At 33.3% G+C, this 115000-nt stretch overlaps 16 protein-coding genes and 1 long non-coding RNA gene across 32 annotated transcripts in view; 8 read left to right on the plus strand and 9 right to left on the minus strand.

Moving 5' to 3' along the window:
* Positions 1-2351, plus strand: part of LOC124956097 (telomere attrition and p53 response 1 protein) — a 3326-nt gene extending 975 nt beyond the window's left edge. Inside the window, exons 2-5 of one of the 2 annotated variants that reach the window (XM_047511495.1) lie at positions 122-193; positions 1220-1391; positions 1603-1748; positions 1876-2351. In XM_047511495.1, coding sequence (XP_047367451.1) covers positions 122-193; positions 1220-1391; positions 1603-1748; positions 1876-2018 — 533 coding nt within the window. In that variant the 3' untranslated portion in view covers positions 2019-2351. Of the gene's footprint in view, positions 1-121; positions 194-1219; positions 1392-1602; positions 1749-1825 lie in introns of both variants that reach the window. The other variant, XM_047511502.1, reaches the window with a different exon arrangement.
* Positions 2352-6924: 4573 nt separating this feature from the next.
* On the minus strand, positions 6925-15975 carry LOC124949212 (Usher syndrome type-1G protein homolog). Its single transcript, XM_047493948.1, has 7 exons — positions 15722-15975; positions 12336-12479; positions 9703-9975; positions 9349-9622; positions 8925-9242; positions 8014-8215; positions 6925-7622 (listed from the first exon to the last, which is right to left on the minus strand). Exons 1-7 carry the CDS (start codon positions 15745-15747, stop codon positions 7375-7377), a joined length of 1485 nt encoding a protein of 494 aa, XP_047349904.1. The 5' UTR covers positions 15748-15975; the 3' UTR covers positions 6925-7374.
* A 1403-nt stretch (positions 15976-17378) lies between these two features.
* LOC124954132 (serine/threonine-protein kinase D3) lies at positions 17379-24642 on the plus strand. Its single transcript, XM_047506583.1, has 14 exons — positions 17379-18137; positions 18429-18711; positions 18814-18945; positions 19017-19222; positions 19328-19607; positions 19684-19841; positions 19915-19976; positions 20042-20171; positions 20232-20364; positions 20466-20648; positions 20736-21488; positions 21612-21697; positions 21773-22597; positions 23550-24642. Exons 1-13 carry the CDS (start codon positions 18069-18071, stop codon positions 21884-21886), a joined length of 2589 nt encoding a protein of 862 aa, XP_047362539.1. The 5' UTR covers positions 17379-18068; the 3' UTR covers positions 21887-22597; positions 23550-24642.
* Positions 24643-24716: 74 nt separating this feature from the next.
* Positions 24717-27862, minus strand: LOC124954174 (lipase 3-like). Of its 3 annotated transcripts, XM_047506696.1 has the most exons (9): positions 27752-27862; positions 27311-27370; positions 26368-26671; positions 26171-26285; positions 25851-26097; positions 25680-25785; positions 25536-25586; positions 25312-25454; positions 24717-25234 (listed from the first exon to the last, which is right to left on the minus strand). In XM_047506696.1, the coding sequence occupies exons 1-9, from the start codon at positions 27845-27847 to the stop codon at positions 25085-25087; spliced, it is 1272 nt and encodes a 423-aa protein (XP_047362652.1). In that variant the 5' UTR covers positions 27848-27862; the 3' UTR covers positions 24717-25084. The 3 variants fall into 3 exon arrangements, with proteins under 3 accessions (XP_047362652.1, XP_047362645.1, XP_047362661.1); XM_047506689.1 differs by having other exon boundaries at positions 24724-25234; positions 25536-25785; XM_047506705.1 differs by having other exon boundaries at positions 24724-25234; positions 25536-25785; positions 27311-27583; positions 27752-27838.
* LOC124954157 (gamma-aminobutyric acid receptor subunit beta-like) lies at positions 27694-36690 on the minus strand. Of its 5 annotated transcripts, none has more exons than XM_047506654.1 (11): positions 35494-36688; positions 34537-34707; positions 34179-34285; positions 33733-33800; positions 33288-33433; positions 32976-33133; positions 32031-32315; positions 31477-31707; positions 31138-31394; positions 27897-31014; positions 27694-27838 (listed from the first exon to the last, which is right to left on the minus strand). In XM_047506654.1, the coding sequence occupies exons 2-10, from the start codon at positions 34596-34598 to the stop codon at positions 30862-30864; spliced, it is 1467 nt and encodes a 488-aa protein (XP_047362610.1). In that variant the 5' UTR covers positions 34599-34707; positions 35494-36688; the 3' UTR covers positions 27694-27838; positions 27897-30861. The 5 variants fall into 5 exon arrangements, with proteins under 5 accessions (XP_047362610.1, XP_047362599.1, XP_047362638.1 ...); XM_047506643.1 differs by having other exon boundaries at positions 35664-36687; XM_047506682.1 differs by lacking the exon at positions 32031-32315 and having other exon boundaries at positions 35664-36690.
* A 484-nt stretch (positions 36691-37174) lies between these two features.
* Positions 37175-44322, plus strand: LOC124954138 (gamma-aminobutyric acid receptor alpha-like). 5 transcript variants are annotated; one of them, XM_047506596.1, is made up of 11 exons: positions 37175-37905; positions 39421-39647; positions 40888-40955; positions 41031-41251; positions 41357-41439; positions 41901-42100; positions 42200-42287; positions 42364-42524; positions 42634-42801; positions 43506-43657; positions 43730-44322. In XM_047506596.1, the coding sequence occupies exons 1-11, from the start codon at positions 37877-37879 to the stop codon at positions 43941-43943; spliced, it is 1611 nt and encodes a 536-aa protein (XP_047362552.1). In that variant the 5' UTR covers positions 37175-37876; the 3' UTR covers positions 43944-44322. The 5 variants fall into 5 exon arrangements, with proteins under 5 accessions (XP_047362552.1, XP_047362561.1, XP_047362585.1 ...); XM_047506605.1 differs by having other exon boundaries at positions 43506-43641; positions 43730-43906; XM_047506629.1 differs by lacking the exon at positions 39421-39647.
* Positions 44323-44700: 378 nt separating this feature from the next.
* Positions 44701-51622, plus strand: LOC124954122 (adenylate cyclase type 9). The gene is made up of 8 exons (XM_047506555.1): positions 44701-45014; positions 45189-45490; positions 45571-47030; positions 47133-47387; positions 47505-47947; positions 48011-48166; positions 48252-48451; positions 48533-51622. The coding sequence occupies exons 2-8, from the start codon at positions 45207-45209 to the stop codon at positions 50265-50267; spliced, it is 4533 nt and encodes a 1510-aa protein (XP_047362511.1). The 5' UTR covers positions 44701-45014; positions 45189-45206; the 3' UTR covers positions 50268-51622.
* A 2793-nt stretch (positions 51623-54415) lies between these two features.
* Positions 54416-59869, minus strand: LOC124954129 (exportin-5). Its single transcript, XM_047506568.1, has 8 exons — positions 59618-59869; positions 58293-58981; positions 56507-58219; positions 56158-56412; positions 55951-56074; positions 55548-55884; positions 55084-55453; positions 54416-54999 (listed from the first exon to the last, which is right to left on the minus strand). Exons 2-8 carry the CDS (start codon positions 58977-58979, stop codon positions 54838-54840), a joined length of 3648 nt encoding a protein of 1215 aa, XP_047362524.1. The 5' UTR covers positions 58980-58981; positions 59618-59869; the 3' UTR covers positions 54416-54837.
* A 302-nt stretch (positions 59870-60171) lies between these two features.
* Positions 60172-61901, plus strand: LOC124954188 (NKAP family protein CG6066). The gene is made up of 4 exons (XM_047506722.1): positions 60172-60453; positions 60603-60687; positions 60768-61165; positions 61270-61901. Exons 1-4 carry the CDS (start codon positions 60368-60370, stop codon positions 61442-61444), a joined length of 744 nt encoding a protein of 247 aa, XP_047362678.1. The 5' UTR covers positions 60172-60367; the 3' UTR covers positions 61445-61901.
* On the minus strand, positions 60805-62725 carry LOC124954190 (rhodanese domain-containing protein CG4456-like). Its single transcript, XM_047506736.1, has 4 exons — positions 62452-62725; positions 62153-62359; positions 61931-62093; positions 60805-61835 (listed from the first exon to the last, which is right to left on the minus strand). The coding sequence occupies exons 1-4, from the start codon at positions 62597-62599 to the stop codon at positions 61784-61786; spliced, it is 570 nt and encodes a 189-aa protein (XP_047362692.1). The 5' UTR covers positions 62600-62725; the 3' UTR covers positions 60805-61783.
* Positions 62726-63462: 737 nt separating this feature from the next.
* LOC124957568 (alsin) lies at positions 63463-70387 on the minus strand. 2 transcript variants are annotated; one of them, XM_047514598.1, is made up of 14 exons: positions 69721-70387; positions 68307-69632; positions 67655-68221; positions 67222-67591; positions 66946-67147; positions 66621-66801; positions 66373-66539; positions 66178-66287; positions 65875-66086; positions 65126-65686; positions 64876-65052; positions 64610-64772; positions 64351-64533; positions 63463-64267 (listed from the first exon to the last, which is right to left on the minus strand). In XM_047514598.1, exons 1-14 carry the CDS (start codon positions 70059-70061, stop codon positions 64220-64222), a joined length of 4608 nt encoding a protein of 1535 aa, XP_047370554.1. In that variant the 5' UTR covers positions 70062-70387; the 3' UTR covers positions 63463-64219. The 2 variants fall into 2 exon arrangements, with proteins under 2 accessions (XP_047370554.1, XP_047370555.1); XM_047514599.1 differs by having other exon boundaries at positions 67655-67742; positions 68494-69632; positions 69721-70385.
* Positions 70388-70849: 462 nt separating this feature from the next.
* On the plus strand, positions 70850-73965 carry LOC124957573 (GPN-loop GTPase 1). Its single transcript, XM_047514607.1, has 5 exons — positions 70850-71055; positions 71158-71385; positions 71485-71849; positions 71921-72150; positions 72256-73965. Exons 2-5 carry the CDS (start codon positions 71166-71168, stop codon positions 72596-72598), a joined length of 1158 nt encoding a protein of 385 aa, XP_047370563.1. The 5' UTR covers positions 70850-71055; positions 71158-71165; the 3' UTR covers positions 72599-73965.
* LOC124957574 (heat shock factor protein 2-like) lies at positions 71263-73797 on the minus strand. Its single transcript, XM_047514608.1, has 3 exons — positions 73265-73797; positions 73089-73185; positions 71263-73011 (listed from the first exon to the last, which is right to left on the minus strand). Exons 1-3 carry the CDS (start codon positions 73721-73723, stop codon positions 72824-72826), a joined length of 744 nt encoding a protein of 247 aa, XP_047370564.1. The 5' UTR covers positions 73724-73797; the 3' UTR covers positions 71263-72823.
* Positions 73933-80885, minus strand: LOC124957569 (tyrosine-protein kinase transmembrane receptor Ror-like). 3 transcript variants are annotated; one of them, XM_047514600.1, is made up of 10 exons: positions 80759-80885; positions 80585-80665; positions 76429-76650; positions 76254-76342; positions 76008-76169; positions 75770-75932; positions 75386-75666; positions 75112-75285; positions 74882-75040; positions 73933-74801 (listed from the first exon to the last, which is right to left on the minus strand). In XM_047514600.1, the coding sequence occupies exons 1-10, from the start codon at positions 80790-80792 to the stop codon at positions 74499-74501; spliced, it is 1668 nt and encodes a 555-aa protein (XP_047370556.1). In that variant the 5' UTR covers positions 80793-80885; the 3' UTR covers positions 73933-74498. The 3 variants fall into 3 exon arrangements, with proteins under 3 accessions (XP_047370556.1, XP_047370557.1, XP_047370558.1); XM_047514601.1 differs by having other exon boundaries at positions 76008-76148; positions 80759-80883; XM_047514602.1 differs by lacking the exons at positions 80585-80665; positions 80759-80885 and adding an exon at positions 79475-80514.
* Positions 75712-80086, plus strand: LOC124957575. Its single transcript, XR_007103669.1, has 3 exons — positions 75712-77398; positions 77490-77787; positions 79889-80086. It is a non-coding gene; the product is annotated as an uncharacterized LOC124957575 (long non-coding RNA).
* Positions 80886-84033: 3148 nt separating the features above from the next.
* LOC124957571 (importin subunit alpha-3) lies at positions 84034-88437 on the plus strand. Its single transcript, XM_047514603.1, has 9 exons — positions 84034-84421; positions 85144-85246; positions 85356-85560; positions 85635-85795; positions 85868-86094; positions 86214-86579; positions 86655-86889; positions 86963-87054; positions 87159-88437. Exons 1-9 carry the CDS (start codon positions 84356-84358, stop codon positions 87249-87251), a joined length of 1548 nt encoding a protein of 515 aa, XP_047370559.1. The 5' UTR covers positions 84034-84355; the 3' UTR covers positions 87252-88437.
* On the minus strand, positions 87076-90037 carry LOC124957572 (39S ribosomal protein L3, mitochondrial). 2 transcript variants are annotated; one of them, XM_047514605.1, is made up of 7 exons: positions 89684-90033; positions 89482-89572; positions 89162-89371; positions 88963-89091; positions 88723-88883; positions 88459-88648; positions 87076-88350 (listed from the first exon to the last, which is right to left on the minus strand). In XM_047514605.1, the coding sequence occupies exons 1-7, from the start codon at positions 89743-89745 to the stop codon at positions 88111-88113; spliced, it is 1083 nt and encodes a 360-aa protein (XP_047370561.1). In that variant the 5' UTR covers positions 89746-90033; the 3' UTR covers positions 87076-88110. The 2 variants fall into 2 exon arrangements, with proteins under 2 accessions (XP_047370561.1, XP_047370560.1); XM_047514604.1 differs by having other exon boundaries at positions 87076-88648; positions 89684-90037.
* Positions 90038-115000: the final 24963 nt, after the last annotated feature.

The raw sequence follows: 115000 nt of genomic DNA on the forward strand, positions 1-115000 counted from the left end.
TGCCTCTGTCTCTTTCTTTCGTCTTTAACGGAATCTCTATTCTACCCTCTTGATTCTCGGCGCACATGTATCGATCCAATCGTGGTGTAACCAGTTCCCTTTCGCGTTTCTTATTTTGCAGATCGTACTCAGGGTGTCTCACTATGGCTACCCTTCCAGACAGCTGCGGGTACCGTCACGTCATTGTACAAAGGTGCGTGCACTTTCTTGGATGATCGCTTTGTTGTCAACACGTTGCGTGCGGGGGAGTGGGGGAGAGAGAGTGTACGAGAAGGAAATCAAACCTCTTCTAGTATAGAAACCTCTTCGTTGTCGTCGGGTTCTTACGTTTTCTTTCTTTCTTTCTTTCTTTCTTTCTTTCTTTTTTTTTTTCTTCTGCCTCATCTTTTATTTTTCTTTTCTTTTTGTTTTTCTTGATATTCTCTTTTCTTTCTTTCTTCCTTTTTTCTTTGTCTTCTTTTTTTGTCCTTTTTCTTCCCCCCTCCCTCCCTTTCTTTTCTCTCTTTATCTCTCTCATTCTGTTCATCTTTTTTTATTTATCGTTTGTTTTTCTCTCTTTTTCCTCCCACTTACTAACAGCCCGTTTGGTTTAGCTGCCTTGTCTGTGCCTCCTGCATGAATGCCTGTTTGCTTATTTGCCTGTCCTGCTTATTTGCCACTCCTCCCACATCCACCCTCGCACGAGCACGAACGATGGGTTCTTCTTTCTTTGTGGCAACCATCGCGTACGCACGTTTTCTCATTTCTTTGTGAATATTACGTGCGTGTGCGTGTGCGTGTGCATGTGTGTGTGTGTGTATGAGTGTGCGTTATTGCGCGCGAGATCATACAGCTGACTAGTGTCGAAGGTCAGCTGTTATGCGACGAACTCGTTCTTTGCCCTCGTGGCACGTTCTTCAAGAAATTGGAAAACTCAACGATGCATGTTCTCCAACGTGTATTTTTCTTTTTTTCTTTTGTTCAAGATGGTTATATGTATTATATGGAATTTTTTTTTTTTTTTTTTTTTTTATTTTTTTTTTTATTTTTTTTATTTTTGTTGTTGTTGTAATATGTATTATTTGTGTATTATTTATCAATGGGAAGTATTCTTAAGTGATCCAAAACAAATTGATTTGTATTTGTGCATTTTTATAAATGTGTCTGTCATACGTTGGAGAATCATCCTAAGATTAAGTTTCAATAATTCATGCATGTTAATTTGGATTCCTTTGAACAGATTCGGTCGATAGTATGCGACGATGCAGTGAACTAGGGATAGAAACAGGAAAACAGAAACGTAGCAAAGAAATAATGAACTGGGCTAGGAAAAAGAGGCGCATGATCCGTAGAGAAGATCTTTTAGCGTATCTTGCTGGTAAACCACCTCCACCAAGACCACACTCGCACAGGTTAAGATTTATATAAACATATGTTTTATAATGGAATAATTCATTAGTAGTTATGAAGTTAATCATAGAATGTTATACTCTATATATATATATATATATATATATATATATATATATATATATATATATATATATTTTCCGATACGTTGTTGTATATTAACTTACAAGCAAATATATATTACGACAAGAATGAAAATAATTTATATTACAGAAGTTCTCCGAAGCCAAGGATGATGGTATGCGGTTCTTCTCCTTCGCAAAGTCCTACGCAAAGTATGGTAGTGTCACAAACTTCGACACCTGGAATAGATTTGGATCCCGAATTACACACATTTAGAGAAGCGATTGCATTGTCTGGTAAGGCCTATTGTATCTTGTAAATTCATTTATTAATTATAACGAGCTTCCTTCTTTGTTTACAAACTCTGTTGTAGGTGGATGGAAATTCAAAGTGCATTCCTATATGATATTCATAATTTTCTAGGCTCATCAGTGTCTAGACGTACCGGAAGGCAAGCAGAATTATCCGCTTTTATAAGCAACGAATTTGCTCGGCATCACAAACGACCTGCTTCGCATGATGTGGATATGGGATCTCCTACGCACAAACGTTCGCGTTTCATGTAACGGCGCGCGACGTGTAAAGTAGCCTCACTCCCTTGTTCCCTATTAATTAATCAATTGATCAATTAATTACTAATGGTTCAGCTCCCCTACGTGGTTCTCCCATTTAGGAGTAATCGTTTCGATACGACGGCAGTGGTTTACATTGTCGCGCGAGTACGTTCGTCCGTATCTCGGTAATCTTCCAATAAAGTCACGATTCTTCTTTAACTCCAAGATAATTCTATATTTTTGGAGTTATGGGACATAGGAAGATATTGAAATTGTGCCGTACCAAAAAGTGATATTTATATTTAGTTAAGGTCTTGTTTTTTCGATCTTATGTTTGAATCGACTATATATATATATATATATATATATATATATATATATATATATATATATATATATATATGTATATGTATATGTATATGTATATATATATATATATATATATATATATATATATATATATATATATATATGTGTGTATATATAAAAGAAGGAAAAAGGAAAGATCTTTCTTTCTCTCGTGTCCTGTTGTGTCGTGTCGTGTCATGTCGTGTCGTGTCGTGTCGTCGTCGTCACGTCTCATCACATCTTGTTATTTGTTTTTGTTTGTAAATTATTGTTTTGCTAATATATACGTAAATATTTACCGACGATCACCAACGAACGTACGGCGATACTATTCAAAGTGCCCATGCAGAGAAAAGATCACGTTGCGTTTACGTACGATAAGTTTATATACGAGACTATATAGTTTTATGAAGTCGACGAGAATATTAAGCACTTTGTCAAAAGTTTTGAAGAAATGTAGAGAGGGAAGAAAAAAAAAAAGGAAAATATTGCTTTAATATATTGTACACATGAAATTGTGTATACGAAAATATTTAACGCAATCATAATGGAAATTTAAAAATTTTTCAAACATTATATAATAACAACTTGTTGGAAAAGTTTGGATGAAATTTTTCATATTACGACGATTGACATTTTGTAGTTATTTTACTGCCCAACGTCGTAATCACGAGAAGAAAGGGGAGACAAGGAGAATATGTGATCGTAAAATATTATTTCATAATCCAAAGGATCGTTAGCCCTACTGATCTTAATATTGTTATAATTATTATGCGGTTATAGATAAATTTGAAAGAAATTTGGACATTTTTTAACACAATAAAAATATTATTTTATACAGTTTTGTTGGCGATAGATAGAAGTCAAAGTAAAATAATGAGAGAAAGATAAGTCGAGAAGAAAAAAATCTGGAAAGGTTTAAGAAGAAAGAAAGAAAAATGAAGGTTTAAAAATGTATTGATAATATTCAGAATTGTCGGTATAATGTTAGTGTTTCGGATAAACATCGTCAACGTCAAAGAGAGTATATTCATATATATTGTTGATTGTACCTTCCGTACGTCCGAAACGAGTTCGAAGCTATTTTTTATGTAGTATATACACTACTCATCGTTGTTTTTAAACTCGTTTCTTCTCCAGATGCGTTATTTTTTTCACATTTATCAATGGCAAACTCTCTCGCATTGTTATGTACGATACGTTGGAAAGAACAGAAACAGATAGAGAATCGTTGTCATTTGTTTATTATATATTCAATGTTTTTTTTTTCTTTTTCTTTTTTTTTTCTTTTTTTTTTTCTTTTTTTCTTTTTTGATCTATAAAGATAATAAAAACAAAAGCAACGATTTGCCCAAAAAAATTCACAAAGTTTTGAGATCTGTGTTCTATTTTTTCCACGCGTATCGGGTGCTCGTAATCATATTTTTTACCGTCGACCGAAATATTTCATTATCATGGGGGAATAGTGGTGATCGTGAAATTGAAATTGATTAGAAATAAGAATAAGCTGCCATCAAAGAGATAGAGAAAAAAAAGAAAAATTAACAACAACAACAGCAACAAAACACCGAGATTGGTTTAAAGCCAATATGTGTAAAACGAAGAACGCTTTATAAACTCTTTCCTTTTGATCCGTCATCGATCGTATCAGATTCCCGTCAAACGTTGATTCTATACGATCGAAACGACAGAACAGAATAGTTGATTTATTTTTGTTGGTATGTAACATAGGCTAGAAATAGAAGATGGAATTCGCGCGTCAAGGTCTTCGTCAAGGTATCACGATAGGATTTAATATTTCTCTAAACGTCTTGTCTTATCTGTCAAATATTTCGGAGCATTATAAATAACCAATTTGTCTCCCTCATTCAACGAACGAGTTCTTCGCAATCTCTTCGGCGTAGACCTTGTCTCGACGAACCTGAGACATTCTGGTGCAATTATGTATAGATTAAAAAAAAAATAAAAAAAAATAAAAAAAAAACGAAAAAAAAATAAAAAAAAAAACAACACATGGTTGAGACTGTTGTCCACGTTTGCGACGATATTGCGATGAAAGACTTATGTATACGGAGTGTCCGCGTTCACACCGTTTGTAAGTTAATTGTAAATGTAAATTATTTTTAGGTACTACCATGCCACATAAACACAGACACACACATACACATACGTATAACAGCTTCTATGTGAATTTTGTGAAGACTCAAACAAGTCCGTGAGAGAGAGAAAACGAGATCATAAGATTTCTTGAAACTTCTCAGTATATTCGGTCTTCAAAAATTCACGTAAAAGCTCTTTCTCTCTCTGTCTCTCTCTCCTCTCTCTCTCTCTCTCCTCTCTCTCTCTCTTTCTCTCTTCTCTCTTTCTATCTCACATACTTTCGTTTTCGTTATTATGCCCTCACCTGAAGAGAAGAGATGCATCGTTTTGGGTGCCGTTTCGAATTCGTTTGTAAATATAGCGTATACTAATAATGATAACGATAAACGATAGCCTTAGGGATATTGCTAATATTATTATCACTATTAATATTAACTACTATATGCGATAGCTTTAATATTAATATTTATCATGCGACCGACAGTTAATAAAATACCAAGGACATTATGCCTGTGACTCCTTTTCTGACCAATAATGGTTGTATAACAACACGTTGAAATTTATGTTAAAGAATATCTTCGAGACTCGACGGAGAATAATATATTGTTCTTATTAAATGAGACTAAAGAAAAAGGAAAAGAAAAAAAACGACAAAACAAAAAAAAATTCTAAAAAAAAAAAAAGAAAAGAAAAAAATTTAATTAGAAAAAATTTTTTATACCCTCCTAACTTATTATAATATGATAATCGATCTCGTGTAAGAAGGCGGGCCGATTCGATTATAAGGAGAGAATAGAGAAGAAAGTAATTGTAACGAAACGATGCCATACTTACATATGTGTATATATATATATATGTATATATATATATATATATACACATACATATATATATATATATATATCTACACAAATATATATATTTTAAATGATAAGAGAGCAGTAGAAGAGCAAAACGATCGAAACGATCGGCAATACCATTTTGTATATATAAAACTTAATCGTTATTTCCCTTTCCTTTCCTTTCTAAACAATTCTAAATTGCATGATCAAGATGTCTGTGCCCGTACGTTAAAATAAGAAGAGAAGAAAGACAAGAGAGAAGAGAAATCGTTTGATCTTGAGATATTGGCTATTTCGAATATGCGATATAAACATAGAAATGATATAATAATAAATAATATATTGCCGATCGTGCATGGGAGAGACGACACTTCGAGGTCGGCGAAAAGAATTTTCCCACGAGTAACTCGTTAGAGCTTTCCCTTTCTCATGGAGAGTTTATCTCTACTCGGTAATCTGCAACGAGTACCGTACGATGCGTCTGATCCGCTTAGTAAAATCAAGTTTACATATATATATATATATACATACTAATTTAACTTTTTTTGTTTTGTAAAATTCTAAATTATACAATTTTATTTTCATAATCGTCGTATCTATTAACCCTCTCAATGGCATCTAACATCTATTTTCTTTCTATCTAACAACAAAATTAGATAATATATGAAAAATGTATAATTTATAATATAACTTATTGAGTTCATTAAGTTATATATTTAACAAACATTAATAATTGGATATAAATGAACAATTTTAATTGTAAAAAAAAAAAAAAAATAAGAAAGATTTTTCAAATAGTTATGTGTGATAATAAAGTTACATGATGACTCATAGAGGGTTAACAAAAACATCTAAGATAAACGAATACGAAATTAAAAGAAAAAAATGTTAAAGGTCGAAGATCGGCGCTCGAGCACAGGCAATAACAAAAGCAAAAAAAAAAAAATATATATATATAATGGAATATTTCTTTATAATCGACGCGTTATATATTCGTTCCAAAGATCCAGAGATCGGATGAAAATTTTCACACGCGGAAAACGCTTCTCTTATGTGCGATTCTCACACGACGACAACGAAGAAACGGAAGAGCGTTTTTTTCACGTGTCGCTTTTTTTCTAAGAATCTTTCTTTTTCTCTTCGTTCCGGTGCACATTACTATACAACGTAATGTAATCTCGTGATAATATATATATATATATATATATATATATCACACACACATTTTCTTTGCGCGAACATAAACGTGTCTAACGCGTTACGTTCGAGGCGAAAAATGGTGCTGTTATATTCTTCGTATGTAAGAAGCTTGTATATTTTTGCGTCTCTCGTTTGTAAGATAATGATTTACAAATAAAACGCGAGGAAAATGTAAGTACATGAACCGGCAATCTTTATTCTTATATACATACATACATCAAACACAGACATACACAAACGCACACATACACTTTCACTAACGTCATTGATTAAACAAATATTCGTTCATTGTACACGATCCGTCTGCGAATGAAGTCATTTTTATTGTGCATATATATATATATATATATATATATATATATATATATATATATATATATATATTTGTTATATATTTACAATTCTTTTCTTTTTTTTTTAACCTTTGACATGTGTTATTTTTTATTTTCTTTTATAATGGAACAGGTTTCAAAATCCTTTATGAAACAATGAAATATCATTTTTTTCTTATACATATATTGTAATATTTAAATGGAAAAATATGTTCTTTATGTACATAAAGTATGGCCATGATATATATATATATATATATATATATATACACATATATATAAATGTATATATATATATACATATGTATATTTATATATATAATAATATTATAGTTCATAGATTATAAGGAAACCGTGAAATTCGATTTTTCACTGGCTCTATTTAAGGCACATCTCGATTAAATGTTCATATTCGTTCATCTTCATTGCTTGCTTTCATATTTGGCAATTTACATGAGTAATCGATCAAAGAACGAAAAGACATTATTTTCTTTCAATGAAGAATACGAGTATAAGATTAAATTCTTCACAAACAAGTATGATTCTTCACAATATACTGTCCTTGATGACATTCTCTGATGCGTCAAATGCCTTTTTCCGGTTAGCTATAGCATTAGTAAGCTTTCTCCTAGGTCCAAGCGGAAGTTTGAGGGCTGCAATGTCTGCTTCGGTGAGTAACATCAACGCTTCTAAATCGATTTGTTCGGCTTCTAGGATCGTGTGTATTGACGAGAGATTATTAGCAACTAAAAATCTTTGCAAGGGTGTCCATTCCTCGTCCGTTTCGTCTTCCTCTATTAAAAAAAAAAAAAAAAAAAAAAAAAAAGAAATACATATATATATATGTATATATTTATTTTTATATTATATAAATAATATAATGATTATATATATATACATAATTATTATATCATATATATAGATGTATAAAAGAACAAAATTGTATGTTTGACGAGAAACGATTGACGTAATTATTATTTTAATAATTTTGCAAAAACAATACATTTATCATCAATCGTTAATTTTTAATATTATTCATTTCAACACTGAAGAATCTTATCTTTCGTTTTAAAAACACATATTTGATTTATGTTTTTTATTTGTCGGAATTTTGATATCTGTACAATACAAACGAACGAAAAGTTATTATAATTTATTATACAAAAATTTTAAATAGGGGCTTACCCGAAAGCAGATCATCATCCCACATACTTTGTCTACGTGCTAAGCTACCCGCACTTCCTATACTAATCTCCTCGTTTTGACCATTTGCACTAATTCTGTGACCGTTTGTAGATCCATTTATCGAACCATTCACGCACGTATTACCATTTTGCAGATGAATATCCGTTTGCGTGACTGGCAAATTGTCGAGCGTTGCTGTCATCTGGAAAAATGAAACACAATAAGGAATATCATGAACTACGAGTAACATCTGAAGAGTTGGCGTTGTTTCACGGTTTGATTATGTCAGTTTGAAATAAATTAGTCTGTTAATTTATTAGAATTCGAGATTTCATTGTTTCATTGTTAAGTTGCATTACGTTTAAGCGATATAGAAAAAAAACGTATTTAACTTTTAACTGTTTATTATTAACTTGTTATTAACTTAACAATAAATATCATCCTCCCCCCCCCCCCACCTAAGGAAACCATAACAATGTCTAAGGTGGTGAATTATTGTCACGAACAGCAACGAACCGGAACATTTACGTTTAACAGCGTGAAGATCGTTACTACACCCTGTATAAGTCTTCGTGACGCTAGAGTAATCACGAAAATGGAACGTAAACGTGTCTTCCGTAGTATATTGGCAGTGAAACGATCGAATTTGTGGTAGACCTTGAATTGGTATCTCTAAACGTGTCTCATGGATTTAACTCATTCGTCATATATATACATTTGAAATGTTATCGTAAAAAGTATTTCATTTGAAAACAAAGTAAAAGATTATAGGCGTATATATATATATATATATATATATATATATATATATATATATATATATATATATACACACATACAATACGAATAATATATGAATAATAAAATTTTCATGGAGCATGACTTTCAGATCACCCTAAAGCACAGCTTACCGGTCTTCTGAATGCTACCGATCCAAAACCAGGTCGATCGAAGATACTGCCTTGTTCTCGAAGCAATCCGGTATCTCTGACCGTCTTATTATATCGTTCTTCATCCTGTCCCTCCTCTTCTTCATCCTCGTCACAAGAACGGTCACCTAAAAGATCCGGTGTACTCTGTGCCTTACTTAGAGTACCCCAAACATCTGCGATCTTTCCTCTTCGTCCGATCTGCTGAGCCTGAGATTCATAAGTTCCCACGTACATCACTTCGGAATCCCTTCGGAGACCAGTCAGACTACGTACGGATTTTCTACCGTCTACTTCAATCTATATAAAAAAAAAAAAAAAAAAAAAAAAAAAATTAAAAGTATCCGCCATTAAAACGTTTTAAATTCTATTAAAAGTCTTTTATCTTATCGTAAGAAAAACACACTTCAACTATCTTGAAATCATCGACAGCTTTCTTTGCCAAAGCCTTTCTGCAAACTGCACTACCATGTTTTTTCGTAGTAGTACCAACGATATCGCTAAACGTTGGAGATGGTTTGATTCGACCTTTGAAAGTCATTATCGTAGGCCTAAGAGCTAGATTATTAGTCTCCTGTAGAGTGTCCAAATCGGATTTTGATCGATCCTTCATCAATTTCTTTTGTACCTTTTCTGCTTTTACCTCGGCCATCTTTTGTTTCTTCATATATTCCTTCAACCTTGTAGAAATTAATGATCAGAGATTGCTAAGTACATATACATATATATATACGTAGTTGAACATAAATGAAACAATCACCTTTTTTCAGCATCCTTCTCGGCCTTTTCCCTTAAGAGTCGACTCTTTTTCCGATTGTTCAGTTCCTGATCGGATTGAGCTAAATCCAAGAATTGTAATATCCTTTCTCTGCCATTGATCGCAGCTAACTCTCTTGCAGAATGTCTGTCTATGTCGAGTGACCAGATGTTACAACCAAATTTGACGAGAAACTTAACGCAATATTCATGACCCCTTGCTGACGCTAGGTGAAGGGCTGTATTACCGAAATAATCACTCTTGTCCGGGTCACCCCTGCCGATAGAAAAGCTTCTGCTAAACTCAACAATGAGAAGTCCCCCCTTCGTATTTCCCGTCACGCGAAGTAGACACGTGAAGTGGAACCGAAATAGTTTGCATACGAATTTACGGATGTATATACGTTAAGGTATTAGTTATAAAGTATAATATTAAAGGAAAATCATAAAATGAAACATAAAAACGATGATATTATACATCGAATTCTATACGATCGACTCAATTTCGCGATAATTACGCGCACATGAGAATCCGAGACAGTTCGGTCGGCCGGTGGTCGGACTTCGAAATACCGGTTTTGTGTGTAAGGCACGCGTGCAAATCGAGTCAGTTCTCGAAGGTACCTTTGAGTTTCTGCTTTCAAATCGCGAGTAATCTTTTGGTAATTTTTAAAAGCTTTTTATTTCAGACATTACGCGATAGTTTTATTGTTTCATTTTTACGATGGTAATTCGTGTAGAAAAAAAAAAAAAAAATAAAAAATAAATTCAAAACAAAAGAAAGGACAAAAAAATTAAATCATTATATTCGTCAAAAAGAACATAAACAGATCCGCTCGTATAAATATAGTTACGCTTGTAATGTGACTATAAAAATTCTTCTTACAAAGTAAAGATCTTATTTATCGATTATCAAGAAAAAAATCTGAATCGGATTACTCCATTCGTAATTCAATACGAATTTTAATTATTCTCCATGTTTGGAGGACAGAAAGTTTTACGGTTCGCGCTCCGACTCGTTCCGTTCCGTTCCGTTCCACTCGCGTTTTGTTTCGTGCACGCTCGATTGTTTTTCGTTACCGTCCGGCCAGCCGCAATTTCCGCTGCCAGTCTCTCTCGACAGAGATAGAAGATTATATACAATGGCATTTCCGTTCTTTCGAGTACATCTGTCACCGAATTCGTTCATTCATTCGTTCGTCCGTTCGTTCGTTCGTTTGAATAGAAAAAAGGCGGGCAAGAATTTTTGAAATTCGCGCGTTTGCTCATCCTCCCTGTTTCCGCCATCTTCGTCGAGGCAAAACGACCTCGAGCCGAATTCGCGTACACGCGGTCGTTCAAGGTCGAACGTCAAGCGAACGAACTACTCAGACGCACCTTCTCGAAGTTCTAAAGTATCTTCTTCGAATGCTAACACATCCTTTCAACTACTTGATTCCGTTAGAAGGGAATGGCTTCTCCCACTCTTACGAAAACACAAGGAGACATTACCAATGTCATTGATGTTCAATAAATCCTCTATTTTTTCTTATATATATATATATATATACCTATATATATATTTTTATCATTTTTATTACAATATTAGACGATACGTAAAAAAGAATGTATAATCATGACGATGCAAAAGTTAAATAGATACTTGCTTAATAGTAAATAAGATATAACAATTTAAGTGGATAATCTATACGTGATAGTCTATATTTTACAAAGAAAAATTTTCAACTTTTTCTTCTTTTTTTTCTTCCCCTCTTCAGACATCGATATTCAAATTGGTGTTCGACAAGAAAACTGTAAAGAAAGAAAGAAGCCATTCCTCTCCTATCGAGTATCATACTTCACCTGTACAAAATCGATTCGAATTTGTTAGTTACGTACTTATTTGATATCTCAGATAAGAACGGAATAAGTTGAAAATAATGATGGTAAATAAAGGAATTTTTTTTTCTGCAAGAACGCTTACGAAACTTTCAAGATTAAGAAGATATTCGTTAATCGATGAAAGTGATTAATCATACCTGCGATCATTAGGCGTGAAATATAGACGTAAAGTTGAGATAGTTAAACTGCTTTATGAGTAGCTAGTTACATACATACGTGAAAAGTAAATGTTATCGCACATTCTACGTAACCGTTAATATTGTATTTAATTCTATAGAGTAGAGTTAGTGCGTTAGTGAAAGTTAGCCGACGGTTGCGTCGTGTGCGCGCCTTTATATACTGACTTTTCAACTTATTTTCAATCCACTCCTCCTTTTTCAGTACTTTAAACTATGCGGAACACAAACGTCGACTTCATTCAGAATAATTTTTCTAGAAACTAAATAATATATTACGAATAAAGAGGAAACGTTTAGAATAGTTGTCGAATAAGTATGTCTCCAACGTTTAAAAATTATTTTATAATGTACTTTCTCTGGAAAAATAAAAAAAAAAAGAAAAGAAAAGAAAAGAAAAGGAAATGAAAAATAAGAAAAGAAAGTAAAGGGACAGACGGATTAAGCATGAAGGTAAAGTACAGGGAGAAAGTGGCTTTTCATTTTCGGTAAAATATGAACCCTCAAAAATAAAGAAATAACTCGTCTCCTTGAAAAAGATTTTCTTTCTGCAAGGCTTCGAGGCAGTGAACAAGCATACCCTCTGGCGACGAGCAGTCTCAGGGCATCTATGTGACCTTCGAAGGCTGCCCATAACGTTGGGGTCATTCCACCTTCGTCTCGCATGTTGCAGTCCTTCTTCGTTGCTTCCTTCAAAATTTCCAACGCGCCGTCTCGTGCGGCCCTTTCAACAGAAAAACGCGAACAATTACTTTCAAAAATAAACAAAAATAAAATATCGTAGATTAATAAAGTTTCAAAACGTTTGATCCGCCATTTTGTTTTCAAACGCATATCTTCCACCATCTTGTTATCTTTAAAGGGTTATAATTTTTTACAAAAAAAAAAAGAAAAAAAAAAGAAAAAAAAATCATAAATTATAATTTTAATATTTATTCGAGCTTATATATTCTAGAAGTTTAGATATGAAATAAAATCCTAGCGTTCATAAATGCACGACAATGGGAGTTAACTAGCGTGCAATAAAGTTTCTTTCGCGCATTCTAATTCTTCGATTATTATTTTACGAAATAACAGGCTCCGTTGCTGTCATCGAGAAGGTGTCGAGTACCTTTCGCTAGACTTACGCCTTCTCGTCTCGACACCCAATTACGTTTAATCTCGCGCCAGCTCTGATAATCTCTCTTTTAATTATGGATTAACTCGCTCGGCTCTCATTCTAACTCGTTGTCGAACACGCGCCAATGATTTTCTCCCTCGTTCTCTCACTTTTCCATTAAGCTTTCTCCGTTCATATATATATATATATATATATATATATATATATATATATATATATATATGTATATATTTATATATATTATATATATCATAATAATTTTTTTTATAAATCAATATACTATTACAAAATAGTATTATAAAAAAATTGTTATAAAATTAAATGTTAATCATTGACTTATATATCTGCACATGTATTATGCAGAGAAAATTGATCTTATCGTAATACGAAAATGGAACTAGGGTAAAACTATATCACGAAAAAGGACAAAGGAAGTGACACGAGCTCGTACAAGATTATATGCAAAGTTTTAATGAATTTAACGTTAGGAGGTTTATTTTCAGATATATGCACGTTTACCTATATATCATTCTCGTTGAGAATTTACTCTGACATTTTCGTGTCTACTCATCTACTTTTCTTTCCTTCATTCGTGTTCGTGTCGATCTAGATCAATTGGTAACAAAAAGTAATTAACTAAATGGATAATAAGAATCGTAGGAAATTTCATTGGGTCATTGAATTACGTCGAATTCATTTGAGATAAGAGAGGAATTTCTTGAGGTTGTTATTCTTATAGTATATGGTTAACTATATGTAATAAATATACGTAATAAATATATGTATATAATGTACTGTGTAGGATTCCTTTTTTAATTTACCAGAGAAACAAGAATTTATTCGGTTTGACTACAAAGTATATATCTATATATATATATATATATATATATATATATATATATATATATATATAGAGGTAAGCTATAAGTTCTAGTGCATTGCACAGCCATTGCAAATGGCCCTAAGAACGCGAGCTGAGAGAGCTCGAAAGAATTTGCTAGGGCGGCACAACATGCTCTAGAGTTTCCGATATCGAATCGTAAGGCGACTAATAAGAAACCAGCCGGAGCGGTTTCAGACCCGGTAACAAAAGAACAACGAAATATATTATTCCATTAAAGCACTACGATGATATCGAACGTCAACGATACGGCTCGTTTAACGGCGAATAATAACTTTGATGGATACCATATTTATCATCTTTGAGACATCCAAAAAAAAAAAAGAAGAAAAAAAAATAATATAATCTTGATCTTATTTGTCCTGGTCGATTTAATTCAACAGAAAATACGATTCAAGGAGATAAATTTGGTTGTTTCTTAATTATGGAAAGATAAAATCAAATACGCCAAAATTGTCTCCTTTCGAAATTGTCTCCTATTAATTAAATAATATATATATATATATTATTTAATTATTATAATATTATTTATTATATGTATAAATAATATTAATACAAATGAATATGATATAATATATATATATATATATATATTTAAATTATATATATATAATTTAAATATAAATCAACATAAATAAATTTATTATATTATATTATAAATAAATAATATAATAATATTATTATATTATACCTCTGATATTAATAATAATATTACTATTAATATTTAATTACTAATAATATATATTATACTTTATATACATATATTATATATTTATATATATATATAAGAAAAATGATAGTGAAATCAATTGAATACTTTTTTACATGGGATTCCTAAAGAATAGAAAATCGAAATATTTTCTTTTTTTTTTTTTTTTTTTTTTTTTTTTTTATATCTCACACGTGCGATCGAACAAGCAAGCACAAGGTGTTGGTAGACGCACGATAAATCTACGCGTTGAATGAAACAAAAGCAACTATCTCCTCCCCTTGTGCATAAATTCTGCGTGCGCGTGCTCGATACACGGGCAGCAATAAAGTAGAGTCTCTCTATTTTAGTATCATTACATGCTTCTAGGTAACTAGGTACACGAATATTTTTCTTATATTTTTATTTCCTTTAAAACTATATCCTTGATCATACTTTGTGAATTTCAGTGTCACTGATTCACAAATGGGATATTATAAATTTTATCTCGTTAATTCGAACTTATTATCTTTTTACTCACTCGGTAATTCCTTTGTATTCTTTTATATTATATGTAAAAAACATTTGCCAATTAGAAATATAAGATAATATATATTGTTTTTATTTTTGTTTTATTTAGAAATATATATAGAAAGATAATTCTTTTATATCTTTCGTTAAGCAAATTGTCAAATTTGAAAATACCTATGATTATCGGCGTTTGAAAATTGGCGGGAAAAATAAAATTCACCTCGTTAACTCGAGGTTACTAAAAAAAAAAAAAAAAAAAAAAAAAAAAAAAGAAACACAAAAAGAGTTCGCGAAGAGCAACAATATAATGATCGATAATAATGATTTGCGAGAGAAACGCAATAATTTCTCAAGCATAACACCATTGTGGCAAAAGAATATATTTCTCGGAAATCGATCCGAAACCATAAAACTTCCCTTCTTTTCTTTTCCTCTTCTTTCTTTCTTTTCTTTTTCTCTTTTTTTGTTGCTTTCGCTCGATCTTTCTATCTCCTCTTTTTGCGTTCGATTCTTTCCCTTTTTTCTTTTTTTTTTTTTTTGTTTTTTGCCCTTCTAAAAAAACTACAAGAATAAATAGAATATGACGGGATTATAATGATTGTAGATTTTCAGCTGTGCTTGTCGTAGTCTCGAGACGGCTACGCGAGAATGCATCAGAGAAAATAAGAAGAGATAAACCCTTGTAGGTAAGGCATAAAGCCAGTTCCTTGCAAAAGGAAAACTCACTTGTGAAATCTCTCGGAAGATGTCATATTTTCTTCAGATGATTTTTCCAAATGATTTTCAAGATGGTCTATCGATATCAATAACCCATTCCCTGTAGAGGATGTTCGTTGTCTTGTAAAATGTTCGTAAATTCTTCGATTAGTAGAGAAAAATAAAGGGAAATAAAATAAAAGAAGGATCGGTGGCCTTCGGCCACAAAGCCGAAGTTCAACACACGTCGAGTATGGCGTCCGCCGATAGACTGCTTTAAACGGACGATCCTACCTAACCCATCGGCTTCCATCGGCTTAGAGGATCGGCTTCTACCCCCGCTAAATCCCACCCCACCCCGCCACCCTATGCTATCGCTATCTTACTTCAGACCGTTAATTTGATAACTCCTTTCTCGCTCCTTCATTATTCCCGCGTCTTTCTCTTTCTCTTTCTCTCTCTCTCTCTCTCACCTGTCCCGATATACCCCCACTCCTACTTTTATTACTATACCGTCGGATGACTCACCTGCCACCTGGTACCAACTTACCGATTCGACTTTACTACGATCAACTTATCAACAGAGTTTTATTATCCAAAAACTGTTCTATCTATTGCCGATCTTATCATTATGCTCGAATTTTTATCGGATCAATTTTATGGTTTTTATTTATTTATTGATCGATTATTTTATTTATTTTATATATATATATATATATATATATATGTTTGGTTTTTTTTCAATGCGTTTTTCATACGTTTTTGAACGACACAAATGGATCCCACATTGATTCATTCGTTGTAAATAATATCAAGTTATAATTTCGTCAAATCTATTAAATTAAATTTAATTTAATTTATTTTTAAAGAGCAATCATTTCAATATTCTTTTACCAATACTTTGTACCAACAATTTTTTTTTTGCCATGATCTTGATTTATATAGAGATCTACAATCGCATCGGAATAGTATGGTTGTTTTCAAAAACCCATGAGATTGGACGCGAATCATCTTAAAGATTATCCTCGGCCAATCCAATTCTTTCTATAGAATTTAATGGAAGTGTATCTCTTGAATTTACTCGATAATATGTTTAATGTAATATTTTCTCGTGTGTATTAAAAAATAAGGGATATTATATTTTTACAACGATATATTTCGTAATTATTAGTTATTTCGTATTGGAAATATTATATAAAAAAGAAAAAAAAGAAAAAGAAAACTACCGCATTAATAAGATAAATTAAATTAGACGAATAACTTCTATGATAAGAAATAATGAGAAAAAAAAATAATAGTAAAAATAATAATTACAATCGTTAGAATATAAATGATTAGTATATTTATATATATATACATATATATATACGTACCTATATCGTAAAATTGTAAATACATTAACGTTATCAAGTCTGTTGCATTATTTGCATTTTTTTTTTTTTTTCATACGGAACAGTGATATATAAATCCACAAGTTCGGTATCACATTGTGTAACAGATTACGATTAATTATGACATTTATTACTTAAAATGATAGACAAGAGAAGATTTGTTCAAACAATATATATATATATATATTGAGATAGAAATTTTTGAATTCTACGCTTTTGATGACGTTGCTTTGGAGAAAATTTTTTATTGGCTCTTTACAATATATACATGAGTATTAAGCTTGGCTCTCTTATATTCGCAGGTATGTGCACATATACCGTACGATATAAAGGGGATTCTAAAATCCCCGAGCGTACCGATGTTCTATACGACGTTGGATTAGTATAGTATACGTGTGTTAGTGTCATATATATACTAAGTAAATCCATTGATTTGTTTAAAACTTTGACGAAACGAGCGACTACCTGATGATTATCGCGAGAATAAAACGTTACGCGAGCGTACGAGCTCTTTTTATAAGAAACTTCAAAATATTCTAACCGATAATTGCGAATGTGCAAAAAGGTTTATGTCAAGGTGGGTCGGTCAGAGATAACTGTAAAATGTCATTGACGAATGTGTGTCAGGCATGGAGTTGACGCTCCTCGATGACACTTGTGGAAACAATCGACTTGAAAATCGCGCAATTTTTAATTTAACTTGACTCTAAGGAATATCAACGTAATCCGTAAAGTACGTACATGTTGTTTTTTATTTAATAAGATTTTAAACGTGCACTTAAGGAGAAAGAGAAAAAAAAGAAAAGGGCAAAGAAAAAGAAAAGAAAAAAAGAAAAAAAAAAAAGAAAAAAGAAAAAAGAGACAATATTTTGAAACTTCATTTTCTCTTGCATTTTTTGTCTCCTGTTATAGAACAATTGTTTTTCCACAAAAATGCATCAAATACTCGCTCAGCAATACCAAGAGATCTACCAAGTTTTTGACAGATGTTTCAGTTAACGACATATATAGGATTGCTCCTGAATTTTCTAATCAGCTTCACATCCATGTATAAAGTGTGTTCCATATATATACAATGTTTTTTTGACTTATTTTTTATATCTATATAATATCATTTGAGCATGGATTTTTTTTTTTTTTTTATATACTTTTTATGTATTCTTTAAGTAGAACAAAATGGATATTTTTGTCTTACATAAATATTGTTGTTTGAGTAAAAAGTTTTGTTTCACATTTAAAAAATTTTTTATATATATATAAGCATGCTTCTTTTCTTTTCTAATTTTTATTAATTTGCTATTAACAATTCTTTAATATATTCTTACAATAATTATTCGGGATTACAGATAAGAACTGGTAAAATCATGGAGGGACCAGAAGTTACATTTCTATTTCAATTTGGTTTAACTCGTGATACAGTCACTGTTGAAGCTAGTACATTGACACTTAAGGCTTTAAAAGATTTTGCGTGTAATTTTATAAATGCCAAGTGTCCAGATCATGGGTTAAGTCATCTATATGAGAGATTGCTTCTGTTCAAGCATGATTATAGTTCTACAAATATTTTACAACTTATAACAAATGCAATGGAGGTTGTAGATGAAACATTAGTTGAAATTGTTCTGACTGGTAAGTTTGTATAATTATTGTATAATTATATATTAATTGAAATAAGTATATTAAATAGGCAATTATTTAAATATTTGCTTTGTAATTTATATTAAATTTTAGCTCAAGTGCCAAGTGAAGATGTTCCCATTCGTCCTCATGCTTTAACAGTTCATTCTTATAAGGTTCCAACATTTTGTGATTTTTGTGGTGAGATGTTATTTGGTCTTGTGCGACAAGGTCTTAAATGTGAAGGTATGTACATAATTTTTTAGATTTGTTATACATGGAATATTAAAAAATACGTTTTTTTTTTTACTTTTTAGGTTGTGGTATGAATTATCATAAACGTTGTGTTACTAAAGTACCTAATAACTGCTCGCAAGATAGCAGCCAAAGGCGGCGTAGTTCTGCAATGTTAAATGTGCCAAGATCACCGAGTCAAGGATCCACGAGCAGCTTGACCAGCATTAGTGATGACAATCATAGTGCAAATAACACATCTAATCCAAATCAAAGTAATAATACTTTGGTAAGGATATAATGGCATTGTCTAATAAGTGCATTATCTAATTTTTGCATTAATACTTTTGTATTAGACTTGTATATACAGTTTTGATTTATTAATTTTATATAGGCAGTTCCAAGTATAGTTACTCCAAAACAATCTCGTTCCCCATCATTGAGTGGAAAAACAATTTGGGTTGAGAAAGAAGTTGCAACTCGTATAAAAATTCCACATACATTTGTATTGCATACATATACGCGACCGACAGTATGCGGGCATTGCAAAAAATTGTTAAGAGGCTTATTCAAGCAAGGCCTACAGTGTAAAGATTGTCAATACAATGCTCACAAAAAATGTATTGAAAAAATTCCAAAAGATTGTATTGGAGAGAATCCACGTGATAATACTGGTACAAAATAATTATAACGATTATTAATATTTTTGACAAACATATTTTTATATACTTCTTTAACACATTATTTCAGGGAACGAATATCCTGATAGTGGTGTCGGTAGTGAACCAGAAGGTAAATGTGATGGTAGAAATGAAGAAGGAGATGGGGATAGTGATACAGAATTACTTTTGCCCGTTAAAATGTCTACGTACATAACAGATGAAAATAAAACACCTGATGAGTATACAGTAAATATTATTTCGTTTTTATAAAAATATAAATTTGGAATAATAAATAATATTTTTATTATATTTTTTGTAGGATCACATACCAACGAATGAAGATGTTAATTATGATGAATTTCAAAAATCTAGACCATCTAGGTATCTATCTTTTATTTTTCAAATTTTCCAATATTTTAAATTATTTTTTATATTTCTCATTACAGTTGCAGTTCTACTCCAAGTAATAACATTCCATTAATGCGTATAGTTCAAAGTGTTAAGCATACGAAACGACGTGGTTCAAAAGTTTTGAAAGAAGGTTGGATGGTACATTTTACAAATCGCGATCCTGTGGTGAGTTGAAAGTGAGAAAATTTTGTTCCAAATCAAAACTGAGAAAATTTAATGTTACAGAGAAAAAAACATTATTGGCGACTTGATACAAAGGCTATAACACTTTTCCAAAGTGATAGTAGCTCTAAATATTATAAGGAAATTCCACTTGCTGAAATTCTATCGATCGAAACAGCTAAAATACTTCGTTCGCGTAAGTGTTATAGATAAATTAATTTCTGACATATAACTGAATGATTTTAGATATTAAAAAAAAAAAAAAAAAAAAAAAAAAAAAAAATATATTTATTTTAGATATAATGCATTGTTTTGAATTAAAAACCTCAACCATTGATTATTACGTTGGAGAAGATCCAACCTATGGTGATAACAATGGTCAAGTTCCTGCACCAGAAAGTGGCATAGGTGTACACGTAGCTAGATCATGGGAAACTAATATTAGACAAGCACTTATGCCTGTAACTACAGCTTCCACTAGTATGTAGTAAATTTTATTATTTTTTATTTTATTTACGTGAAAAATAAATATATGATATATTTGAAAAGTAAATATCATTTGTATAGTTGCAGACCAAGAAGATCCTACAGAACCAGAAGAAAATGTGACCGACATGTCGCAATTATATCAGATATTTCCAGATGAAGTTTTAGGATCAGGACAATTTGGTATAGTTTATGGTGGTGTGCACCGTAAAAGTGGTAGAGCAGTTGCCATTAAAGTTATAGATAAATTACGTTTTCCTACGAAACAAGAAGCACAACTTAAGAATGAAGTGGCTATTTTACAAAATCTATCTCATAGCGGTGTCGTCAATTTGGAGCGTATGTTCGAGACGCCAGAACGAATATTTGTTGTTATGGAGAAATTGAAAGGTGATATGTTAGAGATGATATTAAATTCGGAAAAGGGACGTTTAAGTGAAAGGATAACGAAATTTCTTATCACTCAAATTCTGGTTGCGTTGAAGCATTTACATAGTAAAAATATAGTTCATTGCGATTTGAAACCTGAAAATGTTTTACTCAGTAGTGACAATGAATTTACTCAAGTGAAACTCTGTGATTTTGGTTTCGCACGAATTATCGGAGAGAAAAGTTTTAGAAGAAGTGTTGTCGGAACACCAGCGTATTTAGCTCCCGAAGTTTTGAGAAATAAGGGCTATAATCGTTCTTTGGATATGTGGAGCGTAGGAGTTATTATTTACGTATCTTTAAGTGGTACATTTCCATTCAACGAGGAAGAGGACATCAACGAACAAATTCAAAATGCTGCATTTATGTATCCACCTACGCCTTGGAAAGAAATTTCATCCGATGGTAATATAAGTGTAATCTCTCTAAAAAAAATATATATTTCATTTATTTATAGAAATTATATAATTAGAAATTTATGTAGATAAGTTTTCTGTTTTTTTTTCATTTAATGTTTACTATTTTCAGCTATTGATTTAATCAACAATTTATTACAAGTAAAGCAAAGAAAAAGATATACGGTAGATAAAAGTTTACAACATGTCTGGTTACAGGTATGCAAATAAATAAAGAAAAAGACTACTTACTATTTCTATAAAATAATAAACATTATTTGTATATGCTTTTAGGATTATCAAACATGGTGCGATTTAAGAGAACTGGAAACAAAAGTAGGATACCGTTATTTAACTCACGAGAGCGATGATGCTCGTTGGACGGCATATGGTGATCATTGTACATGACAGAACCATCCGCCTACTATAAACATCGAATCATTGCCAATCCCTTTGCCAATACACAAAGGCTGGGTTCGTTGTGCTCGAGCAACGTTGCGACGATTCATTCGTGCCTGAATTGAAACAAGTGCATGCAAAGTAGAGTAAATATCATCTTTCGCTTTAAATGTATCTATTTCGTTATGATATAGATATCGTAGTTACTGATCTACCGATCTTAAAAATACATATTACAGATATCACATTTAAGCAACTTTGTTCAAAAGTATAATGTTGAATTAATAGATATAACAATATTGTGAGACAAATGCATCAAAAGGCCTTTCCAGTCTTCACATGATACATGTTTTTATAATATAATCGTCTCTTCATGAAATTTTTCTAGTACTCGATGTTCGACTAATCGTAAGAAAATGATGTTTCGATCAATTTGAAATTTAATATTATTGAAACTAAGCTTTTAGCCTTACGTTGTTACGCGTGTATTGATATAAAAGTAGGATTCAAAGTAAAATACGCTAGTATATAATTTTTCAAGTATTACACGATTAAAAATGATTGCTTCGAAATGAATGGGGCGTAAAAAAAGAAAAAAAGAAAACAAAAAAAAAAAAAGAAAAGAAGAGAAATCTATTTGTACAAATTTTTTGAAAGAGGAGTCAATAAGTTTGAATTCCCATTGAGCACATAATACAACAACATTCCTCATCAATCTTTGTAAGTATAATTATTAATAAAATATAGCAAAAGATAATATTTGCATGTAAACTATCAAAATGCTCATAGCATTTATAGAAAAATGAAAATGAATGTAGAAACGCAATAGTTTCTACATTGCATTTATTGTTACAATATATCTCTTATTGCTTGCTACATACAATTCTATTTGTTAATTATTAATTATATATATATATATATATATATAATAATTATATATATATATATATATATATATATATATATAATTAATTATTTATATATATATATAAAAGTATATCTATATAATACATTGCACATGTTACGTGCATGCAAGCATTGCATTAGTAAATCTGAACTATTTAAAGTGTTGAAAAAAGAAAAGAAAAGAACAGTTTTGTATGTCGATAAAAAATATATATAAAAAAACATCCTTATCTTACATAAGTTAGAATTGCATGGTACTTAACTGCCAAATGATTATTTTTTTTGCCTTGCAATTCTATGTAACAGGAGAATAATACTTTCGTAATATTTTTATTATTTAATGGGTGAGAAATTAAATTGTTAAAAAAAGGACATGAGAATATTTGATCTTTCATACATAAAATATATGTAAAAGAAAATTTTTCTTAAACTTTGCATAACTTGCATACGCGTTTACTTACGTAGCGTACACACAGTATTTTTTATTAACTTTTATATAACTTAATATTGACTCACAAATATTGAGATCTTTTAGAATGCACATAAATATATTTTAAATTAAGATTGGATTGAAATCTTATATGTTTTTATTGATATATAGTTAGTAAATATAGATAAATGATATAGAGCATTAATATATCGATAATAATATCACTTAATATATATTTATAATACCCCATGATATTATGTACTAACATTTTCATTTTTACACAAAAAAAGATCTTTTATTTTTCATGCTTTTTTATGTACTTTTCAATGCTTTTAGGATGAGAATCTACGTAATGAAACTAAGGATTATATGCTTATATTGGTTTGCAAATTTATAAAATTTATATATGCATATACATATACATATGTGCCCATATAAAGAATTTGTAATATAATGAGTATATTAAACATCTTATAAAAGTTCATTTTCTCTATAAGATGTTATGAGAAATGTAACCGTATTTTATGATAAGATTAATGTTAAATCGCAATTATGTAATTTTTTTTATGCAACTGCATTTATCAGTGAATTGTTATTCTTTAAAGATATAAAACAAACATTCCACTGCAGATATAATAGTAAACAAATAATATTCCATTTTAGTTTAATCAGTAAAGATATATATTTTTTAGCACTTTACAATGTGCAAATTAAATCCATGACACTACATAACAATTATAGATTTTCCTTGATTTAAAGATCTACTTCATTTATTTATTATTAATAATTAAAAGTTATTCTTAAGAAACAACGATACAAGTAATATAACAGAAAACATATACGGTATAGTTTTAAACTTTCTCTTTACTACATTGAAATATAAATTGCTATATTACATACCCCCATTTAAAAATATACAATTAGAAAATTATTTTTTAAGGATTTCCATATTACTTCATTAAATATTAAATATTTCCTGTTAAAAACAATAGATAGAATTTTCTTAAATAATTTGTATGAATTTGACAGAAGGAAATTTTTCTTGATCATGTTTGGAAGTATTTAAAAAAATTACAATTAGCATTTAAAGACTGAAGAATTTCTTGGAAACGACACAATATACAAAATATTTTAATATACTAGGTAGAGAACATATAATAAACATTGTATACTATCATGTGCTATAAAGAACATTCCGTTGATGTGTAATTAGATTGTTTTCAACTGTAATTAATTGCAATAGCTAATATAAGTCAATAATCACTAAATAACATTTAACATAATGTTAATTATTTACTTACATGCTGGAAATTATTCGAAATCTCTTACCTATTATTAATCTATATATTTAATTTTGGCATCTGTATAATTCTGTTAAACAGGATAATGTGTAACATATTTTTAATAAAATATTTTACTATGAATATAATTTAGTTGTCTGATTGTATTCTGCATATATTTATTGATATAAAATAACAAAAAACATTGATTACAATAAAAATATCAAAAGACATATTGATTACAATAAAAATATCATAGGACATAAAGTTATATATGTATAAAATATGATTTCATGGAAGCACATTATATTTAATACTTTCTATGATATCAATTGTATAAAAACATGTCATTTTTAATATATTTATAAACAATATCTGTATATTTACATTTATATACATACATACATACATACATACATACATACATACATACATACATGCATACATACATACATACATTCATACACACACACACACACACACATACACATATATATATATATTTCTCTTCGGAATTATTACTACCTGAAGTAGAAAATTTCTATATATATATGTATATAATTTTCTAAATATCAACACTTATAAATATCTTTAAAATCGTTTTAATACTGCTACGACTTTATTATATACGAGTGTTTTAGCATCTCTTCCCCATAGAAAGTCGATATGATTAAACTTTATGTATTCTATTTTCTTTGTCTCTATTACATTAGGTAATTTGTTTATAGTTTTCTGTATATCCTGTAACAAAAATTTCAGTAAATAATTATCATAATGGAATAATTAAGATAAATAAAGCAAAAGAGCAAGTTACTTACCAAAGAATGTGTCAAAAAATCATTTTCTCCATAAAAAACAGCCACTGGAACCTTCACTTTTTCTAAATTATATTTTGGTGGTTGAGTAGAACCATATATTTTTAAATTTTGGGTAACCCCATAATCAAAGTTTCTAAATGATCCTTATAATGTAGAAAATAAAATTAAAAACTGAGCATAGTTAGTTAAATGTTAATGGAATTAATATTTTTTATTTTCAGTACCTGATAAAATGGTTTGACTGTAATGAACCACCTGTTTAGCTGATGCACCAGCTGGAAAGTGTCCAAATATAAGAGGTAACATATGTTTATCAAGCTGATTACTACCGAATCCGGCAATTAAATTAAACCAACAGTTACAAACACCATTTGTTAATGCACTAGGAGCATTGCGAAGAATTGTACCAAAAGCACGTGCTTGTAGCTTATTGTGAGGGAACCACTGATTTATGTTGCAATAGGAAGAACCCCACTGAAATATATATATATCATAAATTATAATGAGGATGAACATAAGGACAAATTATGTTATATTACCTCTATCAAATTATAGAAATGTACTACACATTTCAATAAAGGACTTCGTTGATTAGATATAAAAGCTATTGGAGCTAAACTGATCATTACTTTAACTTTGGCATTATATTCTGGTCGTTCGCTTCCCATTACAAAAAATGTAGTTGTTCCTTGGCTGTATCCGATATAAGACACTTCTGAATGGCCAGTTTTTTCCAAAACATAATCTATTATCGCTGGTATATCATAATAACCTATCTCGTGCCAACTATAATCAAAAGATAAAAATATAATATTCTTTTAAGTTTATGAACAGAAATATTAAAAACAAAGTTAACTACCTGAAATCCCAGAACTTCTTATCCTTTGGTGTATAAATTTTATGCTTTCTAGAATATTTATTACCACGTGCATTTACAAGCCATACATCATATCCAGCTTCACACACAATATATCCTGATAAATAAAAAATAAATATAAATAAAAAATAAATTTTAATTAAATTAATATAAATTGATCAATTTATAATATTTCATACCAAGAGCTTTTTGTGGTCCAAGTAAAACCCAATCTGCTGAACTTGAAAGAGCTCCATGATTTATTATAACAGGTGGTTTTGATAATTGTCTATATTCTGGACGGATTGATTTCAGATTCGATTCAGTCGATTTTTCTAAGCTGTCAATAACAACTTGTTCTTCATTCGATGTGGCATAGGTATTTGTTGAATATACATTAGTCGTATCAGGTGCTGTAATTCTATGTACAGTAAGACAATAACCATCTTCTGTCCAAATATTATGGGTTTCAGGTATATAACCGTGATGTGCAATAAGTTCATGCTGTAATTGAAAATAAGAAATTAAACATTTACAACAATGACAAACATATGTACAATATCATATCTTGAAATAGACATTTGTAAAAATAATAAAGAAAATATTTTGTTGTTCAAAAATTATATAAATACAAGTATTTATAGTATTTTTGTTAAAACGTGAGTAGCAATTTTTATCGATGGTTCTATGATGAACATCATAGAATGTTCGAGAACAATATATATGTACGAGTAAAGAGCATCTTATGAAACTCGCTAACCTTGAAACATGATAAAAAAAAAAAAAAAAAAAAAAAAAAAAAAAAAAAAAAAAAAAAAAAAAAAAAAAGATAGAAAAAACAAATTAACGACGAAAACATCGGAAAATATGATTTCATCTTATTTACACAGATTGATAAACAAATTTCGTATTTTCGCGGTATCGTAAAAGCGCTGTACGGTAATCTGTTTACGTTCGTTAGATACATATGTCGAAACAATTTAAATATTTTTAAACAGAAACTGCATGTGACCGCGTAAATACAGAAAAGGAATATAAATTTTCTCGTAACTATTTATTTATTCATCGTTTTCAAATAAATGTATGTAATACATCATTTAGTGACTGATTAAATAACTAATTAATTTTATTTGATAAACTTACCGTTGTCATATGTATTTCATCTTGATTCGTTACTTCGTTCATTATACGAATGAGAGTTTGCTAAATATAAATCTGTCACAGTTAAGTGTTCAAAAAGTATGCAGGATGTATATAAAGTGAGAAGAAAAATATTAAAGGAAAAAAGGAATAATGAAGAAGAGAAATTCACAGGCACACGCACGTAGTACGACTTTCACGTAGGAAGAAGAATAAGAATGGAGCACCAATGGTCGATTTACGAGACTTTCGTAGCGATTTTTCCACTTCTTATATCTATAGATACATCTCCAATATATATGTGTACATATATATAGGCAGAAAGAGAGAGAGAGAGAGAGAGAGAGAGAGAGAGAGAGAGAGAGAGAGAAAGAGAGAGAAAGAAAGAAAGAAAAAAAGACTTTTATTTAAAAGGAATGGTAAATACGAATATATTATACAAACGTGAGAATATATGAGATGTAGAATAGCTCGATCGTTCGAACAAAATGTCACACTTGCTTTGAGATTTGTCGCAGAATGAAATAAAATCTGTAACATCAAAGATGTTGGACATTGGAATGAGGCAGAGAATTAATTATAAACAAACCTGTTTATCGTATTATAAATGAGCTTCATTTTCAATTGGTCAGTTTAGTCCAAGGTCGTCGAATTGATTATCAAAACACTTCATGACGTTCTTCGATCTAATACGAAAATAGTGTACATATCACTATCACATTCTTAACGTAAAAATTATCATGTTACGAGAGAGCACGCCTATATGTGACATCACAAAGGGAGTTTTGCTCTCCAGTTGTTCGTATGATAACATGATGGTAAAAAAGAGGCTGTTTTTATTAAAAGTTTGTAGACATTAAAATTGAGGTTTTTTTTCTTACTTTAAAATGTAAATGCAAAAAAAAAAAGAAAGAAAGAAAGAAAAGAAAAAAAAAACAAGAAAATTATTCTTATTAATTCATTAAAAAAAAAAAAAAAGAAAGAAAAAAAACTGATTAAAATTTTTATGTAAAGATCAAAACACAACATTGTTGATTAAGGTTATCAATAGATCTATATAATCTAATGAAAAGGTTCGTGTCCATGCTAAAATTACGTCCTCGATGGTTGTTTTCCGTGCTAAGGAGTTCTATGTAGATATTGTAGATTTAAATGTTTTACGTCATATTAGCTGTTGCATAAAAAGATTCCGTAAGATTTTTTATAATTCATATCTCGCGTAGATAAAATGTTCTACGTAATAACACTAATCTATACGATAAAATTAATTGACATAGAAATAGAACGATTTAAACATTTTTTCTTTTTTTTTCTTTTTTTTTTTTTTTTTTCATAATTCTTGTGGTTTCGAAAAAACTTGTTTATATTCGTACACGAATATAGCACATCGTAACGAAACTAGATGCGGAATAGAATTGGTTGTTATCAACGATATAAATAAATATGAATAACAATAAATAAGTAATCTCCATTGCCTTTTATGTGAATATATTATGTCTATTCAATCGAACTATTGTTGAAACATAAATAATATTATTTTAGCATATAATAATAATAATAATAATAATAATAATAATAATAATAATATTTAATTTATAAATAAATGAGAGATAAGAAAATAATTTGTACAGAAGATTTCTTTTTATTTGCAGGTTAAGAGATTTGTGCCGCTTCAATTGTTATCCATTTTTATATGTATATATCTTACATCATATAATATTATACTACATTATTCACAATCTATAATTCAGAGGTCCCCCGAATTTGTCACGGTAGAAGGAAATAACGTGTTTTCTTTACTTGTTTTTTTTTGGTCATACGTTAAAATATATAAATACGTTTCGATCGAGATAAAACAATAAAACATACATAGAGCGATAAAACATAGACAGGCATGAGATTATTTAAATCTACATAATGTTCGTACATTTTTTTTTTACAATAGAATTATATGTTTCGAACAAAAAAAAAACGGAAAAAAAAAGGAAAGAAAAGATTGAATCAAAATATAATTAAGTGATTAATTATTAACTGAATAATAATCAGTGTTATGTACTAATAATACGTTGCGACGATATATATCAGATTATACAATTTAATTGCGCGTGATAATCATCATGATGGCATTATCAACAACAATACAAATCATATATAATGGAAAATTTTTTTCATTTCTGCAATCTCGGTTTTTGATTATATCTTGTTTAAAATTAGTAATAAAAGTTCGAACATGTAAATGCAATTAGCGCGTTCATACAATTATTGAAAATAATATTTTCTTTCATTAATTCTTTCATTCATACGATCGGCTTGTAATACTTAATGTACATTACGTCTTTACATTCTTACGTAGAGTCTATTTGGAATACTTTCTACGAATCACTTTCCATGAATAATTTGTGTTTGTATGTGTGTATGTGTATTATTATTTTTTTGGCTTTCTTTATCTTTTTATCTTACATAGAGACTAAGCGATTTATATTTTACATAGAGACTAAGCGATTGTAAAATTAAGATAAAATGCGAAAGATCATTAGATACTATGATCGATTTTAATCTCGACGAAATAAAAAGTAATGAATGTTTTTCCTCGTTAGCAGGTGTATAATGCAATCGTATACAATATTTTAGAGATATAATATATATACTTACATACGTATGTACATATACAATCGGAGATAGTCTTTAAACGCAATATAATTTTAAATGAATGAAGAGATTTTTTGTTTATATTAGATAATTACATCTCTCTTTCTCTCTCTCACTCTCTCTCTCTCTATCTCTCTCTCTCTCTCTTTCTCTTTCTCTTATTGCTACGTAAGAACGTTCTCAAGGATATTTTCATTTGGCAGTAAAGAATTGTATAACTTCTGTATATCTCTAAATTCATTTTTTATTGGATCTTTTTTCTTTTTTTTTTTTTTTCTTCTTTTGCTCTTAATTTGAATATTCTTCTTGTTTACGTTATAATTTTCTCCGATTAAAATTAATAATTCATTTGTATCACGATAATAATAATGATAATAATGATAATCACGTTTAAATATCGTATCCTCATTCATCCGTAATATCTCTCGAAAGATCATATGATTTTATAGTTAAGAATTTAGCTATAATAATATTTATTTACGATCAAAGTCTTTAACACCACTTACGTAACTTGATAAGTAATTATGGCAGCTTTCGATTGAGGACACTCGAACGTTCGTAAAATATTTTTTCAATCTTTTTGTTTTTCTTTCCTTTTCTTTTTTCTTCTTTTCTTTTTTTCCTTCTTTTCCTTTTTGTTTCTGTTATAGTAATTATTAGTTTCAGTACGAAGAGCGGATCAATCGATCCCAATATATTGCTTCTCTCATAAAACCGAGACAGTTCTCATCTCTGTCTCTCTCACAATGTCCCATATAAACGCTTAAAACATTCTCTCCTTCTCTCTCTCTTTCTCTCTCTCCCTCTCTCTCTTTCCTTTTCTATCGTTCTCTCTGTATGTATATACACATGAAATCGTGATAATTCAATTTGTTTTTTTTTATATCTGCGTTTCTTTATATCATTCATACAAAATAAAAGATCCAATATATCGCGTTGAACAGCATGAAACTGACAGGAAATATGATTCTCGAGTATTTGTCGATCACGTTAACGTCTTTGATTTTTGGCATGGACACGCGTAACACCGATGCACCTCTACGGATAGCGTGTAGTACCTATAAAAATTTGTCGATCAACAATGTACCAATACCAATCTAATGTTTTTACGTATTTACTTTAATATTTTCATATTTTCAAGATTATATATAGATATACATAATATATATATATATATATACCTTAGGTTTATTTTGTTTCGGCCCTCTATATCTGAGCCCACTGTTTCTACCATGTGTATTATAGGCGACCGTTCTTGAGATACGAAAACTGGGTGGAAATTTGACTGGATCATGATGTTTTCCAAGGCCAGGTGTCGAAGAACCACTGATCAAACCTGATCTATTTCTAATGCTTGGCAATGGCGACATTCTTATATCCTGCAGCTCTATAATATCAGCATCAGTCGAACCAGGAAAAGGTGAGGTAGCTTTGCTTCCTTTAAAACGTTCGTATGTTACGGTTTTCGAAATGAACATTGACTTTCATTCATAGAAACTCTTACGAAACGCATGATTTACCAGTTTTCGAAGTAAGAACTTTCTGTTCCTCGTTATCCTTCTTTTTGCTTTTTTTTTTAGCTCTTGCACCCCAATACGTGTAATTGACTGCCGCGTACTCTAGTAACGCAGCAAAAACGAAAACAAAACACATCACCAGATATATATCGATAGCTTTGACATAACTGATTCGTGGCAAGGAGCTTCTCACACCAGTTGAAATTGTGGTCATCGTGAGAACAGTCGTGATACCTGAAATAAAAGAATTTATTTTTTATATCTTGATCGTGCCTTTTTATTTCTTAAAAAGTTCTTTAGTATTTTTTTTTTTCTTAGTTTTTATTGTTTTATTTCATTTTATTTTTTTTTTTTTTTTTTTTATTATCTTTAAGAATTCATTTCTCTCGCGGGATATTCTGTTAAATCTAAAATACGATTTTAGTAACTTCAATATATGGAACGTCCAGTTTATTTTGAAATAAAAAAGTGTTATCAAAGCAATCGGAACAGTGAGTACATAGTCGAAGTGTAAATAGTCGAAGGTCGAATATCGAGCATTGAAAGGATGCTTTTACCCAAGGCCACTCTCGCGCTGGTCGCTTCGTGATTGATCCAGAAGCTGACCCAACTGAGCATTACGATGAGTATGCTCGGAAGATAGGTCTGGAACACGAAGTAACCGATATTCCGTTGGAGTTTAAAGCTGAGCGATAACCTTTGATAAATACCGGTAGCCAATTTCTCTTTCCGGTCGTTCGTTTCGTAACCGATTATTGTAAATTGCGGCAATTCCGCTTCCTCCACTCCTCGAACAGGAGTATCTTTCCAATACATTACTACGTCGAGTACCGTGTAACCGTCTGAATAACAAAAATAATTAATAAATCTTAAATTTATTTTAACATGTATAACACAATGATAAGCAAATGAACGCTTTTGAATTCAACTCGAATCTCAAATTTAAGTATTATCAGAGATTGACGTAATTCAAATCATCATTTATATAGACTCGAGTTAATATAATAGATCTTTCAACAATACCTAATCTATTGGACTATTCAATCAAAATTTGCTAATTCTGTAGGATCATTCAAAAATCACGATATTATGATTGCAAATTGTTCAAGATGTTACTTCACGTTCTATTTATTGAGAATACAGAATATTCATGTACCGCATGACTAATGAAACGAGCGGATTATTGCGGTTTTACCTGTTTCGCATCGACTCTCCGCAATATCCAATTTTCCTATCTGATCATAATTACCGGTGAAAGTTATTAATATTTGACGTTATCTTAAGCGACTTAATTTATTAGGAAAGTTCGAACGATCGATACGATAATGACAGTTTAATAAGAAACTTTCTCCGTAAGACGATTTAATTTCCGCTTTCATGTTCGATCGGTTAGTCCAGTATACGTTCGTATCTACATCGAATGTTATTTTAACGATATAATTACGATATGTTAATTGTTAAATAAAGAAGGAGGTAAAAAAATTGAACGTATATATTCTTACAGCTCTCGATCTCTACGGTGCAATTCTGCGAATCGAGAGGATAGTAGTGCAGATCCATCATGCAGGCCAATGTCGTTGTGAATCTCATGCCATAAGTGATGGAACCGTCGCCGGAGAGTCTGACGAGTTTGTTGCGTTCAGTTACGTCGTGCAAAAAGCTGGAAAAAGAGAAAGAATGAAAGAGAAATATAGCTTTAAATTTTTCATAAATCTCGTTTGAATTTAGTTCGGTGATTATCATTTATCAAAAATAATGATTATTTCTCTTGCTTTATCTTTTCAGTGATGATGACTTAAAAGTCATCTGTCTACCTGTTCTTATCGTTGGCAAAGAAAGTATCCGGGACCCAAATCTTTTCTGCAAAATCACCACTCAGTGTCAAGATTTCCTCCTCTTGCGAAAAGGCGAGTCTTTCGTCTTTCCAATATTGATTTAAATACATTGTTATAGTGTAATCCTACAACATAATCAGTCGGTGCACACATTTACCTTCTTATTTATTTATTTATTTTTTCATCTATGATTTAGCATCATGCTTATGATAATAAATGGTTTCTCTTTAGAATGAAAATGATCATGAGTTATGAAGACATTCGATAAGATAGCAACGCCCTTGGGCCAAAACATATTTGTTTATCGAGGACATTGCAGATAAAATATAGGAGGTAAAATATATAAAATATGATAAAATGTAACGGACGTTGTTATTTGAGATATCTAGTTTTTTCTTTTTTAACATATCTTGTTTTTACTCACCATATTGACTTCCGAAATAGCATCGAAACTCGCTATAGTTAAATCCATACCAACTAATAGTGGCTCTCCTAAAGGGAATGATTCAACAAAAGAAAAAAAACAAAAAGAAAAAAAAAAGAAGAAATTTCAATATTTCAACTCGAACAGCTCGTAGGTAGATCGAAGCGATTCTATTATTTTTATAACTTTATCCGATTTTAAAATCTATGAGATTAGATTTAATAGGCGCGCCACTCTATTAAAAGTTTCAAGCGTATCGCCGTCGAATGGATTGGAAATCCATTAAAGGCGATTGATTTATTTTACGCGATATAACGTATGGTTAATATTATTTGTTGATCTTTTTGCAACGTCGTTGTTTTTCAAATTTTACAAAAGACTGCGTCTCTCGAGTCGCAAGAAAAAAGTGGTACGCGCTTTTATTTTTGGTAATATGTTGTACCTACCGCCAAAATTCGGCCTCAATCGAATGTCATAGCCGTCAAGTATTCTCGATATGGTCTGCGTGACATTTTCCAGTTTGTCAAACATTCTTGTGTTCTCCAACGCAGCCCTAAATATTTATTCATTTTGTCATTGCTATTACGACCTTGCAATGTTATGCATTATTTTTTCTTTTTTTTCTTTTTGTTTTCCTTTCGTGATCTTTCGTAAAATTATTTTGACTTTAATTGACGTAAAGATGCGATGAGAAGAAAAAGAAGAGAAAGCGCAAAGACAAAGAAACAGTGTCGGGCCTATGATTAACAACATCGGAAGTCACGAAGAGATAAATGATGAGGTTCAATCTCTCTTTGCCCTTACCAAACGATATGATGAGACAATTGCACAAGAAGAAACGTTAATGGCAGTCCACGCGGCAGCATTCTGCCGATGGTCGACGACCCAATCAGAAATGTTAGAGCACAGGAAAGAATGTCATCTCCTGGCGAGATCTTTGTGTCTCAACATATTCACTCTCGGTACCGCTGCAAGCTGAAATAAAACAAAAGAGAACGCTGCCATTCCTTTCTCCTAACTTGTCCTTGACCTCCGACCTCGCGATCTTTTTCTTTCTCTCTCTCTGTCTTTCTCTCTCTCTCTCTCTCTGTCTCTCTCTCTCCTTTTCTTTCTTTCTCTCTCTCCTTTCTCTCCTTCTGCGTAAGACCGAATCGAGATTCAACATCATATTTCTCTTACTCTGACACAAACGTAACTCTTATATGTAAGAGGGCTCGTTTAATTTATTGCATTATTGGATAATAGTAAATGGGCCATGATTATTTTATCAATTAATAGATAGTAAAGTTATCGCGTGAATGACTTTATAGTAGTTTTGATAGTTTGGTTTCTAATATGTTTTTTAATATTTTTAAAATTGAATGTAAAGGAATATAAACGATATGCTCTCATTGATCGATCGTATTATTTTCAATAACAATTTATAATAATGTAAAATACATATATGAGAGTTTGATCGCGACAATTATTCGTCGTCAATAGAAAGACCGCGTATTTGATCGAACGAGATGTGGGCAACTATTGTAAGCAGTTTCTACTCACTGCCACTTTAAAAGCATTTCTATACAATTCGTAAGAGCTTTTAGATCTTACTTACGAGTGGTCTTATCGAAGTTAGTTCTCGTGATATATTTTTGTTCATTATTATGATTCTTTTATTTTATTTTTCTATTTTCTTTCTTTTCTTTTTTTTTTTTTTTTTTTTTTTTTTTTTTTTTTTTTTTTTTTTTTTTTTTACAATAACATATAAGATTATCTTACCTGTTAATTCACGAGTGTCAAGAAGGAAAAGAAGAAGAAGAAGCAGTGGTATCAGTAGCAGCAACAGCAACAGTAGTAATAGTAGTAATAGTAATAGTAATAGTAATAGTAATAGTAGTAGTAATAATAATAGTAGTAGGAGTAGTAGAAGTAGTAGTAGTAATAATTACGGTCAGGGTATACACCAACAAGATCAAATTTCCACGTGAAAAAGGATACTTCCCGTAAACGGCTCGTCACAACGCGAACATCGTTATATCGCACACCTTCAAGATCACGGTCCTTCGAGTACACACGCGATTCTGTAATCCGATAGGAGGCATTCTCAACGACGTTTCTTCCTTCTGGACCGTCGCAGCATCAGCGACGAGAATTCCTCGATATTTTCGATCGGTCGAACTCTTGCGGCTTTTTTTTTCTCTCATAAAACCTCATATAACTTTTTCTTTTAATTTAACGAACACGAGTTATTTATCGTTTGATTTTATTTAGAAAAATTTTTTCTCTCTCTGTCTGTCTTTCTTCCTCTCTTTTTTTCTCTCTCTCTCTCTCTTTTTGTCTCTCTCTTTCTCTCTCTCTCTCTCTCTCTCTCTCTTTCTTTCTCTCGTGGTTCATCGAGGAGAGAGAATGAAATTTTTCGTCACGACACGAATTTCGAGGATACCAGCTCGCATCCCCGTTCGTGGCATGGAACCACTACCTTTGCTTTCTCCTTTTACTTTCCTCCCCTCTTTCCTTTCTCTTCCTTTCTCTCTCTCTCTCTCTCTCTCCCTCTCTCTCTCTCTCTCTCTCTCTTTCTCTTTGTCTCTATCTCTTTCTCTTACTCTCTGCATTCATCAGATGGAGGGGTGCGAGAGAATAAGCGCACGCGCGTACCCGTTTAGCTCGACCTAGTGACACACGGACTCGTCGAATTTCCAGACCACGCTGATCGAACGCCATCTCCACAAGCATCCTTAAGATATAGTAGAAAGAGAGTCGTTAACCTTTGAGGGTTGTACAGAAGGATAGATAGCGTCGGTCTTAACGATCGATGCATTTTTCCAACGAAGTAATCGTCTTCATATCGGCGCATCATCTTCTCCTTCCTTTTCTCTGTACAACCTTCTCCCACAATCCTCCGCCCACTGCTACCCCCCTTTTTTTTTTATTCAAACGACAAACAAATCAACTATAAGAAAAACTAGACGATAGAAAGAAAATTCTTCTTGACGTCTTATAATCCATACTTCTAATATATTATTTTTTCCTTCTTAGGTAAATAAATACAATCTCATTTCTCTTGAAAACGATCCTACCGTGGAACGAATTCAAGTGGTAGATGGAAAACGATGTCAAATACTACACGTTTGTATTCCCTTTGAGCCAGCAAGAAAAAACTCGAAGAGAGAATTTTTTTCTTTTTCTTTTTATAAAGAAGTTCAGTGAAAAAATACTTTTCATCTTTGATAGAATTGGACGATTCTATTTTCTGCTTCGTATTTTTTTAACGACGTAACGAAATAAATGTTTACTAGATTATTTAATTAACATTAGAATTATCGACAATATTATTCCAGTATATTAACATATACATAAATATTTCATATTATATATATGTATCACAGAAGGAGAGGGAGAAAAGAAATTTATAAAACTGATTTCATATGCATCTGTAATAAAAAAAAGTTATAATATTTTAAGAAAACATGAAGTTTAACTAAGAAAATTAAGATAAATTTAGTTTTAAATAAAAAAGCGATCGAATCTAATACGATTCTAGATATCCTTCGTTAACATAGTTTAGATAATTGATCTAAGATCGATAATGACGAACGATAGTTCTATTTTATCATAAAAATACGTGAAGTAGCTTCCAGCTTCAGATTTTTCTTTCTTTTTTTTATAAATCGAAGTTCATATATTACTTCGTTCTTTTTTGCTTTTTTTTTTTTACGTTTGAGTTCGTAAAGATTTGCAAAGAAGTTGAAAATGGTGTGAGAGAGTAAGAGATCGAGAGGGTCGTTTAAACGCGGGAATCGCCGGCGTGCTTTTGGAGCTTGCGCGTCGGGTGCCGCGCTCTGCGAATCGTTCTTAAGAGCTTTAGCGGTGGGAAATCTACGCGACTCTCGCAATGGTCTGTCGTTCGTCGGTGTTTCGAGGCGATCATTAAAATCGGCAGTGACTACATTTTCAAAGCTTTCCTTTGGAAAAATTAAAAAGAGACGACAAGTCACTCTTTCTCTCTTTCTCTCTCTCTCTCTCTCTCTCTCTCTCTCTCTCACTTTCTTCCTCTCTTTTTTTCTCTCTTTCTCTAACTTTCCCTCTCTCGAGTTTCAACGAAGTTTCTTCATAGGAAGGGTAAAACGAAAAAGGAAAAGAAGCGGAGTGATAATCATTAATCATGAAATTGAACGTAGCGGAGTTATCGATGTGAGTAAAACCGCGGTAAATTATTTTTTTTTATTCCTTTCTTATTTTTGCAGTTTGTTTATAATTCATTTAATAAAAATTTTTTTTCGTTTCATTTTCATCATTATTTATTATATTTAATCCTCTTTCTCTATTGTGCGTTAGTTAATATATAATAATTTTTTAATCTCAACACTATATCTTTTTTATTTAATCAAAATGTATAATTGCACCGCAATTTATTTCAATTATCCTATATTATTGCGTATAAAGATCGTTAGAATTATTGTATTAAAGGTAATATATATATATATATATTAATATATATATATATATATATATATATATATATATATATATATGTGTGTGAATATTTAGGATCCAAAGTGTTTGGGTTACATGAACGTTTATTCGGCATCATCGAAATAGATTCCAATCGAAACGGGCATATATTTAAAAAGGGATCGTATATTACGACGCTTCATTAGCGTACTATCATGGTTTATTCGGCTATGCAAACTTTCATTCGTACAATATTGAAATACAGGCAAACATACACACACATACACACACACACACACACACACACATATATATATAGATAAGTTTATACATAGATACACAGAGATGTATGCAGATAGAATGTATGTAGAGACGTAGAGAAAGAGGGGGAGAATGGGCTAACGAGAATCCGAAATTAAGGTCTGCTATTGAAAAAAGCAAGCTCAAACGAGCAGTCGCGCGATCTCCAGGAGCAAATAATTATTATACTTATACGATATGATACACCCCATGTATATATATATATATATATATATATACATATACGTGTATGTGTGTGTATTTTCGTGTATTTGTTCGTTTCGAAATGAAACCTTTGGCGAACTAGAAATCGAAGTCGAATGTCAAGGAATTCATCGAAATTCATTCGACGAAATGAAATACGCGCGAAAAGTATTTGAAACATGTTGGTAGTGGCTCGATTAGGTATCGATTTCTCAATAGAAATGCAATGTTAAACCAGCATCCAGATTTACGTAGGAATTCTGTGGTGTCGGTTCATGTAATCACATAAACTCTAATATCAGGAACAAAATGTGCATACGATCACGAGAATGTGATGTAATGAGCCGTAGTGTTCACTTGAAAGAGTGACGCTAACACTTGCCAATGTAAAGGTGCTGAATTGGCAGACGACGAGGGTACTCTTCTTGCTCTTGCTCTTCCTATTCCTCTCATCTTTGTCCAAGCCTTACCGTATATCTACGGGACCCACAGATACCAGGCCTTTTTCAACTTTAAAAGGGCCACGTTTAGATACGAGGAAACTCGTTACTCTTGCTTTCTAACATTGTTTTATTTTTTTTTTCTTTTTTCTCTTTCTCCCTTTACATTTAACGTTTTAATGAATTCGTAAAGAATTTTCTATTTTATAATATAGATAATTTTTAATTTACATTAATTTTCTATCATTTTGTGTAATAACGAAAAAAAATAATAAACGTTTAATGCATCTTATTACCTTACCATTAATAGGTTGACCCTTCTTCTACCATTCACCACCTGCAAAAGCACCAATTATGACATTGAAATTATACCTTCGTTGAGATTCAACTCGTCTGAGAAAATTTCCTCCTCGTCGTTAACGATCGGTAGATTTTCTAGAGGTACAGTCACAGATATCGTCTCGAAAAATATAACCATGGTTTTGGAGAATCTACTTATGAATTATGAAAACAATCAACTACCAACACACGGAAAAGGTATTGTTTTATTCGATATATCTTTTTACCAATATAACGTAGAATAGTGTCGTTAGATCTTTAATTAATTCAGAATATCAAGGGAGTCATTTATGCAATTATTATTGCAAAAAATGCTTGCTTATTACAATATTATAGAGATGGAATAGATTAAATAGATAAAAATGAAATTGTTATGTTCTATTCGAAACTTAGAATTATTATATAAATATATATGTGTATCTTTATCGTCTTGATTGCTTATTTATAAGAAAAAAAAAAATATATATATATACATATATAGTAAAATATTGGATTACGATAGGGATTATGGTATTCGTGTGTAAAACCTTACAGACCGTTGAATTTTTGTGTCGAAAGATGAACCGGATGGCTCTCTGCGAACACTGCAAAAATTTCGTGGCCGCGTTCCTACGATCCGTTAAACTCTTAAAAATGTGAAGAGAAATGTGAAGCGACACGATATAAAGCGAAATTACTTACGTCTCGTTACGTTATCTTGTACCTCCTGTAGAAATATGAGTTAACTTATGAAGGTAAAGAGAGAGGAAGAGGAGGAGGAGGAGGAGGGAGGAGGGAGAAGAAAATGAAAAAAAGGAAAGTAATTATATGGAAGCAAATTTGTTAATTGGAGTGAAAGAATCGCATTTTCCTAATTCATCTTGATTCGTTTGGAAAATCTGACACATCCTTTTTTTAGCCGACCACTTCCGATAATCTTTCAGAAATTCTTTCATTTCACTGGAACGATTCAGAGTCGTCAGAAAGAATTCGAGTTTGTTCTACCAGCTTCTTGTTTTATTACCGATTTCTCTCCCACCTCTCCATTACTATTCCGATAGTTTTTTCTTTGTGTCCAGAGAGACTTATCATCGCGAATGGAATGGCTCAATATCGATATTACATGCATACCTCAAATTGGAGTAGAGCCAGATGTGAGAGAAGGATTAAAAAAAAAAGAGAAAAAAAAAATAAAAGAAACTATTGCTCGGTTTTTAAATCGTATCTAGCTCTGAAATACAGCAGGATCGTCTCACTTTTGGCCGCCTTCGTCGATTTCACATTTCCCTCTTTCTGTTTTTTCCACTTTTTTCCTTCCATTATCGGACTTTCTCTGTGTACCCAAGGTTTGTCAACAAACGACAGAGGACACGATCTTCTCGCCAAAATCATATTTCATAGAGAATTCATTTGTCATTTCATTATATTCTAGAAAATAATATTGCATAAAAATTCGTAGGTACACCAACGGTGGTAAAGACCAATATCCTGATTAGAAGTATGGGTCCTGTTTCCGAATTGGATATGGTAGAAATAATTATTTAATGATTTTATAAAGATCCATAGTGATATAATGAAACGATAAATTATTTTTCACTTTAGGATTACTCAATGGATTGTTACTTTCGACAATCTTGGCGTGATTCTCGTCTTAGTTTCTTAGGACCTATCAAATCTCTCAGCCTTAGTATCAAGATGCTCGAGAGAATTTGGCGTCCAGACACGTACTTCTACAATGGGAAACACAGTTATGTGCATACCATCACTGTGCCCAATAAGTTGCTGAGAATTTCTCAAGATGGTGATATACTCTATTCCATGAGGTCTATATAACATTAACTTCTACATATCTTTTATTCTTTTTTGTTTTTTTTTTTTATTTGTTTTTTCTAATTCATTTTTTTTAACAATTATACATTTTGTTTTAGACTTACCATTAAAGCAAAGTGTCCTATGGAGTTACAGAACTTTCCCATGGATCGACAATCGTGCCCATTAATTTTAGGAAGCTGTACGTACACCCTCGCCGATTTATTTTATAATACGTTTTTATACGCGAGAAAGTTTTAGAATTATCACCTTCCATCCTCGCAAGATTCAAATACTTACTTTGATTATTAATTTATTCATAATTTTTTAAAAATATCTCTCACATATTCACTCGCGAAGATAACTTATTCGTCACGTGCTAGAGACATCCAAAGTTATATATGCCTGATGATCGAGTTACGTGTTGCGATAAATATTATAAATATTATATATAAATCTCATATCTTTTTCTAGTTTTCTCGTATTCTCGATCAAAAAATATTTTACATAGATCGATTATGTTACTGCAGTTATAGACAGCAGTATGGTACTATTCGAAAATAAACGATATTACAATTTTTTTTCGTTTGAAAAAACATAGAAATATTTTCTCCTCTAAACGTAGATACATGTGGCGCAAATTAAAATTGTTTATCGTTTTAGATGCATACACCTCCCAACAATTAGTTTATGAATGGCAAGAAGGATCGTCCGTAAACTTTGTTCCTGGAATGGCACTATCGCAATTTGATTTAATGGGTTCTCCCTATAGAAATCTTACATTTGTACGTCGTGAAGGCGAGTTCTCTGTTCTTCAAGTATCTTTTAATTTACAACGAAATACCGGTTATTTTTTAATACAAGTAAGAATTAAACTCGAATTTTATTTCGATCATACGTGTTTTCCTTCCAATGAAAGAATTATTTTTTTTTTTTCTTTTCATTTATATTCAATATTCAAGGTCTACGTTCCATGTGTACTTATAGTCGTCTTAAGTTGGGTATCGTTTTGGATTCATCGTGAAGCTACCAGCGATCGAGTAGGTTTAGGTAAAATTATTTTATCGATAAGCCTGAAATGAGAGCTTGTGTATCGGTATTTAAATTAAAAAATCCATTTCATAAGGTATCACAACGGTATTAACACTTTCTACGATAAGCCTTGATTCAAGAACTGATTTACCAAAAGTGAGATACGCTACAGCCCTCGATTGGTTTCTTCTTATGAGTTTCGGTTATTGCATTGCTACACTTTTAGAATTTGCTGGAGTACATTATTTTACGAAGGTATGAGATTATAAAGTATTGACACTTTATTCTTTCTCTCTCTCTCTCTCTCTCTCTCTCTCTCTCTCTCTCTCTCTCTTTCTTAGTAATAATTTTAGTCTTTTCATAGGTGGGAAGTGGAGAACTTCCATTAGACGATGAAGAATGGGAAAATATTTCGGACAAGGAGTACGAAGATCCATTTTGTACGATCACTACTTGCGGTCCTCAAACTATTCATCCAGATAATATCATCGACGAAACTTCCAGAAGTTCCACCGTCTGCAGCGTTTATAATGTAAATATATTTTGAAGAAATATAACATATAGGGTGAGTTCTTTAAATTAATATCTCGAAAATAGCGCATTTTTGAGAAAAAAGTTTAAAATAAAAGTTGTATGATTTGGTGGAGGAGGGGGGGACATGATAGTATTACTTCTTTTTGATTCGTTTGGACGTTTTCATAATTATTTCAAAATCAACTTTATTTTGTTTTCAATAAAAATCTATAATTGTTTAAACGAGATCTTATTTTACATAAAAAATAAACAAATAATTTTTATCAAGAACATTTCTTATCCAAGCTTTACTTTTTACAATATTTAACATTATTTCGACAAAAAAAAATTAGGGCAAATAGAAATATAAAAGAAAAGAGAAAATGATTGTTAATAAATATTCAAAATGATCGTCCTGATTTTCGTAAACACGATAGTATCGAATAGGATAGAATAGGATCGAATAAAATTAAAATAATTTTAAGAACGTTTTAATTCTTAAATTATATTACCCCCGGCTCCAAAACCAAACAATTTCTGTTTTAATTTTTTTTTTCAAAGATGTGTTGTTTTCGAAATATTTAGATGTCTCAATTTAAAAAACTCATCCTGTATATATATATATATATATATATATATATATATATATGTATATGTATATACATAGTTACTTCCATAATATAATAAAAGAATATAATAAAATAACGTGTCACAAATTTGTAGGATTCGGTTATGTACAACCGACGATCTTATCAGCCCGTAACAATGACTGTTACGTCGAGACCGTCCACAATGGAAAGACAGACACAAACCGAACATCGATTACCTAAATGGAGACAATTTTTATACTGTTTGGCAGGTGATGATGAGTTTAGGTAATTAGTACATATTTAGTATATTTATTATTTGATTATAATGATACTAAATTATTTGGTTGAAAATTACAGAAGACAACGACAACGTGAAGCAATAAGGAATTGCCGAAAATTCGGAGAACGTGTAGCGAGACATATCAATAGTGTATCGACTATAGATAGAGTAGCACGAATAGTTTTTCCAGCATCTTTTGGATTACTTAATGTATGTTACTGGGTCGTTTATGTCACTTATCAGGAAGAATTTAAATGGCAAGATCCACCGATTGGTTCGATTTCTAAATAAAAACTTCCTTATTAAATTAAATATTGTCAAATAAATGAAATATAAATTTCATGCATTTTTTCTTTTTATAAATTTACAGAAATATATTCTATAAAGTAGATTTAGAAAACATGTAATATATATGTATATTTCATTATTATACATGTAATTATCGACTAAGCAATGTCTCTCTTTCACATTCATTATCTTTTTCAAATTATTTATTTATACTACGAAAATAAGATATGTGTAAGAAAAAAATATAAACTATTAAACAACAAATCAAATGTAAAGAAATTGAAACGGAAGATAATAGTACAAATTTGACCAATTGGAAGAACGCACGTGACCGTGATTGCGGGACTCGACTAAATACTGATTAAATTTTATTCAGATGATAAAGGTTAAGCATTTATGTAATAATTGTCCAAAATATATTACAATTTTAATATACTTTCAATATTAAAATAATTATAATTTCATTTTACAAGTAATACGTATTTTTAATATCACGTGCAGATAAGTAACATATTCAGTAGTCATACGAAAGTACAAAAGTACGAATTACCGCCAAAAATGGTAGAAGAGATTATTTTCATTGTTTTTTCCATAAATTAATGTTTTAATAATGTACAAAAACTGCTCAATCATTCAGGATCTTTCCTTATCTTTTACTAACGAATAGAAATTAACAGCTGCTTACTATTATCTTTTTGCATGTGCATCTATTATAATTTTTGTGATCAGCTGCTCGATAATATGTGGCAACAGTGGTTGGGCGATGTCGTTGGTATTGTTCAGTATTGTTGACTTCAAGATGGCTGCGGATTACTGTGGGAGATATTCTAAGAAATCGTAATTTTCCCTAAGAGAACTTCCAATTTTGTATATATTTAAAAAGTCGTGTGTTAAACGACCTTACGAACTTCGGTGCTAACTACACCGAGTTTCTTTGTGTCGTTCGATTTAATACCGTACAAAACAGAATATGAAAATCATGCCATCTGACACTAGCTGACTTATGGAAGAACCTCCAATGTCAGCAAGGAGGATGATTTTTAATGTTTTATGGCGGTATCGCCTTTAACCGAGGTGATTATATTGAATTTTTATATGATATTAACCATACACGTTATTTTAAACTGTTATGGAATAAGATGATACAAAGATTTGGAAATGTTGCTTTTGCAATGGAATTTCTGTATCTAATGTTAAATTGTTTTAAAAAAATATCTGTGTAAATATACATATATACGTTTTTCATAGTAATACTCAAATGTCAATATGGACTCTTCGATGAACCGAAAACGGAGTTCATCTGTAAGCTTCACAAGAGGAAAAGAGAATAGCGACGATGATGTTGGAGACGAAATACACATATCTTTGGCACCATACATACAAACTTACTTGGCACATAGTGGACAAGGACTTGGATGTTGTGGGATTAGTTTACCAGTGCCATTTGAACGTGCTGCGTCGCGTTCTTGGTGGAATCCAAAATTTGATTCTGAAATTCTAGAAGAACAATATAAAAGAAGTGCCTTTCTACAGATTAGACTAAGATTCCGGTATGTGTTTATATAAAGTTGTATTTATTTATTTTTTTTTTTTTTATTTTAATAATATATAAATTCAAGTTTTCTTTCAGATATGCTCTTATATATATCCTGTTGGTATCTGTATCTTGGCTGGTATATTTTGTAATCACTGGAATTGAGAATAATACTTCTACATGGTTAGCTATCGCAGCCATTTTCAGTATTGTTGGAATGATGGTATCCGCTGTATTATATTTAACTTACACAGATTACTACAAGTCCTATGTATTACCAACTTCTGTAGGAGTTGCATCTGTGTTGTGTTCTCTTTCTTTACTCTTTCTTGCGGTAGTACCTCCTTATGTAGATGGCTTAACATTAGTAGGACATTTTGCACTATGTTCAGAAATTTTGTTACTGATTTATACGGTACTACCAATGCCTCTTTATGCTTGCACAGGAATATCTTCTATTTACTCGATTATATTCGAGTTTCTAACTGCCTACCTCTATGGCTCAAAAAGTAGAAGACAAAGGATATTCAGCAATCACAAGTTTTTTAATAATTCTTCAAGAACAAATATGTCTGAAGATTATAACAAAACATCTATTCCTATCTATTCTTCACATCAAAATTCTCATTTTTTTAATGGTTTCCAAAGTATATCTAATGTTAGCAATGCTTTGACAGCTGGCACACAGATGATATCAAATTTATATACTTTAAATCCAATATCTAATTTTAGTTCAAAGTTGTTGGACGACGAAAGTATTGTAGGAAAAATGTCTGGGAATCTTACAAATGCAAATATGTTAACGAAACTAAATTCTAGTATTCCATTTATAATAACAAATGTTGGTTCTACTGTAAATTCAACGTTCAACAATATAAATATTAGTAATCTGAATAAAATAAATGCATCTTCTACAGAGGCTGAAATAGCCCTTGATGTTGTTGAATCAATTACCAATTGGACTAATACATCAAGTGCATATTTGCAAGATGATATTGATTTTACAACGAATCTCAGTATAAGAATTTTGATGCAAATATGTATTCATTTAATCGGTGTACATATCTTAATAATGACGTTTGTCCGAATGCGTGGTACTTTTATGAAAGTGGGGCAATCATTACTAGTACGTCGTCAATTAGAAATGGAAAGACAGCTTAAAGAAAAAATGATACATTCTGTAATGCCACCAAAAGTAGCAGATTGGTTAATGGAAGAAAGTGGTAGAGAGAGAGAACGTGAAGATTCTCTAAAAAAAGGATCTATACCATCAAATCAAACAGATATTCGATCTTTATTTCGACCATTCAATATGCACTCTATGGAAAATGTCAGTATATTATTTGCTGATATTGTTGGTTTTACAAAGATGAGTTCAAATAAAACTGCAGAAGAATTAGTCGGGATTCTTAATGATCTATTTGAACGATTTGATGATTTATGCGAACATCATGGATGTGAAAAAATTTCTACATTGGGAGATTGTTACTATTGTGTTAGTGGTTGTCCTGAACCAAGACCTGATCATGCAAAATGTTGCATTGAAATGGGATTAGGTTAGTATAACATAAAAAAATATTGATCTTTAGAAACTTTTCTTTTATACACATTTACATATACTTTAATTGTTATCTATCTGAATTATATGATTATTTCAGCAATGATAGAAGCTATAAAACAATTTGATATAGAAAGAAGAGAGGGAGTAAATATGAGAGTTGGTGTTCACACAGGAACTGTCTTGTGTGGAATTGTTGGCACTAAAAGATTTAAATTTGATGTTTGGTCAAATGATGTGACATTGGCAAATAAATTAGAAAGTACAGGTAAACCAGGCAGGGTACATTTGAGCGAGAAAACTTTAAATTTTTTGAATCATCAATATATCACAGAAGATGGAGAGGTAGTCAATGGTATGTGTATACAATAATATTAACATAACTAGTTAAAAAGCATTTTATAATATATATATATATATTATTTATAATTTCATACTATTTAGCAAACAAGAATATTATCTATAATTCTAGGTATTAAAACTTACTTTATCAAAAGTCGAAAATCAGATATTATGAATCAATTCGTAACAAATATCATGTTACCTAAGGATTTTTCTCCATTAATGCAAACTCGTCATCGTCTTGCCTCTTGCAATAATCAAAATAAACCCAAACAACATTATCTCCATATGGTGACTAATGCAAGTAACTATAGGATAAAAGCTAATTCCTTGCCCAGTATTTTGGATTCTGAAAATAGTAATGACATAATTGATGAGAAAGAAGGTCTAAATAAAAGTCCTATGTCAACTGCAAGTTATGAAAAAAAAAGAACACGAAATAAACCATGGCGGTATTTACAACGACAAAGGACGAGTGAAGAAATGACGCCTTTAGATATGGAAGAAGGAAAAAGTATGATTATAAAACAACCAAAAAATGAACAATACGAAGATCGCAATGGATTCAAACGAGTCAGTAACTTCATATTTTATTACTTATCATTGAATGTATTAATTACTTACATTATTTTGTAGATTCCTTTCAATAATGGTGTTGAAATGGATCCAAATCCTGTGCCTTCTAGTCCTTTATTGTCTGGTCAAGAAACAATAAGTCACGCTTCGTCGATATGTAGTAGAAAAGATTCTGGTATTAAGAGTAATAGCAGACGTAGTAGTATTCAACAGCAGGTAAACTTTTTATCAGGAAATGAAAATATTCTAGGTACATTAATTTTACTTTATCCAGTAATGTTGTAATAATAATTCGTTGTAGTTATTCTTGATGAATGGTATAGCTCAAGGGGATTTATTAGGTCATAGAGTTAGTGGTTATTATACTTCTAGTTCAACTTTGAATTCTACTCATGAACTTTCGTCATCTGTACCACCTTATCCATTTCCTCCAGCAGTAACTGATACATTTGGTGCATGTTTTCATAAGTTAAGAAAACAATCTGATTTACAATTAATAAGGTAATATTATTTATTAATATTAGAAACATATTTTCATATTTCATTGACTTTTAACGTTTCATTAATTCTTGTTTTATAAAGATGCGTTCAAGACAACGTGAGTTCTCAACGATCATATTTCGTGAAGCCACCGTTATCAAGCGTAACGCTATTTTTTAAGAACAAAGAATTGGAAAAAGAATATCGAGAAAATGCTCATAGAGCGAGTGAAGGTGTAACGGGCAATCCTCCAACACTAGCTACTTCAAGATTTAATACTTATTTTGACATATTAATATCGGCTTTAGTTTTTATAGCTATTACAATCTCTCTCTTCTTGCTTTGCAAACCTTCAATTTTCTATATTGTGTTTTGTATCTTTGCCACAACTATTCAAATCATAGCTGTTTTACTTTGCATTAGACAACTTTTTAGACCAAATACCACTCATGCAACATTCACTCAAAATATTTTCAACTTTTTTTCTAGATGGTATCCTTGGCATATTTGTGGTGCCATATTAGTTGGCTTACCAATTGTTTCTATTCTTCTAAACTTCACTTGCAATAGCTTACATAGTTTAAATAATTTTGAGTATTATTACAGCTATTTAATCTTCATAGGGTTGGTCCATTTTTGTAATTTTACTCAATTGAATTGTTGGATGAAAAACTTGCTAGTCACCTTTGCCGGTGTGTTGTTTATTTGTCTTGTTGTCAGTCATATATCGTATAATCAGGATATAACAGTACCAACCGATTATACTAGAAATAATACACAAGAACGATTAGCAATGCGCCCGAACTTAATCAATGCAATCTTGATTGAACAGAATAATCATCCAATAGATGAAAATCTTATTATTCCACTAAAAGTATTTCGTAATTCTGTAGAAGCGTCAACACAATCGTCACTCAAGATAACCGGGCAATCACATAAACCTACGATAGAATCTATTATGATTACAGAAAGAGAAAAAGAATTAAGATACAACGAAAGATTGTACCATTATGAAATTTATCTGGATATGATACTCTTACTCTTGTTAGTTTGGTTTCTGAATCGTGAATTCGAGATTAGCTATCGATTGAGTTTCCATGGAAATTTCGTTGCGGCAAGAGATAAAACGCGTGTACAATCAATGAAAAACCAAGCTGATTTACTTCTACATAATATTATTCCCAAATATGTTGCTGATCAATTGAAAACCACTGCAAAATATTCGCAAAATCATAAATCCGTTGGAATTATTTTTGCCAGTATTGTAAACTTCAATGAATTATACGATGAATCTTATTTGGGTGGTAAAGAGTATCTACGTGTACTTAACGAATTGATTGGCGATTTTGATGAACTTCTGGAGAAACCTGAATTTTCTAATGTTGAAAAAATCAAAACAATTGGCAGTACATTTATGGCAGCTAGCGGTTTAAATCCACAAGTAAGACAACAAAGTGATCATGAATATACTCATCTTTTTCAATTGATAGATTTTGCTATGGCTATGCATAAAGTCATATATAATTTTAATCGAGATTTATTGGAATTTAAATTGATTCTAAGAATTGGATTTAATTATGGCGATGTTACGGCCGGAGTAATAGGTGCCACAAAGTTATATTATGATATTTGGGGAGATGCAGTAAATATTGCTTCAAGAATGGACTCTACTGGAGTCGCAGGTAGAATACAAATGGCCAGTAATTGTATTGGTGTACTCTCAGATAAATACGAGTTTGAGCCTCGCGGTCAAGTATATGTAAAAGGAAAGGACAACATGGATGTATTTCTACTCATAGGAAAAAAAGAGAATACTACAAATTTTAATGGTACTTGAATTATACAGAGTGCCAATTAATACATCAATGATCTGACTATGTTATATGGCATGCTGGAATTCGAGGCTGTGTAGTTTAATATCATTGATTGAGTTATATTAAATTTGAAAATATGCGTGTGTGACTTAAAATAAGAGAGATGTGATGATTAATTGAAAAGAGCCTAGGGACGAATGTTTTTTGATAGATGCTGTATTCTATTAAAAACTAATCGCCTTAATAATTGACTGCTCAAATTCTGCTAATTAAAGATATTTATTAACGAGATATTAACTGTATTTTTGTAAATATTGAAACTAACAAATTATGTATATCATGAAGAGTGATCTTAAACCTGCCTTTGTCAAGTACAAAGCGGATCAAGGGTGGAAATCCTTGGGTGTCGCGTAATTTCAATACAAGGAAAATGTAAAATATTTGTGAAAAAAACAGACTTATTATATTACATACATATAGTTGCAGTTCAGGCAGTTCCTACAAATATATTTGGGCTTCGTACCACAAATATCATTGTAATATATAATACGAAGAATTCATTATAAAAATAGTATATCCTAAGCATTTAGGTTTGATATTTAATTGAATAGTCTTGAAAGATCTTAGTGTAATATAAGATAAATCCAAATAATTTCTAGTATTTTACGAATCATAATGTAAAACGAAGTTTAAAAATGCTTATGCAAAGTCTACATATGTCCCTGCAAAAAAGTTATAAAAGAAAAATATATACCTTGTATTCTTGCCTTCCTTTTTGGAATTTGTAACAATTTGAACAATTTGTATGAATTAAATTCTGCTCTGCTTTTTAAAATAATAACTTAGTCAATGTAGGGACAAGCTGTCTTAACAAATTTATTCGTTTCTCTATGATTATATATAAACGATAACTTTTTACCAAAGATCAAGGAACGATTTAAAGAAAATCATAGGTTTTATTACCCACATGTAGGATTTAGAATATAATCCGCTATTACAGATTTATCAAGTCTAGCTTTGACTACGACAATATGCGTTTACTTTTTTAAAATGTATTACGTAACATTCCAATTATTTTTGCGATCGAATATTACAGAAGATCCATTAAAACAATATAATTTGTCTGTTTTACAAATTATTCAGAATGGTTTTACAGAAAGAGAGAGCATAGCAAGGACAATTAGTCAATTACTATCTTTTTTATAAATTTGCTATATCACATCTCACGAAGAATACATTGATATTTTTCATTTTTGCTATAAGTAATATAATTTTCTGGAAATCCTTCCTTGTGTGGAATATATACTATATAATATTTTTATTATTTTAGATTAAAAAAAAAAAAAAAAAAAAAAAAAAAAAAAAAAAAAAAAGAATACGCAAACAACGATGAAGACTAATACAAATATAGTCGAGGCATAAGCTTCACATATGGATCTTTAGTAAAATATAAAAGTGTTAAGTTTTGCAATGTCTATTTTCATACAGTTAGAAAAATGATTGTTATATAATTTTCCATTTTATTTATTCCTATTTACAAAGACAATGTAATGCAATATTATTCAATTCGAAATTGTATTTTTTTATGAGTTCATTTGCCAATATATTATAGAACTTCTTCGAGTCAAATTTTTAATCCAAAGTTGAAATTTAAGCAAAAGTATTTTTTGAAATTACAATATGCTGTGTAGAATAAAATCAGGATCTTTTGCTGGTAGGTACATGTGATGTATCGCTTGTGTTCAAATGCGAAGGCTTATTATAAGCAGTTGTTTTATACATACAAGAAGTTTAACACGTATACGCGTTGTGAAATATAAATGTGTCTACATTTATATTTATACAATTGAAATCTGTTATGAATTATCAACGAATTTTAATGTCAATGCTTAGATATTAATGAATGTATTTTAAGGCTATTTTAACAAGAAATAACGTGGTAATATATGTATTGTTATTGTCGATGTAATTTCTTTATTACAGTACAATATATACAAGATGAGCATAATTTTAAACTGATGTAAAAAAATGCACGAAAGAGTCAGCTTAACAAAAACTTAACAATATTCCATTAATTTCATTCTGCAAATAACTGAATTGATTATTAATATATTAATGGCATTATATAATCCAAATATTGTGATGATTTGTGTGTGATAAATGTTTTTACTAACATAAAATCATTCACAGATTACTCCGACTCTTTACTTGACGAGGAATGCAATACATATATGTATATGGTATATTACCAATTACGAATACAAATACATCATACTAAATGATGTTGAACAAGAAATGTTACATAAATGTACAGAAAGTTACTGTATGTGCAAAAAAAAAAGTAATAAAGAATATGTTGTAAGGTAACACAACACTGTTATGATTCTGAAGACAATTAATTATAATTTACTTCGTTTAGATCAAAGCACAATTTGCATTAAAAATGAATAGATGCACATTATACTGATCATTGAGAAATATTTTCGTACAAATTAGCATTAATAGAAAATAAAAAACAAAGTAAATTATATATGTTTATACTTTGTTGCAATATTAATCCTTACTATCTCGTGAAGCTTGTCAATACATAACGAGTTGTATTATATTATGCACATAATCGCTGCTTATAAGATGAAAATTTCAAGTATATTTAATATGACAGACAATTTATAGATTTGATAAATATTTCCAATGTTTTTATACACAGTTAATGTTTTTTAACAAATTATAAAGAATGCTCTTTATACAAACAGTAATTGCATCATTTGTATATATGTATATATAAATTGTAATTTCTGATTACATATAAAGTACAAAAAGTACTAAATCTTCTATTTCTTCATACATCTTATAAATATTACACATCAGTTTTGCAAAAATCCGTTTTTTGTTTTAATTTGTCTGTAAAGCAGACACACACACACATTTAGGTACTTTTGAAGTCATTTTTGCAGGAACATCTTCGAGAAAAATAGTTAAATGAATATGTGCGAAAAATAAAGGTGATGAGAGAAGATAGATTCATATGCAATATTTTTTGTTATAAAATTTATGTGAACGCAAATTATAATATCATTTAGAAATATTGTACGTTATATTCTATTAGTATACATGTAATAAATGAAGAAGTATGTAAATATATTGCGCAACTTTACATGCTTCTTCTAAATTTAGTAAGACTAATGTACAAGTTTTCTGTTAAAATATTTTCTTAACACAAGCAATTAAATTTGTATGCTATGTTGTCGGAGCTCAAAATTAAAAAGAAGAATGAAAAATATGAGAATTTGCTATATTATATAATTTTTGTATTATAATCTCTAGTCTGTCATCTATTATCAATATAAAACTCGCAATGTAGTGAAATTATGCAAATTTAGACATATAATATATATTTATAATATATATATATATATATCTATATTACGAAAATAAAAAACATTATTATATAATGTATGCATTCTCACAAAATTGCAGTAAAAAAATGATAAGAGTAACATTATAAAATTATGATTCAATAGAATTTTCTGTTGTTGCCTGTTGTATAAGAAAACAATGGTAAACATTTATCCATCAAAAAAATAATGGAAAATATAATATATTAATATAATAATACGCACATTATGTTTACAAAATATAAAAATTCCTTAAGACTCCTCATTTAGGCACATGAAAATTTATATATACGACAAAAAAAAATGATAAGATTTGCAAAATACCCCTTTCCTTTGTGCAATATCTTCATATTTATAAAATATATATAGAACTTATTATTTTAATTGATAGCCAAATCTTATAGAACTTTCATAATAGACATTCATTCTCATTAAAACATTACTTGCTATTAATTTTTCATAAAAATGCATGCTATAAGTGAACACATTAAATTGAAATAACGTGATAAATCACAAAAAAAACATACTTCTCTATTATTATATTTCTTCACTTGATATTTTTCATTTCCTCTTGCACATAATATTAATATATACCAATAATGTATTAACTAATATGAGTATAAAAGTGCAATAATATGAATTATATATTTCAATATGGAGATGTCTTAAAATAAATAAGACAATAACAAAACGAAATCAGGATATTAGAGTACAAAGTACTCAGCTGTGCTACAATTTAAGTACAATGTAAATAAGTACACACATATGTGAGTACGTATGGTAAAATAAAACATTATCATATACTTATGTTTATTATGTACACTTGAATTTAAGCACAGCCTTAATATAAAAATTGTGATACATTTTATAGAATTAATAATTACGCCTAGGAAATCGACATACTGCATCTCCATCTGTTTGAAATTTTTAAATTCAACTTTCATGATGAATATGCAATGTATTATAAACAACTTTTTACAAATATTCGCCTACTGAAATTTAATGTCTGTTTTGACAAATGGTCTGTCAGCTTAGTCTTGTAAATATATTTCTAACAGGATTGCATTTCTGTTTGATAATGAGCATCCTCTTTATGTTTCTTTTATGGCCCTTTCCTGCAGAAGCCCTTTTTTTACGATAACTTATAATTATTTATTGAATTAGACCAACTATGTAAGGCATAATCAATGTGACTCTGCTACGTAGGCCCTGCAAACAGAGCTGTGATACCGGTATCAGCTGCACTTTTGGATATTTCATCTACTCTCACTGCTTGGGGTTTTCCAGAAATTTCTATTCTTGGTAAATTATCGATTTTTACTTCTTTACGAAATAATTGTCCGACACTTCTGCCAATAAGCTGTGTAAGAAAATGTAATTATAAATGTAGAATATTTCATTTCCAGATCACGAAATAATTCACTTGTAAATTACAGAATTTTACCTGATTTGTAATCTTCTTAAAAAGATCTTTTTTTCCTTTTTCAACTTTGTTACCCTTTGTACTAACTATTGCCATTTTTTCATCAAATCTTTGTAAATCTGCAGGATTAACTCCAGGTATTTGTTGCATTACCTCAATAATATTGGGAAATTTCGGTCTTAGACATTCATAAACTTGTGCACCTAAAGTTATCAAAGAGCCCTGATTTGCTTCATGTTGACCATGAAGCTGTAATCCTTGAAGAACTGCAACCATAATATGTGCAGCCATAGCAGGAGTCAGGCTGCCATCAGCAGCAAGTGCTCGAACGATAGGACTTGTTAACATAGTAGCTTTAAGACTGGCATTAGAATCGTTCCATGACAAAGCCCTACATTAAACAAATAAAAACAATTGTAAAAATAATTGTAAATGGTTTATAAAAAATTATTAAAAAAAAATATGAAATAAAGTAATAAAATTACCCTAAAACACATAAAACGACGCTATGACACGTGGATGGATGTCTCAAGACAAAAGCGCCAAGTTCGCTGACAACTTCTGCGACTATACTATTACCACGCGAAACTGGTGGATCCACCGCCATACCCCCGCTATCTTGATCCATAATATCTGGAGGTGCAGCATCACTAGCTGCTCCACCAACTAAGGCTACTTTCAAAACATCTATAAAATCTCTTGTCAAATTCCTATTCAACATGTCATCTATAACTTCTTGCGTATCAGTGTTCTCTTCGTCTAAATTTCCAGATTCATATAAATGTGCGATGTATTGCCATTTGGCACTCAATCTTTGGCACACTAAAAGTAAAATAATTTCTATTATGTTAATACTATTGGAATAATGTTATTTAAATGTTTCCTTACTGTGCGTAGATACATGGGCTAATACAGGTACAAGTACAGTCTCATAGAAAGCTGGAGGACACGAATATATGAATGGTTTCAAAAACACGCGAATTATTGGTCGTAATCGGTAATCTGGAATCAGCTAACGAAAAATAATTATAAACAACATATTTTTTAAATTGTGTAAGACAATAAAATTCCCATGCTATTATTTAACTAACTTACTTCCATATTAGAAAAAACTGAATTTACTAATGCTGGTGCAAGACCTGATAACTGGTAAAAATCTCTGCCAATTGTATGGCAACCACTTCCCAACATATGATAACAATGGTCATGAATTGTACTGAGAAATGATTGCATTCGAATTAAGGCTGTACTAGAAGATTGATCTGGTTCTGAAGTGCTGTCATTTGTAATATTTAATCCTAGAAGATTTGCTTTTTCTGATTCTACAAGTCCATGTGCATTTTTATAACCCTATTAAAGATAAATATAAAAAGTTAATTAAAACATTGAAATTTCATAATAAATATTGATAAATTATATTTTTAACAAAAACATAATCAGTTACCTCAGACAAAGCTGATATGGCATTTGGTGTGAACAAAGCATTCATTGTTCTAAGCAAAGCAAAGAGAGTGGGTAAGACAGGAATGACATGTGGTGTAGCAGGATTTCTATAAACTGGATTTCCACTTTCACTGAGAGCAGCGACAAAACCACCTCTTGCAGCACGATCTGGATCCTCAGGAATAGAACATCTTTTAACTACACTTAACACAGTACAAATGCAAATCATGAGATCAATTCGATTTTGTCCTGCTGGATCATCCATTACATTTTCCACTGGAGACCTATCTAATCCTATAAGTCTTATTAATTCAAGAGGTCCTTTAAATGATTCCGATCCAAATCTTATAAATCTTGTAACACCTTCTCCAATAACTTCTGCGACAAATCTAGTTTGCCTTTCATAATCACAAAAATGATTTGAAATTAAAAGTAAAGCTTCATAAAGCATGATGCTTTCCATCCTGGATAGAGGACTTGGTTCTCTAATCAGACCACGAACCATAGTGTGTATTTGTTCAAAAACTGGTAGAAGAAGTAATGGATACTTCAAACTAATTTTTACCATGAGGCTAGCTGCATGACGTCTGACATTTTTAGCTGCTCTAGATCGCGTGACTTTTGTTTCACCTGGAGCTTCAAATACCAAAGCTGCAAATATTTTTTCTAGAACTCTTGGCAAGATGGCCACTCCTGGCATAGCCATAGAACCAGTGGACATTGACAAAAATACAAATAATGCGCTAATGCATGATAATAAAGCTGAAAGCAACCAAGGATCTTGTGGAGAATAACTAAGGCACAATTCTAACAGTTGTAATCCATTCTGTACACTGGGTCTTTCATTGATTAACAAAATTCTAGATACAACGGAGTCCAAGGCTTGGGCAAGAGCCTCCCATTCTAGATATTCAGGATCGTTTTGATCACTTTTATACTGCAAATCTGCCATGCCTTTGGTTATTTTTGCAGTTAGCCATTGCTGTACGTATGTGAAAGTTACGAGTGGTGCTACCATTGTAGCATTTCTAAATCCTTCTAATAAATCAGTTCTAAACCGATGAAGGAAAACATTGAATTCTTCTTCTGAATCATAATCTGAAAGGCAGTAGGTAGATGTTCCATTGGTATGTCTACCTTGAGGATATATTATTTTTATAAGTTTTGGGGCAGTACTTTCCACATATTTAGGAACATAAGTCAAAAGCAAAGAATCACTTTTGATTTGTTCATGCTTGAATAACATGACCCATATTGCATTTGCTAAATGTGTTAATGTTAGGCTAGAGTACATTGTGAATGTCAAGACAGTATCCAGAAAGAGATTAAAATGTGTAGGTCGAATGCTAGAGGCATCATCTTTGCCCCAAAGTGAACATAACTGAGTTGCCATTCCAGTTAATACTAATGTTAATTTTTTTAGAAATAAATAATGATTATCATGAAAATCACCAACACCAGCGATAGGTGATGGTGCAGTTGCTGCAGCATAGATAAATCTTAATGCCTCTTCTGAGAACAAAATCATAAGTTGTTTCCTGTCTTCAGCTTTGCCTTTTCGATTTACTATCTGTAGAAGACATTCAGCTGCAGAACACTGAAATATAGGATCGCCTAAGAGCAGACATAATATCTGCAATAATCTTCCATCTTCTGCCATTACATGATTTATAGATACCCATTCAACAAATCCTGTCATTGTATTTAAAACTACCTGTTTCAAATAGATATTCATATGAGATTGATAGAAAACAAGTTTATAGAAGGTAAAATATATTAATACTTACTTGAACAACTTTGCTGTGTGCTGCAGCTTCTGTTGTATGTCCAATGGCACTTTTCTTTTGAAACTCAGAGAAATGCTGTTCCATTAATCTCAAGAAGAAACTAAAGATTTCTGCCATATTTGTATTTAATGCTTGATAAATATCTTTTCTTCTTTGATTAGATTCCAAAGTTTGTAACAGTGCTACATCTTCTACTAATCTAAGGAATACTAATAAAACTAATTCTGTTTGGCTTTCTCCTCTAGTGCAAGCTTGACTAAGCTCTGATAGTAGTGTTGGCCATTGTTGTGGCCATTCTCGTTTTATCATTTCAACTACAACTCTAGATAAAGCATCTTTTATATGAGCTTCTTCTTGCAATAAAGGTTCTGTACCTTCTTGTAATAATTTCATTGCATTTTCTTTAATAAAGATTTTTTCTGATTGTGAAATCTGTGTCCATCGATATTTTATACAATGTTCCATTAATTGTAAACCAAAATGACGTACAACAGGACTTCTGTTTGGTGATTTTTGTGCCAAATATAAACCACATTGTGCACAAAGTGGAGAAGATTCTTTGAATCGTTCACAAGCATTATAAACTTCTATCCGTTGCTGTTGTGGTATATTTGGTGACATCATCACCTCAACCACCCGAGCAAGCTCTGCTGATATTTGGGCTACATCTCCTGTACCACACTCCATTCCTATATGCAGTACAAACAATATTGATATTGATAATGTTATATTCACGAACATTATTTTGTTTTTTATTCTTGGTAAAAAACTATTCTATATATAATAAAAGTAATAATTACAACTTAAAATATCATAAAAACATATTAGTTAATCACATATTATTACCAGTGTTCAAGAAAATAATTACTGTCAGTGTATCAGATAAATTAAATGTGTCTCTTTAAGACAGTTGTATAACAATAACTATGATATAGCAATAATAACTTTTGATATTAATTATTTTACTTTTATTAAATTAATGTAAATGTTAATCAATCTGTATATAAACAAATGTAATTAATACATCGATTTTATGATATAACATTGTGCAAAATTACCCTTCAAAATTTGGATAAAGGAATAACATGAAATTCATATAAACGTTCATTCTCATTGAAGAAAATGCAATATTATTTCTTGTTACATATTGAAGTTATATAAAAAGTATAATACATAGAAGGAGTATGATTTCATTCAATTATTGTTATTTTTCGATATAAACTAAAAATTTCGTTTTGACGAAATATTAAAATTGTATAAAAAAGCAAACCAGCTTTTACGAAACGTGTCCTCGCGGACCATGCGTTGACAGTAAATTTACTTACCTAGTAATGTGAGTGTGGATCAAAACGGAACGAAAAAATACGTCCGATAGGATAAGTGTCCGCGTAGAATGTTAATTCATATCTGTTTGTCGTTTAATTACCAGAAAATTTTATAATCTATGATTAGCGATCGTCTACTCAACGTAATAATCAACCTTTCATTTGCTTCGTTCGTTTCTGAGATGCGGCACGTTGGATGTGATCGCACACGAGCGGCACAGTACTGCCATCTTTAAAGTTTTAAATCCGATGTAACCTTACCCTATGCAAAATAATGTATTGTCAGATACAAATAGGTTTCAATCGATAATTGATTAAAAATATCGCAAACACCTATACGTATAAGAAATTTTTTATTTCACATATAAAATATATAAATTATATACATAGAAAATGTAAAATATCATTTTTATTCTTAACAATTATTTATATGCATATAAGATCTACGATCCAGTCAAAAGAATTAGATTTATGGATTATTTTTTTTAATACTCGGCAGATGGCATTCCTTTCGAATATAATTATAACGGTAGTGTGATTGGTAGAAAGTAGGCTTTGTTCCATTCAATGACGGGATTGGTGGAGATCGCGCTTATATATTCATCAATTCGATAGTATCACGTCGAGTTGTCAACAATTACAATTTATAAAGTTATATTATAGCGTTTCATTTTTTATGTTTTAAATAGTTGTTATTGAATAATATTACATAATTTTAAGCTGTCTAATATTATTTTATAATTTACCATAATGGATGCTCGAAGACGAGATCGAGAACAAATCGGTTTATGTGGTGTTGACAGAGTTTGGGGTAAATCACCTACACGAATAGAAGAGTAAGTTTTAATTTGTAATATTATAAATGGTTTTAATTGTGTACATTAATATTTACAAAATATGATTTGAAAAAATAAGATTACAATTATGTTTAAATAAATAATTATCTTTATAGATACTAAAATTTGTAAAATTTGTATGTTTGTAGTTCTGATGAAGAAGATGAGATTAAAAAATATAAGGATGACGTACTCCCCAAAGATAAAAAAAGAAAATTAAAGGACAAACAGAAGGTAATAAATATTTTAATAATGATTCTTCTCTTATATTTATTATCATGTTCATAAATAAAAGTAATTCTTTGATTCCTTAGAAAAGCAAAAAGTTAAAGAAAGAGAAAAAAGCTAAGAAAGAAAAGAAACATAAACGTAAGAAAAGAAGGAAAGTCTCAGATAGCAGTTCTGCTAGTGATTCTGAAGAAAGTTTAGAATGGGTAGAAAAGACAATAGAAAACAGTAAAGCAGAAATTAAGAAAGGATCTAGTTCTGATGAAAGTGGAAATGAAGGTTTAGTTGGACCAATGAAACCAAAACAACAACATGTTGCTTTGTCTGCAAAAGATTTTGGAAAAGCTTTATTACCCGGAGAAGGTGCTGCAATGGCAGCATATGTCGCAGAAGGTAAACGTATACCTAGGAGAGGTGAGATTGGTCTTACTTCTGAAGAGATTGCGTCATATGAATCTGTCGGCTATGTCATGAGTGGTAGCAGGTAATATACTGTTCCCAAATTTTTTTATTCAAAACTTTATTTTGATTAAATATTTAGTTATTTAAAGAAAATTAATTTTAAAAAATATATCTTTTTTATTACAGACATCGACGTATGGAGGCAGTCCGTATTCGTAAAGAAAATCAAATCTATTCTGCTGATGAAAAAAGAGCATTGGCAATGTTTAGCAAAGAAGAAAGACAGAAAAGAGAGAACCTTATATTACGACAATTCAAAGAAATGGTTAATCAAAAGCTTGCACAAGAACAAAAAAAATAAGTAATTTTTTACTATTTTTAAACATTACAGATAAAACTATTATTATCACTTGTGCTAAACTTGTATTATACAACTTATGCTAAACAATATTCATGTATTATATAATGATTTTTGTAAATAGTATTATTTAAATATTTGATAATACATTAACAGTGTGTATTTATCTGTACAATGTAAATTCTTTGTACTATACTATGTGTATATTCAATTACTACTTTAGGAAATTAATAATTTTTTATTCATTTGTAAAGTCCTTTTTATTGTATGCATCATATATTATTAGTCAAAAATCATATTATTTTTAATAATAACAATATTATGCTCAATTGTACTATCACTTTAATTCTGATTACTTTCCCAATTAAGCCAACCACCCATATAATTGTATACACTGGGAAAGAAAAATATCTTAATTATTATTATTTAATCAAAAATATATGAATAATATTCTTTTAAATAATGAATTTAAAAAAATTTTATATATACCTTTCATATCCCATCTTTTGTAATTCTTCTTGAACCATACCACTTCTTTTACCAGATCTACAGCTCAATATAATTTTTGTGTCATTATGTGGCTTTGATCTGTTGAATTTTTTTACAAAATCTTCTTCAGAAAGATTTGTTAAAGTACTTGTAACATCCCCCACTAAAATAATTCAAATAATTAAATTTTCTCACAATAATACTCATAAATAAATGATTTACTTGGAATATGAATGCTTCCTGGTAATTTTCCCGTTTCATCAATTTCAGATGGTTCTCTAACATCAATAATCAAGACATTCTCATCTTTTTGTGCTTGCAGAATATCATTGTAATCAACAGTAAAAGATTTAATTTGTCCTTCTCCAGACATAATTTTAGCTTCTCCTTTTACATGAAATGTATTTGAGAAATTGAGTATTTGTTTTGCTATAAAACATATCATACGATAATATGTATAATTAATAGAACAAGTAACAACACGACAAAAGTATCATTTTTTAAGTAAATGAGAAAAATACCAGCAAAAAATGTTTTATTCGAATTAATCGAATGTTCTAAAATGTCACTACGATATAATACTGTCGATGACCGTACATGTAACCTTCTATCATAAATACCAATGGCATTACATTTTTTATAAAATTGACGAATCAAATTGAATCTCATTATAAATTCTTTTTTAATATCACTGATTGATGACTAGATAACTTTTATTGTTTCAATATAATTAGTATCGAATTTATGTGCACACACACATATTTATATATATATCTATATATATGAAATGGTGGAATTGTATGACAATTGAGGTAGCATAGTGAGTGATATAAAAAGGCGGGATAAAAGAATGCGTTATAAACATTTTGTCGCAAATACATAAATCACTCATGAAATATATATATATATATATATATTATGTGACATTATGTAAAAATCAGTAAAGATTTTTAATGTAAAATAATTGTTTTTAATTATTTTATTTGAGATATATATAAAATGATTGTTGGACGATATATTAGGTTAAGAATATTCAGCAAAATCCAAATTAATTTTTTTTTATTCAATCAATATTTAACAATTTTTTATTTCAATAATAAATGTATATATTTTCTCTTATATTATACCTTTTTTAAGTGGAATTAATCTATATGTGTATATATTGTTAATTGATAATTATATTACTGTCAAAACAAGAATCTACAGGGGCTACTATCCCGACTGTCAATAAAATAGAAAACTATTTACCGCCGTTGTTAACAAAGAATTTTATTTTACAGGTCTTCGATAAATAGAGATTCAAAATCAATCAGGAAAATGTTTTAACTACCGGTAATAAGACAGGAGTCCTATTTTGCCATCAATAAAAATGATTAATCTATTTACCTACTATCGATAAAGACAATTGATCTGTACTGCTTAAAAAATATCTAACCATATGTAGACATATGACTTGTATATATATACTATTAGTAGTACTACTATAGGAATAGTAGTAGAGGGAGTAATAGTACTATAGTAGTTTAGTAATTATTTCGACATATGAATGAAGGTCTTTATAGAATATTACGACAGGCTTTATTTACGATCTGAATCTTTCACTTTCATTCATAATTAAAATAACAGATGGGATATTTGACACACATGCGCGTGCGCGCGCACACACACACACACACTTCATATTTATAATTTTAATTTTTCATTTCATATTTAAAATTATACGAAGAAAATGCATAAATTACAGATTATTATAGTTTTTGAAAACAACAGTTTTGGAAAAGGCATGCTTATAAATAAATGTCGATTATGTAACGAACATAATATTTCTGGAATTTGTTTGGTAACTATGCATACAAATTTAATGCACGGAATTATTTTTTTATGTTCTAATGCTTTTGTACCTTTAAGCTCATATATATACATAAACTATACAACAATATAAATATTAAATAAATTGGTATGTAACATTATTATCTATGTTATATGTTAAAATTATTTAGATATAAATACAAGATGATTTATGATGATACTATATATTACTTTTACATTGCAATCTTTGTAACAATTAATTTACATAAACTTTATATAACAAATATGTTTTTTATACTAATGAGTTTTTAAAATTTGTAAAGATATGAGGTAAGATTTAGCCTGACTTATATTCTGATAGTATTTTATATATAGATATATTATTATATATTAAGCAACATAAAATTTGTTCATTTAAAATGACTAATTCTATATCATGCATTTGTCCTCATCATGGCTATTATTACCATTGAAAATATTTTAATCAACGGCATTCGTTTTTTCCTGCAGTATTTGATAATAACATGCCTATAATAAGAAAATTTATATTATTATAAAATATGTCATATGTTGTATTATAACATAAAAATATTTTTAAAATAAGAACTTACTTTTAATGTAGTAAACATAATTCCAAGTTCTCCATTTTGTAAGTGTGGTTCCATAAAATCCTCAATAAAATGTATTTCACTTCCTAATTGTAATACACTAGCACGTACTACAACAAAACTAAATACTGGGAATAATTTATCCATTGTCCATAAGTATGTAGAATCTAAATGTTTCTGAACTGCCTAAATGTATATTGAATATTAATAATTATGGCATGTAATTTTAAAACTTGCGATATAAAATACTAAGATTTCTTACTTGTGTCATTTGTTCAAAGGTATTTTTAACGACTAGCAATTTTTCTAAAGGAGAGAATGTTGTTTTTAATTGTTGTAAAGCTTCTATAGCTTCACAAAAATGTGATTCTTTTTGATATGAATTTTCTCCAAAATTAGTAGCGGCTACTTCTTTCCAAAATTTTCTAGAATTGATTATAATAATTATGTAATTATATGTAGAAATGATAGTTCTAAATATATTATGAATATATATTGTATAAGTGCAGATGCAAAAGACAAACTTACTGATCAACATCTAAAAAGGTCATTAAAGTTATATCTGGTTGTTTGTTCCATTTCATTAATCTTTCCCAGTAGGCATCATCTTCTTTCTTATTATGTAAAGCATACAGCACGAAAAGAGCTGAATGCACACGTGGTAGTAATATTGGATGTAATATTGCAGCCGCACTTATTACTTGCCTAACAAAATATCATAATATTAGTAAAATTTAGATAAAAATATTAATTGTAATCGAGTCTGTATATAACATACCCCTCGTTTTTATCATCATCCTCGGGTCCTAGAACATATTCTTTACCACCTCTTAATAATGCAGGAAATAATAATGTTACTATATCATATATTCTTGATGTAATACTGTGAAGTTCAGAAACAGCATGACTTAATAAAAGAGGATGTACTCTTACACCACCATATGTTGCTGTATATACTGTTGCAATTTCTGTCAGTAGAGCACCCAATGGATGATGTGGACTTTCAAAAGCTTGTATTAAATACTTATGCACTTCTTTATAACTTTGGATTGTAAGTTTATCTTTACCAAAACAAGGTATTTTATCTAATTGATCAATACTTTCATTATTTTTTTCTTTGTTTGTTGATGTATTTCCAGACATTTTTTTTCGTTGTAGTGTTTTCTGATGAGATTTTGTAATTATAGCTGCTACATTTTGCCAAGCTTTCTGTGTCTCTGCAAACTTTTCATTGAAGTTGGCCTTAGCAGTCGATTCAGATACACCAAGCTGTTGATAGCATTGTTTAAATATAGCTTTCCATTTTTGATCTGGTGCTACACATAATTTACCAAAAGATCTGTTAAAAATATCAAATGCATATCATTTTAGTTAAATATCTTAGAGAAAATTATATTGTTTGAGTGATATTTATTATTATATCATTCTTATATATATCATTTTATACATGCCTAAACATTCATAAGATACATTTACTATGTTATCTAAATGGAAAAGCTTTTGCAGGTTATTACACAAACTACTTACGTTGGTTTAGAGTTAGTTGAGACATTTCCACTAGCTTTATTTATATGTAATGTTGCTACAACTTTCACACCTTCATTCCAAGCACCATTTATGTTACCTTCTAATCTGTCACCAGTGCGAAATGTTAGAACACCTCTTCCACAAAATATTCCTGCAGATTTAAATTCTCCTTCATAATGAGTACCATCTTCAAACACCATAACTCCATAGCCCTTAATGTTAATATATTTGTAAACAGATTTTTTCTTTAAGATGTCTTTTATATTAGAGACATTAATAATGAATATGAAATAAATTACAAACCGTTAGGACATCTTGACTAAAGGCACCTTCATAATAAATACCATCAAGTGTAACTATTAAACCAGATCCATGTTTCATGTCATTGTTCCATGATCCTAAATATTTTTCTCCTATAATATAAAAATATATAAAATTATGTTAATGATATATTATATGGCTGAAAATTTATATTAAATTTATAGAATAAAAAAATACCAGTCATGATATCATCCATAATTCCATATCCTTGTTTAACACCTGCAGCCCATTCTCCTATATAAACAGATGCTACAGAAGCCATAAAGTGACCTTCTTTTTTAACACCATGTCCATGTGGTAATCCATCTTTAAAATAGCCTTCGTAAATATCTCCGTTTACGTATCTAAAATATTACAATATTTAGTATTTTAGTAAAATCTATTATTTTAACAGAATTTTCAGATATTACAATATATGTATTTACTTCATTGTTCCAAAACCATTTTGTTGATTATCTTTCCATTGCCCTTCATATGTACCTTGAATTGGAATTTCCATTTTACCAGTACCATAAATAATACCTTTATGGAACTGACCAGTATATATTCGACCATCAGACCATTCTAATTTCCCAGATCCATGTGGTTTACCATTTAACCAACGACCTGTGATATAATAATTTTTATGTAAAAATATCTATTAAAATAGTATTCAACATATGATATATTACATATTGCATCTTAAGAAAATCACACATCCGTTTTAGAAATAACACTTTTAAAATTATTTAAGTGCATATCTTATCATACCAGTATACTTCGCATCCTTGAAAACACTGTGCTTTGTGAAAGAGAATGAGGTTGAACGTACTATTGGGAGAGCAATTCCAATTGCTCTCTGCACACTGCATTTTATTGCGTTTTGTAAAGCATGTAGCCATTCATTACGCTCAGAGGGTGTTGGAGTGTATAGTACAAAACTATCTTCTGGTGTCACGATTGATATAGCATTCTAAAATAAATATAAAGTTATAATGGAGTCCTTATAAATATGAGATTTTATTATTATAAGAGATTATTTTATACCTGTAGAGATTCAGAATCTGATAATGGTTCAACCCACAGAGTTTTAAGTGGATGCACTGTATGGTAAGTTCCACTTACATGGATAAATATATCAGTTAACAAAATAAACCAATGCGTTGAAAATCTTCCAGAATTTAATAAAGCTATAGGATGAGATCGTGATTCTCTAATTAGTCTTCTCTCAGGTGATCTTAATAATTCCCCTACTTTTCCTGAATTTTCCCAAAAAGATCTCGTAGTTTCAGCCTCTTTTTGTCGCTTCTCTTGTTCATCACATAATTGTTCCCATTTTACAAGTGCATCATGCAGTCTTTCAATCCCCATTCGTGGTCCATTACTTTTCATTAAACTTTGAATCATATTCTTGTACCTGAAATGTTTATAATGTATAACTGTATGTAAAACAAAGAACACAAATAAGAAAAAAACTTACTTATCTAAATTCTTCAATGGATGCTGTAGTGCCATGGTTATCGCAATTTCATTGTTAACTTTTTTCGTTCCATTTCCTTTCATTTTATCTATAAATAAATTTGATACTATCTGGGGTACTTCAATTATTTTTGCAATGTATATAAAGCCACCAAAAGAAATAATATCACAAATTACATTTAAATAATATTTATAAACTGTGGAATATTCTTCTATATTAGCAATTATTACAACTTCATATGCTTCTCCAATATGTTTGAAATAATCCCATAGACTAAGAACATTTAGTACACTGAAATTCAATAGTTCTGTATAACAACGGCACATAGTTTCATATACATTTGATTCTTGAGTTGCACCCACTTTTTTTTGGAATGGTTTAATTAAATTCTGATAAACTGTTATCATCTGCTCTAAAAATATTTGATTATTCACTAAATCTTCATTTATATTTATTGTAGGTTCATTTATAAAGGAACAACAACTGTATTGTCCAGAACTAAAAATTTGTTTTGTGCTAAATTGTTCAGTGGATTGTATATCCAATTGAAACATTTCTGCATCTTTACTAAAACAATAATGAATTTAAATTAAATATTGCATAGAATAATGCAAAGTATAAATAAATTTTATGATATCAATAAAATTGATACCTTGATTGCCCTATGAAATATAAACCATGATGCATCATTATCAAGCTATGAGCAGTACCAGCTGCTATATCTTTTGCTCTTTCATTAGAATATAATTTTGTACTAAACAACTGAGGTGCACTTTGATCTGCTATCGAATTTAATGTAACTTGTTTAAAATTATTTCTTCCCCATACAAATACTCTACCATCTAAGGTTAATGCAATTACGTGATATGCACCACAAGCAATTTTTCTAAGTCCTGTATTATTGAGTTTTGCCACCAATATTGGCCTTATTCGTTTAATATTATCTCCTGTCCCTAATTGTCCATATTGCACATCACCCCATGTCCAAAGTTCAGTGGACAATATGTTACTACCTGTACGAGATAGAACATTAATTCTTTCATTTAATCCCTGTTGTGATAATTCATGTTCTAATGATCCAGTACTCGATGACCAGGGAAATTCTTCACAGCGTAAACTAAGTGCTAAATTATTTGTACCAGGTTTTGGCAATTCTGCCGCTTGTTCTTCTGATTGCTCATTGTTGTCATCTTTAAGTTCATTAATATCTGAACTTCCACTCATGTGTCTTGAGAGTGTAACAACTTTACCACCAACATTTTTAACACCTTCATATACAAAATTAGCCATATTAGAAACATTTTGCTTGATTAATTTGGTTGGATTATCTATATTTTCAATAGATTCTTCTTTTACGCTTCCATAAGATGAAACCCAAGATAATTGTCTTGTTAAAAACTGTCGTGCTGCTTCTGTATTTATAAAAATTACATTCTTTTTTTCCTCTTTATCTAATTCAGAAATATTATTCAAATCTGTTTCTTTATCTTCTTCAGTAACAATATCATGATTTTTTCTATCACATTCTTCAAGAAGAGGCATATCATGTTCTTTACTGGCAGTAGATAAAGCGCTAATAGAATTAGTAGAACGGTCTTCACTGAACTGTTGAACATGGAGTCCCATTGGGCAAGTATCTGATGATGTTATACTTGCAGGACTTAACATAATATTATTGAGACATTGAGGACATGAATTTACAAAAACTTCTTCTTCTAACTCATTTTCACTATCTGTATCATCTCTCATAGTCTTTGCTGGTCTTCTTAAAGTAGCAACATTAAAATTAGAGCCACAAGTAACCTGAGATATGGTTCTTCCTTCAAAAAATTTTACTCTTTTAGGTTCTGTACTATTGATATCTATCTCTGGTTGATTTCCACTTGCCCAAAGTTGTCCATTTTCGGTAACAAACAATGCTGAAAAATCATTAACTGCTACAGATTTTACTTTAATTATTTCATTTTCTTGTCTGTACCTATAAAAGATAATGAATTATAAAAATCTTGATTGTTTAATAATGATAAATTTAATAATTCAATGTTTTATCAAGAGTTAATACATACCCATGACTACAACATTTTGGTTCTTCTTTAAGTATTATTGTTTCAACGATGCTCATATCATGTGGATTTACTTTTAATACATGACCTTTAGAATTTACAATGAATAAATAATTTGTATTGGATGCTATATCAACAGCATCAAACTCTGATCTTTTAAGGTTGAGTGTTGGAGATCTATCATCTTCTAATAATACTTCTCCATAATATAAATAATTAGCATTGGTTGCTACAAAAATGTAATCCTTAATGGCAATTAATTTGCTAATTATCCCATTTGGTTTATCACTAAATGTGAATGACAATTTATCAACACCTCTCCACAAATGCATGTATTCTTCCATTGTTTAAATGATATTTATTTTTATAACCTATTCTCTATAAACGTTTGTACGATATAGTAATACGTTTGTTGTCATGTTATTTGAGATATCAACACCTCTGTTAAATTTGCTGTAAATTTATTTAAAAAAATATCCATTTTGATATAATTCAATAAGCCGTTATTCGCTCTTTACTGTTACTACGAAATGACAAATAATGTCTATATCAGCTGATCTTTTATCGCGTTATGCATGGAGTAATGCATTAGTTTGGTTACTTTGGTGAAACATAGAACCACACATTAGGTACTCTGTGATATGAAAAATATTCAATGGGGGCGTTTTATAATGGAGCTCGCATAAAAGTATTCATCACCCCTAGTCTTATAATGGTTTACGCCAACAATAAGTCCATGTATAATTCTTGTCCGATTTTTATGAATAAAACCTCATTTTAAAGATGAAGGTTTAAACGTGGAGATGACTTTTCTAAATTTTTGAAAAAGCTTTATTTTCTTTGAAAAATATTTTGCGTCAAAATATATTGCTTTTTTGAAAATAATTTATTCATAAAAATGAAGCTTTTCCAAACATTTAAAAAAGTTGTTAGAAGGATTATATCTGAATTTATCGTTCGTGTAAATAATTTTAAAACATAAATAATGAATAGCTTTCATTTTAAACTATCGAAAAATTATTTACCTAGGACTTTAAAGATTACATATATGACATTAGATAAAATAGAGATAGAATATATACAGTAATTTGTTTACTTTTACGCGCCCTCTAGAACTCAATATTTGTATTATTTAAATTGTATCTTTCTTCATTCTATACATCATTTTCTAAATAACTTATTGAATTTCAAAAGGAGATAATTGTATTATTAAATATATATATAATTTTATATAAATAAAACGTGGCATTTTTAATAGTTCACAAAACGCTCGATATAAGCGATTGTCATTACAAATTTATAAGTTAAACACATTGCGAAAAGTTTCTATTTTTTTAGGTTAGATACGTTATTCTTTTATTGTAAATACGTGTTTCATTCGAAATTCATGGGATTAGGTTATTGATATAATATCTGTTTTATAAAAATATTTATGTGTAGATATTTTAATGTCGCAATCTACAGACAATTTGAAATTTGAACCAACTGAAGCACAAGATGCAGATGTGCAAAGAAAAAAGCCAACCTGTATCATTGTGCTTGGAATGGCTGGTTCTGGCAAAACAACATTTGTTCAAAGAATTGTTTCTACTTTGTATAGTATTAAAAAACCATATGTAATTAATTTAGATCCAGCTTGTAAAGAAGTTCCTTATCCTGCTAATATAGGTAACTCTTAATTATATAAATGTTTAATTACATAAATATAATGTACTTTTGTTTAAATTAATTAATTAATTAATTAATTATGATATGGATACATTTCAGATATAAGAGATACTGTTAATTATAAAGAAGTGATGAAACAATATAGTTTAGGTCCAAATGGTGGTATTGTTACGACATTAAATCTATTTTCTACAAAATTTGATCAAGTCATAGATCTTATTGATAAGGCAGGTCAAGAACACGAGTATGTAATTTTGGATACTCCAGGACAAATAGAAGTATTTACTTGGTCGGCAAGTGGTAGGATTATAACGGAAGCATTGGCATCTCAATTTCCAACTATTGTTGTATATGTATTAGATACTGTGCGCAGTGTTAATCCTGTTACGTTTATGTCAAATATGTTGTATGCATGTTCCATACTATACAAAACAAAATTACCATTTATCGTTGCTATGAATAAGGTAAGAAGAAATTAACCGTAATACATATTTATAAATTCAATTTGAATTGTCATTGTAATCAATTTTTGTAGATTGACATCGTTGATCATAGTTATGCTGTAGATTGGATGCAGGATTTTGAAGCTTTTCAGGAAGCTCTTGATTCAGAAACTAGTTATATCAGTAATTTAACAAGAAGCATGTCTCTTACTCTGGACGAGTTTTATTGTCATTTACGTAATTGTGGAGTTTCTGCTGCTACTGGGGCAGGTATCACTAAATTCTTTGAACTTGTGGAAGATGCAGTTAAAGAATATGAAAGGTACATTTATATTTCAATCTAAAAAACAAGAAAAGGGAACTAATATATTTTACTAATAAGATTAAAAGCAAAAAAGGGAACTAATACATGTTTATATTATTTAAGCGAGTACAAGCAAAGTTGGCAGAAGTTGAAGCAACAGCGAGATATTGAAAGAAAAAAAGTTGAAAAAGAACAGCTAGAAAATGCTACTCAAAGTGCCGCAGGGGAGACTGTACCTTTCGTAACAACTATAAATAGTGGTAGAGAAATTTCAGATATATATCTAAAACATGCTGGTAATGAATCAAGCGAGGATGAAGATGGAATTGAAAATACTTATGAAGAAGACATTGAAGAAAAGAAACAAGCTGAATCTTTCAAAAGCTTTTTACAGAGGCATCAACAGGAACAAAATAAACGAGCTACAAGTCAACAATCACAATCCAGTACTAGTCAAAATACATAATTTATATTCTGCATACGAATATAATTTATAATTCTATTATATTTTGAAGTTTAAAATATTTCTTTCAAATAAACATTGTTTTTTATTTTATCGCTATAAGCTAATATTTTTACAGAGATATATAGCATAATCTATATAATACTCTATATATGACAGATATCATTTTCAGAACATTGAATGAACTCGTTAACTTATGTAAAAAAAAGTAGAAGTACTAACTAGATCTTATTTAGTATTATTTAAAGGGACGTAAAAAGCGAGATTATGTGTATTAGGAATGAACCAAGGATTTGGATTGTCATCATTAATCGGACTGCAACTTTTTTTTGAACAAAAATGTATTCCGTTTTTCATCGTGTATTTCGGAGAATGATCACTTTGTGGAATGGAAAAAAGTTCGAGCTCTGGCAATCCTGAAATTGAAATTTCTTGTAATATGAAAAACATCGAAGAATCAAGTTCGATAACATTAATTATATATAAATAGAACCTTGTTTCGAAGATACAGATTCGCTTCTAGTCGATGTATTCGAACACTTTCGTTGACACTCGCGTCTTATTTGTTCCAAAGCTTCGGTCAAGGCAAGCTATGTCGGAAAAAAAGAAAGATCTTAGTTCATTAGAACGATCACCGACTAACCCATGTAACAAAAAGGAATATCTTACCTGACACATTCGTAAATGCGATGTAGAGCGGATTTCTTTTTCCGGAGAGTTCTCCGGTTTTATCGTCGTACATCTCTGCGATCCAAGACGTTGACAATATTTGTTTCTTCCGACGGTTTTTCGACAGACTCTTGAGAGAAGATCGACACGACCAGCACGGAAATGATCGTGCAAGAACTCATGAACGTTTGGATTATGCGAGTTGCAAAGAGGATCCCGATTATGCGACGTCACTTTACGAAAACCATAGAGATTCAGTTGTCTGATAAAACTCGTGATATTCCTCGTTTTGAAAATGGACTTCTCTCCGTCAAGATATTCCTCTTGAAATTTCTTGTAATCCAACAGAATGGTTGAACCATCGATGTTCCATCGAATCGCACCACTCTTGCAAGCATTAACGATCCTCCAAAGTTTTTGAGGAAATCGCATCGAAAGTATCATACGATCGTCGTACATGCTTAGCCCGCTGAGAGATTGGAACGCTCTTTCTTCGAATGAAAACGATTCCGAGAATAGTTCTACGCTTTCTCGAATGTGCGATTACCTCTTAAACAAAACACTATCGTATCACGGCAACAATAATTTTCCTAAGACTCCAGAACGCCGAATCGTCGAATTTATGGACTACGATTGAAGAAGTTATCTAAATCAAATGAATCTTATAATATCGTTAATTAAAAATTTATTTTTCTTCCTTATTTATTTATTTATTTTTTTTATACAATTTCTTATAGTTGTAAGAATTAGCGGATACAATACATGAAAAAACGGATATTATATATTCGTACATTCATATATTATTATTTTACAAAAGAAATCAAGTATACAAACTAGAGCAAATTATTATTTACTGTGCTCTCGTGCAGTCAGTCGACTTTGCGTCAAGTATTCAATAAATTATCTCGAAATATGATACATTAATTGTATACGTATAACAACGTTCATTTCATGAACTTATTCTAAAAATAGGAATAATACTATTGCGTGGACATTGAAGGATCGATGGTCCGAACCTTCGTAAATTCCCTGATATCATTAACGTGCATTTCATTCGTATCGATCATTGCTCACAGCACGTAGGATCGTTTTAATCTCGATCATTATATATAAGTATACGAATCACATTAAAAAAAAAAAAAAAAAAAAAAAAAAAAAAAAGAAGAAGAAGAAAAATTCACAAATCTACAAAACGTCGACGATCATTCATGTAAAAATATCAATAAAGATTTCATTAATCGGACAAGGCCGGTAATGTTTGTAAATATTCACGAGGCGTTGTTGGTGCAGGTAATAAGTAACCATCAGGATCTAGAACATCTGGAGTACGAATGGTAACAGGTCCTTGAGGTGGTCTTGGTAAGGTTCCCTGTTGATTTAATTTTTCTTGGACTCTCTCTAATTTCTCCAATATGTCAGAAAATTTTATACGATCTCTTGGTTCTGTCTTCCAACACTCACGCATTATTTGACAAATGAATGGTGGGCATTCGTCAGGAGGGATCAACATAATTCCATGTAGGATCAACTTGACCACCTACGTGAAAATTTTTATAATGAGATAACACTTTCTTGGTTTTGACTTAAGTAGATATAAGTCTGATTTTTTCATCTTACCTCGTCGTTATTATGTCCGTAATAAGGTTGCTTCCCAAGGGAATAGACCTCCCAAAGGACAACTCCAAAACTCCATACGTCACTTTCTAAAGTAAATCGACCATACATCACACTTTCTGGCGACATCCATCGGACTGGCAATAATCTCGAGCCACCGATCTAAATTTGCATTCGGATATATTTAGATCGGTATAATATATTTTATTCGATCGTCATTACAATATACATACTTTATAATAATCGCAGGTATAGATATCCCTTGACATTCCAAAGTCTGCAATCTTAACAACAAGTCCAGATCCAACGAGACAATTACGACAGGCTAAATCACGATGAACAAATCTCTGAGCTGATAGATACGTCATACCAGCAGCTATTTGAACGGATATCCAATGTAAAGAATCCTAATGAATAAAAATGTCGTTGATTGTCATAATAAAAATAAGAATAAAATATTGAAGAAATAAACGGAAGTCATATTAGAAGATATTTTTTAATAATAACCTTCGTCAACGGTTCTAATCCAGGATTAGGTGAATGTAGCTGTCTTGAATTAGATCTCAAAACTTCAGCAAGATCACCATATGGCATATACTCGAAAACCATCCATGGACTGTTTCCAGCATCACGAAGGACCACACCTTTCAAAGTTAAAATATTTCTATGTTCGAAGGTTGACATAATATCAACCTCTCGCATAAAATCTTCTTCGGCTTCTCTAGAGACAGTATCTTTTAAAACCTTTATCGCAACGATCTCTTTTAAATCTCCATTTTGTAATTCTCCTATAAAGAATATATCTAACATTTAATTTTATATTCAAACGTTACACGAGTAACAAATATATCAAAAGTATATATATTTATATATATATATATATAAATGTACCTTTGTAAACTTTACCAAAGCAACCTTCGCCGATATCATGTAGAAATACTAGATTTTCACGTTGTAAAATTAATACCTCCGGCGAGGTACAACTAAAGTATTGAGGATTAGGCGTGTATTTGTTTGCTAATAGTAATCCCTTTTTTAGATTCATCGGAGACGCCTAGAAAAAATAGGAAAATGAGAAAATGCAAGATGTTTTAACAATATTGAAAATATTCAATATCATCCTGCTTACATCCAATGAATTCCTCTGCGACTTTACACCATAACTTCGTCTTCTCACACAATAAACTATACTCAAGAGGATAACTAGCACTGCGATGAAGGCTATCGCAATTCCAACTATTTCAGGTACTTTATGCCTCGAACGTTCAACCTGCATAATAACATTGTAATACTATCCATTATGCGTGCGGTAAGAAGTAAAAATATTTATTAAGAATCAAGATATGTTAAAGAGAATTGATCGAAGAATTAATACCTGTTCTGCTTCTGGTAGAGCAGTGGTACTGTTCGTGCCATTACCACTTGGTGGTATTATATTGTGTATGGGTCGTGGAGTTAAAGGGACTAAGAGAAACAAGAAAATAAAAATGAAGAAAAATATTTGGACAATTTTAATTTTGAAAAAAAAGAAAGAAATAAACTAATCTCACCGGTCAAACGATTCGGACATTTGAGGTCTGACGTAGGTGGGGAGGAATCATGAGGACAAACGCATTGCGAGGTGTTGTCACGGAAGCTACGACAAGCAGCCTCCTTTCCACAGATGGTAGGCTGATCTTTGCATCCACTGATTACGGTAGCACCATCGGTTGCCGGGAACTCATTTATCGTTTCCAATTGCTGACTCGTCGATGATGTTACCACTGATGGTTCTAGAACAGTTACTTCATTCTTAGAAAGTACGAGAGAACGTTCAAGTTTCTGCGTTCGTCTATCTCAATGGGATCATCAAGTTAAGGATTATTATAGCATAAAATATAATCATATATTTGAAAAGTAACTCAATAAATTCGAATGTGAGTAAGTTCGCTTGAGATTGAAGAGCCGATCGATGATGGAAGAGTTTAACTAAAGACTTAGGTAAAAGGATTAGCAGAATAAATTTCATGAGACGGGCGACTTCAGCTCGAAGAAGTTGTCCGTTGCAGTCGGTGAATTCGCAAAGACATGGACGAAGGAACGGTAAAGGGCATTGAGAGAAGGAAAAAGGGCTGCATATTTGGATTGGGCCTGAGAAGATAGATACAGTGAAGGCATTCATTTGGTGCTTCGAGCTTGTAACGGGTCAAAGCGTTATCTCTGCGGTCAGCGCTCCCCGACAACGAGTCTCGCTATGAGTACCTATTATCGTCCCGTATTCCTTTCCTTACAAAGCATCTCCGTAGTACGTGGCATCGGACTCTTTTTCCGAAAGATCAGTTACCGTTCCCGAAAAGACGATCCACGGCATTTTCAGGATAAAATGAGTTAAGCCCATCTCGACCTGCAAGGGAGTTAGGAATGGAGGAAAAAAATGATCGCCAAGGTCAAAAGGGTTATACTCTATTTCTACCTTCTATATCTCGAACGTTTTTTTTTTCTCTCGAAGATCTCTCAAAACATTTTTTACTGATAACGAAGGTAAAGTTGAAAGATATCGATATCTGATATCCTCAGTCTTATTTACTAATATAATCATTTTTTATAATATAATAAAAAATAATGATTGCAGATAAAAATATTAAGCTAATAAATAAAACGTCCTCTATGTAACATATATAACATATATATATGTATGTTAAAAATTCATCGTGGAATGCGAGAGTTCGACGAGACCTCTTATCGCACTTTCTAATCTTAACGTATGAAGGTCGCGCGAACGCTACTGATACCAAAACATTATATCGACTTAATTAGAAGTATAAAGTATACTGTCTAATCAATCAAGTTGTGTCCTCCGTAGTAGCAAGATCGTACCGGTAACAGGCGAGAAGAAAAAGAGGAGGAGGAGAAGGAGGAAAAATGGCACGGTACTTCTCCTTAACATTAAGACTATTTTATTACCTACATTGATGACCTATGCTCTTTGCCATTATGTACTCGTAATATTCTACTGTCATTGGACGATCGAGTGACCCGCGATAGCGGTTGTTAACGTTGACGCATTCTTCCTTTCAACGATTTTTATGAAAACGATCCAAGGTTCTTTTATGTATATATTTTGCACATACATATACACATATATGTATTTTTAACCTAAACATTGAATATCGAGCGGATTGTCACGGATTTTAATGACGTTTTGTTTAACGTTCTCTTCTTCAACAAGACAGGAGAATAAATTTCATGCGAATAATAGAAACGTTCAGTTCGTGTTATTGTATAGACGATTTAGCAACTTTGAAGGGCATTCGAATCAACCACGTGTACGAGAGTTTATTTACGAAAGCAAGCTTTAGGCCAGAGAGAGAAAGAGAAAGAAGCTACAATAGAGTCATTATATACGTTGCCCAGTGTGCGTTTCTCTCTCTTTCTGCCGAAAGCGTGCGAGATTCGCGAGCTAACTGACCGGCAAAAGGGCGGAAGATGTCCGACGATTAACCGAAGTAATGAAGACCCAGACTGTGCCCGTGTACTCGACAAAAACTTTCGTAGTAATAAAGTAGAATAAGAAGAGTTCGATGTTATCCTCATAATGGACCATTTATTGTAAGCCATGCTTGTATCGCGTGTATGCATATTTTATCTACGTAATATTTTTGTTTAGGATTTAACTAATCAAAATTTACAGATGAAGGATTATTTCTTTTTCTTTTTTCTTCTTTTTTTTGTTTTTTTCTTCTTCTTTTTTCTTTTTTTTTTTTTTGACGACCAACGAAAGATCACAATGAAGACATCGTTGAATATTTAACGATGGAACACGAAACTTATCTTTTCGAACATAACAATAAGCCATCCTTCGTTATACTTCATGTCTCTCATTACACTAATCGTATTAAAGTCCATTATGTGTGTGTAAGTGTGTGAGTATATGTGCGCATACGATTATAACAGATGGTTTGAATAAACAAGCATTGATTTTTCCTTTATTTTCTAACGATTATATTTTATAGTTGCGACGATTAATCGATTATATTTGGTGTCAATGTTGTCACGTTGTAACGTTTTTCCCTGTTAAACATTGAGATTCGTGTACGTTGATGCAACGCATATGGTTATCATCACGGGTCAGTCTTATCGTAAGGTCGGATATATCGATATTGAAGATAACTCCGAAAGACATAAAAATAGGGATTCTTTTGATCTCTTTTTTTTCTCTTTCTTTTTTCCTCTCTCTCTCTTTCTCTCGTCGAGAAATACGTTTTCGTTTCTAAGTGGGTTAAAATTAACTCAACTCACTTGTTTTCTAAGAGATAATTTTATCAATTATTTATTTAAAAAATTTTAAACAAAATTTGTATGAGTTAGAAACGCAGAACTCGTCCTTATTTAATTATCGTTATGATCGAGGCTCGCAATATTTCAATAAAAAGGGTATTCAGTAGCTACTCGAGATACGATCGCATTTTCATCAATGGAACACATTTATAAGACGGACCACCAACGTTCGATCAAAATATCGTGACGCGTTCGAAAAGATTCGTTGGAGTTTTAATTAATTAATGAAAGAATTAATGAACGAATGAATTAAGATAAATTTTGACGTATTAATCTTACCTGTTTGTGAAGAATTGGTGGAAGGAGAGAGACCTCTCCTTTTTGGAGTTCTTCGTCGATCCATACCGAACATAAGCAATGGAAGAAGATGAACGAGAGAGATTGACTTTCTTTCTTTCACGAAGAGAATAAAAAAAAAAAAAAAAAAAAAAAACAGAAAGAAAGGAAGATATAAAAAAAGAAAAAAAAAACTTTTCTGCTCTCGTTCGTTGCACTTTGCACTTCCCCGCCGACAATTACCATCGACGCGTTAACGTCGTCATTGCTTTCGCGAAAGGCATCGCCGTCGTTTGTCGATTTATCCAACACTTTTCTCGTTGTCTCTGAGAGAACTATCGTTTCTCTTTATATCCATGAGCCCGATCGAGATTTGTCATAGTTCACTGTAATGACGCACTGCTTTATTTATTTTAGCCGATCAACACAAAACCAACCACTATTATTATTTGATTGAGTTGGATTTTCGGAGGATAAAAATTGATTTCAAGATAATACTTGACTATTCTTGGAGTAAACACTACGTGAAATGTATCTCACTGGCGAACGGAAGTCCGAGGATGCTCTTGAACAAGGATAAAAGAACATACGAATCGCCGGCTGGGTGGTAGACGATTAAGCCGGAAGAAGAGGAACAAGAAGAAGAAGAAGAAGAAGAAGAAGAAGAAGAAGAAGAAGAAGAAGAAGAAGAAGAAAAGGGTAGAGAAGAAGAGAGAGTGAGAGGGAATGAGAGTGAGACTGAGAGCAAGAATGAGGGTGCGTGAACGTGTACGAGGGGACGGTGAATCCTCTCTTGAACGAATGCTTACTCGAAACTAAAGACCGACTAAAGACCGACTTCGAGAACTCCCTCGCATTGCTTGTTAGTATGCGCGCACATATATAGACATACACATGCGAAAACTCTTCGACTCACACGGATTTTCTTCCCGTGTGTATTTTCTTCGTGTTACAGACAAACACGTATACACATACGTATGTATTTCTACTTTCAAAGGATTTACAAGAGAGACAAACGCAATTCATCATCTCTCCGGTACGTCCTACGCTATCGTAATGCGGCGAGAAATGTCGGATAACGTTTCTCGGTAATATTCAAATCTTTTTTCTTACCCATTGGACATTGTTGAGATTGATTCTCGAACGCGTGTCGTCTTAAGCATACGAGAAAAGCGTGATTATCTCTCTGTCGTTCTAAAAGCATGACATATCCGATTGATTATTGATTGACAACGGAAGAGAATTTTTGCCAATGTAAATGTTTACTTTCGAATGATTATTACTTACTATTTACGAAGAAATATGTACAGTGAGTTAACATTGATATGAGAGAGTAGCTAAGAGCTTCTTCCTTATCGCTGCTCGTTTCTAATGTTGGCGAAGAATTTTAGGTCGTAACATTTTCTAATATCATATCAATGCGTAGAAACGCGTCGAAGAAATCTTGTTAATAAATAAATCGTATGTGCATATATATATATGTATGTGTATATATATATATATATATATATATATATATATATGTTTATGTGTGTATGTGTATATACATTGAGTTGTGCATAATTCGATAATTACGATCGTGTTCCTTCGGGATTTCATGTTGATCGTTCCTATTGGATATACCAGATAAAAAAGGCAGATAATAAAGATAACTTTCTTGGAATGTTAGATTCTTGGCTACTCGTTTAGAAAGAAATTAGTTATCTGTTTTTATTTCTAAATACAAAGGTTAACTGCTAAGATCATAGATATTTTCAAACTTAAAATTATCCTGAAGTCCGTATTTCTTCGAAATTCTTTTACGATCCATTTCTTATCTTTTCTACTCTTTGTATTATTTCGCTTTCGTTCCTTTCTATTTCTGACGTAAAATGCTTTCCAAAATGATTCATTGTTGAAAAACAATCGACATTTTGAATATGCACGCAAAACGCAGATAATCTTTGCTAATGATAATTAAATATTACTCCGTATCTCTTTCACGACTATCTCGATACGTTATTACTCCACTGGACGAGTTGACTCCTTGACACGCTTCAATCTCTTCTGGAGAACAACTCGACTTTTCAGCTACCGATCACGATAAACAACTCCGTTTACGGTCGCAAAGATGCGTTACTTAATTCGAGACGCGTGTCTACTTAATGATGCAAAAAAAGCTTGTACGAGTATATATGAATTAGTACAGACTTCAATTTCATTAAGACGATTAATACAAAATATGTACTCTTTATTAATATAAATAAAATATGTCATATTAATGTGATATGATATATTAATATAATACGTCACATAAATATATATTATATTATATTAACAATGAATTCATCATTGTTATAATTATTATTTCAATAATGTAAATATGATTTGCTATTATTATAATCCGCGATATATTAATATAACTAATCTGTCTCTCTCTCTCTCTCTCTCTCTCTCTCTCCCTCTCTCTCTCTCTCTCTCTCTCTCTCTCTTATTTATTACTTTTCTAAGATTGTCAAAAACGATGAATGTTCTTTATAAGTTTGAAATCATAAACATATAGACTTTAAAGACCATCGTTTTCGTTCCCTCGAATCGAGAACGATGTCTCTATGTCTCGTAGTCCTTTTTTATTAGCCCCTCAAAGGGCCAAAGAGCGCAGACAAGTAGCTGAGAAATAGGTCGAAACATACGAAAGTGGATGAGGAAAGGAACAAGAGAGGGATACGTTAATAGTTCTCGAAGAGGCTCCGTCGGAATGGCGTAAGTGTTGTATATTTACACTGGCGTTACAGGCTCACACCTGGATGCAAGAATAGCGCCGGTTCTTCTTCCAAGTATTTTCTTGCTCGTGAGTCAACTCCGTGTTTGACAAAAGAAATCGTTCCTTGGTATCTTTATTTCGTAAAATTATCCTACACTATCGTACTAAACATCCTAAATGTACGTAAGTACTTGTTTGAATGCGAAATAAGAACGAGCATGAATTGGTGACATCAATGCCATCGAATTTGCCAAGATGGAAGTTTCTTGCCAGACTTGTACTCTAATAAATTTTTCAAGGATATATTTAATCTTGGAATTACGTTGATCTATATTTTCATTGTTCGTATTATCGAGAACATACAATTATTTTGTTTCTCTTTCTCATAATTTTTTTTTCTGGAATACCTTCTTATTTATATTTATAATATATTTATAATGTTTAAAAACTATCGGAAGTCCTTTTTTTCTGTTGGGCAAAAAGAACGATATTTGATATTTAATTGGCCAAAGGACGCAGGCCATACTCAGGGTGGCTTACACCCGTCGAAGTTGCGGATCCTTCTCTTGCCGTTCAATGCTTATCGGGTATAAAAGTTGAAATGACGTGGGTATGCATGCAGATGGTGAGTCGTAAGGGGTTCGTCTAAAATAATAAAGAGCGACCGGTAGGAAGATGAGAGGTGTTTGTGTTTTTACGCACGACGGCCTATCCCGAAATGATGAGGAACAACTGTTAAGAAAAGAATTTCTGTTTGAGTGACAATTCCTTTAAAACGGAAGTAAACGACGTGTGTTACTCGCGATTCCGTGTAGATATATGCATCTGTGGATATAATAATACGAAATAATTTCTTCTATAGTAAATAATTAATTTTTTCAATTTTTATTAATTTTTCTTTTTATACATTTTTTTTTTTTTTATATATCTTGTGTAACGTAAAAATAAGTTTTGACGAGAAAACAATTGAAAGTATACGATTGACAGTGAAATTAAAAAATAAATTATAAAATTTGAAGTATTCAAAGTAAAAAGTTCGAATCATTTTAAAGAAATAAATGTATAAATATATATTTAAAAAATTTATTTTATTGATGATTTTTTTAATAAAAATATATACATATTTCATATTTATTTCTTAAATATATGTACATATAATCACGTTGTATATCTTCGAACAGTGGCATACTTTTCAATTTTCGTAATTGTATTAGTAATGTAAGGTTAGGAATAATATTTTGTTTTGATATTAGAAGTACGAAACAATTGATTACTTAGATATTTTATTTTGCCTTATCAACTCTTATTTATTGTTAATTCTTTATTATTGTTATGCGTATAAGACATGAAAATATCAGGACGGACAGCCAATCATTATGACTTTATTTCACGACTGATAGTTTGTGCACCACTGTTTTTGAAACACGTAACAATGGCGTTATCCATGAGTCGGCAAGTTTCGAATTTGCGTGGGTTATATGTAAATTTCTTTATATTTTATAAGCCCCTATGAGCTATCGTCAATGGAAGCCAATCAATGCTTAGGAAATTTTAAACGTTGATTTACATCTTCGCTACTACATACACAAGAATATGTAATACTGGTTTATCATTAGTAGAAAGATAAGAAACATTGAACTTGATTGGTTGATTCAGTATGTATGGAAGATATAAGTCAATTCACAACCAATAGAAGATCGAGCAGTATACCTAAAATTGGCGCTTTCTTTATGAATAGTCGGATTGGTTAATTCTTCTAATTCTATAAATTGATATCATTGAAAATAGTATGTTCAAAAGAGTTGATAAGGCGAAATATATCCTAGGTTTCTTCGAATTTATCTGAATTGAAACGCCATCTTTCACAAGTTCCCATCGTTCTTTTCGGAACGGTCGAACGTTTGCGTTCGTGTTGAAAAACGTGACCGTGCGACAAGAGTACCGTGTGGCGGTCTAACAAGAGGGAGTGTTATGCATGATATTGCATACTGACGTATAATAAAGGTATTGTGTGACGGAATGCAGTTGTCGAAATAAATCATTTAACGCTTCCACGGATACAAGATTTTTGCGGTTCGCACGGCTCTGGTGTAACCGGCATTCATCAATCTACGCGATTACAAAGATTGGTTATTGGAAAAATGGCGGCCGAAATGCTAAACAAGAACCGAATGATGGTTTTTAAGAACAAAGGCAAGGACCAAGAAGTAAGTATTTTTCAATCTCTACGATATATGAAGATCATCTGTTTCGACAACGGATATTATAGAATCATCGTCGCCATGCTTTTCGTGTTTCATGACAGGTCATTTAGATTACGTTTAGTGGCCCCGTGTGGTATGAATTCCAGCGCACCACATTTTCTTCGATTCTATATCATTTCTACGAATGAGTCGAACTATCGCGCTTTGTATTTAGATGCAAAACATACTATTTCTGAGCAACGATAAATGGTCAAATATCGTCGTACTTGTGTCCTTTTTTAACAAGCTTCAAAACAAACGCAAATTTCGGAATATTTTTATATGTTATTTCCTTTTTAAGATATTCTAAAATTTATAATATCATCGAATTAAAGAAAAGTCACTTCGTTATTTATATCGGAAGATGACGCAATTTTTAGAGTTAGAGGACTTTCGAATGAAATTATTTAATATTGTTTATCCGCCTGATGAATACATTTATTGCTGCTGATAATATAATTTGCATTATCTTTGGAAACTTTTTATTCTTATAAAAGTTCTTCCTTTTCTTTTCACGCGGGAACAACAAATTTAGAAATAGCTGTATTAATCATGAAATCAGATATGTATAATTTTGTTTATGATATGTATTGATATATTTTTGATATCTTCATATGGAAGATGCCTTTCATATGAAGAAATTATTTTTTGTTTTTATGGATATTTTGTTGTATTCGTGTTAACAGGAAATGCGAAGAAGACGAAATGAAGTAACAGTAGAATTACGTAAAAACAAGCGTGAGGAAACATTACAGAAGAGGAGAAATGTGCCTATTGCGGATTCCACTGGTAACTCAAAATTGTCAATTCAAAATATTGAAAGCTTTATATGTCTTTTCATATATAATTTATATAATATTTATTTGAATAAAATAACAAATATCTATGATGTTATTAGATGAAGATGATAATGAGAAGAATTTGTCGAAAATTGATTTAAAGGAATTAGTAATGAAAGCAGAAAGTTCAGATCCTGCAGAACAATTACAAGCTGTTCAGTCGGCAAGAAAGTTACTGTCTTCAGATCGTAATCCACCAATTGATCCATTAATTCAAAGTGGTATTCTACCCATTTTAGTTCGTTGTCTTGAACAGCATAATAGGTAGATAATTCAAACACATGTCATTTTATTTGAGGTTATCTTATTTATACTTAAGCATTTACTTTTTTCTATAGTCCATCTCTACAGTTCGAAGCAGCATGGGCACTCACGAATATTGCTAGTGGAACATCAGCTCAAACACAAGCTGTAGTTGCAGCTGGTGCTGTTCCACTTTTCCTACATTTGTTACTTTCGAGTCAGCAAAATGTTTGTGAACAAGCTGTCTGGGCTTTAGGTGAGTATTTGTTTTAGAAAATTTATTGTTAGTTATCTTTTCATATGATAAGCAATAAAACCTTGTTCTCAGGAAATATTATTGGAGATGGTCCAGTACCTAGAGACTATGTTATTAATCTTGGTGTTGTACAGCCACTGTTAAGGTTTATCCAACCAGATATTCCTCTCACTTTTTTACGTAATGTCACATGGGTGATTGTCAACTTATGTAGAAATAAAGAGCCTCCTCCACCTATTCAAACGATAAAGGATTTATTACCTGCACTTAATATACTCATCCATCATACAGATATTAATGTTAGTAATGCATCTACAAGTAATGAAGATTAAATACAAAGGCATATATAATAGCAACATATAATTTTATTTACATTATAATTACAATTTAATTAAAAAATTTACAATTCATGTTTCAGGTTCTTATTGACACAGTTTGGGCATTAAGCTATCTTACTGATGGTGGTAATGAACAAATTCAGATGGTAATAGATAGTGGTGTTGTACCACGTCTTATTCCTCTCCTGTCGCACAAAGAAGTTAAATTATTGACAGCAGCTTTACGTGCAGTTGGAAACATTGTAACAGGCTCAGATGAACAAACGCAAATTGTTTTGAATTGTGATGCTCTTTCACATTTTCCAAATCTATTAACTCATCCAAAAGAGAAAATTTGTAAAGAAGCTATTTGGTTCCTTTCTAATATTACTGCTGGTAATCAAACACAAGTGCAGGCCGTGATAGATGCTGGATTATTGCCACTTATTATTCGCAATTTGGCGAAAGTATAAACATTTCTTTTTTTATTTTGATTTCTAATTTGACATGTATAAGAATTTAAATTTTGATTAAAATTTCAGGGAGAATTCCAAACACAAAAAGAAGCAGCATGGGCAATTAGTAATTTAACAATAAGTGGCAATAGTAATCAAGTTGCACGACTCATACAAGAAGGAGTTATTGGACCTTTCTGCGATCTTCTTTCGTGTAAAGATACCCAAGTTATACAAGTTGTACTTGATGGTATACATAACATGCTCAAAGTTGCAGGTTCACATGTTGAATATTTGGCCAATATGATAGAGGAATGTTCAGGTTTGTATCGTTTTTATAATATATATCTTATCTAATTGTATGAAGTTATTGAAATATACATTTTTGTTTTTAGGCTTGGACAAAATTGAACAGTTACAGAATCACGAGAATATAGACATTTATAAACTAGCTTATGATATTATCGAGCAATACTTTTCAGGAGAGGTAACGAACGATATAATTAAATATTTTTTACAATAAGTTTATTGGATAAACTTTATTTTTCTATGTGATATAATATATTAATCAATTCTGTTTCGATTACATAGGCCGACGATACAAATTTGCCATCACAGGCGGGAGATGGAACTTTTGAATTTGATCAGACAATGAGTATTCCGAGTGAAGGTTTTAAATTCTGAGAGAGCCTCCTTTCTTTTTCATCCGATCGTGCCGTCCCCCGACAAACTCCGAGGTGGAGCAAATCTGCTTTCCCTTTCCTAATCCTATATTTTCTTCTGCTCCACTGACATCACGTGGTATTATTTATCGTGCCACTATTTGAACCAAGGGTCATACTTCTTGCTGATTCAAAGAGACAAAGCAATGTGCTGACTTTTCTGGCTAAAGAGAACTAAAAATGGAAGAATTATAGAGCTGACGAACTGTTACGAAGCAAGCATCGACTGTGTTCTTATGTTCTATCCTTCCAATTCTTCTTATATGTATGTTACCTTTCTTTATTATGCATAATAAAAGTATTGTCGGAGCGAGTCTTAGCCGGACGCAGCTACCAATACGATGTGCGAGTAAATTATTCTAGTAAATTGATTAGTTGCTCTCTCAAATGGAGGCGCAGAGAGGAGACCTTTTTATTGCTTAAACATGTTGCTCTTCACTCAAACTCAGGATGAGTCTTGCTTAGCGATGTTACATTTATAAAACAATTCGTGTATATTTTAGGCATGTTAAATTTATAATGATATTGATTACTAAATAAATGAATCGATTGACTACTCTTTACTAGCATAATTAATGATTGTGGACATTTCTGTAAGGAGTTAGCAACCAATAAAAGTATAGCGTGAATCCGGCATAACTCTAACCCTCAGTCTGGCGTTTCGTCTCAAGTTTGACGTTGTCGAGTTAATAAACTGTACTATTTTATACAACATATCTCGATGAATGCTAATGCGTAGCATAAAAGATTTAATAGTTAACAAGAATTTATATTGACATTATATATATCTTTATTCGATACTTTACTTTATAATAATACAATTATGATTCTTCGCTAAATTGAATTGTGGGTGCTTTGAACGGATGTACATCATCTGCATATAAATCCTCCGGTTCTGGATTTTTTTTTAAATTGGGTAAATAAGTTGGGAAATATGGCGGGTTTTTGAACTTTCTCATAGGTAGAATCGTGTCGTATAAATAACAAAAAGTATTTGTTTCTCCAGGTATGTTGTGACCCATTACCCAAATTACATTATATTTTGTATTTACTCGTAAAATCTGAAAAGCAACATTATATGACATTAATATTGTTTCCTTCAGAAATATCACAAAAAGTAATGAATAATGTATATACATATAGTTGTATATGTTTTTGTTTAATCTTACCCTATAGCCTTTAATTGTGCGCCACCGATTACCCATATGACCAGGTAGTTTAGTACCTGGCATTACACGCTTCATTTTTCCACCACTACCAATATTCCCTGGCCTTCTATGAGTTTTAGTTACACCATGAGAAGCAGGCATTCCTTTAAAACCCCATCTTTTCATGACTCCTTGAAAACCGCGGTCTATCCTAATGATATATTATTCAATAGTATAACGCACGTTTCATCATTGATTAATATATAAAAATGAACAATAGTTTACGTTTTTGCACGTATATCAATAACATCGCCTGGCTTAAAATGAGCCGCATATAAAGGTGTACCGGGTTGTAGAGCAGCTTCTGGCGATATCATAAATCTCATTAATATACGTTTCGGCATGACTCCAGACTCTTCGAATAAGCTGCAATATTCTTTTCTAAACTATAAAAGAAAAATATTCAATGTTATCAATTGTATCATTGACATGAAGTAGAGAGATAAATTCGTTTTAAATTAATACCAATTGTGGGTCCGAACTTTCTGCTCCTACCACAAGAGATCCAAGTTTTTTTTTGACTATAGAATGTTTAGATTTCATTGGAAAAAAATTTTCTGGTTCTACATACTTTATTACTTGATTATCAATGATCTGTAAAATATTAATTGTTTAAACATTTTTTTATACCATAAATAACTTATTTTTATCAATGAACAATTACCTGTAATAACGTAGAACTAACTCTCTTTCCATTTTGTAACCATAACGGATATATACCTATTTTTTTGGCTATTAAACCTGTTCTCTTAAGTCCTTTCTTCCATCGGGTAATTGGTTCAATTGGTTTTATATTAAGCGGAGAATCATATTTGGATTCTATAACTTCTTTAATAAATTCTTTATTTTCTTTAATAATATGTTCATTATGCATCTGTTAAAAAAAAACAATTGTATCAAGTATAATGCGGTCATGTGTATATTATATAAGTTTTAGGCGATGTAAGTTTAAAGAGTAAATAATATTAATAGAATCTAACTCACAACACGGTTTTGTTTCGGGAGCCAGCTTGGATGACGTTTCTTAGGTATTTGAATTTTTTTATCCCGTACTGGTACTTTTACAATATCCAAACTGTGAATTTATAGGACATTTTATTCAATTGTATTTTAAAGAAACATTATATATATAATCTCTTATATGTGATATTAAATTAAAAAAAATATATGATAGTATATCACTTACTTGTGTTTTAAAAGTGTACGTGAAACTAAATTATTAATGAATATTTTTATAAGTGTTGCCATTATAATTTATTCTTAAAATCTTTTACAAACTATATTAAAAATGTAATATTTTTTTTTTTTCAGTCATATATATCGAGTTAACCTCAAAAAATAATTTAACTTTGAAATTCACATACAAGTAATTCTTTGCAATTGTTCTTTTAATTAATTCTATTTATTATTACAATGATTGAATCGATTATTAAAAATCAAATCAAGGGTTAAGTATCCTTATATTTCTGAGTAAAAATAAACGTTTTTTGCAAGTATAATTTGTAACACCATAACAAGAAATATTATAGGAAATAATGGATTAGACAACTATGGAGCCATCTGACGGCGTTCAGATTAAGATTGAAGATCTCGCATTCTTCCCTATGACTTTTAAGGTAAAAAAATTACTTCTTATCCAAGAATAATTGTTGAATTTTGTAAATGTATTAACAGATGGCACCACTAGTATATTGTACTCGAACGGAACTGATGAAGCGCGCGCAGACATTCTCAAACATGTCTACCAGTGAAGTTCGTCGTTTCAAAATGTATTCCCTAAGGGAAAAGTTTAAGCGATTAATACGTCAAATATATTCGATTCAGTACGATCGAGAGAGTTAATAGATCGTCGATATGGATCAATGAATTTTTCTTCAGCGGAAAGGTTTGTATTGGAATATGTCAAATTTTTTTAACTCTAACGTCTTGCTTAGATGATCGCGTCCATTTTTAACGATTATAACGTTCCCGCTGGTGATAGAAGAAAAAATAAGAAAAAAAAGAAAAAAAAAAAGACATGATAATGTCGTAACATTCAAGTCGAAAAATAGAAAGCGATTATCAGCGATCTAGATAGATTTGTAAAAATGAACGAATAGGGACGACGATACGTATTATACTTTCAAAATTTTTCGATTTGAAAGACGTCGAAAGATAGAACGAAATATAAAAAGATATAAAGAGAGAAAGAGAAAAGAAAGAAAGAAAGAAAGAAAGAAAGAAAAAAAGAAAGAAAGAAAGAAAGAAAGAAAGAAAGAAAGAAAGAAAGAAAGAAAGAAAGAAAGAAAGAGACAGAGAGACAGAGAAATGGAGAAGAAAGAGAAAGACGACGAGACGCCGTGGACGAATGGACAGGTGAACGAGAGACGATCGAGGAGCCCTCGAGAAGGGCTGGGGCATGAGGGATGAGGAGGAAGAGAGGGAGGATGGACGTCGATGCGGGGGAAGGTGTAGAAGAGAGAAAGAGCGATAGGATACGGGCGTCGGATGGCGTAGGATCTCTTGACGCGTGCATCGATGTCCACTGGCTCCCGAGGGAAATCCACTTCATGATGGGAATCCCATTATTTCCCGAGCGATATAAAAGTAGGTAGTCCAGTCGTCCACGTGCTGTCCAGTCGAGGCTATTTCTCTCTCTCTCTCTCTCCCTCTCTTTTCATTTTTTTCTCTCCGTTTCTTTTTTATTATTTCCTATTCTCTCTCTCTCTCTCTCTCTCTTTCTCTCTCTTTTTCTCTCTCTTATTCACTCTCACTCTCTTTTGCTCCCGTCGTTCCTCTCGTTTCATTTCTCTATCTCTTTCTCTTTTTCTCTCTTTGGTGTTCGCTGGGCATTGTCTTCTCTCGTTCGATTCCAGCGTTGCCTATCCGTCCGTTTGCAATCCATTCGATTCGATGCCCGTGTATCCCGGAAGCGACGTTACTCTGACGGACTGTTTTTAGTTTAGATTAATACCGTTATATCGTTCGAGTGATTGGAAGCGAGATGCAGCGTTGATAAACGGACCTCTATAGCGTTACCGGACATGGACCGCCATTCGTTTGTATTCGCTAACATTCTCCCTCCCTCTCTCTCTCTCTCTCTCTCTCTTTCTCTCTCTCTCTCTCTCTCTCTCTCTCTCTTTCTCTCTCTCTTGCTCATTCTTTTTTTTTCTTTCCTTTATGTTCTTTATCGTGTTTTAATAGCAGCTAACAATAATCGTCATCTTTATCCGCATTTTCTTTTTCTTTTTTTCTTTTTTTTTCAAATTATTATTTCTCTCGTTAAGAAAGATTTATTTCTTTAAATATTTTTAGATAATACCTCTTCTCAAAGGAAAATTTCATTTCCTATTCGTGATAAAGATATACGATCGATGGATGGCATTTCCTACTTCCCCACCCCCAACCCTTTTTTTTCCTCTCCGAAGAACCGATCTACTCAAAGTAGTTTAACGCTTCTCGTCCGGCATTCATTCGACACCGAACAACATCGAGAGACGAAGGTGTCTTTGGACGGCAAAGGGAAGCCTTTCCGTTAAGGGTAAGCGATACCCTTAACGGCAATCGACGTATCCTATATATTTATGTATGTATATACGTATATATATATATATATATATATATATATATATATATATATATATTTCCGTTATACGTAAATACGAGGATGCAGCAGACGCAAACATGCACGTACGCACGTATATACAAATATCTCGCTTATTCGTTCGTTCGTATCCGTTCCATACGATCAACGCCGATAATTACGATCGTCCGTTTCGCGGAAACACGCGCTATCTATGTATGTATGTATACATACATAGATACATACATAGATAGATAAATCGAGCGTCGAGCGGAAAGGAACGTTGGAGTTGGTGAACACAAGCTCCAAGTTGTGTTCGTAGGTTAGAGGAAGTGGGTGGATAGGTGGAGTAAAAGGGAAGGGGGAAGGAGGATTATAAACGTGTAGAGGTATATCGCGAAGTGACATCCAATATCGATTGAGCACGGGCCACGTTCGCGTCGAGGCAAAGAAAAAGGCGGAGTTTTCCAGGGGAGGGAAAAGCATCGTGGAACTTGGATTCCAGTACGGCTTCTAGAAAGCTCGTCGTATAAGCTGCGGGCAGTATAAAATAAATATGTGAGTCGCGGAGAAAAAGGGGATGTGGGTGGTATGTGAAAGAGAAAAAGAAAAAGAAGGAGTGAGAAAGTGGGAGAGAAAAGAAGAAGAAGAAGAAGGAGGAGGAGGAAGGAAGGAAGGTCTGTTTGGAGGGGTTCGAAAAGGAAAGAACTGGCATGGAGGGGGGAGGGAAGGGAGGGACGGGTGAGTATTGGAGGTGGACTGCCCAACGTGTATGTATTGCTGGATAATTGATTTCTTTGATACCACCCGCAGGAAAGGAACATTGTAGATGCCTGCGTACGTTCGTACTTTGGACACTCTGGAAGGGATTATAGACTGCCTCTCTCTCTCTCTCTCTCTTTTTCTCTTTTTCTGATTCTTTTTTTATTCCTTTTTTTTCTTCCCCTTCTTTTTTTCTTTTAGCCTCACCCCCGTCGTTCTTTTTTACTTATCTACCCGTCCATCTTTCTCTCTCTTTCTCTCTCTCTCTTTCTTTCTCTCACTTAGACACATACACACACACACACACATACACACAAACATATACACAAGATATTTTTCGTCCTCCCTCTTTCTTTCTTTCTGTTTCGAGAGAGACGAAGAAGATGGAGAGGGGAAAAGGGAAAGGGGGGATCTACCGTCCTTCGGATCAATGGATATCTCTGCGCCGGACAACTCCCTCCCTTCCTTCCTTCCTTCCTTCCTTCCTTCCTTCCTTCCTTCCTTCCTTCCTTCCTTCCTTCCTTCCTTCCTTCCTTCCTCCATCTTCGCCGAGGATGACCAATAACAAACACTAACGCTGTGTTCTCTCTCTCTAATGGAGTTTTTACCGATAAAAAATTCACTCCCTTTTCTCTTCTCTTCTTCTTCCTCGTTTTCTTCTTCTCCTCTTTTTTCTTCTCCCCTTTTTTGTTCCTTTTTAATCTTTTTTTCTTTCTTTTTTTTTTTTGTTCTCAGAGAGCTTTTCATCTGTCCCTTCTTCTATCCCTTCGTTCGACGAACATAATTGCTGCCAACGTCCTGAACCACTACCCTCTTTGAACGTCTCTCTTTTGGCGACACCTGCGACACCTCTTTTTTATCTTTCTCTTCTTCCTTCTTCTACTCCTCCTCCTTTCTCTTCTTCTTCTTCTTCTTTTCCTCCTCTTCCATATCCTCTGTTATTTTGGATTCGAGGAAGTTCCAAGATCTTTCCGCAATGGATATCTACTTGTCGGATGGGTGAAATTCGATCTTAAATATTTTTACGATCGTATTTATTTCAGATTAGGGCCAAACGTAAATCCTTCTCGAATAATTACGATTCGTAGAGAAGAAAATATCATCGATGCCAGGCGGCGAACATAGACGGGGTGAGGAAATGGTTTTGAGGTTGCGGTTGCCTCGTAGGTTATGCAAAGTGAAACGTGGACTTTGGAGGACTAGGTAGTTTGCGGTCGTTGAACGGTGCTGCCGAGGGACGAAGAGAGATAGATAGATAGATAGAGAGAGAGAGAGAGAGAGAGAGAGAGAGAGAGACAGGGTGAGGGTGGGAGAGGGAAAGGATGGTTGGCTTAGTTCGTGCAACATAGCAGAGCGAGAGCTGGCTGCTCGAGTTGTATGCCGCTGACAGCGTATATCGATTGTTCTGTTATAATGCTATGCACACATATATGAGAGACCGAACGTATGTCTCCTCTTCCAAACCCTCTCGAATTTACCTCTATCTCTTTCTCTCTCTCTCTTTCTCTCTCTCTCTCTCTCTCTCTCTCTTTCTCTCTCTTTCTCTCTTTCCCTCCCTCTCCCTCTTTCACTCGGCGATCGCGTTTCACGCGTTTTCCACCAGTTGATACTTCGAATATCTCTGGGATAAGAGCGCTCGTTTCGAAACTTTCTTTCGAAAGGTACTTCAAGGGAATACATGGAAGCCGTGCTATGTAAGTTTCTGCTGCCAACTTCGAATTCGATCGATCCGAATTCGATCGTTATTATACGACGATAAGATATGTCTAACAAAAAAAAAAAAAAAAAAAAAAAAAAAAAAAAAAATAAGAAAAGAAAAAAAAAAGAAAAAGAAAATTAGAAAGAAAAAGAAAGTGATTTCAATCGTCGTATACAAGATGTATGATTGTGATCCATCTTCGATTGATACCTTTAATAATTTCAAAAAGTTTATTTGGATAAACATATATTTTTCCAATATTCTTAAATAAATCGATTTAAATATCATAATTCTTCTATGGGAGAGATGATATAATAAAAGAAAAAAAATATCGTATTATAAAACAGACTAAGAAAAGTAAACGATCACGAAACATTAATATTAAAGAGAGAGAGAGAGAGAGAGAGAGAGAGAGAGAGAGAGAGAGAGAGAGAGAGATAAAGAAAGAGTCATAGGGACAGGTCCGTCCTCGAAGGAGGTCGACGAGTGAGTAGCGTCGGCACTGCCCTTGCAAGCTTCCTCGCGTATTGATCCTCATAATTCGGGGGGCGAGCGAAGGGGAAGAGGGCGGTCGGCGGGGCTGCGAGCCCCACCTTGCCAGTCGAGGAACGTACGCGTGGAGCTTCAGAGTGCGGCTGGTAGCTCGGAGGGTGGAAGAAAGGAAGGAACGAAGGAAGCGGAGTAGGGTGAAGCTGACCAATAATAAACGCGCCCGCGTTATGATAATATCATATCATAGAGCGAGCCATATCACAGAACGTTATGATTGGAAACTGCGTTCTTCCAATAGGAACGCTTCGTTCTTTCCTGTATATGTATAGATATATGGTGTTGATGTGTACGTGTCTAGATATCTGCTTATGAGTATACATATATATCTGCATGTATTGTGTGATCCTTCTCGCACTTGTTTTCTCTTTCTCGAGTAGATACTACAATTCGAAACTCGACGCCATCTAACCATTTCTCTCTGCATTTTTTATTTTTTTTTTTCTAATTAAATTTTCATTTAATTGGATTTATTTATTAACGTTAAAATCTTCGTAATATTAATTCATTTTGTTCATTAGAAATTTCTAGGATTATATTTATAAGATTACATTTGGTATATTATTCAAGAATTTTATTATCTTTGTGATGACTTATAAAAGTCATTTATATCGTTTCACAAATAAAAGTCGTCATGACGTTATTGGAAAATTATGAGCGCGAATGTAATCCTTGGATATAATCCTTATCGATGAAATTTCTTCGATATTTCATTGGATTAATAAGCTTATGGAAAAAAATATAATTGAGATAAAACGAAATGGGTGTTTTAACGAGACTCCATCATTGAGCGAGAAAATACGGTGCGATCGTTTTTATGATAAGTCAAGTAACGAGAGATTCGATATGCGAGGGTTCTTTCTCGATACCTACCTTTTTACCTCCCTACCTACCTACATACGTATGTATTCCGCATCGGGACGAGTTCTCGCCTTTACATCGATATTTCTTTCTCGGCGATAAAATTCAACCTTTCAGCCGGCCAGTGTTTTACGGCCAATAGGAGGCCAGGAAGAGAATCGCCCGTATAGCGCAATACACGTAGGTATGGCGTTTTATTGGCGGTGGAAATGGGTTCGTATATAGCTTTCGGAGTATGGTATCGGAGGATATTGATCCTCGCGTCCGTCAAGGAGTCTGATGGTCTTCGAGTCTTCCTTGCAGGTCCCTTCCACCCCCTCTTCCCTCTCTCTCTCTCTCTCTCTCTCTCTCTCTCTTCCTCTTCCTCTCTTTTACCCCTCCTTGGACTTCCTTTCCATCCCTCCGTTAAAAGAGAAAGAGAGAATACCTAGGATACTCTACGCCCAATACTATTTTATATCCGTTATGTCCAGCACAATGCGCCTTGCGGATGTTTCTACCGTTTACGAGTAAACTTTTTCTCCCTTTTTACGAGCACCTCTCTTAAGTGCTGTTAGATATTTACCTTCTTCGAATTTCTTTAATTATCGATGCTGCTAAGAAGATCGTTGGAAGAATGAAAATCTTTCATTTCTATATATCTAACTAAAAAGATAAAAGGAGAGTTTAGAAAGAGAGAGAGAGAGAGAGAGAGAGAGAGAGAGAGAGAGGAGAGAGAGAGAGAGAGAGAGAAAGAAATAAACGTTAAAGTGTTAAAATCCGACGAAAACCTTTTCGATATCGACAATATCTTCACGAAACGTATTCGAAGGTATTCCAAGGCAAGGAGCAACGGAACGTCGCGTTCGTTCAACGGCGTTCGGTTTAGCCAGTTCGGAAGACGCTTCGACAGGTTTCGAGGGTTGCGAGAGAAGAGGATAGAGAGAGAGAGAGAGAGAGAGAGAGAGAGAGAGAGAGAGAGAGAGAGAGAGAGAGAGAGATAGAGAGAGAGAGAAAGAGTCGAGGAGAGTGGACAGTGGTCTGCAGGGTTTACCCCTGCACTCTCGTACGTACTTGGTAGTGGTATATAAATGTATTCGTATTGGTAGTGGCTGCGCACGCAACTTTCATCCCCACCAAAGAAAATTTCTCACTCGAAGCCCACCTCCGATGGTACTCCACTCCTCTGCGAGTACCATCGCGAGCATCTCCGCGAGCACGCTTTTAAGAGCGCTCCTTCTTTATCGCGCTTTTTCTCTCGTGCAGCTAGAAAAATGCAATATTAATAACGAGGCGGAGTAAAGAAATGTCCGCAATGCGCCAGAACCAACCAAAATAAAGCAGTTGAATGGTAGGTATCTATGTAACATAATACCACTACCATACCACAATATTCTGTCTGTATTCATTTAAAAGAGAGTTTGCTTTTCTCGATGAACCTACTCATAAGCTCGACCAATGAGTGCCAAGAGAAAAGCTGCCACAGGCTGTGCTCGATATGATGGATTTATGGATCTAATAAAAAGACCTCGCGGGATTGGCTATCGTGGAATATGACGGGCGGGGCTGCTACGAATACACCCCGCTTTCTCTCTTTCACTCTCAGACTCAGCCACAACCTACCCTCCTTTTCTCCTCTTTCTCTTCATCCTCCTCCACCCACCTCCTACATCTCCTCCATTTCCTTCTTCCTTACCAACGCAAGAAGGGGAACTTCCCCTTCTCACAAAACATTTCTGGTGGGGGATGCGATTCTGATGTATTTCAGCTTCTCCTTTCTGTTTCTCATGTCTCTCATCCTTTATGCTTTCTCTTCTTCTCTCGTCTCCTCTTTCTACTCTTTTTCTCTTTCTCTCTTTCTCTCTCTCTCTCTCTCTCTCTCTCTCTCTCTCTTTTTCCTTTTTTCTCTTTCTTAGTATCCCCCAGAGTCAGATACGAGATCAGACGATGAAACAGGTAAGGGTCGTACGCGAGAGAGTCATATTTACCCTCGCGAGATAGACCGGTCACTTTCGATCAGCACTGTCCGTTTTCAAGTACGTCTCTTCCTCTCTTTCTATTTTTGGGATGATAGGTCTTTTTCGTTAGTGCCTCTTTATAACACTTTTGTATATACGAAAATTTCAAGCTTAATTTTCCTTGAAATTTTTCATAAGATAATAATAATTCGATGTTATCGATCGATGAAAAATTTATTTTCATATTTTATAATAACACGATAAGAATATAATAATTCGATGTTATAGATCGATGAAAAATTTCTTTTCATATTTTATATGGGCACATCGTAATTTTCGATGATTTTCACGTAAAAATCTTTATACTTAGATACTCAACTATGGATCTTTGTTTGATATTTTGAACTAGTCGCCCATGGACGTTGAGAAAAAGAATAGAGAAAGGACGTTGGATCGTTCCAAGGGTCGACAAAGTTAGGGAGAATCCGAGAAGATAAATAATATGTCCGTTACAGGCAGTAGAGAGGGTGAGTGGCTAGGAGAGGTAGGACGGTAATTAATTCGTATAATATGCCATGGTTAAGTTGCTCGTCTGTAAAGCGCGTCTCCCCTACTGGTGAAAATTCATCTCTGAAGCTTTACCCTTTGTTCCTCGGTAATAGAAATGAAAGGACATGGCTTAGAATTCTCGATTATCGACTTCGAGGAATTGCATAAAATTTATTTATTTATTCTTTCTTTGATTATTCACATATCGTTTCGCAATGATTGTCATTATTATTAATTCATAGATTAAAAATATGTATATAAAGCTTGTAACGAAAAAAAGAGAGAGAGAGAGAGAGGAAGAGAGAAAAAGATAGTAAATAGGAACTAAAAGAGTTATTTTTGTTTTATATCCGCGACGTATTTATCGGAGAGATTCGGATTTGTCTCGAGTGTAAAAAGAAACGCAAAGAGAGAAAGAGAAACTACAGGGATCCAGAAATACATGGATCTATGCTAGACGAAAAAGCATGAGAGAGAGAGAGAGAGAGAGAGAGAGAGAGAGAGAGAGAGGAAGAGAAGAGGAATCGAGCAGCGTGAAAATTAAACCGCGATTGCCATTTTTATTTCCACTTCGCGATCGGTTTAGCTCGCGATCGGTTTTTCCCTCTTTCGAGAGTGCGATTTTAATCCTCTTCGAATCGCCAATGGGGAGCCGGCGGTATTGAAAAGGAAGGTAAAGGGTGAGTAAAAGGGAAAGTGACGTGGCGGAGGGAAAGCGGAGTGAACTCGCACGGCCCTCCTCCTCCTCTTCTTCCTCCTCCTCTTCTTCCTCCTCCTCTTCTTCCTCCTCCTCTTCCTCCTCCTCCTCTTCCTCTTCGCTCTTCTCCTATACCTCCTCGCCACCTGCTCGTATTTCTATGTACGCGTTTATTCCGCGAAATTTATACCGCGAAACTCCTGCCGAACCGAACATTTTGGCTTTTCCTTTGCCGATCGAACTTCACGAGCCGTCGAATAGCGTCGAAACTTTTACGTCTTTCGCCCCCTTTCGCCTTTCTACTTTTTACGCTTTAAACATATCAAACCCATGAGATTTTATTTTATCGGAAAAGGAATATATTTTAAATCCAATGGTTTTTTTCTTTTTTTGTAAGTTAAAGATAAGTAAAAAAATATCATGCCGTGGGTTTAAAATTTTTATACGATAAGAAACAATAGAATCTTTTCTTTTTATTTTATCGTCCGTATTGAGAGATCGCGATGAAGACGGGATAAGTTTGTAGGAAGGAGATGAAGAGGAAGAGGAAGAGAAAAGGAAGGATGAGGAGGACGCTTTCGCGAACTCGGCAGAAAATAAAGGTAGGACGGTTATCCGGGAATGAACGGGCGCATCGTTCGAGAAATATTTCGATAAATCAGCGCGGCGAAAGGCGGCGCGGTAGTAAGGTACACAACACACACCTTAATGTCGCATAAATCTCCGACTGGAAAATTACACCGATGCTGGGGAATAGAGGAGGACGAAGAGAGGGTGAGGTGGTGCCGGTGGTTCTCCGGCGGAAGAAGGAAGAAGGAGAGATAGACTTGGAGACGGAGATAAAGGTAAAGATGGAGACGGAGAAAGAGTCGGAGGGAAGGCAATAGGAAAGCTCAGAGAAAGAGGGAGAGAGTGAGAGAGAGAGAGAGAGAGTGAGTAGAAGAGAAAGGAGGAGAAGGGCGATAAAGAAAGAAGGAGAGACAGAGAGGGAGAGATAAAGAGAAAGAGAGAGAGAGAGAGAAAGAGAGAAAGAGAGAGAGAGAGAAGACAGACAGAGAGGGAGAGGAAAAGAGAAGGGAGTCTGGAGGTGAGGTTTGGTGGCTTGGAGGAGGAGAAGCGAAGCTTCGAGATCCAGGCTGAGGTGGAACGTATATTTACTCCCCTCTCCGTTCTAGCCACCTCTTCTACCATCGGCAATACTACCACCACCACCAGCACCACCATCACCACCACCACTAGCATCAGCACCACCACCAGAAGCAGCGGCGGCATCGCCATCACCTTCTCCTCCATTGCCGGCGTCTCCACCCTCGAGCTACTGGCAGTAACAGCAGCAACAGCAGCGACGGCAGAGCGGCAGTAGCAGCTTTCCCCACTTCAGAAGAAAAGCACTTTCATAAATCTGCCAGCAGATATATGTGCGCACAATTTCCGAGATCCGGCCATTAAAGAGCCGCTCCTCGACTATACCTCTCCCACTTGGTCCGCCACCACCACCTCCAACCCCCAACTCCTTTCTCTCTCTCTCTCTCTCTTCTATCGCAACCTTCCCTCCCCCTCCTCTTCCTCCCCCTCTTCTTCTCTTCCTCCTTCTTCTCCTCCTCCTCCTCCACCCGTCTCATACCGACCTTCCTACACAACGAAGCAGCGCGGATATAATGCGGCTTGGAGCCTGCAAGTAATTCTCTCCGTGGTTATATCTTGATCTCACCCCTCCTCACCTCCCTCTCTTCTTCAGTTTCCTTCTCTTCCTTTCTCGCAAGCAGCCGCTCTCCTTTTTCGCGCAGCCACCCTTCACAAGGACCCTCGAAAGCATTGCTATGAAGAATAAACGGCTAAGCAATGCCAGGGAGCCCGCGACCGCCCTTCCTTGCTCTCCTCTTCCTCTTACTCCTCCTCCTCCTCCTTCTCCATCTCTTCCTCTTCCTCTTTCTCTTTCCTCTTTCCTACTACCTCGCAAACCTTTCCCGTCAACCACCCTTTCCCTCCGACGAAAACTCGACGCGTTTAGATAACGTGGCCTGAAATGCCTCTCGCGACGTCCCTCACCCATCCCCAACACAACCAACGTGATTCTCTTCTTTTACTTCTCCTCTCCTCTCCTCTCACCTCTCCTACATCACGCGCCTACATCACATGGAATTTAGCCCTTTCTCTCCTTCTCAACGTTTCACAGAAGGTGCTTCGTCCAAAGGGTGGTAGTGCGCTTGGATAACGCGACGTAAACTGTACTACTCTTTGAAATCACCTACGCGTTTACCTATGTATTTTTAGATAGGGATTGAGTTATACTCGTTCCTTGCAAGTTTTAGTCGTTTTTCAAGATTTCTTTTAGCCAAAGTCTGACAAGCGTTTCGCAAACTCGATAAACAATCTTCACTTTTATTTCTTCGCTCGATAAGAAAGATTATCCCCAGAGTATTTAGATGAAATTTATTTTTTGTAGGGTTGAAAAAAAAAAAAAAAAAAAAAAAGAAAAAAGAAAAAAAAGAAGAAAAGGAAAAACAAAAAAGTACAAATGGTAAAAAAATTTTAGTGGGTATTTAAGAACAACGGAAACGTTGAGAACCGATCGGAGTCAGGTAAACGGATGGATCAACCGATTCTACCGCGAGCGTTGAATTTACCGGAGCAGAAGTAACGGCTGGTGTGGTTGTGACAGCGACTCTCTCTTTCTCTTTTCTTCAATGTAACCCGCTGATCTCCCTCGGCATCGTGTTCTTCGTTTTCACCGCAACCGCTCTCTCATCTCAGCTCAAACGTCTTAAGCGGCTCGCTGTACCTGACATTTGCAATCTTCCTGAACTCTTGGAAAATTATAATCCAGACATGCTGTCTCTCTCTCTCTCTCTTTCCCTCTATTTATCTCTCTCTCTCTCTTTCTTTCTCTTTTCTCTTCTCAATAGTAAAATCGTTTGTTCCCTTTTTTCTCAAACTGACGGATTTAATTTCGACTTTTTGTGCTTTCTCTCGCACAATTTTTCCTCGTTGGAAAAGTAAAAAAGATAAATGTGATTAAGGGAAAAAATTATTATCGATTTAGAAGTAATTCGTAACGATATTATATTCTTAAATCTATTCTCCCTTTTTTTGAAATAGGAAGGGAGGCGCATCTCGATTATGATATTCCACTGGGGCTTTCAGTGGATCGTTATTGGTTCGTTCATCCTATGGACCAACCCAGTAGACGTAGGATATCATATCTGTCCGATGATACGCCCTCGCGGTATGCTCCACCCCGAGGAACAATAATTTAGCTTCGCGAGGGTTGGCCTGCGCAAGACATTCTTCAAACGTAAAAAAAGGAAAAAAATGAGACATTTAAAAATAATTCTTTTTCTTATGTCGAAATAAGACGAACGAACGTTTATAAATATAAATGTTATTTAGCAAATATCGCGGTCAGAGGGAAGGAAAGAGGAGTACGTCGAGATTGAACGAAGCTAGGTAGAAGAGCAGAATCTTGACGTCACCAAAAGAGAAATCTTTGGGAGTCTTGGAGGCCGCCAGGAATGCTAACCCTCCGGCCTCATTAACATCTTGCGTTTCCATCAGCCCTCAACCCTCTCCTTCTCCTTGGTGGCACAAGAAAGCCGTCTTCATCGTACCGCCTCATATTCCAGCCAAGTGAACTTTCTCTCTCTTGCTCTCTGAAGCCAACCCTCAATATTGAAATTCATTTCTCTCGAACTGTTCCAGCAAGTTTCCAAGTATTTCCCGTTACATTACCATCGATCATCGTTGCTAACTGATTGACTATATACATATTAATAATGTCACTCGTCGATCTTCGTTATTCGAATCAAGAGGTGATCGTATAAATTCAAAAAAGGGAAAAGGACCTGTGCTGGACCTAAAGTTAGGATGTTTACGTTGGGGAAATCATACTAAAGATGACATGGTATGGGGAATGAGCTAACTGGGAGGAACCAGCTCGCATCTCATAAAGAGTATTTTCTTTCCTTTTCTCTCTTTCTCGTTTTTTTACGAGTTATACAGGAGAGAAAAGCAAAGAGAGAGAGACAGAGAGAGAGAGAGAGAGAGAGAGAGAGAGAAAGCAGGGTAAAAAAGGGAGAGACGGAGGTCTGGACCGGGTGGTAATTATGCTACCGCTAGCCCCGGATAATATAAAGTGTTCTCTTTCCACCGTCCTCCGTCTGTCTTCTTTGTAATCTTGCATAATTTATTTCCTGCTATTGTTCCCTTAGCGCAACCGAATTTTTGCCTCTCCGGCTTGTGGGGAAACATCGTCTCGAGCTGAACTCTCGCGGTCGCTACATCCTCTCTTAATTCGTCAAAGAAAATTTAAGGAGGGAACGTTCTTCTTCTCTTTTTTCCTTTTTCATTCTGACTCCATTTCTTTTTCCTCACTGGAAAGGAGAACATTTACGATATGAGATGCGACGTTGGCCTTTCCAAGTAAACCAACGCTTCTTCTTTTCTCTCCGTCCTTTGTTGTATTCGACGTAAACCGATCGATCGTACGAGAGTTCAACATGTACAGTTTCTTCTTTCTTCTGCTTTGAACGATCATTTAAACTTTTACGTGCTATTTCGATAACGTTTTAATTAAAATGAATTCTTTAGTATATATATATATATATATATATATATATATATATATATATATATATATATGTATATCGATCTACGAGAGGTAACTAAAAGGCTGATGAAGGTCGACCTGAGAGTTTGTAATGAAAATAAACGTAACCGAGGAAGATAGATAGATAGATAGATAGATAGAGAGACAGAGAGCAGGATGATAAGCGCAGGGTCATCAGAGCGCTGATGAGTCGGTTTAGGGCGTCGCAGTGTAAGAGGGAGGGCCAACGTTAGCTTTATGTTAATCCCGAGTGGCGGCGCTGTGGCTGACAACGATGCTGTCGCTGTTAATATCGCTTGGCTGACGTAGTAGTAACTAGTTGCTGGTATACCTGCCGGCCAAACTGTGCATGGAACAGGCAGGTTCGTCTATATATAGGTATACGTGGAAGTACGCGTACAGTACGATCTCTCTGTCTCCGTCTCTCTCCTCTCCACTCCTCTCCTCTTCTCTTTATCCATCTATCTGCCTATCTCTCTATGGTGTACGCGGGAGAGAGGGTGGTATCGCACGATATGGTGTGGCTGTACCACCAGCGAGGGGGTGGCGACAGGGGTGGCAATCAATATGGGCCTCAACGCAAACACGGCGCCGCTGTTGTACTAACATCAAATAGGCGGATAGCGACCGGTCGCTCGCCTCGTGTGCATTGTCTGCTCTACTGCTCTGTATAAACCGACCGCTTTTCGACGTTTTTCGGTCTCCGCTTCGATCCGAGCCAACCTTTCCTCAATGGACCTCCCGCTTGTAAAGAAATTTTCTCCGAAAGAATGAAAACGTAGTACGTCCACCGAGAAGAGGACCTCCAATTTATAGCGAGAAATTGTACACCAAAAATACGAACCTTTCCAATTCTATGACACGAGTACGATAAATTCGCTATTTTCCTTTTTGGTAGCTTTCTTCTTTTTGTATTTTCTTTTTTGTTTTTGCTTTTTATTCTTTTCCTTCTTTTTCCTGTACCTACTTCTTTTTTTTTTTTATTGTCTCTTCGGTGAATTTCGGACGTTGGAAAACAGGCGCGGAAATTTGAACCCTTTTCGACGCCAGCTTGTTAACGGAGATTTTTCTTTTTTGCTTATTTTTATTCCTACGGATTGAATAGATGGCTTTGAGAGCAAAACAGCGTGACGTAGTCAAGCAGAGAAAAGGTCTGCGAAGGGTTGGGATTTAGATTGGTACATGAGAGAGAGAGAGAGAGAGAGAGAGAGACTCACAAGGGGTATACTTCTCGCTCGTATCTTTTAATTATTTAGCTAAACGGACGACGCGTTACGTTAGTTATAAATGCGCTTTCCTCTGCATGCCCGAGTAAAGTTTATGACCCTAAACCAGCTAAGTTGGGAACAGCCACGCTTGTCGTATAAACTGTAAAGGGATTTAACTTTCCTTTCACGGCGCACCCCGTTACCGGACTGCCATTTTCCTCTGTCTGCTCGGAAAATTCTGGATAACAGTCTCGTCGACCCTTCTGTCGCGTTAATCCCACCTCCCCCGCCTTCCTACTTCCACCCTCTCTCTCTCTCTCTCTCTCTCTCTCTCTCTCTCTTTGTTAAATCACTTGTTTTTTCCACACTAATATCCTGTTAAAAACTTTGTTATCCCTGGTGTCGCAGCTACGCATCGCCGCCACCGAGAAAGACAATTCGACTAGGATCAAATGGTGGGAACGATTTTAAGCGAATTCTTCTTGTTTCAATATAATTAAAAAAAAAAAAAAACAGAAAAGAATAACGTAACACGTACAAAATATTTTCGAAAATATATATACATTGATTCGAAATAATTTCTTTGTCAATCAGTCGAACAGTGTCATGATCATGATTTGTAGTATTTACCGTCCTTGATGATCTTAAATTAGAAAGAGAAAATGAGGAAGACGAGAGAGTGAGAGAGACAAGGGTCATTCTTGAATGCCATAGAGGCATACATGGTCTAACGGGTGAACAAGTACACTGACTATAGGAGAAAGATAGATAGATAGATAGAGAGAGAGAGAGAGAGAGAGAGAGAGAGAGAGAGAGAGAGAGAGAATGAAGGATTGGGGAGGGGTGGCGAGAACGTACGTGTGCGTGGACAGTTACAGAGACAGAAATGTCCGAGATGAGGCGCATTTATATGGCTACGCACACGCGCAAGCAAGCAGCAAGTCCAGCGGTCGGTCCAGTGGCCGTAGCTGCGGCCGGCAGCTGCGGGGATGGCGATCGGGGCTTCACCCCCATCGTACGCCTGTAGAGAGAGAGAGGGTGGCGAGGCGTTGATCAATACGTGAAGATAGAATCCGATGCTACCCATCCAACCATCCCACTGTCCTCCCTCTTCTCCTCATCCTCCTCCAGCACCTCCTCCTCGTTTCGTCTCCCGACCACCCTTCCTCATCCTCATCCACCCACCTCTCTCGCGCGTACGCTCAGCTCTTCCTTTCTCACTCTCCTTCGTCTCTCTTCTCTCTTCTCTACCACGCCACCTCCACAACGCTACAACAGCCGGCTCTGTTGCCCGGTCCGACGACTGAGGGTATCGCGGCTCAATCGACTGATTTGTCACCCACGCATCATTTTCTTCGCAGGAGGAGTCTCTCCCTTCGCTCGGACCATACCGTCGTTACGGGGCCTCGTCGATCGTTCTAACGCACTCACCGTGCCATTCTCTACCACATGGAATATTCTTTCTCGGTGGTGGTGATCACCAGCTGGTGACCGTAACGACGACAACCAGTCTATGGTAACGTATACATGTATGTATTTCTATGATTACGAATATTTTTCATTGGAATTCTATAATACAAGTTTGATCCTTCAGGAGTTTTATTATGAATACCTTATAGTTTACTATATCGTTAGAGTTTCTTCGCACGTAGTCAACGCGTCAGCGATTTTTTCTTAATCTAGCTTCGTTCGAAACTTTACAGCTGCGCCTTTCTACCGATCTCACTTCGTAAACTTTGAAACTAATCTAATTTACGACAAATAAAACGTTCGGCCGTCGTTCGCGATTGATCTACCGATTTTACGCTATTCGTCCACTACACATTTTCGACGGCATACTTCTCTTATCTTAACGTCGTATTTGTTTTTTCTCCACTTCGATCTCCAAATTGAAAAGTTTATAAATGTCGTAACGTCAAATGTACTCTGGTATGAGAAAAATTATTTTTTTAAATAATTTGAAACGTGAAAGACGAATAGTTTTTATATAGACAAGTACGCATAGGATTTCCCGTAGAAGCGAGAAGAAACCACAAGAAATTCTTGGTATTTCTTGGTTGGATGGTCATAACGAAGGAAGGCAGTGTAGAAAGGACGGAGAGTGCGAAGAAACGAAGAGAGAGAGAGAGAGAGAGAGAGAGAGAGAGAGAGAGAGATGAAAGGAGCATTTCCTAATTCCTCCAGGTCCTCAATAACTTGACCGGTCGCAGAACCACAGGAAGAGACGAAGGGTGTAAGGGGGTGGTTAGTGACCGGTGCGGGTTATTGGATGGCCGCCTCGCACTTGTCAGGAGCGTGTGGCCGTTGGAGGAAACGTTGCTACGGCGAGAAAGAGACGGGCGTTGGGCGAAAACCACCATAAAGTGGACAAAGAAGAAGAGACTCCTTTGGTCTCTTTCTCTCTCACGTTCTACCAAAAGCATGTACGTGTGTCTATCTCCACATGTACGTATGTCCTTTTCTGTGTGTGAAAGAGAATGGGAGGGTTATCGTGGGTGGGTTGGAACTCTCTTGGAGGGGTTGCGGGAAGGCATCATAGACATTCCGTAAGACATACAGCTTTCTCCGTCGACGCCGAACGGAACAGAGGGGTGCCGTTGCTCCTGCTACCGTTCTCTCTGGTCAGTGAGGGTTCTAGTTCTCCTAGTGACCACCGCGTCAATACACGGGGTCGTCGGGAAAAAGGGGTTGCGCTTGCGCGAGCCATACACATTCTGGCATACTTGCTGACTGGACCGTTTCACAAATCATCGTACTGTTACTGAATGTATTCCGTTGTTGGATTTTCCTACGAGCTGGACTCGATCGATTTGTCGGCAAGAATATTCCGACCAATCGATCTTTATCGTCTGCTCGAACGATTTCGATGTTTGAATCTTGTACGAAACTTTGGGCCAGTCTTTTCCTCCTAATCTAAAAACTTTCACGTAGAGTACTATTCTAAAGGATTTCTGTAACTTGTTTTATATATATCTTAACTTTGTTCCCTTTTTTTTTAAGTTAAAAGATAAAGAGTGATGTCACTTTTGTGACTCACTCAAAAGTTTTAGTATACATCTTTTTTAAGTACAGTGATTTATTATAGAATGTTTCTTCGTTAGTATCAAGTAATCTTTTTTTTTTTATGGCAATATCTTCCTTCTCTCAAAATTGTCACCCTCCCTCTCTCTCTCTCTCTCTCTCTCTTTCTCTCTCTCTCTCTCTCTCTCTCTCTCTATTTCTCTTTTTCTCTCTTTCTCCCTCTCTTTCCTTCCCTCTTACTTCCCTCTGAACGGCCATCTTGCGCGCCCAACGAATGATTCGTCCAATGCCTATACTCTCTTTTACCAGTTCTATCCTCTCTACCGTTCGGACAATATATGATGCGAACGAGCTAGTGTTTCCCTCCGAGCGACGTCTCCATTTTTCACAGATCCTTTCTCTCTGTTCTTTCTCTCTTTCACTAACTCTGTCTCCCTCTCTCTCTCTCTCTCTCTCTCTCTTTCTCTCTATCCTTTTCGGTCTCTTTCCCTGCGTATACGCTTCTTCCGTGCCGCCATTTGGCAACAGTTAAAGAGAGTATTCTTCTATCGGACGAAAACTTTGCCTCTCCCTTTCTCTCTTTTTTCCTCTCTCTCTCTTTGTTTTTTTTTTTCACTTTTTCTATTATCGGTTCGCGTTCGAGTTTACATTTTGAAATATTTTCCAATACTCGTAACTAATCACGTAGTTTTGGTTATTTGCGGAAACTCGAACAGCTCTTCTTTTGTTATTTCTCATTTCAACTTTCAATTTGTATCTACTCAGGTATTCCAAAGTAGAACTTTTGATCGAAACGCCGATGTATATATATATGAATATATATTTGTAACGCCGATGTATGCATATATATATATATATATATATATATATATATATATATATATATATATATACAAACACATTTAATTTAGTCGTAAATAAAATTAACAATGCTTGGAAAGTGTCAACATCATTAAGAATGTTAGGAACAGATTGTAAGTTGCGTAACATTCGAGTAAAAAATATTGCAAGCAGGCTGTCCTTACGGTCATCTCGCGTCTATTTAGCTCCTTTAATTTAGCGGAGAAAACTGTTACGACCAACACTAATGTCGGACGACCGAATGGCTAAGGTAACATAATGAAGGTTCATGGAGTTCCTTTCTTCGGTTGTGTTAGCGTCCGACTCTTTTCCTACTGCCTTTACAAGGCTAACATCTAATCGAATTATACGTACCAGCCACGTCCGACTTTTGCCCTAAACACTCCCTAAACTTTTTTCCTTCGTCTTGAAAGAATCGAAACGTAGGATTAACGAGGATCATCTTTTTACGATATATATATAAAATGAACGATTTGTTAGATTAATATAATTCTTTTTTTTAAATTAAATGGACCATCTTTCCTTGGATAAAAAGTATTTTCTGTTTCATTGTTAGAAATCTTTCGCTTCGGTAATAATCTCAAGTATCGCGTTTGCCATCGAGTTCGCTAATAAGCGTATCGGAACAGATGTGGAATATGAGTCTCGATTACGTGGGGGTGTGTCTGGTGACACGATTTTCTCTTTAGCGGGGGTTGCCACCCTGACTGGATAGTAGTCTGTCCCTTCATATCCAATATTAACTACACTTATACTCGTTGTTCCAAATTAACCCCTGACTTTTTCATTCATTCTACGCGTATTGCCTGTACACATTCAAGTGTAGATTCGTTCCCTTCGAATTGCTCGAAGTAATACGAGCGAGTTGTACGGACATTACCATCATAATAGCGAACAATAGAGGGTCCATCGTTTCGACTGTTCATAGTGTAAGCGAGCGGAAGTTAACATTCATCTTCAGTTTAATCAATACGTATGCAGGTGGGGAATATTAAGAAGCTTTCGGACTTATTAAAATAATTTTAATTATTTAATTATTTCTTTAGAAGAAAAAAAAAGAAAATTTCACAAAGTTAGAATTTTTGTTAGTGAATCTCGTTAAGATGCTGGTAAAAGCATTTCCATTGTCATAGTCTCGTCCGTAGCTTACGTTACACCCACTATGACACCCACGTCGTTGTCCCGAAGGAAAGGAGTGGGTTTCTCAGCTTGGTATCCGGCTAATATATTCAAATCGTATGCCTCCCATCCTGGATCCGTGAGCGCCGATATATTAAATGGAAAGATTGCAAATTTCCCGACATAAAGTGCCAGGCATAAGACTAATGGTGCGGAGGGCTAAAAGAGGGAAGGGTGGGGTTGGCCGATGTGTAGATGGAGGGTGACTAGTAGTAGGACGGATGGAGTAAAAAGGAGCCTCGTGAGTGATTAGACTCCGCATGGTGCTCCGCTCATAGAGGCTAAGAGATAGAAAAAGAAAGACCGAGAAAGAATGAGAAAGAGAGAAAGAGAGAAAAAGAGAAAGAGTGAGAGAGAGTGTTCGTGGGGTCAATCTGAGGCTAATCAAATCATGCAGGTCCCATAGACGACGCGAAGCGTCGCGACGGGGGGTTCCTTACTACTGCTTTGCTGGCAGTTCCCACTTTCCTATATTGCCGACGGGGCCTTCGAGTTCGTATTTCGCTACGCAGGAGCAGATTGCTTGGCCGCGCTTTATTAATTCCATCGCCAGTAGGGTGCTCGACGCTAAATCTGGCTGAAGATCCGCACGTAGGATGTGACTAATACAACGAACGAATGTATGCGAGAGTAGTATGACTATCACGACGACACTGTACATGTCACCGCTAATAGGACCATCTTCGTACTAGTCGTTTTGGCCCCCCCACATCGTCTACGTAGATCTACGTGCGTGTATGTGCGTTTGCATATGTGTGCATGACTCGACTCCCCACCCGCACGTGTGCCTTTTTGGTGGCTTCTGACGCTTTAACCCTCTCGCCTCAGGTGTCACACTCCGAGAACACTTTACTGTCCCTTTAAACTCCCGAGAATTTCCTTCCTTTTCTTCGTGGAATTAAATGCGAAACTTTCTCTCTCTCTCTCTCTCTCTCTCTCTCTCTCTCTCTTTCTCTCTCTCTTTTTCTCTTTCTCTATTTCTTTCTCTCTACGTTTTTCTCTCATGTTTGAAGTTGAAACTTATTATTAGAGTCGTACGCGAGATACGTACGTACTAGACAGAGAGAAAGAGAAAGAGAGAGAGAGAGAAAGAGAGAGAGAGAGAGACCCGAGGAAAAAGGTTGAATCAAGTAAATTCGTATTTTTGGCTTACCAACGTCGGACAAGCCGTCCTGCACTTCTATCTTATTTATCTTAATTAAGGACTCTGGCGTTTCTATAATTATTGCAGTTCATCAAACGCATCCAGAGATTGCGAATCTCTGCGTTGCATATTGTAGATAAAAGATTGTGTCTCTTGTGCAGCGAATTTGGATCGTCACTGTCGAGACTTAATGGACTTGTTAAGCATATTTAACCGAATAGTCGATTTTATCTATCCATCAATACGATATCGCAATTCCCTCGAAAATATCGACTTTGGATTCTCCATTTCTCTCTTTCTTTCTATATATTTCATAGATGTATTTATTTATATTGTACCTATAGTATATTCAATTGGTCGTCTTTCGATTTTTCGTTTTATTTTAATACATTTTAGATTTCCACTTGCTTAAAATACTCGAACTCGATCCATAACTTGAGCTTTTAAGAGGGATCGTTTTGTAAGGTCGACGACTCGAGAAGACTCAGCTTTCGAATATTCGCGAGAATTCGGTGAAACTGTGGAAGATAAGCAAAGCTCGGCGCGGTGTTGCATATTGATTGACGTAGTTCAGCCGGATGAGGAGCCGAGCGAAGAAGGAAGGAAGGAAGGGTGAGGCTGAGCCGTGAGATAGTTCGAGGGTGAGAGAGCAAGGATGGAGGGGAGGGTGTAATGAAGCACCGCGCAGACACACCGCCATGAATATTCATAATCTAATACCTGAGCTGAACTGAACTGAGGCGGGGCAAAGTCTCATCATCTAGGCCTTCTGCTATATTAGACATCAGTGTGGGGTAGAGAGACGACTGCGCCAGAGACAACGACGACGACGACGACGACGACGACGACGACGACGACTAGGATGAAAACTAGAATCCTTCAACGATCCTTCTTCGTTCAAGGCAACTATCTCTCTTCCCAGTTAAATCACACCACTATTTATTACCAATTGTTTCGAATGGATCAGTTTTTCTTTTAACAATATGACAAATTGAAAGAATATCAAAAAGTTTTACGATAATTTGATACTTTTTCAAATAGTTTTTCTATTCGACCCTAAAAACGATATTTTCGAAGAAACGTCATCGCCGATATTATCTTCCTTTCAGTTTTACGGCTGTGCGGTCACGGATCTCCCGCTCTGTTTACACAGTTACGTGCAAATCTTTGGTCTGGGCACCGGCTTCATATTAAAACAGCCCCTATATACGATCGGTGATGGTAACAAATAATAGTCGACGACGAGGGTTGCAAGGGAGTTACGCCTCTCACCCCAACTGCCACCCCCTAACCTCCCCAATGACGTTCAAACTTCTCCCTCCTTTTCTCTCTCTCTCTCTCTCTCTCTCTCTCTCTCTCTCTCTCTCTTTCTCTTTCCCTGCCTCTTTTTCTTGCTCACTCACTCACTCTATTTCGTTGTCTCTTTTCTCTTTCCCCTCCTTCGCTTCTTCCTCATGGAGCAATTTATCTGTATTATACCCTCAGTTGGTTCCGCTGTGTGTTTTGACAGGAACAGCATTATTAAATGCCCTGGATATCTGATCCTCGACACCCCTAATCTACATAATATGCGTTTATCTTACGCGTGGTCGCTCATCGTTCGACGAATATTCTCTTTACGACATTACTATCGTACTCGTTTAATCCTTAGATTACAAAAGGACGCACGATTCTTTTTTCGATGTCACCTTTTTCATATCGTTTTTTATTTACATAAAATAACTTACGATATCTTCATTAATGTTTGATAATGTATACGTATATATGGATATGTATAATATATGTATTTATGTAATTTTTACAAAGAAAAAAAAAACAAAAAAAAAAAAAAAAGGAAAAAGAAACGGAATGCAATTAATAATTTCAATGCACGCGTGATCCTATTTGCGAGTTACTTCGCCGATGAAACTTTTTTGAAGTGACGTAACAGCGTGGAAAAATGAGAGAGGCCCCCTTTGTAATCGAGATCCAGCAGGGTCCAGTCAGTTTTAACGGGTGTCTTGTCATAATACACCCGTAATACAACTTAATGATCTATTGGCGAAACTCAGTCGGGGATGTAGCATAATTCTCGACACGTTTCCCGTCACGTGGATCGGCCATTCGATATACGTTCTCTCGCCGTTGAACAGGATTACAGGCGTACATCGCTAATTTTTCTCATCCCACTGTCACCCTGTTATCTCTGGATGATCCGGCCTTCGGATTCACGAGTCACGACATCCCACGACAGCCCTCATAAAGAACGTGGGATTTCGCCTATTCCCACTGAAATAAAGCCAAAGAGATAAGGATGACTTCGAGTCTTGTGGAGATGAAAAATCGTACTTGGTGATCCGCGTGAAACGTTTACTTGCTTTTATCGGCACACTTGATAAATACATGAGATTGGATCTCTTAAATGAAGATCATTTTAATCTTTAACGAATGATATAGATTACAATAAGATTAACAATAAACGACGTATTGAGATATATATATATTAATAACAAAAATAATAACGAGATACTTACAGTATGTTACATTATTTTCGTTATCAATGTGTGCAAAGGTGCAACGGGGATAATGTATGTGATTAAAAAAAAAAAAAAAAAAAAAAAAAAGAAATAATAATAATAAAAAAATAAATAAAAAATATAAATTAATAAAAAGACAAATATACTTAGGTATGAGCTATTCAAATATTTAAAATGTTAATTTGAGTATGAAGTAAATGAGTCGAAAAACGATAAGATCTCGTTGATTTCGTACTCGGTTGTATTATCATCGTCGACATGCGTCAAGCTCGTTCTAGCGGTGATTCACGTGCGAGAGTCACGCGTAAAGAAGCGCCAGGAATTCGGAGCGGTTTTGCGTGTAATAACGAGAACCTAGCCATAATTGCGGTACAAGCACGTACTCGCGCGGCGGGCACAGTTTAATTCTGGGCGATATTATAATTAAGTGCTTCCAGCGTAATGGTTGCCGTCACGTCAAGCGGGTAACGTCGGGGTCGGTACTCATCATACTGCTTAGCTCAAACAATCAGCGACGGCCGATGGTGGCCGTCACGCGAACCTACCTTCTGCCTTTTACCTTCAAGTCACTTTTCTCTCCTCTACCTTCGAGAGCTCTTATATTAACGCCATAAAAGTTAAGGAAGAGAATTAAAAAAAAAAAAAAAGGAAAAGAAAAGGAGAAAAAAGAAAGGAAAAAAAAAAGAAAAAAAGAAAGAAGGAAAGAAAAAAGGTGAAGGTAGAACTCAACCTTGTTGCATCGGGCTCCTATTATCGGACGATTTCACGTTCAGAACGAGTTTTAGGAATAGTAAACGAATCTCTTTTTCCTTCACTCAAATCGACCGTAATTTCATCGCGAGTGATACGGGACGTGTCAGTCGACGTCAAAAAAAAAAAAAAAAAAAAAAGAGAAAGAAAAGGGAAAGGAAAAAGAAAAAAAAAAGCAAAAAAAAAATCAAAGGAAGAAAGAAAATGATTTGACCTCGACAGATTTAATCGGCGAAAACTCTCTCTCTCTCTCTCTCTCTCTCTCTCAGTCTCTCTCATCCTTTTTCCCTACGAAGAAGATTGATTCAATCTGGAGAGATTAAAATGGACGTCATCGAATGTCGCTATAGAAAACACGTTGTCGAGATCCTAAAAGCTTCTCTTTCGAACGTTCGTAATCCGATCCGATCGGAATCGATATTCTCCTGCCTTTTTAATACGCGCTTCTATGAAAAATACTGTATAAATATATTCGATAGAAATGTAATCTAACGATAATACTATATGATATTAACGATGCAGTTCCAATCAATCAGCATGTCGTCGTACAAATTAGCGTGGACGTCAATCCGAACGACGATCGTTTGGAGAAAGCGAGGAAG

This window comes from Vespa velutina, chromosome 1 (genome assembly GCF_912470025.1).
Source record: "Vespa velutina chromosome 1, iVesVel2.1, whole genome shotgun sequence".
NCBI classification, from domain to species: Eukaryota; Metazoa; Arthropoda; class Insecta; order Hymenoptera; family Vespidae; genus Vespa; species Vespa velutina.

Excerpts from the sequence above, each read along its gene's own strand:
- LOC124957568 (XM_047514598.1), bottom strand. The coding sequence starts at position 70,061 with ATGGAAGAATACATGCATTTGTGGAGAGGTGTTGATAAATTGTCATTC. Across the intron at positions 65,687-65,874 it reads TCAACTAACTCTAAACCAAC|ATCTTTTGGTAAATTATGTG; the intron begins GTAAGTAGTTTG and ends TATTTTTAACAG. Across the intron at positions 65,053-65,125 it reads GATGATGATAAAAACGAGGG|GCAAGTAATAAGTGCGGCTG; the intron begins GTATGTTATATA and ends ATATTTTGTTAG.
- LOC124954122 (XM_047506555.1), top strand. The coding sequence starts at position 45,207 with ATGGACTCTTCGATGAACCGAAAACGGAGTTCATCTGTAAGCTTCACA. Across the intron at positions 45,491-45,570 it reads CAGATTAGACTAAGATTCCG|ATATGCTCTTATATATATCC; the intron begins GTATGTGTTTAT and ends GTTTTCTTTCAG. Across the intron at positions 48,167-48,251 it reads GTAGTAGTATTCAACAGCAG|TTATTCTTGATGAATGGTAT; the intron begins GTAAACTTTTTA and ends AATTCGTTGTAG.
- LOC124954174 (XM_047506689.1), bottom strand. The coding sequence starts at position 27,847 with ATGTTACAGATTTTATTTCATTCTGCGACAAATCTCAAAGCAAGTGTG. Across the intron at positions 25,455-25,535 it reads CAGTCAAACCATTTTATCAG|GATCATTTAGAAACTTTGAT; the intron begins GTACTGAAAATA and ends CTACATTATAAG. Across the intron at positions 25,235-25,311 it reads ATTTTTTGACACATTCTTTG|GATATACAGAAAACTATAAA; the intron begins GTAAGTAACTTG and ends TTTTTGTTACAG.
- LOC124957569 (XM_047514600.1), bottom strand. The coding sequence starts at position 80,792 with ATGTTAACTCACTGTACATATTTCTTCGTAAATA. Across the intron at positions 76,170-76,253 it reads CTCTACCAGAAGCAGAACAG|TATTACAATGTTATTATGCA; the intron begins GTATTAATTCTT and ends CATAATGGATAG. Across the intron at positions 75,933-76,007 it reads CGCAGAGGAATTCATTGGAT|GCGTCTCCGATGAATCTAAA; the intron begins GTAAGCAGGATG and ends TATTTTTTCTAG.
- LOC124957574 (XM_047514608.1), bottom strand. The coding sequence starts at position 73,723 with ATGTACGACGATCGTATGATACTTTCGATGCGATTTCCTCAAAAACTT. Across the intron at positions 73,186-73,264 it reads CGCATTTACGAATGTGTCAG|CTTGCCTTGACCGAAGCTTT; the intron begins GTAAGATATTCC and ends TTTCCGACATAG. Across the intron at positions 73,012-73,088 it reads ATCTGTATCTTCGAAACAAG|GATTGCCAGAGCTCGAACTT; the intron begins GTTCTATTTATA and ends TTTCAATTTCAG.
- LOC124957572 (XM_047514604.1), bottom strand. The coding sequence starts at position 89,745 with ATGGCAACACTTATAAAAATATTCATTAATAATTTAGTTTCACGTACA. Across the intron at positions 89,092-89,161 it reads TTAGTTCTACGTTATTACAG|ATCATTGATAATCAAGTAAT; the intron begins GTAATTGTTCAT and ends AATATTTTACAG. Across the intron at positions 88,649-88,722 it reads ATTGATATACGTGCAAAAAC|GATAGACCGCGGTTTTCAAG; the intron begins GTAAACTATTGT and ends ATATATCATTAG.
- LOC124954190 (XM_047506736.1), bottom strand. The coding sequence starts at position 62,599 with ATGAGATTCAATTTGATTCGTCAATTTTATAAAAAATGTAATGCCATT. Across the intron at positions 62,360-62,451 it reads GAATAAAACATTTTTTGCTG|CAAAACAAATACTCAATTTC; the intron begins GTATTTTTCTCA and ends TATGTTTTATAG. Across the intron at positions 61,836-61,930 it reads CAAAAGATGGGATATGAAAG|TGTATACAATTATATGGGTG; the intron begins GTATATATAAAA and ends TTTCTTTCCCAG.
- LOC124954132 (XM_047506583.1), top strand. The coding sequence starts at position 18,069 with ATGTTTCAGTTAACGACATATATAGGATTGCTCCTGAATTTTCTAATC. Across the intron at positions 18,712-18,813 it reads AGTTGAAATTGTTCTGACTG|CTCAAGTGCCAAGTGAAGAT; the intron begins GTAAGTTTGTAT and ends ATTAAATTTTAG. Across the intron at positions 21,698-21,772 it reads TACAACATGTCTGGTTACAG|GATTATCAAACATGGTGCGA; the intron begins GTATGCAAATAA and ends ATATGCTTTTAG.
- LOC124949212 (XM_047493948.1), bottom strand. The coding sequence starts at position 15,747 with ATGACATCTTCCGAGAGATTTCACAA. Across the intron at positions 12,480-15,721 it reads TCTTCCGAGAGATTTCACAA|GGCCGCACGAGACGGCGCGT; the intron begins GTGAGTTTTCCT and ends TTCTGTTGAAAG. Across the intron at positions 9,976-12,335 it reads AGACTGCTCGTCGCCAGAGG|GGGTGACCCGGACAAGAGTG; the intron begins GTATGCTTGTTC and ends TTCTATCGGCAG.
- LOC124954188 (XM_047506722.1), top strand. The coding sequence starts at position 60,368 with ATGGATGCTCGAAGACGAGATCGAGAACAAATCGGTTTATGTGGTGTT. Across the intron at positions 60,454-60,602 it reads TCACCTACACGAATAGAAGA|TTCTGATGAAGAAGATGAGA; the intron begins GTAAGTTTTAAT and ends GTATGTTTGTAG. Across the intron at positions 61,166-61,269 it reads TATGTCATGAGTGGTAGCAG|ACATCGACGTATGGAGGCAG; the intron begins GTAATATACTGT and ends TTTTTATTACAG.
- LOC124954129 (XM_047506568.1), bottom strand. The coding sequence starts at position 58,979 with ATGGAGTGTGGTACAGGAGATGTAGCCCAAATATCAGCAGAGCTTGCT. Across the intron at positions 58,220-58,292 it reads CACACAGCAAAGTTGTTCAA|GTAGTTTTAAATACAATGAC; the intron begins GTAAGTATTAAT and ends TATTTGAAACAG. Across the intron at positions 55,454-55,547 it reads GTCGTTTTATGTGTTTTAGG|GGCTTTGTCATGGAACGATT; the intron begins GTAATTTTATTA and ends TGTTTAATGTAG.
- LOC124954157 (XM_047506654.1), bottom strand. The coding sequence starts at position 34,598 with ATGCTGCCGCGTGGACTGCCATTAACGTTTCTTCTTGTGCAATTGTCT. Across the intron at positions 34,286-34,536 it reads TTGTCTCATCATATCGTTTG|GGCTGCGTTGGAGAACACAA; the intron begins GTAAGGGCAAAG and ends ATAAATATTTAG. Across the intron at positions 33,434-33,732 it reads CTATTTCGGAAGTCAATATG|GATTACACTATAACAATGTA; the intron begins GTGAGTAAAAAC and ends ATTATGTTGTAG.
- LOC124957573 (XM_047514607.1), top strand. The coding sequence starts at position 71,166 with ATGTCGCAATCTACAGACAATTTGAAATTTGAACCAACTGAAGCACAA. Across the intron at positions 71,386-71,484 it reads TCCTTATCCTGCTAATATAG|ATATAAGAGATACTGTTAAT; the intron begins GTAACTCTTAAT and ends GATACATTTCAG. Across the intron at positions 71,850-71,920 it reads TTATCGTTGCTATGAATAAG|ATTGACATCGTTGATCATAG; the intron begins GTAAGAAGAAAT and ends CAATTTTTGTAG.
- LOC124957571 (XM_047514603.1), top strand. The coding sequence starts at position 84,356 with ATGGCGGCCGAAATGCTAAACAAGAACCGAATGATGGTTTTTAAGAAC. Across the intron at positions 84,422-85,143 it reads ACAAAGGCAAGGACCAAGAA|GAAATGCGAAGAAGACGAAA; the intron begins GTAAGTATTTTT and ends TCGTGTTAACAG. Across the intron at positions 85,561-85,634 it reads TGTCTTGAACAGCATAATAG|TCCATCTCTACAGTTCGAAG; the intron begins GTAGATAATTCA and ends TTTTTTCTATAG.
- LOC124954138 (XM_047506596.1), top strand. The coding sequence starts at position 37,877 with ATGAAATTGAACGTAGCGGAGTTATCGAT. Across the intron at positions 39,648-40,887 it reads ACTACCAACACACGGAAAAG|GTACACCAACGGTGGTAAAG; the intron begins GTATTGTTTTAT and ends AAAAATTCGTAG. Across the intron at positions 42,802-43,505 it reads CCGTCTGCAGCGTTTATAAT|GATTCGGTTATGTACAACCG; the intron begins GTAAATATATTT and ends ACAAATTTGTAG.